The 144,179-nt window shown below is 31.4% G+C and overlaps 10 protein-coding genes and 1 non-coding gene across 15 annotated transcripts in view; 2 read left to right on the forward strand and 9 right to left on the reverse strand.

Annotated features, from left to right (window-relative positions):
• The first annotated feature begins 1,006 nt into the window (after positions 1-1,006).
• On the forward strand, positions 1,007-53,411 carry LOC123302256 (RNA-binding protein 24-B-like). The gene is made up of 5 exons (XM_044885113.1): positions 1,007-1,302; positions 5,736-5,862; positions 31,623-31,680; positions 50,674-50,918; positions 53,064-53,411. The coding sequence occupies exons 1-5, from the start codon at positions 1,054-1,056 to the stop codon at positions 53,210-53,212; spliced, it is 828 nt and encodes a 275-aa protein (XP_044741048.1). The 5' UTR covers positions 1,007-1,053; the 3' UTR covers positions 53,213-53,411.
• On the reverse strand, positions 26,459-26,530 carry Trnae-uuc. Its single transcript has one exon. It is a non-coding gene; the product is annotated as a tRNA-Glu (tRNA).
• A 12,466-nt stretch (positions 53,412-65,877) lies between the features above and the next one.
• LOC123302093 (60S ribosomal protein L13) lies at positions 65,878-68,854 on the reverse strand. Its single transcript, XM_044884878.1, has 4 exons — positions 68,728-68,854; positions 68,214-68,489; positions 66,738-67,043; positions 65,878-66,061 (listed from the first exon to the last, which is right to left on the reverse strand). The coding sequence occupies exons 2-4, from the start codon at positions 68,457-68,459 to the stop codon at positions 65,948-65,950; spliced, it is 666 nt and encodes a 221-aa protein (XP_044740813.1). The 5' UTR covers positions 68,460-68,489; positions 68,728-68,854; the 3' UTR covers positions 65,878-65,947.
• A 1,647-nt stretch (positions 68,855-70,501) lies between these two features.
• Positions 70,502-83,604, reverse strand: LOC123302127 (transcription initiation factor TFIID subunit 3). 2 transcript variants are annotated; one of them, XM_044884922.1, is made up of 9 exons: positions 83,302-83,474; positions 82,991-83,233; positions 81,082-81,253; positions 79,247-81,005; positions 78,310-78,422; positions 77,495-77,637; positions 73,321-73,598; positions 71,207-71,307; positions 70,502-71,029 (listed from the first exon to the last, which is right to left on the reverse strand). In XM_044884922.1, exons 1-9 carry the CDS (start codon positions 83,462-83,464, stop codon positions 70,894-70,896), a joined length of 3,108 nt encoding a protein of 1,035 aa, XP_044740857.1. In that variant the 5' UTR covers positions 83,465-83,474; the 3' UTR covers positions 70,502-70,893. The 2 variants fall into 2 exon arrangements, with proteins under 2 accessions (XP_044740857.1, XP_044740856.1); XM_044884921.1 differs by lacking the exon at positions 73,321-73,598 and adding an exon at positions 76,933-77,261 and having other exon boundaries at positions 70,504-71,029; positions 83,302-83,604.
• A 3,459-nt stretch (positions 83,605-87,063) lies between these two features.
• LOC123302559 (peptidyl-tRNA hydrolase ICT1, mitochondrial) lies at positions 87,064-88,136 on the reverse strand. Its single transcript, XM_044885530.1, has 4 exons — positions 87,980-88,136; positions 87,725-87,913; positions 87,259-87,428; positions 87,064-87,196 (listed from the first exon to the last, which is right to left on the reverse strand). Exons 1-4 carry the CDS (start codon positions 88,106-88,108, stop codon positions 87,103-87,105), a joined length of 582 nt encoding a protein of 193 aa, XP_044741465.1. The 5' UTR covers positions 88,109-88,136; the 3' UTR covers positions 87,064-87,102.
• Positions 88,137-90,406: 2,270 nt separating this feature from the next.
• On the reverse strand, positions 90,407-97,766 carry LOC123302146. The gene is made up of 7 exons (XM_044884954.1): positions 97,633-97,766; positions 97,400-97,566; positions 95,286-95,579; positions 95,066-95,194; positions 92,988-93,081; positions 92,060-92,178; positions 90,407-90,780 (listed from the first exon to the last, which is right to left on the reverse strand). Exons 3-7 carry the CDS (start codon positions 95,483-95,485, stop codon positions 90,537-90,539), a joined length of 786 nt encoding a protein of 261 aa, XP_044740889.1. The 5' UTR covers positions 95,486-95,579; positions 97,400-97,566; positions 97,633-97,766; the 3' UTR covers positions 90,407-90,536.
• Positions 97,767-102,175: 4,409 nt separating this feature from the next.
• LOC123302239 (E3 ubiquitin-protein ligase RLIM-like) lies at positions 102,176-108,654 on the reverse strand. Of its 3 annotated transcripts, none has more exons than XM_044885089.1 (7): positions 108,573-108,654; positions 108,045-108,338; positions 107,637-107,777; positions 106,035-106,128; positions 105,842-105,954; positions 104,258-104,312; positions 102,176-103,538 (listed from the first exon to the last, which is right to left on the reverse strand). In XM_044885089.1, the coding sequence occupies exons 2-7, from the start codon at positions 108,242-108,244 to the stop codon at positions 103,218-103,220; spliced, it is 924 nt and encodes a 307-aa protein (XP_044741024.1). In that variant the 5' UTR covers positions 108,245-108,338; positions 108,573-108,654; the 3' UTR covers positions 102,176-103,217. The 3 variants fall into 3 exon arrangements, with proteins under 3 accessions (XP_044741024.1, XP_044741026.1, XP_044741027.1); XM_044885091.1 differs by lacking the exon at positions 108,573-108,654 and adding an exon at positions 108,416-108,510; XM_044885092.1 differs by having other exon boundaries at positions 102,178-103,535.
• A 2,119-nt stretch (positions 108,655-110,773) lies between these two features.
• On the reverse strand, positions 110,774-117,750 carry LOC123302252 (translation initiation factor eIF-2B subunit delta). Its single transcript, XM_044885109.1, has 5 exons — positions 117,667-117,750; positions 113,682-114,866; positions 112,840-113,450; positions 112,417-112,775; positions 110,774-111,605 (listed from the first exon to the last, which is right to left on the reverse strand). The coding sequence occupies exons 1-5, from the start codon at positions 117,679-117,681 to the stop codon at positions 111,406-111,408; spliced, it is 2,370 nt and encodes a 789-aa protein (XP_044741044.1). The 5' UTR covers positions 117,682-117,750; the 3' UTR covers positions 110,774-111,405.
• A 1,524-nt stretch (positions 117,751-119,274) lies between these two features.
• On the reverse strand, positions 119,275-121,376 carry LOC123302547 (circumsporozoite protein-like). 2 transcript variants are annotated; one of them, XM_044885517.1, is made up of 3 exons: positions 121,253-121,376; positions 119,892-120,426; positions 119,275-119,843 (listed from the first exon to the last, which is right to left on the reverse strand). In XM_044885517.1, the coding sequence occupies exons 1-3, from the start codon at positions 121,298-121,300 to the stop codon at positions 119,623-119,625; spliced, it is 804 nt and encodes a 267-aa protein (XP_044741452.1). In that variant the 5' UTR covers positions 121,301-121,376; the 3' UTR covers positions 119,275-119,622. The 2 variants fall into 2 exon arrangements, with proteins under 2 accessions (XP_044741452.1, XP_044741451.1); XM_044885516.1 differs by having other exon boundaries at positions 119,275-120,426.
• A 4,922-nt stretch (positions 121,377-126,298) lies between these two features.
• On the forward strand, positions 126,299-130,156 carry LOC123303047 (cilia- and flagella-associated protein 91-like). The gene is made up of 4 exons (XM_044886144.1): positions 126,299-126,438; positions 126,523-129,064; positions 129,246-129,395; positions 129,831-130,156. The coding sequence occupies exons 1-4, from the start codon at positions 126,382-126,384 to the stop codon at positions 130,154-130,156; spliced, it is 3,075 nt and encodes a 1,024-aa protein (XP_044742079.1). The 5' UTR covers positions 126,299-126,381.
• Positions 130,157-142,720: 12,564 nt separating this feature from the next.
• The window catches only part of LOC123303048, a 509,686-nt gene continuing 508,227 nt past the window's right edge, over positions 142,721-144,179 (reverse strand). Inside the window, exons 15-17 of the mRNA XM_044886145.1 lie at positions 144,082-144,179; positions 143,895-144,005; positions 142,721-142,966 (exon numbers count right to left, since the gene is read on the reverse strand). The exon at positions 144,082-144,179 is cut by the window's right edge and continues 36 nt beyond it. Coding sequence (XP_044742080.1) covers positions 142,721-142,966; positions 143,895-144,005; positions 144,082-144,179 — 455 coding nt within the window. The remainder of the gene's footprint in view (positions 142,967-143,894; positions 144,006-144,081) is intronic.

The raw sequence follows: 144,179 nt of genomic DNA on the forward strand, positions 1-144,179 counted from the left end.
AGTGAAGTAAGGAGTTATTTTTGGCTCTACAATACCACGCAACTACAAAAATATATAAAATATTGTGTGTAAGTGATGCTTATAAATTTGATAATATAGATGTCTCTCTTCAATCTTCAATACTCTATCTATAGTCGTCTATGTTCATCAAATGATGGATCTTCGATGAACTTATAATTAAATTAAAATTTTGTTTTGATATCATCGACAACCTTATATTTTTATGGTATTATTATAAACTACAAGATTGTATAAATATTTTAGATAGTTTTTTATCACACTCTCTAGATTTTTTGATGTAGAAATATCCAATTGAAAAGGATAACCTATACTATATGATCCATCATTTTTAATAATAAAAAGCCCGATAACCTAGGAATTTTTTGTGATTTTTGGAAACTTTATTCATTAAAAAATGTATTTAAAAAGTTTTATTGAAATCCCTAGTATTGTCGAATCCTTGCATATCTCCTTAAGCTGGCCTATAGTAATAGAGTACTTTGCTCGAACCAAACTATTTAAATAAATAAAAAACAGTGTGATATATTATGTATATGTCGTTCAATGTATATGAAGTCGGGTACGTAGTTTTTAAAAGCCATGATATGTGAAGTTTTGCTCGGAGAAATTGAACATGTAGTACCACACATATGCCCCAAGTATATTTTACACATACGGACGACAGCTAAACTCATACGGCGCGGCATAGTTGTTCACAGCTTACAGCTTAGCAGTGAACAATACTGTGTTAGCATACATACATAAATACATACTACCCCCACCACTAAACTAAATACAATTTTTGATCATAAGGGAATGTGTATGAAATCCCTAGTCGCCGGTAGCAAAACGAACTTTAGTTGAATCTTCCACGTGAGTCTAATCGCAAATAAACATTACTCAAAAAGCTATTTTAAAAAAATACTCAACACACAAAACACACATTTTTTTAATAAAAATTCGTGGAAGTTTATTTTTTTTTTTGATTAATTAAAACTGTGATTTTTTTAAATTTGTATTAAGTGATTTTTTTTGGATTTTAAATAGTACAAAATGTTTATGCCAGGTGCAACAGAATCTGAGGGTTTAAATTTAGGCAGTTTAGGAATGTTAAGTACTACTGCAAATGGCGCAAGTGGGATACAGCAGAAGGATACTACTTGGACAAAGTTATTTGTGGGTGGTTTACCATATCATACAACGGATAAATCGTTACGTGAACATTTTAATGTTTATGGTGATATTGAAGAAGCTGTTGTGATTACAGATCGACAAAGTGGGAAAAGTCGTGGATATGGTTTTGTAAGTATCTTTTTATTTTATAGTGTGTATGTTTTTTCGTTTATTTTGCTTTCATTTAGCCGGCCAATTTTTCCAGAGAAACCTACAACCATTTGTTAAGCTTTTTAATTTGATTTTTCGTATCATCCAATTTTTTAAACAATTTATTTGCTAACTACGAAAAAGTCGTTATAGATAATCTGAAGAATTCGTTTTTTAGATGAATTAACTCAAAATAATAACTTCTTATTCCTTAAAACAAATGCTTTCTAAAAATGACCATAAATTATATAAAAGTTTTCCCAAAAAACATAGATTTTGAGTAAATGCTTCCTAAAACAATTAAATACTTTGTTGTTTTATCAAGAAACTGAGCCATGCTTTTTTATTATTTTGCAACAAAAGAGCGGTTTTTTTTTATTTATTTTGCGTTCGTTTGATTAAATCCTTTTCTAACTCCTATTGTCCTGATTATTTAAAATTTTTTTTATCGGGATGGAGGAACAATTGTTATTAGTTTTCGATTATCGAAGAATTTGCTTTTCTTTCTAAAAAAATTCTTCTTAAAATTGACTTTTTTATGAAACATTTTCAGAATAAAAAGTTGGTTATTTTGAGCAAATGTTTTCTAAAACTTTTCGGCCAAAATATTAGGGTTTTTTATTGACTTTGACGAAAAATATCAAGAATAAAATTTATTCGATAATGAAGAATGAGTTTTCCGTGGTAAACAAAGTAATTTCGACCAAGAAATTTTGCAAAAAAAAAATTTTTCTCTGTTCAATTTCTAAGCGTTGAAAATCGCAATTTTATTATTATTCAATTTTATGAATTGTATCCGATATGACTGGATATTTTATAAATAATATTCGCTCAGCCTATGATTATTTTAAATAATTGGATAATTTAATTTCAATGTTTTAATAAACATTTCGATTTGTGATATTAATTTTAAAATAATTATTATTCATAATTGTGTTGAAAATAAACAGTTTGAAGAAAATACTTTGAAATGTTTGAAAGAAAAGACAAAATCAAAACTGTTTTTGTAACTTAATTAAGTCATGCGCAAAAAAAAAATTATATATCCAGGAATATTTCTGGGAGGGCACTGTACTTGAAAGTATGAATAAGGGAATATGTTTGCATATATATGTCTTTTTTTTTCTTCTCCATTGTGCATTGTTGTTTTTTTCTTTGACTTTTTAACGGTTTTAAGGATAACTTTCATTCTTTTGACTTACAAGTTTAAAATAAATTTCCATTGAATCAAAAAAAAGAACTTTGGGGACATGAAATGTGATCAAATTTTCTAAAATGAAACCTGTTTTTCCATTTTTTATGAACCCATATAGAATTTCGCCATGTCTATCTGTAATTACCAAAATCAAATTTAAACAAGTGAAAACAAACAGTTGACTGAGTTAAGTGTTGGAATACCATGTATACCTAGTGCTTATATTATTTTTAATAAATTAGAAAAGTTTAAAAAGCCAACACAATTATAGCAGCCTTTCGGCGGCCTTTTCGAAAGTATTTTCAAAATTTTTTTTTTTTCGATTTTCGAAAATCTTTCACAAGATCACTAATTGAAGGTTAGGTTAGATTATATAGGCTGTCCACGAAGGACATACTTAGGCTATAGAGAACCTTTGTGATACCACATATGTGTTTTACCACCTTTCCACTGATAATTTCATTTATCAGCTCCTCAATTTCAGAGGTTGAGTGCACCTCCTTCATGCATATACCATGCACTACACCAGCCCATCACAACTATTAATTAAATTAATTTTGTTGCGACGGCGAGAATCGAACCCGCTACCCTAAGCATACCGCAGACGGAATTGGTTAACTTTAATAAGACACAGAAATTTAATTTCCTAAAACTTCATCAAATAAGTTAGCGACGGATGGCAAATTTAAGGTTATACGGTTACCAGAGCAATGTAATAGATCAAAATTTCATGTGCTTTCAAAGCCAGCAAGGCACCCAATATCTTTTTCGTTTATAGAGGTACATAAGTGGTTTTTAGCGCATTACCGAAGGAAATAGAGCTATTGATTTTGTACTGATGATGAAATTTTGAAAAAATTTCTTTAAATATTCATTGATCCTATCTAATAGATGTCAAAAATGACCATCGTTAAAATTTATATATATCTATACGTTTAAGTGTCTGTAAACTTTCTAGCAATTTAAGTCCGATTTGAATAAAATTTGGTGTCAAAAAGAATTTTTATGTATTTGAAAGGTCATGTTCGTTAATGAGAAAAATCAATTGATAAAATGTTGAATATTTTCAACATTTATTTTATTTTTAATCAGCTTAGGCAAAAAAGTACTCTGGCACTTTTTTCTCTAGACGCTTAGTTTTCGAAATCAAAATTATTGAAAAATTTAAAATGCAATATTCGAAATTTGTTTTTCTTTCAATCTCTGAGGGAATTCGTTTAGCTAACGTAGTTCCTGCGCTACGAATTTGTCTCACTTATAGAGATTATAGACAAAAAATTTTATCGAGATTATAAACAATCTATCCAGACATCTCTGAATAAAGTTGTCCACAGGATGAGAAAGCATGGTTTCGAGAACAACGCTTTTAATATAAATATTGTCGAAGAAAATAAATGAGAACTCTAGGATATTTCGAAATAAATTTCGACTTTTGCCCCAATTTCCTAAATGAGTTTTTTGTATTTTTTAAAATACGTATTTCGACTACCAAGTAGTCATCATCAGTAAGAATTAGCTAGTGATTACTCTTATTATGAACGTTACTCTTTGCTAATTTGGTGGCGGACTGCACACTGATACTTTCACAAATTTTTAAATTTATACAAATTGTAAGAACACGAAAGTATCAGTGTGCAGTCCGCCACCAAATTAGCAAAGAGTAACATTCATAATAAGAGTAATCACTAGCTAATTCTTACTGATGATGACTACTTGGTAGTCGAAATACGTATTTATAAAAAACTGATCTAGGAAATTGGGGCAAAAATCAAAATTTATAACGCTTTTAATGTTTTATCATGATTAGTCAATACTGATCGGATTTGTCTGAATGAAATATGTTTGAATTATTCAAAACTGTGTTTGCCCCCGTTAAAAAAAACTGTATTAGCGCATTATTTGTTTTCTTATCATATATGAAACAAAGCAACGTCTGAATTTATAAGATTTTATCATAAATAAAACACCAATTACGGTCCTAATTATTTAAATTTATTAATTAAATAAAATAAACAATTTGTGAATTATGTCATTGAAATTATTATTTAATTAATTATGAAATGAAAGATTATGTGCTAATTAAAATTGATTTTTAAATACAGCGATTTTTGGTGGGGGAATAAGGTATGGGGATTTTGTATTTTTATTTCAATAACTACAAAGTGAAAACGGAATTTTAAAACCGCCGCTAAGAGGGATATAGATTTTCAATTTTCTATCTCAAATTGAATGAACTTTAAGTAATAACAAGTGAAAACAAACAATTGACTGAGTTAATTGTTGAAATACCATGTATAGACAGTGTTGATTACTTTATCACATTACACATATATACATGTAACACATATATAATTGATATTCCCATATAACACATACTATACAGTTTGCGCATAATTTGCGCTCTCACGAGTAAACAGTGATTTTTTCGAAAAAATGTTTCAAACCAAAGTTGTTAATTTTTTGATAAGGAACATTTTTTACATTTATACTTTTGTTCTATTTCTAGCGGTTTGAAAGACGGGTCGTACGGGCCAAGACCCAATTGACCCTTGTTGCTCATAGGGTATTATCGTTAGTCAAAAATAAATTATAAAATTTGAAAAAAGTTAAAATTTATGTAAAAATATACTTAAATATTCTGATTTCGAGTCATAAAAACACATTTTTCTTTTATAATATTAAAATTAAAAATCGTAATTTTTAAACTGTATATCACGTGACCAAAAATGCGGGCAAGCTTTGCTGTGATGTCATATCGGTATGAGCCATAGACCATCAATTAGTTCAGTGTGGACCGCTGGGTATAATATATCCATAGATAATCAGTATTTATATTTATTATAATCAGATGTCTATGAATATATCTGTCAAACTTATTTGTGTTATTTCGTGTAATGATACCGATATTACGTCACCAAATAGGATGCTCGTGTTTTTGACAGTTTAAAAAAGGTTTAAAATGTAAGTTTTTGGCAAGAAAGTTTGTGTATTTTTCTGAAATAATTTTTTTGTGGCTTTTTATTAGCAAAATCAACATTTTGAAGTACTTTTTTAAAAATAGTAGAATACCCTACTTTTATAAGTGCTTTTTTCTTCAAAAATATCTAATTGAACTTATTATAAACTGTCTATAGTCAATGGCTTATTTTCACTTTTTTTTTTTTTTTTTTTTTTTTTTTTTTAAAATTAATTTTATTTATTTTTTATTGTTTTAAAGGTTATTATGGGTGATCGTCCTTCAGCTGAACGTGCATGCAAAGAACCAAATCCAATTATCGATGGCAGAAAAGCAAACGTAAATTTAGCAATATTAGGAGCAAAACCCAGAGGCAATGTACCCACTGGTATGTGAAAATTTTCTTATAAATCTATGTGTTTAAATTTTATTTTCCACTACATGAAAATACCACTCTACTACAGTTAGAGACACTTTTTTCATATTTCATAAATCAATTGATTTTTTAACTTTCATACAGGCTGATTTTTTAAAAAGTTTCCTGTTAATTTTTTCAAAAAACAGATTGATAAGTCCAAAAAACAGATCTTCTTATTTTCGGAAGTAATGAAAATAATGTGTTTAATTTTCCGAGGTCGTCCTTCGAGTCAAATATCTTTGTTTTTATTTTTTTAAATTTACCGGAAACTTTTTACAAAATTATTCTGTAAAGTCACACAACATATCTAGTGGCTTACAGACTGACATGTCTAAAGTCTTTGGTTTGATTCCCATCCAGATGCGTATATTTCTTGATGTAAGTTTTAATGTTGAAAGTTTGTTCTATCAAAATAATTCAAAAGACTTTTTATTTTTTTACGACATAAAGTAAAAATAACAATTATGACCAAGTCTCCCCTCGCCTCTTATAATTGTGTTTAAAAACAGTGAACAACGATTGTTTATACTTTTATCGGGGAAGGTCATATATCCTATTTTGGTTGTAGGAACTTTGGCAAGGACTTTGAGGTCAACAAATACATATTTTAAGGTAGTTTGCTCATAAAAGTAAAGTTCATAAATGTATTCTCGTATACAGGGTGCTTAAAAAGTTCGAAACCCTAAATAATGGCTGAAAAAATGACCATGACAAAAATTGAAGGATTTCACTCGTAAAATCTAAGAGTGGTCGTGGATTTGACCCTTATATTGACCATGAAGGTCACTTCCAGGTCAAGTAGATTTTTTTAAATGATGAATTAATCACTTCTTGGTTATATGAGTTCTCACGGAATTTTGCCTGAAATTAAATGAAAAAGCAAAACTTAGTGCTTCAGAATAAAATGCGAATAGTGACGTTCTATCTATTCTAATACTTTCATAGTGAAAAACCGGAACAGTGGCTGAGCGAGTACAGGTGCAATCGCCTTTAACCGTTTGATTACTGAGACTGATAGTTGCGTGTTCGAATCTAAGTAGAGGCAGTCGGAACAATTAAAATTGTTGATTCGAATGTAGTTTAATAATGAGGTGGGTGGCCTCTGTTATAGACATGTCTGAAAACGGAGATTAAACTCCATTATTACTATAGTGAATTCATTTAATCATTTTATCATTACTTGAGAATTTTATTCATTTAAGAATTTTATTTTAAAAAATCGATCTGACCTTGTGAAGTGACTTTCATGATCGAGGTTAAGGTCAAAGACAAGGTTACCATGAGATTGAGCTACAACGAATTTTTTTTCAGTCGTTACTTTCTGAAATTCAGGGAGAGTCTTGAACTTTTTAAACACTCTGTATATGTACACTATTTGTGAAAACATTTATGTTATTGTACACAATACTTAGACGTAGTGTGTATACATATACTCAATAGACACACAATTACATGTTGCTAACTTTTTTTTTTAAGTTAAAAAATTGTGTTTGCGGGTTAAACTACCTTAATTATAGAAATAAACGCTATGAATACTTCAATAATCCGTCCTTGATTTTTATCAAAATATTCCCGCAATTATCATATTTTACGATTTAAGATTGTGTTACATTTTTCATATTTATGAATGATATGAGTGGTCTTTGTTAATAAAGAAATTTTTGAAATAGAGTATAAAAAATTTTTTGAGAACTTTATTTCAAATGCAAGTTGAAAATAATAACTAACTGAGTTACTTGCTTTAATACCGTGTATATACACGATTGAGTATCAGTAGATGCATTATTTTTTTTGTAATACTAACAATATTTAAGTTCATTTCTCACATTTTGATCGTACACTTATTCACTCATGCACTGAGAAAAATTCGTAGCGCAGGAGCTGTGTTAGCCAAACAAATTCCCTCAAAAATTAAAAAAAATCGAAAAAATTCGAAAACTAAGCGTTTAGAGAAAAATCACAAAAGTACTTTTTTGCTTAAAACTGATTAAAAAATACAAAAATATTTTTTCTTCTGGAAACATTTTAGGCTTACGATCTTAGTATCACAGTTTCGACGGCTTTAAGGATGTATGAGCATGGTAGTGGGGGCACAAATTTAAAAATAGATATTTTCAATTTTGATGATAAATTTATATTATTACTTGACGATACAAGACGAAAAGTATGAATAAAATTTTTCAATATCTGGCTTAATTTTCAAAATATCGAAAATTGAAAATTTTGTTTAATTATTTAGCTTTCGATATTTCGAAAACCAAGACACATATCGAAAAATTTTATTCTTAGTTTTCGTCTACATTCATGAAGTTATAACAAAATTCATCATCAAAGTTGAAAATAAGATAAAAATAATTTCAACCCTTAATCTACCCTGCTCTTACATCCCTTATATGGACGGTGACACTTAGTTTTTTTCTTTTCTAATTCATTGCTAATATGTTTACTTTCTATTAAAAAGTTTTTTTTAAATTTTTTTTCATTCATTCCAAATGAAAATTATCAAAAACTTCCAAAATATGTCGTTTTTTGAGATTCCTCCATAAGAGCCAATGTATTTTATATCGATTTTTAATGACTTTTTTCTTAAAAATTTGCCCGGTTACCTATGCTGAAATTTTAACCACATATTCTTTGAGTAAAAGACTACCTACAAACAAATTTTGAGCCTTTAAATCAAACATTGTTGTCATGCTCATACATCCTTAATCGTAGGAGCTACGTCCCTGTAACAATTAACCAAATTTTCCATAATATCTTTTTCAAGAATATATTTACAGTAATTATAAACAAGATTTCGAAATAAATCTGTCGTTTTAAGAACGAAATTTTACTTGGAGATGATCCAAAAATCATTTGTGTCTTCTTTTTTTTTTTCATTTCGTTATAATCATAGTTATTTTTTTACCATAAATTTTTTGGCGTTTATATTTTAGTTAATTATATATTTCGTTGATTAATTAATACTAAAAGTAATTTTTATACAAAGTGTTTCATATTTCGATGGCCAACTTGAACGAGCTTATATTAAAACTCGTTAAATAATATAAAAAAGCGAAAAAAAAAATCGATTTTCATTATTAACTGAAAAGACTTCTGAAATAGTATTTAAATAGGCCTAGGTCGAACTAGGCCTTTTTTCAACTTTGATGATGAATTTTATTATAACGTGAATGTAGACGAAAAATCAGAATACAATTTTCAAAATATCTAAAGCCTTCGAAAAGATGAAACACAATATTTTCACAACAATTTATTCAAATTGCATTTAAAGTTATCAAAACAGAATAATAAAGCCACAAACGTAACTAAATTTATTATTTTACTGTGAATTTTGTACTTGTATAGATAAACCGATAGTGGCTCATTAGTATCGAAAATTGTTTCAAACAAGTGAAACAAACATTATACATTTCCCTCGAACCCGGACTTGGATTCATGACAAGCGCCCTACCAATTAGGCTATTCGAGTTATAGACACAGAGTGCAATTTTTTCAACTCATTGAATTTTTATTTTTACTTTGATTATTCACTTATTTATTATTATTACTTTTTGTTATTGTTTACTTTAATCATGTATACGATATTTATTTACATCATAGTCTCTCGATTATAATTGATGTTTTTAATATGATACATACAGCGTAAAGTGAAACCAAACATACATACTGTCACACATAATACATACTATACAATTTGTTTCAAACATGTTTATTTTTTTCATAAGGAACATTTTTTACATTTAAACTTTTGTTATATCTAACGGTTTACAAGATGGACCCAAGACCCAAGACCCAATCAACCTATGTTGCTAATTTACGAACTCGACCTCACTTTTTACGTCCTGAACATGCTGTAAAAATTTCAACTTGATCTCTTTTTTTGTTTTTGAGTTATCGTGATGATACAGACGACAGACAGACATACAGACAACCGGAAATGGACTAATTAGGTGATTTTAAAAACACTTTTAACCAAAATTTTGTTCGTAGTATTAATATTTTTAAGCGATACAAACTTGGGACAAAACTTAGTATACCTTGATATAATATATATTAATAATAATAGGGTTTAACCTCCGTTTCTCTGACATATACGCCTATAACAGAGGCCACCCACATCATTATTTGTTAATCTTTATTTATTTTTTAATTACAAACATATTTACAATTACATTTTGTGTGGGTGGAGTCGGTTACTTCGTTCTTATTCAAGCGACGACAAAGTGATCAATTCTGCACTCCCATTAATTTTAAATTGTTCACACTGCCGCTGCCTGGATTCGAACCCGCAACCTAAGCCTAAATGAAAAACAGTCCAATCAAACGCCTTAGACCGCTCGGCCATTTAGGCTCTACATTAAATTGTAATTGTAAATATGTTTGTAATTTAAATAAATATACCTTGAAATATTTCATATACATGGTATAAAAATAAAATGTAAGAGCAAATGAGAGAGAAATATCTATCTATTGATAAATAATACGGAGATTTTTCAAAATAGACATGCTAATACTTCTTCATCTACAGGTATCGTAAACATTTAACCATAAATAAGAATACTAATATATGTATTTTTTTTTAAATCAATTAACCTTGTACGGTTTGTTTTTTTATATTTATTATTGCATAAAAACATGCACTAATACAAACACAAACTCAATCGCTGATAAAAATATAAAATGTTTATCTATAAAAAATAGTGGAAAATATGAAAGCCGATTTTGATTCTTCAATTTTCAATTCCCTATATCAAATTTAGTTCTTTTTAATTCTCATAAAAATTCCGAAAAAAATTATATCCGTCCCTAGAAATCCCTTCTTAACTTGAAATAATTCCCTGCCCAATGAAGGAAGCTGCAAGAAATGTATATCTCATAAACCACATAGCTTGTGGTCTTTGGGTTATTAAACGGATTTATAATACACCCTCACTCATTCCCGTTGACATTCGGTGCAATGCCCAAGTCTATATTTTCGGAAACGAATATTTATAACCCCCGAATTAAAAAAAGGGGTTATATTAACCCCCGAATGGGCTTATGGCTCCCACTCAAGAAAAGCTTGCGAGGATGGCATACCAAGAAGGTCTTAAAATATTAGGAGATAATCTGAAAAAGGAACAATTAAAGGCATGGACCAGCTACGAGGGAGGGCGAATCGCCAAAAGCCTGTTGGGTGAAGGAAACTCGCTCGGTAACAGAGACGAGGAGATCTTGAAACTAAACAGAGCTGATATTAGAGTCATCGTACAGTTACTCACAGGGCATGATAACCTGAACAAGTTCCAACATCAGATTGGAAAAAGACAATCTCCCGCGTTTGACAGATGCGGAGAAAATTCAGAAGAAACATCGATCCACTTTCTCTGTTACTGCCCGGCGCTCATACAGCAGCGATGGAAATGGTTTGGTCCGGCCATAGTCGAACCAGAAGAAATTAAGAAACTCAGCGCTAGGCAAATCCTGGGTTTCAGTACATCAGTTGGTTATAAAAGCCACTGAAAAGCGTAGAGGGGATAGAGTACAAGGGTCTATTTGGCTAGGTGCTCTGAACCATTGCTTCGAGGCCCGATGCTCGAGCATGGCCCGCTAACCTCCATACGCATACCCCATACCCATAACCCCCGAATAAAAAAAGAGATGTTATAAGTTTGGTCGCTATGTGTGTGTGTCTGTGTGTTTGTCTGTCTGTGGCATAGTAGCATCGTAACGCCTAAACGGATGAACCGATTTTAATTTTTTTGATTTCATTTGAAAGATGATTTAACGGAGAGTGTTCTTAGCTATGTTTCAAGTGCGAACTTAGAGTTCCGTTCTCGAAAAAACTAAAAAATTGGCGATGATCTTCAAAATCGATCCAGTTTGGAAAAGGCATGACGTATAATTTTAACATATAAATAATTACTATGGAAATAATTGGTCAAATAAACCTGACTCAATTCATTTTGAAAAGTGAAATGGTAAAATAATTAGGTAATTCAAAACAATAATTCAAAATAACCAACTCAACTTAACTATTACAATTTCAATTAAAATATTTCCAAAAATTTGTCCCAAAAAATGATAGGTCTTTAAATATCCATTTCATCTCATCTGATGTCCTTGACCATCACTTTGATAATGATTTAAGAAGGAGTATTATAAGTTAAAGTGTTTATCTGTACGTCTATGTGTTTCTGAGTGACATCGTCGCCCTTAAACTGTCGAATCGCCTTGATTGAGAACATTTTAAAGCTTAGTTTCCACAAATCGATTTACAAGGAATAAATCGCATTTGTCGAGGGTTTTTTAAATTTTGTAAATTTCATTTGTTGATAAAACCAAAAATGAGTATATTCCATAAGAATCAATTAATTTTTTCGATAAAACACATTTGAAATTCAACATTTTAATTTAAATAGGAAATCAAAATATTATTTGTTTTGTTTTTTTTTAAATATTTAAAAAACTTTGCACATGATTCCACAAAAGCTTAAGAAAAATTCATTTTGTATGTAATTGTGTACTAATTTCTAGTCAAAATCAAATCAGAAACCATCGACATTTTATCTAAATGGACAAACAGTCGAAGGCAAACGCCTTAGACCACTCGGCCATTTAGGCTCTTTACAGTTTATAAGAAATGCAAAAACTCAAAAACGAAAAAATATATGAAGCTGAAATTTTTACAGCGTACTCAGGACATAAAAAGTGAGGTCGAGTTCGTAAATAAGCAACATAGGTCAATTGGATCTTAGGTCAACCCATCTTGTAACCGTTAGAGATAGAACAAAAGTTTAAATGTAAAAAATATTCCTTATAAAAAAATAACCAACTTTTGTTTGAAACATGTTTTCGTAAACATCACCGTTTACCCGTGAGGGCGCAAATTAGGCGTAAATTGTATAGTATGTATTAATATGGGATTATCAGTTATATATGTGTGACATGTATGTATGTGTAATGTGATAGAGTAATCAACACTGTGTATGCATGGTATTTCAACAATAAACTCAGTCAATTGTTTGTTTTCACTTGTTAAAACTGTAATTTCCCAGCGAAGCGGGTGGGTAATTGCTAGTATATGTTTATATAATGATTCAGTTGGGATCTTGTTATTTCGTTGTTGTTACGTTTTCTATTGTCTCGCCGTATAAAGTGTGGATTTATGATTGGTCTGTTTGATTTTGTAATATTCAATTTTAACATATCTAATGTCAACAACATACAATGGCTCTACTTATGAAAATATGTTTTATCCAGTTTAATAAACAGACCACATTATTATTGTTGTCGAAAGTAATACGAGGAAAAGCTGATTATTATAAAGCTTTCTAAAATCTGTTAATTAATTCAATAGCTTAAATTACCTTTCATTCAAATTTCAATTAAAATGAGCTTTGTTAGTCTAGGGTTGCCGTCTCTCTGGTTTCTCCAGACCATATCCTTATCTGGAGAAACCAGAGAGACTCCGGACTTAAGCAAAAAATATAATTTTTGTTTTTTTCAAAAAAAGTTGATATCTACCAAAAACTCTAAAAACAGTTCAATCGAATTAGTTTAATGTTTGAAAATACGCAAAAAAAAATCGTTTTCAAGATTCAACAAGTGAAAACAAACAATTGACTGAGTTAATTGTTGAAATACCATGCATAGACAGTGTTGATTACTCTGATAAATACATGTCACACATACATAACTGATATTGTCATATAATGTCACGGGTAAACATTGATGTTAACGAAAAAATGTTTCAAACAGAAGTTGGTTATTTTTTTAATAAGGAATATTTTTACATTTAAACTTTTGTTCTATCTCTAACGGTTTACAAAATGGTCCTACGGACATAAGACCCATTTGACCTATGTTTCCCATTTACGAACTCGACCTCACTTTTTATGTCCTGACCACGCTGTAAAAATTTCAGCTTTATATCATTTTTCGTTTTTGAGTTATCGTGTTGACAGACGAATGGACGGACAGCCGGAAATGGACTAATTAGATGACTAATGAACAACTATACCAAAATTTTGTTTGTAGCATCAATATTTTTAAGCGTTACAAACTTGGGACTAAACTTAGTATACCTTGCATATTACATTCTTTGTATACTAATATTTTTTAACTAAATATAATTCTATTTTCGACCTTATTAACTCATATATCGGTTATAGCGACTAATCGTTATTGGAATTAATCGGCAACCAACGTTTACATATACGCATTCTTTCACTTTAATATAAAAATGTGCATATCGCATATAACAACCATCGTTATAAACGAAACAACTTTAATGTTGAATTTTAAGCTACGGAACCTAATTATATACATAAATAAAATACACCTTATGATTGATTTAAATTGGTAACTATATTTCCCAATCCCCAATACCAAAAGGGGTAGAAACTAGAAATAATAATTATTTGTGAATTATCTTTTTTTGGAATCATCCAACAGACACATTTATTTAATTAGGGGAAATAATTGACCACAATCACTGTGTTACACCTACACAATGGTTCGGTAGCGCTCAAATAAAATACTAGATAGGGTAAAACAGACATGGGTAAATGTAGCTTATAGTCCCTCGGAGTCGTATGGGTATGGGTATGGAGGTTAGCGGGCCATGCTCGAGCATCGCGCCTCGAAGCAATGGTTCAGAGCACCTAGCCAAATAGACCCTTGTACTCTATCTCCGCTACTCTTTTCAGTGGCTATTATAACCAACTAATGTACTGAAACCCAGGATTTGCCTAGCGCTGAGTTTCCTTATTTCTTCTGGTTCGATTATGGCCGGACCAAACCATTTCCTTCGCCGCTGTATGAGCGCCGGGCAGTAACAGAGAAAGTGGATCGATGTATCTTCTGAATTTTCTCCGCATCTGTCACACGCGGGAGATTGTCTTTTTCCAATCTGATGTTGGAACTTGTTCAGGTTATCATGCCCTGTGAGTAACTCCACGATGACTCTAGTATTAGCTCTGTTTAGTTTCAAGATCTCCTCGGCTCTGTTACCGAGCGAGTTTCCTTCACCCAACAGGATTTTGGCGATTCCCCCTCCCTCGTAGCTGGCCCATGCCTTTAATTGTTGGTTTTTCAGATTATCTTCTTATCTGTTAAGACTTTCTTGGTATGGCATACAAGTAAGACAGTGACAACCTAACCAGTAACAACCTAAAATACGAGTAAGACAGAAAAAGTCTCATATATAATAATGGGGCTTAACCTCCGTTTCTCTGACAAATATGCCTATAACAGAGGCCACCCACATAATTATTTGTTAATATTTATTTACTCAATAACATTCATATATATACAATTGCATTTATGATGTGGGTAGAGTCGGCTACTTCGTTCTTATCCAAGCGACGACAATGTGATCAATTCTATAACCCCATTGCTCACAATGCCGCTTCTTGGATTCGAACCTGTAACCTAAGTCTAAGTAAAAAAACGGCTAAAGTCTATCGCCTTAGATCGCTCGGCCACTTAATCTCTTAGGAATCTTATATATTATTACTCTAGCAAGCTTTTTCGGTCCTACCCTTATCTTGCTTATTGCTTTATCAAATTCCATGATTCACCCTTTTTTTTTTCAAACTTTTTATGTCTAGGTATGACCAAAAATATTGTAACGATCTGAAAATGTACCGCTTAGGAAAAAACACCTTGAAATGCCCTACGGGTCGAGCTAGTTGTTATTTAGTACATAATGTAAATCGAAAGGTACATCTTTTCTACCGAGTGTTCTACGACAGTGCTTGTATGTATCTATTTTTTGTATTTCTTAATGTTTTTTGAAGAGTATCTACCAATAACAACTCATAAAATTGGCCCTGTACACGGGTGCACTCTAGCTTTTAGTTTGGGTGAAGGGTCAGGCGGGGTCCTGTTCTTCTTACTGGTCTATTCTATCTAATGTGCAGAAAGTGGTGCGCTTAATTTCTTTCCACGTGTGTGAAGTTTCAATTACTAAATTTGAAAAAAAAATCGAATAACATTTATTGTGTATATATTTTCTATTATATATTGAATCGAATGGTCTGTTTGCGTGTATCAATCTACCCCCCACTAACACTTCCATACACTGCATCGGTAGCGGTCAGTACACAGGTATTGTCAACATATTATTTAATAAAAAGTAAAATATAGGTATATTCTATACGGCCGATTCTATGTTCAAGCGCCCACCGATAGCTTAATTTTAATTAACGTTTTAGAAATTTTGTATTTCTCTCACTGAATTTGAAATTTTATTAATTAATTTTAAGTAATTAAAAAGATATTAATTACTAAAATAATGGTTTAGTTGAAATGTCCAGCCAATAAAGTTACTGAAAGAAATATTTGAACCAAATTTAAAGTTCATGAATATTCCCTATTTTGATAAACCCAAAAGTTTAATTTTCAGCCTCGTGTTTTAGTTTTAAAAATTACCTTTTTGGTATTTTTCCAAACATTAACTAACTTTAAGAAAAAGTCTCTTAAAGCCTGTTCGTGCACTTTCGTTAGTTTAATATAGATTAAAGAATATTTAATGTGGGAAAGATTTCGCGCATGTGCAGAATGCGTGAGCAAATCTCTCATCAAAGCGTTAACTCGTCAACATTCGCGTCAATCGGTCAATAATCTTTATACGCATGTGATTTGCTGCATGTTCTGCATATGCGTCAAATATTTCATTTTCTGAAGAGCTTGAAAAAAATATATTTTTAAAAACTGTAGATTTGTTGAACAAATTTGAAAAATTCAAAATTCGATAATAGATAGAAAAATGCTCATAACGCGAGTACTGGCGCATTTAGAACATATTTTCTCGCACGAAGAACAAATACCTTACAACTAGTGTTACTAGTACATTTGTATACGGTGTAGAACGTCCCCTATATACAAAGTACTGCCAGCGTAGCGTATATTTAAAAAGTAAAATATATACATATTGGTATCACACGCGTTTCGTTAGTGGTTTATGTGGATATTGTTGTAATTGGCCAAATGAATGGTCATTATCATAAATCATTCCAAATATTTTTATCCTTAATGTGTCTATTATAAACTAGCAAGGATAATTCTACATTTGTTGTTCTTTTAGGTTCGGTGTACTACACTCAATGTAAGTAGAAAAAGGGTAGAGTAGAGGGTGTAGTGTTAGAAAACTACTTACACTCAGTGTAACGTTTTTTTAGTTATATTTCCCCCGAAAATATAAACTTATGAACTGTATAGAAAGCCAACTCTGGTTGGAACGGTAATGAGAGAGCAGACAAGCTGGCCAAACTTTCTCTGTTACTGCCCGGCGCTCATACAGCAGCGAAGGAAATGGTTTGGTCCGGCCATAGTCGAACCAGAAGAAATTAAGAAACTCAGCGCTAGGCAAATCCTGGGTTTCAGTACATCAGTTGGTTATAATAGCCACTGAAAAGCGTAGCGGGGATAGAGTATAAGGATCTATTTGGCTAGGTGCTCTGAACCATTGATTCGAGGCCCGATGCTCGAGCATGGCCCGTTAACCTCCATACCCATACCCATAGAAAGCCAACGTGGATGTATGAGGGTGAGTCATTATATCCGATCTACAAAAAAGGCTATGGTCATAGCCATCCGTAAATTGGTCAAGTGAAATGAAGAAGGTTGGAAATAGTATGCCAGTTGAGTAAAGAGAGCTTTTGAGAGTAGCAATTTTTCAGCCCAGCAATATTAAAATAGGTCTAATTTAAAAATAAATTTTTCCGTTTTATCTCCTATATTGTTACTTATACTTACAATTCATACTTTTTCCATTCTCCATAAAGCAACTTGCCCCCTCTTTGCCATCTGTTAGAGACGCTCTTGCATGCTTACCAATTTTTTTCTACTTATATTGGATATTAATAGTGTATATCAGGCATGGGCGAGTTATTTTAAGTCGAAGTCACCCTTGTTATAACTTTATTGTTTGCCATAAACTTTATTGTGTGACTCTTTATTCAAGTCCGCATTGCTCACAGAGGTGGAAGCGAGACGGGTATACGACCCTTCTACCTATCTCAGTTTCTCTTATAATAATGAGATAGGTAGAAAAAAATGTTGCCTCTCTGTCTTACTTGTATTTTTGGTTGTCACTGGCTAGGTTGTCACTGCCTTATTCGTATTTTAGATACAGAAGTATGAGGAACTTCTCTAAGCCACGTTGGCCCATGCCTGGTGTAAATGGTGTAGACACAAACACGTACAAAAAGAACACAATTTTTATTTTGTATTTGAGTTATTCAATAAATTTACAATTTGTTTAGTATTTTTTTGTTTGAATTAACTTGATTACTATGTAATTAGTTTGATATTAAATTACTGGATAACTTATAACTTTAATACGGGAATCGATCAACTCGTGTCATTAAAAAAAAAAAAAACCGACCGTTGTACCTACTCATTTAATGCTTAATTTACATTAGCGTTATTAAAAAAACAATTCAATAAGTGGTTTTTCAGTATTTTATTTTTATTAATTTTCCGACACAAAGTTTTACTCATGTTAATTACCTATTTATACAAATGTTTCTTCATGTGGTTGGCACTAACACTTTATTTGAACTAATCCGGTGGCAATATTTACTAGCTAAAAGTATAACTTTGTAATGGCTCGCGAATGGTATCATATAAAATAGATATTTCTCAAATAAAATTATACTTCAATTATTGACAAATATTTTTTATTTGATTGTTCCTCAACAAACGTTAATTTCTTTAAAACATCAGGTTGTAAACCAGGATCCATGTTATTATCCGCTGTGAAAATATTCATTTTTTATTTTAAATTTATGACAAATACAACAAAACCCATCTTTATTAATTTGTAATCAAACCAACGACGATCACATACATTACATACTTCAAAATTCAAATTCTTATAAGCAATCTCAAAGCTTTCTGCATACATTTTAAAATTAATATCGATTGATAAAAATATAATTCTTTTTGATCTTGTTTTCGTCGTTTCCGATCATCACGCATTAATAATAATCGATTACGATCACGCTCTTTACGACCCGTCAACGTACGACGTCGTGACATTTTATTGCTAAAATTACAATTAATTAATAAATAACTTTAAAATTATAATAATTATAATTATAATTTTTTCATTACTTATATTAATATCACTTAAATTTTTAAGTTATTCTACTGTAGAACTGCAAAAATTAATTGTTTATGTTTTGTTATCACGTTTTTTGTATTTTTCATTATGACTTTTTTAATACTTGAAAGAATCTACAGATGGCCACTCAATTAAAATTAATATTAAATGCAGCTAATTATATATTAGTATTAGATGTAGCTCACAGATGGTGCCACTGTCTCTGCATATATATATGTAATAAATAAAAAATTCTGTTGTTTTTTCTAATTTATTATTTATATGATTTTTTCTAAAATTAATGATTTAAAACACATCTAGACATAAATATGGAACTACAACATTTCATTTCATGTCTAAATCTTTTGTATTTTTTTTGTAAAGTTTACCACCAAAAAGTTACATTTTAACCTAGTAGATTGAAATGATTAAAACCTGATTAAAATAGCCCATCCTGTATATCAAAAAATTTTACTTATAATTTTCCTCTAATTTTCTCAAGTCTATCAGAATTCATCCTCAAAATTTGAAACGTATAAGTCTCACATATTTGCTTACATGCATTTTTTGGGAACGTCCTTAATGTTCATATTATTATGATTTTAGCGTATGTAAAGCTGCATGGCACAAAGTTAAAACACAAACAATAGTAAAAAAAAAATTGAGATAACCAAATCTATTTATTAATTTCGTTTGTGACACTAAAACACATCAGCAAAAATATCACACAAAAGACAAAGACAATCATAGAAATCGAACCAATCAAATAAAGATAGAAAACTATTGCATGATATTATAGTTTTATAATAAATAATATTTTTTTTTAACTAAAATAAAAATTATATTCAAATAGAACCGGATATAGTACTGTAATTATCCGGAAGTCCGGAATTATTTATATTAAGGGGGACAACCCCGTCGTCGACAACGTTTGATGACTGCTCAACACGTCAAAAACATTCCATTATCATAATATTTACAATATTTTTATTATTTTTAAAGTAGGTAGAATAGTGTTGTAGTTTGTATGTTTTCTGAAGGAAATTTATATTGAAAATTTTCATACAATGAAAAATCAATATTTGAGAATGAACTATCTTTTCTTTATTAGTACATTAAATGTTTACTATAAACACAGTGGCGATACCTAAATTATAGGGAACTAGTGATTACAGTGGCGAAGCTAAAGATTTTTACTAAAATGGGGAAATTTATTTTTTATTTTCTTTTAGAGAACTTTTGACCTTAAATTTTCTTGATGTTTTGAAATTGAAATTAATTTCTTAGCACAAATATTAATCGAGACTAAAGCACGCTGTAAGTTAATTTAATTATTAGTTTAATTAATTAGCTCAGTTGGTTAAGGCGTAACCAATTCCGTCCGCGGTATGCTTAGGGTAGCATATCGCTCATTAATAGTTGTGATGGGCTGGTGTAGTGCATGAAGTAGATGCACTCAGCCTCTGAAATTGAGAAGCTGATAAATGAAATTATCAGCGGAAAGGTGGTAAAACACATATATGGTATCTTAATGAGCTGTTCATAGCCTAAGTGTGTCCTTCGTGGACAGCCAATATAACCTAACCTAAAGCACGCTGTCTTAAACTGTAGTAAGGTTTGAGAGGATAAAAATGCCGGAAAAATTGCTTAAGGTTGTCCGAGCACCAAGGCAATTTTATATAAAAATTTTAATTTTTTGTTTTATGTGAAGTTGGACTAAGTCTAAATTTATTCTGAAAATTTTACGGGGGAGGGGGGTTTGCTCGATTATTTAAATAAATAAATGACATCAAAAGTAGGCATATTTAACATTGGTCTTATGGAAAACCGCAGACGGATGATATGTATTCATAGATTTCTCCAAAACTAGTAGGTGGAAATTAAAAAAAGCAAGTAAAAACAAACAATTGACTGAGTTACCATGTATAGACAGTGTTGATTACTCCATCACATTATACATACATACATGTCACACATATATAACTGATATTTCCATATGATACATGTAAACAGTGATGTTTACGAAAAAGTGTTTCAAACGAAAGTTGTTTATTTTAAGGAGCATTTTTTACATTTAAACTTTTGTTCTATCTCTAATGGTATATAGATTGGTCCTACAGACCTAAGACCCAATTGACCTATATTGCAAATTTACGAACTCAACCTCACTTTTTACGTCCTAAGCACGCTTTAATAATTTCAGCTTAATATCTCTATCGTTTTTGAGTTATCATGATGACAGACGGACAGACGACAGACAGACAGACAACCGAAAATGGACTAATTAGGTGATTTTATGAACACCTATACCAAAATTTTGTTCATAGTTTCAATATTTTTAAGCGTTACAAATGTGGGACTAAATTTAGTATACCTTGGTATATTTCATATACATGGTATAATAATAAGAAGCATAACCTTAAAGAGAAGGGGAAATATAACCTTAGTAATCAAACTGGGCTGCTCACTAGTTTTTTATTGTTTAATTTTACTAAAAATGCCAAATAAAAAACATTATAGAACCACAAACGATAAACAAATGATTATTTAAAATGATGAACACGTGTTAATTCTGCGTCATCAGACGTTACAACAACTTTAAAAACTGACGTGTAAACTCACATACTTTGTACACACGAATGTGTGGGATCGAGTGCTGCGTCACCTTTTAAACCTCATACAAGTAAAAGTTGCTTCTTCGGGAACAAATTTCATAAAAGTATTATTTTTGGAGTCAGAAAACTAATTAGACATTTAAGAGCAAAATAAACTGTTTTATTTACGGCCATAACAATTCATTTAAATCGTTTCGTATATATAAGGTGTACGGGATAACAGTGCAAAATAATGTTACAGGTTATGAATCGTTATAAAATAAGTGAAAACAAACAATTAACTGAGTTAATTGTTGAAATACCATATATAGAAAGTGTTAAATAAAGAGTTTAAAATCTTTCGGCTGCCATTTATTTTGTTTTCCGAAAATTTTCGAAAGTATTTTCTAGAACCTTTCTTCATTTTACAAGAATCGTTCATAATACCACCAGGTGAAGCTACCTGCAAATTTTCAACTCCCTATCATTTACAGTTCTGGAGAAAATAGACACCAAAGGTTTTTCCTAATTTGCGCCTTCACCAGTAAACCATGATGTTTATCAAAAAATGTTTCAAACAAAAGTTGTTTATTTTTTTGTAAGGTTTATTTTATTTTTTACTTAACAATTAACTGTTTATATTTAATCTTTTGTACTATCTCTAATGGTTTACAAGTTATGGTTTACGAGATCCAATTAACCTATGTTCTTCATTTTCGAACTCAAACTCGATTTTTACATTCTGAGCACGCTATAAATTTCAGCTTCATATCTCTTTTTGTTTTCGAGTTATCGTGTCGACTGGTGGAACGACGAACGGACAATCGGAAATGTACTAATTAGGTAATTTTATGAATACCTGTACCAAAATTTCTTTCGTATCATCTATATTTCTAAGCGTTACAAATTTAGAGCTAAGAGTAATATACCTTGATATATAAATCATGTATACAGGGTATAAATTTTCGGAAGAAATAAGCGGTAATGAAAAATAGAAGCCAGGGGAGCTTTCGTGACTGATTGATATTTATTACTATACTCACTTTTTTTTCACCCTTTTCTCCGGACATTCTGTATTAAATAGATCGTAAAATTACGACGCTAGTGTGCGATCATATTTCGCTAAAAATAGGTTCCAATGAATGTTTTTTTTGTCTGCAATTGTATACTATATCTAGTTTATTATTCATATTTTCTATGAAAATGTAAACTAATGGACTATATCGAAGGTCAATGGAGAGGAGAGGGGTGTATTATAAATTCGTTTCATGACCCTCAAAACATAATTTATAGATTTTTTGAAGATATCCGATTATTTTTCTCGCTAATTTTGGTCCTCCCCAACTGCATCTTAAAATTCAAAATAAGCTGAAATTTGGCATGTAGGGTTATTGTTCACTAGTTCATTTCAGCAATTTTCAGGGGGACTTTTGAGGAAAACCGTCTTTTTCAATATTTTTATGGCTTTGAAACGGCCTAACACCGGCTCTTTAAATTAAGCGAAACAGTATCAAGGATAAGCCTTTTGGGGAGTATCCACTTTCTTTCTATTTCCCAATGAACGCACATAGCAAAACAGTTTGGTAAATGAGCGTCCTTAAGAGAGTTCATAACTAGTATGTGAGATGAACTAGTGCCAAGGATTTGCGTTTATGGTTTATGATACCCCAGATCTACAACTTTCCATCTTCTGTTTTTGTAAGGCTGCGCACATCTTGACAACTACCCAAACTAAGTTAGAGGGCTAGTTTGGTAAGTGTGTTTTGGGGGGATTTAGGAAAAAATTGACCATTTCATGTTTTCAAACATGTCATTTGGAGAAAAAGCATAAATCTCATTTCAATGAAAAGCTAATCGTAAGGAACATTAAATGAGGGATAAATATGAGTTGAGTGATAGCGCGCTGTTGCTCTTAATTTTTTTATAACTATATAATATTATACAAATGTAATGGTATCTTATTTGATTGGTAGATATTTTCAAAGAAAACATACGATTGGCTATAAGCCATAACTTGGCAAACACGCAACCCATCTTCTTTCATTAAAAAAAAAAATCAAATATATAAAATAATTTTTCATTAGCATTCTTAAAATCACTAAATCATTACAGAGTCGAGTTCTTATTTTAAAAACAATTGTCATTATATTTTGAATATTTCATTGTAAGGAAAATTTACTTGCGATCATCGTTAAGTCTTAAAAATATGCTATTAGATGTTACCTCATGTTGTGGACAGTAAAACTTTAATTTAACCCTTCCGGTAACGTATGCAATAAAAGAATAAGTGTTTTACACTTTTGGACTTATTATAACATTTATTATCTCATTCTTGATTTCACATAAGACGATTGTAAACCTACAGAAAGTTTTGGTTTATTGCACGGTACTTACATATAAACCAAATGCATGCTTTGCAGACAATTAATGAGTTGTTTTTGGCTTTACAATACCATGCAACTACAAAAATATATAATATATTGTGTGCAAGTGATGCTTATAAATTTGATAGTATAGATATCACTCTTCAATCATGAATAAACTAACTATAGTCGTCTCTGTTCATCAAATGATGGATCTTCGATGAACCCATAATTAAATTAAAATTTTGTTTTTATATCATCGACAACCTTATAGTTTTATGGCGTTATTATAAACTACAAGATTGTTTAAATATTTTAGATAGTTTTTAATCACACTCTCTAGATTTTTCGATATAGAAATATCCAATTGAAAAGGATAACCTATGTGATTCATCATTTTTCAGACAACTTAGAATGATAAAATAATAATAAAAAGCCCGGTGAATTAGGAAGTTTTTGTGATATTTGGAAACTTTGTTAATCAAAAAATGTATTAAAAAAGTTTTATTGAAATCCCTAGTAGTTAAAAATACTTTCGCATTAAAATGATGAAAGAAAAATTCGAAAATTTTCTTTCGTTCAGATGCAGTTCATCAAAAACCAAGTTCACAAAGACAAGTATATTCTCTATCCTTCTTTAATTTGCTCACACCAAAAGATATTTTATAACTCCTGTTTTTAATTAATTTTGAAATATTGCAAAAAAGATTATATGATTAAAGCTTTCCAAACCATATTTAAACTATAATATTTTGTATGGATTAATTTAAACCCTTGCCGGCGCCTCCAGGTTCCTCCTTGTCATACAAATTTCAATTTTGACCTTTTCACGATACCTCTAGACAGTCCACTTAATGGTTATCCGTCAATGCTTTTGACAGAAGACATCAAAAATAGAAATTGTTAAAATTTTTTCTTTTTTCCATTACGTAATTATCTTATATAATATTACTCTAGCAAGTTTTTTTCTGTCCTGCCCTTATCTTCCTTATTTCTTTATCAAATTCCATGATTTCACCCCTCATTTTCAAACTTATTATGCCTAGATTTGGCGAAAAATATACTCATGAGCCGCTTAAAAATGTACCGCTTAGGAAAAAACACACTAGATAAGTAATTTGAACGAAAAAATACATAAATTTAACTAATAAGTTTATTAGGCGAACATTTTAGGTTTTACAGATGTTCTCCTAATACTCTAGACATATAATTACTATTTTTAATACATGTTCTTCTAATATTAATTTAAGGACTTCTGATTTTTCTCACTACTTTTCTACAAAATTTGTTGTTTGTTATTTTTAGCCAGGGGTTACGTTAAATACAGGAGCGTAGTTCCGTAAGGACCGAACTAGTCTCACTTATTATTAAAAGAACAGTCTTGCAGAAATTTTAAGTAAAACTAGAAAGCTGGAAGGAAAACAAAATATTAACCCCTAAATATTGAGATTTATAAAGAAAAGTAATCATGTAGGGGCTGGTGGTCAGGTTAAATATAAATCAACGATCAGTTACTGCCATATTCAAAAATCAAAACATAATAAGTAATTTGATTTTGAGTGCTGATATATTTCCCTGCATGATAATTTCTAAATAATGATTCAATTTTCAAAATTTTAATTAAACATCAAAACATATTTTGAATAGCTCAAACGATGTCATTGTAATGGTTTATTCGTTTGATGTAATAATCTAGGCGCAACGGTAGTTTTTGAATGCAATCGAGATCCAAGAGGACTGCGCAAAATTTGTTCTTATTTCGTATACCTTTATGTATATTACTGCTCTTGAATCTTTCCAAGATAGTTAGGTTAGGTTATATTGGCTGTCCTCGAAGGACACACTTAGGCTATAGAGTCCATTGTGCTACCATATATGTGTTTTACCACCTGATAATTTCATTTATCAGCTCCTCAATTACAGAGGCTAAGTGCACCTCCTTCATGCATATACCATGCACTACACCAGCCCATCACAACTATTAATTTTGTTGCGACGGCGGGAACGGAACCCGCGAACCGAATTGGTTACGCCTTAACCAACTGAGCTAATAGGGCGACATCCTTCAAAGATGCTAATAACAAAAATTATTCTTAACTTCAAAACCGAAAAATTGGTTTGCTTAATGTAAATTGACCAGACGCCTAGACTATACGTACGAATTAACCTGTGTAAGCATATGTTGATTATCGTCATCATAATAATTTTGACAAAATAATTTCAATATTTATTGATTAATAAATACACGAAAATAATTGCTAAATATTCGATTTTATTTAATCAAATCAAATCAAATCAGTTTACATAAACTTCCTTTAATTTTTTTTGATATTACTTATATTTAATGTTATCTATAATTATTGCTTGTTCATTCAATTAGTCCATCCTAGCAGGGGCGTCACTAGCCAATAAGACAGTGGGAGGCAACCTGAAAGGTACAGATCCTTTTATTTATATTTGATATAAATAAGACCGATAATACCGCCCATTTACATATATCCAAATAAAAAATATTCCGATACCGGGAATCGAACCCGAGCCTCCTGGGTGAAAGCCAGGTATCCTAGCCACTAGACCATATCGGATATTATAAGTATTAATTCTAATTCTTCTTTGTATTCAACTTTATAAATCATTATAAAAATGAAAATTTTTAGGAATTTGCATTAAATTAAGAAATATCTTGACCGCCATTAATCGCGGGAAAGTGCGTAAGCGGGCAAGAACTAGATGTCGGTTAATTTTGGCGGGAATTTTGAAAATTAAATAAAAGGGGGGTTATATAACAAGTAAACACGTTTGATTTCAGCCGTTAACTAGGCTAGACATTTATCTTCACTTTTTTAATTTTTTGAACGGCAAAATATCAATTTTTAGTGCACTTACTTCCTTTTGTTTAATTTCTAAACCCACCCGTGACATTTTGTCGTATTTTCAACTGCTTATTTTCGTATTTCAAAGAATTTGTTGGACTACATATTTACCGTCATAGCACAATTTACATTTTAAGTCAAAATTAACTTTTATTTTATTCCGAGGGGTCAAGAGCGGCCGGTCGTACAACTGCCTAGGAACGAAAAATTTCTAAATCCGGGCTTGTATCTAACCGGAATAAATTTTTTGATCAAGGGCTTCTCCAATACCCTCACTTTTTTGAAAATATAATCAGAAATTGAACAAAATATTACAAAAACTGGCCCCTAAGTCTTGATGACCTCTCAATAATTTCATTAAAATGGCGCCTATGGTGACACGTATCTAAGTTTGTGTGGCGTTTTTATACCATGTATATATGAAACATACAAGGTATATTAAGTTTAGTCCCAAGTTTGTAACACTTAAAAATATTGATGCTACGAAAAAAATTTTGGTGTAGGTGTTCATAGAATCACCTAATTAGTCCGTTTCCGGTTGTCTGTCCGTCTGTCTGTCTGCCTACCCGTAAGCACGATAACTCAAAAACGAAAAGAGATATCAAGTTGACATGCGTGCTTAGGACGTAAAAAGTGAGGTCGAGCTCGTAAATGAACAACATAGGTCAATTGGGTCTTAGGACCGTAGGACCCATCTTGTAAATCGTTAGAGATAGAACAAAAGTTTAAATGTAAAAAATCTTCCATATAAAAAAAATAAACAACTTTTGTTTGAAACATTTTCTTGTAAACGTCACTGTTTACCTATGAGGGCGCTAATTAAGTGCAAATTTATAACTGATATCAGTTATGTATGTGTGGCTATTTAAGAGTTGATCAACACTGTCTATGCATGGTATTTCAACAATTAACTCTGTCAATTGTTTGCTTTCACTTGTTTTTTTAATCGTACGTGAATAAAAAATGTAACAAAATTATGAACGCTTATATTTATTTTGAACAGAGTTCAAAAGAATTTCAATATTTTATAATTAAAATAAAATCGATGCGTTTCAAAAAAAAAAATAAAATTAAGTGATTTCCTTAAATATAATGACAATAAATGTTAATAATTGTTTTATTATATTATTTTTTTTAAAATATATTTTGGAACGCGACATCTTTTTAAAATGATAAATGTTAAACAGGTGCAGGTTCTAAATAGGAACCAAAAAGAAATGTGATGTTCACAAAGCACTCGATGTGTACAAAGTTGTAAAAACTAATAAATTTTTATTTTTAACTTTCTGTCAGAAAGTTAGTTGGAGACGTCTCAAAAATTGAAATTAAAAATTTTTGTTACTATCTTTTACATTTGAGACTTCTGTAATGCGGAAATATTTTGAATAAAATATTTAACGAGATATTTTGATTTAAAGAAAATCCACAAAAATTTATTAAGAATGCATAGAAAAATTTTTTGTCTCTGTCACTTCAACGGTCGTTTTAATGGGGTTGCAACCGTATTCGGTTGATTTTTAACCTTGAATTCATGATCAGCGACCTCAAAAACCCTCGACAGACGATTTTCGAGTTGAAATATTGATTTGTTTTCTCTGTTACTATTTGGAGTGCTCTGGGGATGAGAAAACTACCCTAATTTCCTCAGTTCTTTCTGTTATGCCAAGGTTAGTGCAGATGAATGTTCCTGAAGGTCTAAGGAACACGTACCCAAAAAATTTTTGTAATCGGATCTGTTCCACCACTTTTCCACATTTTCCGGCTTATTTATTGTAGTATGAGTTATATTTTGAGTCGTATTCATTTTATTTTTAGCGTTTTAAAAGCAAAATTATAACCGTTGTAAGTTACAGTAGGTCATTTTTATACCCTGCTACATATGAAATGTATCGAGGGTACATTTAATTTAGTCCCAAATGCTAAGGTAAGGTAAAAAAATTGATAAGGTAAACAAAATTTTGGTTTACGTTTTTATAAAATCACATATTTAGTCCATTTTCGATTTCCGCCTGTCAGACTTCCAAGAGTCATGTTCACCACGACTTGTTGGTTAGTGAATTTCTAACATGTATTTGTGTACCCAAGTTTATAAATAAATTGTCGTATCTTCTGCGTTCTGCATCTACTCGGTTTCATGAGGCGACAATCACGAGACAATCTTCTTTATAAGATATTTTTCTGGAGATGTGTTACATTGTGGCTCAAAAAAAAAAACTACATTAATTTTTTTTGTAAAAAAGCCAAAAATATTTTGAAGTTTTACATATGTCGAATAGTTTGGGTATAAATTTCATTTTTTCTTAGGGGGATCATTATAAACCACCTTCCCCTAACTTATTTTAGAGTTTTATTGAAATCGGAAATACAAATTTTTTGCTCTATTTTTCATTGTTCTTATAAAGTATCTAATTTTGACATAAAATACAAAAATTGATTTAATTTGTTAAAATATAATAATAATAATAATAATGGGGTTTAACCTCAGTTTTTCTGACATATACGCCTATAACAGAGGCCACCCACATCATTATTTGTTAATAGTTATTTATTTACAAACATATTTACAATTACATTTTTATGTGAGTGGAATCGGTTACTTCGTTCTTATCCAAGCGACGACAATGTGATCAATTCTACCGCCCTCATTAATCATAACTGTTCACACTGCCGCTGCCTGGATTCGAACCCGCAACCTAAGCCTAAATCGACAAACAGTCAAAGACTATTTACTTGCTATAACAACATCAATAACCAAGTAAACTCGTTTTCCTCAATCCAGTAATTTTTTTTACTGTTCAAAGACTCCAAAAAATAAGGTGACATTGTATTTATTTTGAAAATTCTTTATTTATTCTTCCAAATCAATTTCATTCCCTTCAAAGTAATCCTCCCGATGCAATACACTTATGCCAACGGATTTTCCAATCTTCGAAGCACTGGTTGTAATCACTTTCCGGAATTGCCTTAAGTTCCGCCTTCGCTGCGGCTTGAATCTCCTCTATCGTATCAAAACGGTATCCTCGAAGCGGTCTTTTGAGTTTGCTGAACAGCCAGAAGTCGCACGGCACCAGATCATGTGAATACGGTGGTTGCGGAACGATATGGGTTGGAAATGATCACTAATTATGAGTGCAGTATGGGATGGTGCATTATCGAGGTGTAAAAACCATGAATTGTCTTTATACAATTCCGGCCTTTTTAGGGGGATAGCGTTACGCAAATGACGCATAACGTTCAAATAATATTCCTTGTTGACTGTTTGGCTGAACGGAAGGAATTCATAATGCACAACAAACGCGTGCAGTTTAAATTCAAATGTTATCTTATTTTTTGGACACAGTATTGAGAAATGAATTTTAAAAACACGTGGCTTTCAATTTTACACTTAAATTCGAACCACATTGTTTTGAAAATAATTTATTTTTAGTACTAAGCTGTCCGATTAACGACCAAGACAGACACACACGACAGACAGACAATTAGACAAACAAAAATACAAAATTTTTTGGAACATTGTCAAAAGTGTGTTTTGTTCCAATTTACATATGAAAAACTAAATAATAGTTTAAATACAAATAAATATAATTCTTAGATATCACATCAAAAAGAAAATCTTTTTTTAAAGATATATTTCTCCCGAACATATAGACTTATGTACTGAGTCGAAGGTCATCGGACAAGGATTTTTAACCCTCTACCTAGCGATATAGTATAGAGCGGCGGTAGAAGCAATTTCTTAACGTTAACTTTATTACAAGCTTTTATTTAGTTTCGCCAGTCCCGTTGTCTATTTGTAATCAAATCTTGCCTAGGTCAAATTTGATCCATTTAGTTGATAGGATGACAATGCTTGGTGAGTTTGTGGCGTCCTGATTTTCCCATCGCTTCCACCATATTTGATATATATACATTTTGGGACAAGCTTTTATTGTACTAAAAGGTAGAAAATTATTTTATCTATGAGTCACTCATACTCGACTATTTGTAAAAGCTTGAGGAGCTTAATTTTAAGAATGAATCGAAAAATAATTAGGCATGTGGAGTAGATGAGGAGTTCCGACTCATTTTTGATATTTTTAATTGAGCGCTTCAAGCTTTTTCAAATAGTCGGGTATGAGTGACTCATAGATAAAATTATTTTCTACTTGCTTCCAATAAAAGCTTGTCCCTTAAAAAGTATTTTTTATTAAAACTTTTGCTACGCCTTATAAAAAGCAAACATGACACTCCCAAAAGAGCACTTCCTTGACAATATTTTAGAAGAGACTGTGGAGACGCTCTAAAATCGAGAAAATCCATGATATTTCGAACAAAAAAAGAATAGAGGTGCTAAAAAGTTGATACACCAAAACCCACTACTTGCTCAATTTGGAGGGGCTTTAGTGAGAATCAAAGCTCTTAAAACGTCGGAAAAATGTTTTTCTTTGGAATCTCCTCCAAATTATGGGAAATTAATCCCACTTTTATAACATCAATCCGCCTTATATTCAACCCTAAAGAGGGCTATGGCAGAACCCCAAAAGGAAATAAATAGCCCTTTTACAAGCTGGATTGATGTTATAAAATCGGGGATCGATTTAAACATTTTGGATGAGAATTTCAGGAGAAAGATGCATTTTTTCGACGTTTTAAAAGCTTTGCTCATCCCTACTTCCCCTTCAAATTCAGCTCAACCCTTTTACATAAATATGAAAAGACAAAAATCTCATTTCTGTAGAAAATATTAAATAATCAGCATCTAATGAGGGAGAAATATAACCTTTGTGATTGAACTCTGCTCACGAATTTTTTATTGTTGTTGTAGGTTTTCCATTTCCCGGAATACGAGCTGGTTATCCAACATTATTACCAGGTCAATATGGGTGAGTTAATTTTTATCGATACACTTGTCTACTTTTTCTTTAGTTGTTTAATTTTTCTTTAATTTTCATTTGATTAATAATTTTAAAAGAGTTTTTTGATAGCTACAAAATTTTTGTATTTGTAATTTTATACAAATCCAAATGAAAAATGTGTTTTTCATAAATGCAAGGTTTTTTCATGAATAATTGAAAATGAAAAATCCGTGTTCAATTTTATTTTAAAATTAAATAGTTCATTTAGTTCATCATGTCTCAAGGTTTTTCCGATATTTTTCTAATTTTCACTTGCAGTTTAATTCAAAATTAACTTCCATGTAATAGTTTCAATATAAAACTCTGACTATAAGAAGAACTGATACTCGGTAGCTTCGCTGAACACAGGTGTAACCAGAAGCGGATTAAGAAACTCTGTAATAAAAATCTATGAATAAAGACATTTTTAAGTTTCTTTAGTTTCAAGTTTTTTATTGCTTAGAACCTGAAAATCGTGTTAGTTGCCCGGGGCCGTTCTCGAACTCGAGCTATCGTTGTTAAATAAAAAACCGTAGATCCACAAAAAAAGAATTATTTACAAACGAAAACTTACTGTAAAAATTGTTGTACAATTCTGGCCTCTTTTGAAGTTCAACCACGGGTCTGTCTATAATTACTAGATATACTATCACTCTGAATGTTTCCCGGCCAGATAATGGCTAAGTAATAATGGCCTTTTCATATTCTTTGACTGTTGAGAGTTCCAAGACTTGCAGATCAGTTTTATTTTAAAATTCTTACATAATTAGCTTTATGTTTATCTAAAAACCTCGCGCCCTTTTGTAACCTCGCGCCTATAGACACACCTACTTTAGTAAAGATTCGTAAATCAATATTTGAATATCAAATTCGATTTCGAAATGTTTTGGGATATTTCCAAGTAGCGGGGGCCCCGTCGACCCATTCAAAATCTTTCATCTCTTGTTTTTTTTTAAGTATGGTACTCCCTCGTAGAACGCCTGGGCCTTGCAGTGTATCACGACTACTGCAGGAACTGTCACAGTGGTGAGCGGGAAGAGACAATGTCTCATCTTCTCTGTCACTTACTTGAGCCAACCTCTCTTTGACGACCTCTCCGACCTAAAATCCGTCCACGTCAAAGCTCTCCTGCTGTTCTTAAACAGTTCCAAATGGTTCATGGAATAGTGGCCGGGGATAGGCCAACTCTTTTTCGGTATCACAACGGACCCTATGGGCTAATGTGTGTCTCATCCCAGGACAGCCACTCTAACCTAACCTAACCTACTCCCTTGATGTATGTGAGGACAACTTAAAGCTCATTCTAACGCCTCGGGTAAAAAATATTTTAGAATTATGGAAGTTATACGATATATTATAATCAATTCGAATATAATCATGCAATTGAAAACTATAGTAGGTCACCTTTTGTGTTTTTGTATTTAGAAATAAAAAAAAAAAAAAAAATGGATCTCGCGTGTAGTCATTATTAGTCATATTTTTATGATAGAATAATTTTTTTCATTTTATTTAAATATTTATTCAGATAGAGACAATAATTATTTTATTTTTATCTGATAAATATATCAACGCTGAATTATTTAATAGTTTTTTTTTTTTTTTTTACATGCAGTCAAGATTTAAACCACTTTATAAATGGTTCTTTTCAAATTGGTTAGATGTCAGATGGGTCATTCCATATCCGACTGACACTATATTTGACCCAAAATACGTTTTATTTTGTATCATATAATGAATACTATTTATTGATTGTGTTAACGGTTTTAGTTTTAGTATAGTTATGAATGATTCTTCATTTATTTCGCTAGAGCAGGGATGGTCGAGTTATTTTAAGTCAAAGTCACCATTGTTATAACTTTATAGTGTGTCTCTTTGTCCAAATCCGCATGGGTTTGTCCGAGAAGGGTATACGACTCTTCTACCTATCTCAGTTTTTCTAATAAAATGTTATCTCTCTGTCTTACTCGTATTTTTTGTTGTCACTGTCTTGTTCGTTAGTTAGTTACAGAAGTCTGAGAGATTTACATTTGCCCATGCCTGGTTTAGAGTAAAAAAATATGCTCATAAAACTTTATGGCATATGATTTATTTAACAAAATGCAAATGTGGCTGACACTACATGCAAATGCAAGTCGCGTTCGACAGTGTTTTTAAAACTTCGAATATTTCTCTATGCTGAAATTATTACATAAATTGCATAAAACAAATTATTGGGAAATAGGAAAATAAAGCACCTTGGTATTTTATAATAAAATTTATTAGAAAAACAAGTGAAAACAATGAATTGACTTAGTTAATTGTTGAAATACCATGTTATAGACAGTGTTTATGACTTAATAGTTACTGTTTTGACGTCACGCAAGTAAAGAAAGGTATCCACTCTTAGACAATAAATAATGAAATTTTAATGAAAACTTAACATTTACGAAGAAAAACTATTGCTTAGATACTAAGTAAGATACTGAAAGTACTAAAAGAACTACATTTTTGCCACCATACTTAAGTATTTTTACTGAAACAGTCATATTTTTTCCATTCATGGTACACTTTTTCATGGAATCACCCAGATATAAATTTTGTAGCTATCAAAAATTAATAAGTAATTTCGATTTTTTATAGAAAATCGTAATTAATGAAATTGATTGGAATATAGCGTGATGTATATGAGTAGGGCAAAATTTTTTCAAGGTATTTTTTTTGCAGGTAAAAGCTTATATGCAATTCTTATTATCGATTTGTGTCAATTCCAATTACTTTTTTTCGAAAATGAAAAAGATTCGACAAAAATAGATTGGATTTTATCAAACTATTCCTTAAAATATCCAGAATATCGAATGCTGAACGGTCTCTTAGCATCAAAAAAATTTTTCTGTTTCAGAATTCGATAAAACTTAGTTTACAAGGTAATTTTGACCCAAAAAATTCAAAAATCGAGTTCATTTGACAATTGGGCTGGTAGATTTTGAAAAAATCGAGTCCTAGGATCGATTTTTGGCGATATCTCAAAAATTACCCGTTCGATCGTTAAATGAACCCGATTTTTGAATTTTTTGGGTCAATTATACCTTATAAACTGTGTTTCATCAAATTCCGAAGCAACAAAATCAAACAATTTTTTCTATTTCAGAATTCAGAATAGAAATATGTACTTTAAGGAATGTTAAATAAATAATAATAAGAAAAATCTATTTTTAGAATCTTTTAAAGAATTTAAAAATCCTTGAAAATTTTCGAGCCTTATGCGCTACCAGATTCCAAATCTACAAAAACAATTCAATTTTTAAAACTTTCAAAAAAAAATCGAAATTACTTCCCAGAAAAGAAAACGAACCATAAAATATTTGTATGTATGTATGTATGAAAATATTTTGGGCAAACAAGAAAAAAAAATTTTTAGGTTTATAATTTTTATGGATGCGTATGAATGTGAGAAATGATTATTTTTTAAGAACGACACAATTCAATCCACATGAATTTGACTATCAATCCCTAATTTTTACAGAATGACCGCCATTGTTGGTTGTTGTACATGACCATCCGGGATTTGTTGTTCTCGATATTGACAAAAGTAAAAAAAACAAATTTCTAATCATTTTTATTTTAATTTTTTTTTTATTTTCTAATTTTTTATTTTACCGTAAAAAGACTAAATGTGTTTCGGAGTTGTGTGTTGTGTGCGCGTGTGCCATATTTTTTTTGTGATTTTATTTTGTTTCAAAATTTTGTAATTTTTCTATAGAATTTGATTCTTAGGTATTCGGTTTTTTTTTTGTTTATTGATTGATGTAGTAAAATTATCTAAAATATCGGAGTACTAAAGAAAAAATTGTTACCTTTTTGAAACGAAGCATAGTTTTTTATTAGGCTGTAATGATTTTGGGAAAAACAATCCGATCAAAGTCGTGACAAATAGCCCTTTTGGGGCTTTTTCAACTATTGGAAAATGGTGTAATAGATCGGTTATCACTTGCTTTAAATACTTAAAATTGAGATGCACAAAATGCCTGGGTTCTCTGGACCCAGTGTGGTAAGCAAAGGTTAAACTGAAAAAAACTATACAGGATGATTCATTTTATGACAGCAAGACTTCATCAACTTGTAGACAGCTCATTACACTTATAACCCTTTTCTAGAAGCAATGTGTTGAAATTTCGGGAGAAAAATCGGTCCAATGTCAATTGGACTCTTACACGAAGGTTTCCGTCCCGTTTAATATACAGGATGTTCTATTATTGACTGTCGAACTTACGCTTCCTGAATAAGCTGAGAAAAAAAAGAAGAAAATGTTCTATACCAAAATTTGGATCTGAGGCCTAATTTACAAGATAATTATCCTACTCTTATTATAATCAATTAATAAAAAATACATTCTTCAAATCAAATTCATCCAATAAAACACTACTTATTGTGAGTATGTGTATCTTAACATCTATTTGACAAAACGGACCACAGTCCAGTCCAAAAAGGTGTTTGGCACAGCTTTGAACGGTGGCTTTTTTTTTACAAAATCATTATAGTCTAATAAAACAAGTTTTCCCAGTTTCAAGCAGGTAGCAAATATTTCATTCTTATTCCCATATTTTAGTTAAGGTATTTCGAAACTCACTATACGTGTAAAATCGAAAACGATATCAAAAATTTTAAATTTTATTAATTAATCATTTTTCTAGGCATCATTCGGAATCCAACGTGCATCACACGCATTTTTACGATCATTATTTCTAAGCTTGTCGACTAGATTATTTAATAATACCTTAATTTATGACGAATTTTTTGGTAACAAGAAAACATTTCATGTCCGTCTGATTAAAAAGATAAATACAAAAAACAGCTTATAAATATGCAGCTGCGTGTGTGTATTTTGTATATGTATACATACGCTGTCTAAGTATTAAGTACAATAAATAAAATTTTTGGTATCATTTTCAATTGTACGCGTATATTTGGTTTCGAAATGACTTAATTTTATTATATCATTCTTAGGTATTCGGTTTTTTTTTTCTTTATTTATAATATTAATTGGCTATAAAAAATTTCTAATTACAAAACATATTAGAGACATCCACGCATATTTTTTTTCTAAACAATTCTGTTCAAAAAAAAAAAAGAAAATTTTTACTAAATTCATGTAAATTTGAGAAAAACTAAGGAAATTCAAAAAATTTCTTTTCCGTCAATGGCTTTTATTATAATTTGTTGCTTTAAGTTTGCTTTTTTGTTGATTTAAAACTGGACTTTTTTAGGGTGTTTTTGTTTTTAAGTAGTGTTCACACTTCAAATATTTCAGCGTGGTTTTTTCAACACTTTTATGTTGTGTGATTTTCTAGTATTTCTAGCATATTGTCTTGAACAGTTACAAATTCAGTTTACTGTACACAAAATTTATATCAAGATTAAAGAAATACGAGCAGGGTAGGATTAAGGGTTAACATTTTACTATCTAATTTCATTTCTGATTGTAAATTTTATAATAAGTTGGCGAATTTAAACGAAAGGTAATAATAAAATTTTTCTTTATTACCTTTCGTTTCGTACCGCTGTAATAAACGAGGTTGCTGTATTCCGCCTCCGTCGAGCAAAAAAACAGTATACACACCACGGGAGTAGGTAAAGAATGTCTCAGATTTCATGTTTGCCAACCTCGGCTTCGCCACGGGTGACATGAGATCTGAGACATTCTTTACTTTTGCTCCCTAGATGTGTAATGTACTATAATCTTACTTTTCATCTCGTTATCTAAATTATAGCATAATTCATCATCGATCGCAGATAATGAATCAGCCGATACTTCAGTTTTTTATTTCTTTAAGGTCGTAACTTCTACTTAGCTAGTTTTTATTGTCAAATCTGGAAGAAGATTATCAAAATATCTAGTTTAAAAAATACAAAAATTAAGGCTTTTACTGAAAGGTGTTACTTTGCTCGTAATTTCTTAAAAGTTTAATTGGAAAAAAAACGTCGTCGCTTTCGATCAAACTTTCTAAGGCTTTAAATTATGGTAGTCTTTTAGCTCATTAAGAACTCTCATAATTTAATATTTCAAAAAATTTGATCGAAAGTCATCTCCAATAATAAAATGCGATATCCTTTGATTAAGAAAACATAGTTGTCCCTCGCCGAGCTTATTTGGCTCATCTTCCAGAAAGATCCTTGTAGATAAACTTCTAAAATTGATTATTTCGAAGTTACTAACTGATCCCAGTGCATAAGTCTTCCCATAACAAGAGCTGGAAGTTAAAAAAAGGAGCAGGGTCACCTGTCCTTTCTTCTCCTCACTGTGACAGCTTCTGTAGTAGTCATGGCACACTGCTAGGCTCAAATACTTAGCAAACTTACATCCCAACCAATCCCCTGCAATAGCCGCTAGTATATTGCAGGGCCTAGGAATAATATTTCATCCATATTCTTAATATCGGTTTTTTTTAAGATGATTTCATTCACGAGTAGTTTTAACCCGCAAATAGTGCCAATGGCCTGGCACCCGTAAATAACTTTCTCTTGTCAAAAGCTCATCGATAAAGAATCTATAGTCTTGTGTTTATGAGATTGTATAAATTTCAATTAAAAAAATGTTTCTAGTTCTAAGTATTTTCTTCGAATTGAGGCCAAATATTTTAAGTGTGAAAAACCTACTTAAGTTTTCTAGTTTAATACACGTATTACTTGCTTTTTTGAGATAATGAAACAAAAGATTTGTTGAGACTTTTTGAGTTTTTTTTTTTTTAAATAATGGTCACAATATATTTTCATAATACACAGAATTTAAGAATACAAATATTTTGTATATCTTTTTTATACTCCCCCCCCCCCATTGTCCATATTTATGAACAACCCCCCTACCCCCACCCCTTGTAAAATGTTTTTGTTGAGTAGTATTGTTTATAAAAAGATGTTGTGTTGAGTTTATGATATGTTTTGATAATTAGAGTTCTCAAATTAATTTCATTTTGGTATTAAAAACAAATTTGAAATTCTTTTGAGTAGTTTTTGGTGGCGTGAGATTTTATTTTTATTTTTTGGTTTATATATATTTTTTTGAAACTGAGTTTTTGAATCTTAGCGATTTAAAAGAGAAAATTTATTGATTTTTTGAAAAAATAAGACTCGGGAATTAGGGCAAATTTAGTGCGTTATGATATCGCGATGTTTGAAAATTATTTTTTGAGATTGTTCCATAAGAGCCAATGTATTATATATCGATTTGCAATGACTTTTTTCTTAAAAATTTGCACGAATACCTATGCTGAAATTTTAACCACATGTTCTTTGAGTAGAAGTCTGCCTATACACAAATTTTGAGTCTTTAAATCAAACATTGTGGTCATGCTCATACATCCTTCAAGATTTTTTCGAATTAAATAAATACACATTTGAAGACATTACAGTTTTTGATTGTTACAAAATACTTATATAAAAATAGGGCCGTTATTGGAAATTTCATCGTCATTTTGTACTGAATCATCTGAAACAAATGCGCAAACGGGAATCGTTAATAAATCATATTTACTTCCGTTTAATCGAAGCTTATTTAAAAATTTGATTTTAAACTTTTGGGGAACTCAAAGAACTTGTGAACAAAAAGTCCATTATTTGTGCAGAAAAAAGTAAGCTTCGATCGGTCTGGAGATATTGTGGTTTTAAGTACCTGTTTTTTTCAGAATAACCATTCTGAGAAAAATTGTCCACTGGATGGGATAACATTTTTTCGAGAAAAACGCTTTTTAAGTTTATTTTACCTACAGAACTCGAATCTGCTTTCTTAATTGTTGTATTTCTTAGTCTATACTCATCAGATTGATCTGAAATTTTCGAAAAATATTTTTGAAATATTCTACTCTTAGAAAATGATAGGAGACAAATATCATTTAGATATTTATCTAATAAAATTTATTTCGAAAAAAAGAAATTTATTTAAAATGTATTTTTTTATAGTCGATTTATAAAATCGAATCAGCATTTTTATATAAAAATGAAAATGATTATTTTAGACAGCCTTGGCGCAGATATATATTTTTTTTGTGACTTAAATGTTCCGTACCAAACACCAGGAAATGATTAGTACGTAACACGCATCGTCGATTAAATTGTTACGATTATTTTTAGCCTTATTCAAGTACTAGCTATTATTAGGTCTTGTTTAAGTCATTTGGACGCCAGAACCCCAGAATTGTCTTCACTTATTCGACGCTCGTTGACTAGTAACAATAATACGTCTTTGTTGAAAAATGACTTTCTCTAAAAGTCAGTATTTTACAAGGAAATATGAAAGCTCGGACGTAAAAGACTAAAAAGTAGAAAATAATTTTATTTATGAGTCCCTTATACTCGACCTATTTGTAAAAACTTGAGGCGCTCAATTTAAAATATCAAAAATGAATTGAATATGAACGCCTCATTTACTACACATGCCTAATTATTTTTCGATTCATTCTTGACATTAAGCGCTTCAGGCTTTTACTAATAGTCGGGTATGAGTGATTCATAGATAAAATTATTTTCTACTTTTTAGTACAATAAAAGCGTGTCCCTTATAAAGTATTTTTTATTAAAATTTTTAATTTAAAACTAAAAAAATGTATATATATATCAAATATGGTGGAATTGATGGGAAAATCAGGACGCCATAATCTTACCATGCATTGTCATCCAAACTTAATGTGCATGCAAAATTTCAGCTCAATCGGAAACCGTGAAGTGGATCAAATTTGATTACAGACAGACAACGGGACAGCTGTGAAGCTAACTAAAAGCTTGTAAAAAGATGATTTCGTTGCCGGCGCCAAGAAAACTGTGTTTTTTTTTTATTAAATCGTATTTACCGCACTTAATTGATTTTTATTTTGGATACATATTCCAAAATTATTGTTTATCTAAATAAAAAATAATATTTATAAATATTTAAAAATATTTTTTATTCTAAAAATAATTTTCTGTCATCAAGAAGGACATTTCAATTACATTTTCACATTTTTATTTATTTTGAAATTATTTTTATTTACCTAAGGCTATTCGATTTATTAAAACAAAATCAATTTATGATCTGTCATAAATGAATTTGATTGTGAAATACAATGGAATTTTTTTCCAAACGTAATCTTATGAACTGGTTCGAAACAATTGTCGCAAATAAATAATTTTTACGAAAAATTCAAAAACTATTTTTTATTTTACATTTATTCTGCATTTTCGTTAAGGTAGTACTATCAGTAATAGACTTTGCATTCAGAATTCAATGAAACTTGGCATAGTTGTCCATTATTATATCATAATTAACCAGTTAAATTTTTAGGGGCCTTCAGAGAACTGAAAAAAAAAATATTTTAAAGATATTTTAACATTGATCCTTATGGGAAAATCACAGATTTTATTTTATTTCACAAAACTGGGCGTTCAGATTTATAGTTCTCTGAAAGCCCCTAAAAATTTAACTGGTTAATTATGATATAATAATGGACAACTATGCCAAGTTTCATTAAATTTTCGTCAAATTTTCCCAAGTTCTAACAGAATCCTCAAAATTTGAAACGTATGTCTCAAATACTTCGATACATTCATTTTTCTGGGAACGTCCTTAAATTGTACTAGGTATTTGGTACGGAATACGAAGACCAATACATTACCTTTGTGACACGCTTTTTTTTTACATTTAATGTTTGTCAAATCGATACAAAAACTATTTTCCTAATGATAATGAAAAAAAAATGAATTACCGGTAATATCTATTCGACTAAAACATATTAAGGAATGAAAAAGGGTTTGAGGGCACTTATACAGTGTGTATCATTTACAGTGTAACTATCATTGTATTTTGGAATAGAGAAATCGATTAAGTAAATATGCAAGGATTGAATAATACTAGGGATTTCAATAAAACTTTATAAATACATCTTTTGATTAACAAAGTTTCCAAAAATTGCAAAAATTCCTAGATCATCGGGCTTTTTATTATTATTTTATCGTTCAAAGTTGGCTGAAAAAATGATGAATCAAATAGATCCTTTTCAATTGGATATTTTTATATCAAAAAATTTAGAGAGTGTGATAAAAAACTATCTAAAATATTAAGACAATTAAATTTTAATTTAATTATGAGTTCATCATTTGATGAACAGAGACGACTATAGTTAGAGTATTGATGATTGAAGAGCGATATCTATATTATAAAATTTATTAAGCATCACTTGCACACAATATTTTTTATATTTTTGTAGTTGCATGGTATTTTGTAAACTGATCAAAAAATAGAAAAATATTTTTTAATTTGAAAAAATTTATTTGCACTTTGTCTATTCTAAAATACGAAGACAGTTTCACTCAAAGTGTGACACACTGTACATGTGACATTCATTAGCTATTATTCTTTTTTTTTCATTGTTCGGATAATTATGGAAAATCGATAAATTTTCATATACACATATACCTATAATTTTTTCTTGTGATAGATATTATCGTTGGGGCGGTTACTGTTTATAGAAAAACTACGAATGGAAATTATGAATTCTCATGTAAGACATTCATTGGGTAATCTTTTTACCGTATGTCTGAGATTGCGCAAGAAAAATTACATGTAATGTGTGGTATTATTTATTACATTGAGTAATAGTTTTTCTGAGGAATCATTTTCTTTTATTTTAAATTAATGAATTTTTTTTTCAACGTAAATTAACTCAATTATTTTGGAATTAATCAAGATTTGAATCTTTGGTAATGAAGGAGGCAATTAGTAGAGGACACTTAGATGATACGGTAAAGGTTATTTCAAGGTGATTCGTTTAATTGCTTGTATGTAATTTTTCACACTTAATTTGAAAAAAAAAAAAAAAAACAAAAGGTTTGAAGGTTGTTCTACAAATTCAGAAAGAAAATGAATCTGATTTCGCCTCGAAAGACAACTTGAATAAATTTTTTGTAAGTTCTGGTCACGAAATTCAGTTTATTGAGCAGAACTAAGCCTTCGCGTAAGAAACTTATAAATATCGGAAGGCTAAAATTACCCATTTTATGTATTTATTTTGCAAGTAAATAAATCTGAGAACTCGACTGATTACGACGCGACTTCCTTCGCTTGACGCACAGGATACTAAATATTCGCTTGTTACATTGAAAAGTATCCTGGTATAAGGGCGAAATGCGAGCGTCGACTTCCAAATGAAACGCAAATTGTTACAGAGGTTTAAAATTTCATATCGACCATATTTAAACCATCCATAAAGTTGGACAGTTACAATACCGTATTCCAGAGAGAGACCAATTTGAGGGATGATGTGATTACTATCTGCACAAACAGTCAAACAGCACTCAAAGCGCTATCAAACTGTACAGTGTCATCGCGACTCGTCAAGGAGACTAGAAACAGTCTAAACAACCTGGCGAGGCACAATAAAGTCAATATTACCTGGATCCCCGGACCCTCTGGTTGGAACGGTAATGAGAGAGGAGACAAGCTAGCCAAACTGGGAACCACCATGGCTCCCACTCAAGAAAAGCTTCCGAGGATGCCATACCAAGAAGGTCTTAAAATATTAGGAGATAATCTGAAAAAGGAACAATTAAAGGCATGGACCAGCTATGAGGGAGGGCGAATCGCCAAAAGCCTGTTGGGTGAAGGAAACTCGCTCGGTAACAGAGCCGGGGAGATCTTGAAACTAAATAGAGCTGATATTAGAGTCATCGTAGAGTTACTCACAGGGCATGATAACCTGAACAATTTCCAACATCAGATTGGAAAAAGACAATCTCCCGCGTGTAACAAATGCGGAGAAAATTCAGAAGAAACATCGATCCACTTTCTCTGTTACTGCCCGGCGCTCATACAGCAGCGAAGGAAATGGTTTGGTCCGGCCATAGTCGAACCAGAAGAAATTAGGAAACTCCCTAGGCAAATCCTGGGTTTCAGTACATCAGTTGGTTATAATAGCCACTGAAAAGTGTAGCGGGGATAGAGTACAAGGGTCTATTTGGCTAGGTTCTCTGAACCATTGCTTCGAGGCGCGATGCTCGAGCATGGCCCGCTAACTTCCATGCCATACAATACCAAGTTGCTTTACTTTCATTTTGTTTGTCAAATATTTGCATAAATTTAGCATTCGCCAAACATTTGCATTGATTTTTGCGAATACGTAGTATACACACATCAGTAGTATACACACTACGTCTAAGTATTATATACAGTAACATGATTGTTGTCCCAAATAATGCACGTATTATATGAGTTTTTATATGAATTTTGACTGTAAAAAATAGAAAAGTTCAATTTTTGTTCCAAACTTTATATATTCAACAGTTTTCAACATATTCAGGATATATAAACAATTTATTACGTAACTTATTACTTTTATTTTTCATTCAGTATTAAATTATTAAAAAGAAAGCACCCAATATAAACATTTCAGATTTTTTAAATTCGAATATATTCTAAATTATATGATATCAAAACTACAAAAAAAAGCTTTTTAAAGCACTTAAAAAAAGCACAACTTGATTGCCTTCAATCAAATTATTCTATATTGAAATGAAATGTAACATTTTTATTATGATAATAATTTTATTGATTTAGGGGTGGCATTTCTCAAATATAATGTAAGTACCCTTTAGCACCTTTTTGTGTGAAGGGTTGTAAATGTATGTGGTATGTATGGACTGTGTTTGTGCCCTATTAGAAAAAACATATCTTCTAATCAACTGAATATGTAAAATGTTATTCTTTTAAAAAAGGCTCCGTAGTAAAAACAGCACACCCTTAATAGATTAGGTTAATTTAGAGCGTCTGTCCTGGGGGTGAGACTCGTTTAGACTCTAAGATTCGTTGTGATACCAAAAAAGTGTTAGCTCATTCCCGGCTACAACTCCATACACCATTTAAAGATTTTTAAAAACAGTAGTGCATTGACATCAACGAGAGGTCATCAAAGGTAGGCTGGAAGCTGGTTTAAATGAGCTGGGACAGTGATAAAGAAAATGAGACATCATTTTCCCGATCTTCCCACTGCCCACAATAATCGTGATGTACTGCCTGCGAAATGCCTGCGATGGGACTACATCTGCCTTGTAATACCGCCAGTGCGTTTCCTTCTACATCTAAAATTGCCCTTTTTTAAAATATCCTCATTCCGGAGAAGCTTGTTGGAGTTCGCAACTGAAATTTCCGAACGCCTACTAACGCTTATGTCCGGATGCCCTGTGCTATTTCTAGCAAGCTCGTCGGCAGCACAATTGCCTGAAATGTCTGGACTCTAAGGACAAATTCTGGGAGGAGAAAAATAGTATAAAAATATGTCTCCCACGCTAGACAAAATAATACACTTGATTATTTACTTTATTGTCTATGATTTTCGACTACGGATCCCTAAGACGTGCTACTTGTTGGACACGCTCTTAGTCGATTTTTTATTAAACATTGTGTATAAATATATGAAGTTTTATTATATATTTTTAGTAATATTTGTTCCCAAAAATATATACTTATGGCACTTATCAATTTAAATTGTTTCCCGTTATCGTTTGGCATTTCCTGTGGGCCCTCTTTACTTCAAGTAAGCTGACAGTGATGTTTACGAAAAAATGTTTCAAACAAAAGTTGTTATTTTTTTATAAGGAATTTTTTGCATTAAAACTTTTGTTCTATCTCTAACGGTTTACCAGATGGGTCCTCTGGACCAAAGACCAAATTGACCTATATTGCTCATTTACGAACTCGACCTCATTTTTTACGTCTCGAGTACGCTGTAAAAATTTCAGCTTGATATCTTTTTTCCTTTTTTAGTTATCGTGTCCACAGACGGACGGACAACCGGAAATGGACTAATTAGGTGATTTTATGAATACCTATCCCAAAATTTTGTTCGTAACATCAATATTTTTAAGCGTTACAAACTTGGGACTAAACTTAGTATACCTTGCATATTACATATAATTCATGGTATAAAAATAATATATAAGATATAATGACAAGGAAATATGACTTTGGTGACGGAGATCTTCCGCTCATGAGCATTTTTTTTACCTATCTATCTATTGATAAATAAATTATGAATGTATATAAACACATTTGGTAGTAATAAAGCAAGATATACACACAGAATATAGATGATTACCATTTTTTACCAATCCCCAATAATATTATACATATTAGTAAAATAGTAAATTACTTATTTAGATACATATTGTGTTTGCTTATAAATTTTTAAGTAATAAAATCATTCATTTGTCATGAAATAATAAATGATTTTACTATAAAGTATAAACTTTATTACATATTTACTATAAAATTTATTGTACACTAATATTACTTATATGAATATGAAAATAATTGATTCTTTTTTTTAAATATTGATGAATAATTGATTCTTTTTATGTTTGCAAATAATGCATGTCCTCTTATGCTTATCGATGGTTGAATGCCGATTTTTCAATCAGACATCTTCATCATACTGAGAGGTGTTCAGGTCTGTAAAACGAAATGTTTTAGCATCCTCTCAAATAGGCAGGCAACATTTCGGGTCTTTGAGGCGTCAAGATTTCAATCGAGGATTGTCTCTGTAGGCCAGTCACCTGGTAGGTTTTGTTGACTTTTTTTGCGAATGGCTGCAAATACTTTTTAAAGGAGGTAATTTTGTGCGCTAATCACGAATTTTTTGGTCATTTTGCACCCCAAGGTGAGGAAAAAAAGATATGGACATTTTTAAGCACAAAGTTTAAATTGAACATGGAAATTTCGATTTTCTCGAGTCTAGCTTTGAACAGGGGCATCAGATCGAAAAACTTTTCAGGCAAAAGCTGTACCTACGCACAAGTTTCCGCCCACTATAGGTTATTTAAATGTCATAGGCTGTTACGGCCCAACTTTTGCCATCAGCCGATTTATTTTATCTCATCTGGAACTGGAGATTGATCAAGATGAGTATGGAACTACCCTGGGCCTAATTTGCCACCTTCTAGCCATCAATAAAAAAATTTACAGCACTTTTACAACAAAGATAAAAAAAGGAGCGAGAGTTTCACTAAATTGCTATCATCCTTAGAAGAGTACTTTCAGTCATTCGCAATTCTTTTTGATACGGGCTCGATTTTGACTACCAGAAGACTGGTTTAATGAATGCTTCGAGGAACTGAACCATCTGGCAGTAAATAACAGCCACTCTGGCGTAAAAACAAACGAAAGGAGCCTGCTATTTCCATAGAAAGATGCTCCGTAATTTACCGATTCAAGGAATGGGTACGACAAGTCCATTTTGATTACGAGGACTATGCAAGGTGTGCATAATCACAGCTAGAATTCAAAAAAAAAAATCCCATTATTAATGAATTTTAGCAAATTGCGGTGAAAAATTTTCTTTCTTCGTAAGATCTGTTGGACATTCTTTCAAGTTCAAAATATATAAACTTTCTCGTGTTCCAAACTCTCTTTAAAGAATTTATGACATCACATATTTATTCTAATTATTTGAATCGTGCATTCGATTTTAGACGAATGACACAATCGTTAACTTTCACAAATCTGTCTCGTTTTAGATTTCGAGACAGCTTCAATATCGAAAACAAAATAGAAATACCTACTAATGAATTGCTTTCTGATACTATTTCGTCAGAAATTAATTTTAACCATTTTGACACGTAAATCCCGTGTTGTAGGTTAAGTTTTGACTTTTTTCGTAGACGTTTGAAGTGTTTTTTTGTTTTTTCGTAGAAACAATGATTTCTTGATCAGATAAAATTTGGTAAATATAATGATTACCTATCTTTATTGAGGACTTTATAATTACCAAATTTTACATTATTATAGGTATTCTAAAATAACGGAAAACTTGGTCCATGATAATTAACAGGTTTTATATTTTTGTTTGTTTTCGTTTTTATAATTTTCATTTCAGTAATTTAAGAACTGCTTGGCGAAAAATCTGTCATTTTCATAAAGTTAAGATTTTGGCAAAAGATCGTTATGAGGCAAACTTTTAAGGGAGTTATAAGGGACGTCGAATATTTTGAAAATAGTAAGAGGTAGAGCAAACTATAAAGTGGAAAGAATGGGTGAAATGGGCAGATACAAAACTTTTTAGCGTCTGTTTTTTTTTTATTAGAATTATCTATCAAATTGGCTGTAATCTGAGCACTTCAGTCGATATCTCGAAAACCGTTAATCCTACGGACTTTAATAAACCAAATTTACAAATTTTTGTATTTGCAAAAATTGGGCCTACACAAAGAAGTATCCATTCCCTGTTATAATTTATCACAATTACGCGTCCAGAATTTGTTTCTATATTTACCCTCCTTATGGATCCTTTATTGATTTTGGTTCCGAATGAATCGATTTGAAACTTGAAAATCAGGAGTCTCAACAGGATTAACGTTCAATATTGGGTCATTTCCGAGTAATTTCAGATATTAAAAGAGGGATGTTATAGGTTTAACGTGTAAGTCTGTATAAGACATCGTAGCTTCTAAACGAATGAACCGCTTTTTATTTATTTTCTTAGCTATGTTTCAAGAAAATCTGTTTAGTTTGAAAAGATTTCCAAAAATAACCGTACTTTTCGACTTTTTAAGGGCCCTTGCTCATCACTACTACAACCTAGCCCATCTAAATTGGGACAGAGCGTTACACCTTGCGTATTACGCTTTTACATGTAAAATATGTTTAAAAACCCCCGACAAATGCATTTCTTCCATTGTAGTTCTTTACAAAATGAACCGATTTCCTTGAAATATAGCTAAGAACACTCTCCATTAAATTACCTTTCAAACAAACAAGAAAATGAAAATTTGTTAATCCGTTTTGGAGCTACGATGCCACTCTCACATATAGCGGTCAAACTTACAACACCCTTCATTTTACGGGGTTTAAAAAATAGGGTTCAAATTATTGAGAAACGGTCCATTATCGATTATGGGCCTTTTGAGGCTTTTGGTTAAAAAGTTGAGGAGAACTTTTAGACGATGTTTCCAAAAAATCCACCAGGAACTAGTGATGATCAAAATTATTCCCGGTCTTGCAGTCTTGGTCTTGCAAGGCAAAGACCAAGGTCTACAATCTACAGGAATAAGAACAAGACCAAGATCAAACTCTGCAAGACCGAGACATAGCTCTGTAAGATCAATACTTATTAGCCCAAGATCAAGACTCTATAACAAGACTTTTACCAAACTGATTGTTTAAAATAAGTAATGAAGGATTTTAGCAATAGTTTAAATTATCTCTTAAATAAGGACTCAAATCCAAATTTGGTGAGGAACATTTTCTTCTTTTTTTTCTCAGCTTATTCAGAGAGCCAAAGTTCTGCAGACAATTAAAGAACACTCTGTATATGTAGGAAATTGTTTAATTTTGTGATGATTATTAAAAGTAAGACTACAAAGATTAAAATATGCAAGATCAAAGGCAAAATTCGATTAACCAAGACCAAGACTAAGATTCAACTTTGAAAGACCAAGACTTGATTTGACCAATATGAAGATGCAACCGTCAAGATCTGGAACAAGATAACTATGGTATTGGTCTTGATCTTGGTATTGTTCATCACTACCAGGAACCAAAACTCGAAAGAATCATGCGGAATACTTTTTAGCCGGACAGTTCTTAAATTATTAAAATACTATGCTTTTATTCAAAGTACAATAATTTTTTTTCTAACATGGACCTTGTGTGACGAATTCAACAAAATTTTTTGAACTCACTGTAGGCTGTTGGTGTTTTTATTTATTTTAATTTTATTTTTTACTTTTTTTTTTTTTTGTTTATTTATTTTTCATTTTATTTTCTTTTTTTTTTTGTTTAGTGTAATTGCACTGTCTTTTTTTAAAAAGCCTTGGATTTTCATTACAGTTTTTTTGATCGTTTAAAAAATGAGTTTTAATTGTAATTTTTTTTGTATACTAAACGACTGTTTGCCGTATTACATTGATGTTTAATTTTTAGATTATTGGGTCATATATTAAAATTGAAAAAAGAGTGTAACATGAAATTTTTGTCACATAACTAACCCCCTTTTCTTTACAACCCCTTTTTTAAATCTGTTGAGTATAATCATCCCTAAATTTATTGGAGGGTAGACAGGATTTAATATTAGATAACATAAATTTAATTCTTGATTAATGGAATATGGAGAAAAATTCATGGTTTGTATTTATAAACTACACAGGATGTTTCAGCAGAAATGGTAAATAAACTCATGTGAATAACAAATTTACATGCTAGCAAATATTGTATATTTTTAACGAAAAAAAAAAGTGTTGGGATCCTTGGAAATAGAAAATTGGATTGAATTTTGTATGCAATTTTATCGCGATTTCTTGAAATAAAAAAAATCCCTGGTTTGAGTGTATTCTTGATACAGTCGTTAGTTTTATGTCTACATACTTACCTACTTCTTTCACTAATACACCAACAGATGGCATTAGTACACACTAATTGTCGATATAGTAGATTTCATACTTTCCGATTTTATTCATTGATACACCAACAGATGGCACTTGCGCATACAAATATGTTCATGAAATTAAAACGAAAACATAGACGTATTCACGTCAAAATAAGTTTCCCGAACAATTGGGCCTTTGGAATTTCTTAAAACGCTACCTAGACAGAACCTATAATGGGCCTTTGTCCTAAAATTTTTTTATTGCTCAAAGAACGGTCGTTATCCAATCAAAAAATCGTGTGAAATCAAATTTTTTTATAATATCAATAAATACGAAAATATGAGAGGTTTAATACGTGATTACGTCATAACCTGCGATTGTCATAGTTGTTTTGCATCTTTTATGTTTATCAATTGATTTTAATTTTGATTTCCGATCTTGCCATCATTCTCGAAAGATACATTAAAATCGATATCAGGACAAAGGCCTATTTTTGTGAAAAAATTTCATGAAACTTTTAATATATGACCCAAAAACAAAAATACTTTAATAATTTTTTGGATGGTTTCAAGTAAACATTTCGAATTGATTTGTATTTTTTTCTGTTTTGTTTCCATTCTATAGCGTTTCACCTAGTTACATGGCGTATCAGTCACCGTACCTAACAGCTGCAGCAGCTCCAGCACCCGGAGGATTAATGCCGCTACCGCCAACAACAGCATCACAATTGAGTCATGCAGCCGCTGTAGCTGCCGCCACAACACAGTTCTACGAGTACCAGAGTGCAGCCGCGGCAGCGGCCGCTGCTGCATCGTATCCAGCACAATATGCCAACGGATTTGAAGCTTATCCATATGCAACGGCTGCAGGTAAATTTATTTCCCTTTTTTGCAAGTAACACAACTAATTGTTTAAATATTCTGTATATATTAAAATAGAATGAAAAATTTAAGAAACAGTAGTTTGCTCTTAAAGCTATATTCACATGACAGGCGTTGATGTAGGGTTGCCACCTCAAAGTTCCAGGTAGTCGATAGATAGAGAAATTAGTACAATTATATCACTGAATCGAATTTTCGGTGTTTCGATGTCATAAAATCATCGAATTAGCCCATTTCCGTATATATCCAGTAATACTTTCTCCAAAACAGTAAAAGAGAGTTGAAAATTTTGTAGATAGCTTCAACTAATGAGTCTTGTGAAAGATTTTCAAAAAGCAATAAAAATAGTTTTCTAGAAAATACTCAAAGTTTTCAAAACCTAGAACAAATGAAGGCTGGAAGACCGCCATGGTTGTTTTTTAAACTTCTCTATTTTTTTATTTTAACAATGCGAACACTGATATTCAACATTGTCTATACAGGGTATTTTAACAATTAACTCAGTCAGTTGTTTAATGTCACTCAGTTCATTGTTTTAAAGTACATTTAACAATTATCGCTAAAATTAAAAAAAAAGTTGTGAAAGATTTTGATTTTCATGTTACATTTATGTAGAATTTAAAAAAAAAAAAAAAAAAAAAAAACTTTGAACTAAATTCGTAATACTGTAATACGCTTATAATATTTATACATTTTTAAATGTATTGAGCTTATTAAAAAAAAAAATCCCAGCTAATGTACATATATGTCGCAAATGGATTGCCAAACCAGTTATTTTACAAAACATCAGGTTTTATGGGTAATAAACCAGTCACCTGGTAATCAAAATGGCTGAAAATACTTTTCTACAGAATATTTTTGTGCGCAGATCACGCATTTTTTGGCCATTTTGCTCCCACAGGTGAGGAAAAAAAGATATGACCATTTTTTAAACGCGAAATTTGAATTTAACATAGAAATTTCGGTTTTCTTGAGTCTAGCTTTGAATAGAGGGGTCAGATCACAAAAATTTTCAGACAAAAGTTGTAGCTAGAGCACAATTTTCCGCCAACTAAAGGTCATGGAGCTCAGATATACTCATTTTTATCATTTTTTAATGATTTTTTTCGAGTAGGAGGTTCACTCCAAAAATAAAAAAAGTCGGTAAAGATAGTGGTTTTTATGTTGTTACACCTCGTTTTTGGTTTTTTTGAATAGCACTACTTCTGGCGCCAAAATCAACCATTTCCGAAAAATCGTAAAATTAAGTTTTAAGGCCAAAAATGAATTTATTTTTAAAAAAAATTGCATAACGAAACTGTTTTGTAAAACTAACGATTATGTAAAACAGCTGATTCGGCAATCCATCTGTGCCATACATATCGGATGTGTTTTCCATATTACATAAAAACTATGAAAAGCTTTGAACTTAATTTATAATACCCATAAAGTATTTTTTATATCTATTGAGTGTATGCACAAAAAGCTTTAAAAAGCTTACCATTAACACTACATTAAACAAAACAAAAAAAACGAAAAACTTTTAGTTTCGCAAAAAATACACAATATTGTCAGGCCCGTAGCTTTGTTATTTTTTATCCTTTTCGACTCTACCATAGCAGATTGGGACAATCAAAATATCGATCGGCTGGAAATTTTATGCTGAACAACATTTCAAAAATTTGTTCATCCTCTAGATCAAAAGTTATATGGTGCCTTTTGCCCAGGGAATGGTAATCATCCCTTCTAGAAGGTGGAAAAATATATGTTGAAAATGGCAATGGTAATCGATAGAGCGATGAAATCAAAAAGTGTCATTTAAGTATGCATATTTCGGAAAGTCAATGCTTTTCGAATTATTGGCGATTGCAATTCGGAGTATTTAACGTTAAATAACTGAAAAATTTGACCTTTTTTGAAAAAAAAAAAAAGTATATCGTATACTTTTTAAAGTACTATGAAAAACCTAGAAAATGAAAAAAGGTTTCATGTCATTCATCATGGCACGAAACCCAAATTTTTAATTCCAAATTTTCATCAAAATCGGGGCTTTATTTCAAAGTTTAGAGATTTCGTCTAAATAATTATAATATTTATGAATAATTAAACCAAAACACAATTAAATTTTAAAAAATATTTCTTAAAATGTTTTAGGTGCTGCTAGCTACATGACACCATACACATATGCGGCATTACCACAGACAGCTGCTGGTTTACCGACTGCAACAGCAAGTGCGTTCCCTACACTACCTTATCAAACGGCTGCCCAAGCAGCGACGCTCCAGGAGGCAAGAATGCAATGAACATACTAAAAACTAAACACATATTATTTAACAAAAAAAAAATAGAATGATATAGTTTCATAAAGATACCACACAGGGTCACCACCATCCAACGACGTAAACTTACAACATGTGTCTACAACAAAATATTTTTTTTAAATAACAAAAAAATCATTCTTAAACTAAGTCGCCGCTAGTCTTGCTATCTTTTCCGCACTTAGAGCTCAATTTCTTATGTAATTTAAACAAATTTTGTTAAACTATTGAATAGGTTTATTTTATTTTTTTTTTTTAGAAATTACTTAATAATTTTGTACTTAAATTTTATTCATACGGATTTATAGATTTTTAAGGTAATTAATTTTTATCTATTTCTGCCCCCGTGACGATTTGTTTTTGATAATGGATTCTAAATAGGATTCTAAGTTAATCGTTTTTAATATAAATTTCAGCGGGAATTTAATCCACAACCTCAAGCAACATGGAAATCATTTCTTTTATCTACACTATCTTTATGCCTCATATTTTACTTCAATCTTCGCTCATAAGGTTTTGCCAGGTATTAAATCATAGACTAACATTAAATATAGACTGTCAATACTATTATTAAGAAAGCTCACGTAATTAATCCGCGTGTTATGCGGCTAATATTCATCAAGATATTTTTTTTTAATTTCGATTTTAAGAAATTATATTAGCGGTCTATATTTATTTGATACGTCTGTGGTCCTAACAAAAATACCTACAAGACAGTATTGAGCATGTTCATTTAAACGGAAAGAACATAAAAGACGCTCATTTGAGTGAAATTACTTTCGATTTTTTGCGATAGTAAATAAATTTTATGTTTTTTACGATTTCGAAGACAGAAAACCATTTTTTAATTTCAATTTCAAGGTTAAGTTAGGTTAAGTTGTCGAGAGTTGTAAACATGGTTAGACAATAACTACTGCATGAGACATTTGGGTCGCCAAAAAATCGTCAACCAAAAAAGAATCGAATTCTAAATCAGAATCCATTTTCAAGACTTGTCGCACACGAAATGATAAAATCCCCTTTTTAAATATTTACTATCCCCCCGAATCTTTCTAATTTTGAATAATTTTTCTTTTTTGTCAAATCGTAATTTGTTAAACTAGTTCCTAATTTTTGTATTAATCGAAGAAGAGAAAAAATGATAAGAAAGTAGTTTGAAATTTTTATAAATCCAATACTTCATACTTCAACGGATTATGCGCAATTTTATTGTTTGCGTTTGCGCAATTATATTTTGTATAAACACAGTGACAACGAATCTTATAAAATGTTGAAGATGAAAATTGTTTTTCATTAATTTTGTTTTGGAAAATGAAATAATTTGTATGGAAGTTTTTGCGACTATTCATTGTATAGGTGTTTTTAAATTACAAGGGTTTCAAAAGTCATTCGGCAATTTAAAACTAAAATACGTCAAATAGATTGCAGATTATAGAACTACAAAGTTGGGACTGAATGAGTGTCCAAAAAGTTTTACACCACAAGTCGAAGATTTGACCTTCGTATAAACTTGGCCTTAAGTAAAGAAATTCAAAAATAGTGAAACGTTCCAGAGATTTGCACATCGTCTTCTGGAGATAGAACTTTTAGGAAGTCTTCCACTTGAATACGGGATTAAATACTATCGTAAGGAGATCGAAAGTTTTCAATTTTCAATATCCAAAACATTTGCTTGACTTGGTAGTTTCTTAATTTTTCTTATGGTATTGTCTCAAAGAACCCAGAACGATGTCCAGAATTCAAACGCTTCAACTAAGTTAGAATAATCGAAAACAAGAAAAAAGGCGGCTTTTTGCTTTTTAAATTATCCAGTGACTTTTGAAGCACCCTTCTGTATATGTGACAAAATTTAGAGATTGATTCCTTGAGTATTTTCATGACAATTTTCTCCTTTGACAAAAGTCCGCACAATCTGCCATGACTCTTCAGTCGAGTGAAACGATTGTGGGAAATTTTAAACCGTTTTGGAACAAACAGTACGGCAAAAGCGCAAGAATTAAAAGCAACTAATATATATGGACTTTGTCTCATTCTGGCTGTGGATAAACAGTTGATTGCCATGGAATCCTTAGATTTTTGTTGGTTATTTTACACCCCGGGATTTGGATGCCATTTCCTAACGTACAATCCAAGATAAGCTGCCTGACATCGATTTCGTTACCGAAAAGAGATTCCGTATTGTATAGGAGTCTTTTTTTTATTAAAAATTATCATCTCAAGTAAATAAATTGATCTATCTTTGTCAAATAAGTTCGATTACACGAACAGGAAGTATTATGATTCCAAAATCCGTTTCAAAGTAGCCGTTTTACTTTACTAAGTTCAAATTTTATCAAGAAGAAAGCATAACGAGAGGAGTTTGTATTTTAATGAATTTAATTTCTATGGAAATCAAATTAAAGAAGTTATTCATCAAGAAAATATTTCGAAGAATCATTCTCTATAAAAATGTTTTTCATATATTTTAGAAACTCTCCCCCCTGTTATTTTAATTCATGGGTATATAATTAATTAATTATTCCCTAGTCATTAATGATACTTAAATTATTTACTTAAGTTTATATATTTAATTATAATAAATTAATCTTAATTAATTAATGCCTTATTAGTTACAAATTTTTAATTTAAAAAAATATTCTTATTGTATAAAGTTTTTTTAAATAAAAAATCATGCACGAATCTCATAAAAAAATTTGTATGCATGATCCAAACAAAATAAATTTTTAGATAAATTGGAAAATTTGTTTAAATATATCCAAGAAAAGTAGCCATAAATTTGCAATTGTTCCAACTCAAAAAAAATTCTCTTAAATCAAGGTAAATTGTAATCCGATAATATTTACGAAAGTTCTCGGATGAATTAAAACATTAATTACCTTTAACGTAACCTCAAAATAAATTTATAACAAAAATTAAAGAGAATAATTTAAAAATCATAATATAGTTCAAATAATAAAACATAGATGGACCTACGATTAGCTTGAGTATCTGACAACGCTGTATCAACTACAGGACTTTGGCCGCGTAATAGGCATGGCGTCGTATTTTTAAGGTCGTATATAAAATTAAATATTTCATTTAGAGATAAAATAATAGAAATGGAATTTGTTTTAATAAATATTAGAATATTTGACTAAAAATGGCGTATTAAGCACCGTAATGTTCACCAGTATGTTGGCCAGTGCTGATAACGTCATAAACCGACCGTGCTTGTGATTCGGAAATTCGAGTAAGTCTTTTTCAGACGCCACAAACACGCGGTGAACACATGTACACTGTCATTCCGGTTTTACCATTACAATATGGCGTCGATTTCTGACATCATGAGCACTGGCCAGTTTACTGGTGAATATTACGGAACACTACCTATATTGAGCCTGGAATAGTTGCCATGTTTAGTCAAAATATTAGAAAGAGATGCAAAACGTTTACTCAGATATGACTTTCTCGTGGCCCAGGCACTGATCACAGCTTCTCTTACAATCAATCGTTAATCATCTAAATGAAGTATTGATTTCTTAGATTCATTTTCAATAGATTTTATAATTATAAATTTTTAATTTCTGGCTATTTTTCTTAAGAATATTCAATTGAAAAGTAATTTTTAAAATAATAACAAAAAAAAAACTTGTAGTATTTTAGTCATCAAATTTTCTTTCTAGATTAAAAGAAAAACAATTCATATTTATAAACAACAAAAAAAAACAAACTTATTTATATTTAATAATTATATAATAAAATTAACGAGGGAATAAAATTTCCACCGGAAAAATTAATTTTCCCTCATAATATATTCTAGTTATAAACGCATAAAAAAATTATATTTAAAAAATAAATAAAAACGGTTTGGTTGGTCAATCCGACGCAGATATCTATAAGTAGCGTTTTTTTTTATTTATTAACGATTTTATAATCACCTAGCTAATTATTCCTGGCATACTTTATACAATTTTATTTCCAGTGAATAATATAAAAGGGCGTCAAAGATTTTAAATCCAAGCTCCATCTCCCGTTCTTGAACTTTAAGGCTAAAGAATTTTGAATGTGCCATGATTTTGTTCTGGAATATCCTGTATTTAGGATGCGGCAAGTAAGAGCATTCCGGTTTACGAAATTGACGAAATATTTGTTAATTGAACGATTTCGCAATCGAATCAATTGCACGCGTGCTATTGATGGGACACGACACAAGATTTTGTGCACACCATCGACCTCAAAGTTGCCATTTTGAAATAAATCACAAATCCGTGAGTCAAAAAAGGCAAACCAAAACAAAAGGAATTTATTGCAAGGAATTAAATGTCATTGCTCGGCATAGTAAACCTTTTCAAGAAGGAGAGTTTTTGAAGGAAACCTTGTTAACATGCACACTTTTTGATGATTTCAATAATAAAGATAAGCTAATTCAGTGCATCAAAGAAATAAAAGAAAGAATCTTAGAACTGACCGGAAATGTAACAGATCAACAAAAAATTGACATTAACTCCGCTTCTTTTATATCTTCATGTCTTGACACAAACATTGACGTCACTAAATCTGAACGTTTAGCTGTTTTTACTCGATATTGCGTAGGAAATTGCCAATTCCAATAACCACGAAGTCAAAATTATTTGATAGGACTCTTATCTGACCTAGATCTTGCGATGAAACACTTTTTGACGGTTTCTTTGGAGATGCTCTGGAGGATAAAATATTAATATCTTAATAAATCTTAAGTCTTAGGAACTATGAATAACTCTGAATTTTATACGTTTTTGGACTGTCTGAATAACTCTGAATTAGACGGTCCAAAAACGTCAAGAAATTTCCAGAAAAGTTTTTCAGAGTTTCTAAGACTTTTTCAGAGTTTTTAAGACTTATTCTTTCTTCAAATATTTTTTTCCACCAGGGTATCAGAAGGCAAAGGTTTGAGCTCAACGAGCCTCAATCTGTAAATGATCTGAAACTAAATATCATTGACGCCATTCAAGAGAAAAATGGGTCGAAATTTTCATCGATGGAATAACATCGAAAATGGAATACCTTATATAATATCTATGACACAAGAAAACGGGAGGGATTTTTCTGCAGATCTACACTTTTCTCCATGACCACCTACTGCCACCCTTCTTCGAGATACCTTCTTTAACTCGTCTAATTAATTATTCTGCCTCACATATCAACAACAAATTTTTCAACGGTTGGAATAATTCGATATTCTGGCGACGGATATCTAACCAAACCGTTTAAAAAAAACAGTGATTTCATATTACTGAGTGTGGTCTGAACATATATACGCATGCGTAAATATTTATTGAAAAACATATTTTTATAGGTATTTAAAAATAATGATTAAAAAAAAACATAATATGGGATCAAATATGAGAATTATTTTTTAAAAACAAAATTTGGTAATTTTTTGAATCCATCCATATATGGAACGAAAAATAATTGTTCCTTTAGGCCTAAAAATTATTAATATGTGCCTTCGATTAGAATTTGTACAATTTTATGAGAACCAACAGGGTTGCCAGAACATATTTTTGAAAATATATGTTTCATATATCAAGTAATCAAATATTAATTATTAAAATTAAAATTCATGTTTTAAGGTAATTCGATCGTCAAATCTTATTTAAGAATGAAGAGTGTCAAATAACTTGCTAGAGCTCAGTTGAGAAGGATGGAGGGACTTTTGAAAGGACACTGTCGATTGAACTACTACCACCTTCATAATATGGGGGGTCTCTGATGATCCCACTTGTAAGGCCAGTATGAAGGACGATGAAACCTCCATACGTGCTATTTGTACCTGCAGAAACCTGGAGGACGTCAGGTTTAGAATGTTTAAGTCCGAAAACTTGGACTCTTCTCAAGAAAATCACAGAAGAACTCTTGGTGTAGGTGCTAGGGACCGACTTACGGTACCCTTCATATGCTTTTTTTTATAAGGGCATCAAATTACAGAAATACTTTATTCTTTTCGACTATTTAAAAATCAGCTGTATTTGATTTCATGCTTATACACTTATCACGGAAAAACTGCTGAAGATACCGTGATTAAGATAGCGTGATCAATAACTCGTTTCTTGTCAATTGAGATGAAAAATATCTATCTCATAAAACCTACATACTTGATATTTAGCCATTTCGCCCCCGGTCATTTCCCTCCTGGTTGTTCCTTCTGAAACAGTCATGTCCCTTATGGATTCGAGCATGCCTCTAATGAGATCGAGCTAGCACGAATCTCCGAGTTTTTTGGCTCTTGCGTTAACTCTGTGTTGGTCATTAGCATTCTACGGGTTCTTTTGATGTTTTCGAGGAGTAATAAAATGAGAACTAAGTACAAAATGACTGGGGATGAAATTTCGAGGACGAAATGAAACCACAAATGGCAGAGACACAGAATAGAGATATTTTACAAAAATTATGCGTGATGGCGTCCGAATTATCTTAAAATATTGTTAAATCATATTTAAAAACTGTTAAAAAGGACCCAAAAAAAATATATAGTTTATATAAACATATATGAATTATGTGTAGTGGATATCAAAATATTTCCCTTGAACACCCTTCCCTAAACCGAAGAAATAAAATATAAAGGTTTATTTTCAAGTCTTATTTTAAGATATATCCCAAAAAGATGCTTAATTTGAATTCGAATTAAAAAAAAATCCAAATATTCGGAGTTACGATCGATCTAGAAAACCTGCAAATATCAGGGAAATTTGAAATTCTAGAAAAGCCAGGAAATTTTAATATTGGGCAAGAAATATGATTTTAAAAAATTCCTTAGAATTGAGTTCTGAAAACCTGGTTCTTCATCGATATCTCAGAAAGTATATATCTTAACTATTCAGACTGTTATAAAAATCTCACGCTATTGCGCAAGCACCAAGAGTAAAATTTCATAATTGCCTAAGCGCGAAGATCGAATTTTCAAAATTTCTAAATTCGGACCTGACAACTTCGGCATTGAAAACACAGTGTATCTTAATATCTATTTATAATTTCTAATATGACGGTTGCCGAAGTATAACGAAGCCATTCGAACTACGTTTTGTTTACCGACTTAACTGAAGTGATGAGAAAAACAGAATTAGACGCAAATAAAAATTTCTGTATTTTTCGAACTATGATAACAAAATCAGACAGAGACTTCTTGCTATAATCGTGGCACAGTATGAAAATTTCATAAGAACAGTTAGACCGTTAATCGTCTCTCCAGGACAATCTAGTTAACAAAAATTATGGACAAGGTGTTCGAGGAAAATATTACGAAAAATGTAGATAGAAAATGTAATCAAGTAACAAAACGTGTACAATCAAAAAAAAAAAATCCCATATATAAAAAAGTTAAATGAGAAGTAGTTACCACACTTTGGTCACCATAGAATATTATTTTTTGGATGACCAAAACAAAAAAGAATTATAAAAAAACAACTATAAATTATAATAATTTATTTTCTATTATTTAATTATATCATATTATATAATAATATTAATATATATATTTTAATTAAGTTAAAACAAACAAACAAACAAAAAACTGTTAATTACTTGAATAGATAAATTTATAATAATTAAGAACAAAAAATATTTTATATAATTATTTTATAGAAAAAGCATTATTTTTAGGAAGTGGAAGAGACCAACAAGTGGGATATCGTGAGTAAGATAATTTTATAGTACCGTGATGATACTTGCCTTTTAATACCAGCACAAGGTTGAAATAAAACTTAGTAAAAAATATGGAAGATAAAGAGGATCATTTTAGTTCATCAAAAAGTTTCCGTCGACAAATAACGATGGCGCTGCTATGGAAAAAGTGTCAATTTTAAAAGAAGTGCTTAAAGTAATAAGAGTAGGATAGAGAAGTAAACAAGTTATTAGAGAAGGATAGAGAATTTCAATTAAACATCCTTTTGCTACCATAGACATGTAAGAATAGACCACGCTAGTAACGGACGAGCGTGTAAGTGGGATTCCAGGCTCGATAAAAAGAGATCGATGCTCTGACGTACGTTTTTTTACAGGAGGCACTTGTCCAAGACTGTTAATGCGCAAATGTAACTAATCAGAAACAAAACGTATGTCAGAGCATCGTTCTCATTTTATCGAGTCTGGGCAGACCACGCCCACTTCTTCAGTCTATTCTTATATGTCTATGTTTGCTACACAAACGCCGTTTTGGTCAACTCTAGAATTGTCTAGAATTTAATGCTTTCAGCTGGATACTTTCTTACTCCTTGAACTATTTAGATCTAATTTTAACTCCGAAAGATTGTCAAAGAGTGCCTTGACCTAAGTGTGTCAGGCTCAAGAGCTTTAAGCAATCCCGCTTAAAGTGCCAGCTCCTATAGTAATCCGGCGGTTAACAGCAAATTATAAATGAAAAACCCATCAAAATAGCGCTAGCGTAGCTAGCGCTATGTGTTTGATGTGAACTTATCTATCCTTCTCTAACAACAATTGTTTAGATCTTTATCTCACTCTTATTACTTTGAGTTTGATGTCAATTTCTCTCTTTAGAATCTTTATCTTACTCTTATTACTTTCTTTTAAAACTTGAACTTTGCTATAGCAGCGCTATTTTTATGTACAGAGATGGTTCTCCTTATCTCTATCTTCCATATTTGAAGCTTTCTTCATTGTTTCTTTCATAATACATACAATGTACAGAACATATCATAAAAACAGGATGAGCAAATGAAGAGAAGAGGGAAGTATGCAGCTATGACTCACTTTGTTAGAAATTTATAAAGAATAATCTGTTTTAATCACCATTCCACTTAACGGACTCGAACCACTTTTCCCCAATAATAATTTCCTTTTTTTTCTTTTAACAAATCGATTTTTCTTAATTTTAACATCGAATTTTTTAGAAGTATGTTATATAAGAATAAAATCGATTAAGACTGTATTTATTAAAATTTGTTACAAACAAAAAACAGAAGCTTTTTTTGCTGTAACCAATATTTTATTATTTTTTTTTTAGTACAAAAAAATTATATAATTTTGAAGGAAGAAACGATAGGATTTTCCTAAACTGAGTTGATATCAATTTTTATGAATTTTAAAGGTCAGCTTATTTTGGGAAATCTTTAGTTTTTTTTAGAAAATCGAGTTTACTTTAATTAATTTTTTTTTTTAAATAATTGTTGACTTAGTTAATTTATAAACATTAATCTTAAAAATTTGTTGTTAATAAACGAGGTTATAATTATTTTTTGCTCGAAATAAAATAATCGAACCCCACTTTTTGGATAATTTTTAATCCATTTTTTATACGGTTGCTCCGATTTCGATAATCGATAATTTTGTAAGGATTGTAGGTAATTAAACTTTGAATAAAAAAAATCATCACACGAAATTCGAGAAATGACTTTTTTCATGAAAGCTTTCTATCGGAATTTAATTCTCTACAATGCTTACAAGATTTTCTACCAAAATTGGCGCCGCCATTGAATTAAATTTTGATATTTCTAGTCTTGAATCGAATTAGTTTTAGTTTTACATTAAATATTGTTGTATTTAAATGAAATATAGAAACATTTCGGTAAATTTGATCCGAAAAATTCAAAAATCGGGTTTATTTGACTATTGGGGGAATAGTTTTTGAGAAAAACGATACCTTGGATCAATTTTTGAAGTTATCTCGAAAACTATCCGTCTAAGCGTTAAATGAACCCGATTTTTGAATTTTTTAGGTTAAAATTATCTTATATACTGAGTTTTATCGAAATTGGAAACATTAAAAAATTTTCGATTTTTTGCAATTTTCTTAAGGGGTACCCCTTTGAAAAAAATCGAAAAATCGAGAAAAAAATTTTTTTTGTAGAATTTAATAAAACTCAGTTTATAAGGTTAGTTTGACCCAAAAAATTCAAAAATCGGATTCATTTGACTATTGGGCGAATAGTTTTTGAGAAAAACGATACCCCGGACCCATTTCTTCGATTTTTTGCAATTTTCTTACCCCTTTGAATAAACCGAAAAATCGAGAACAATTTTGTACACAATATTTAATGTAAAACTAAAACAATTAAAATTAATTTTTTATTTTTAACTTAAATATAGAGCATTGTTAATTAAAATCTAAAAAAAAAAAGCTCAAAATATGATTAATAAACAAATTTCTGTTTATTGATTTTGGTTACCTATTTTCAAAGAAAAGCAATTCCTTCGTTTATGATGTATAAAGAGGGGAAAAAATATTTACAATTTACTGTACAAAAATGATAATATATAGATATATAGCGTTTGATTCACAATTTTACATAGCGCATCCCACGAGTGTGAGAGAGTACATACATATGTATACATTAAGCAATGTACATAAGAAAGAAATACTATTATAGGTATGCTGTATGTCTGTATCGACTTTAAAGAGTGGGGAATACAATAATTATTATTTTTTAACTGAACTGAATTACTATCAGCACATGCAAGAAATCATACCTATTATAGTATCTCTTTCTTATACACATTGCTTAATGTATACATATGTATGTACTCTCACACACACACATGGGTTGTACTCTGCGAAATAGTGTATGAAATGTCCTGTATATATATATATTTTAATTCAAAAAAGTAATAATTGTATACTAATTATTGTATTTTTATAAGAATTGTTTCTGTATGTGGAATCGCTGAAATCGCTAATCGCCTACAGTGATTCCATGAAGAAAAAAAAATATTGACTTGTATAACTGTATAACTCTTAAATGTAATAAAAACTAATAACTGTATGTAGAACAGACTGTCAACATTAGAAAAACTGAATGTAGTTATCCGTCTCTCTGGCTACAGCAGCCAAAAGACATTAAAATTATAAGATTATTAAAATTTAAAATAAATAATTAATACTCATAAGTAAATGTGTTCTTAATTTTAAATAACTTCCCTCAAACAATTCCTTAAACTTTCTACTTCATCCTAAAACAATTCATTAATTCCTAATTTCCCACTACTATATTTTATCTATGGTTTTTACCTTATGTAGTCATGGGCGTCGCCAAAGGGAGCAGGTAGGACTAATTGGCTCCCCTCTAGTGATTCGCAAAAATGGTTCAAAGCAGTTTTTAAACAAAAATTTTCTCCCAAAAGTTGACCCCTTTAACCACTTAATAATATCGAATGAGTTTAGTATGAAATTAGAATCAATGAAGCTCCCTAAAAATTTTCGACTCACTCTTTTTTATATTTTTGCGGGTATTGCCCAATCCATTCTTTGTGTCTTTGGTATGAATCAAGAGTTCAGCATAGAATTTTAAAACTAGATGTAAACAATATATTTAAAATAAAATTATTGGGTCCACAAAGAAAATTATATTTGGCACGAAAACTATTAAATTTAGTGAAAAACATTAAAACATATTGTCATAGACTAATTTCAAACGATTCAAGTTCCAGCTAATTCTGTTACTCATAAAAGAATATTATGCCATCTCTTAGACAAACGTTAAACTATTAAATTAAATATAAATAACCAGCTAATTATGTTACTCATAAAAGAATATGCCATCTCTTAGAGAAACGTTGAACTATTAAATTTCAATATCTAAAAAGTGAAAATATAAAGGCTTCATTCCAATAGATGGCACTATTTAATGGATATACAGTGTCATCTATTGGCAAAACATTAAACTAGAAGAATTAAATTAATCTAACTTTTTAATTAATATAATTTTTTGGATTCCAAATCGTTGAAATCATTGATCTCCAAAATTTTTAATTGAATTTTAGTGTTAAATTTACACTATTAAACGATCAAAAAGTATTGTGCATCCAACTAACCTTTATTAGCCGTCAATTAACCGCCGTTCAAAGACATTAGAATTTATATTACAGTTTGTTTATATCTGAATATTCTTGTCATAAAAACCAATTGAATGGTTTATTAAAAAAGCTAGGCGCTAAATAAACGGCTTATTATTACAAGTAAGTTTACAAAACTCACAGTTCAAACATCTGAGAACTCCATTAAAATACCTTTTTTCTTAGAACTTTCAGCTCAAGATCATCGTATTTTTTTAGTTGTTCCGAGTACAGACCCTTAAACTCGCACTTGAAACATAGCTAAGAACACTCTCCATTAAACTTATTTCATACGATAAAAAAAAAAAATTAAAATCGGTTCATCCGTTTGGGCGCTACGAAGCCAGAGCCAGACAGACACACGCATAGCGGTCGAACTTTTAACACCCCTTTTGTTTCGCGGATTAAAGATAGTTGACTGCGACACATCAACCTCACCAAAAAGTATCTAGTATCCGTTTTCGAAATAATTTCCTCTGATCTCATGTTAACCATCGCATAGATTCCCACAGGATTTGAGATATTTCCATCGTTAGAAATGTTTGCCCACCGAAGAACGTAAGCATCCTCACACAGAAATTTCTTCAAAACTGGCGATTGTAACTTGAAAAAGTAACAAATACACAGAATTGCAGATTTTCCATATTTGCCAGGTAGTACTGATTCCATCAGGAATAAGATAAGAAAAAATGCTTGATTTAAGTTATACCCTCCAAGAAAATTGTAAAAATAATCTGAAGATGGAATTATTTTTATGCAACTGTTGGCAATGGGCAAGTAAAAAACATTCCTTTTAAACGAAACTCTGAAATACAAAAAAATGATACAAAATAGCACATTTGATAGAAAAAGAAAATTTATTTCCACCCTTATTTTACATTTTTTTTATAATAATTTGTAAAATAATTTACACTTAAATTACTTTGCTTTTGCTTTCTTCGCATCTTTTGTAATTTTAAGGTCTTCAGTGTTTTCTGCTGCGTCCTTAGCTCGTTTAGCTCGAATACCAACTAATTTAGCATCAGCACGTGCCTAAAAAGACAAAAATATTGTATTAAGAACTTTTAAGAAATTATTAACTAATCCAATTAGGATTAGACAACAACTTGACAGTACAAAATTTCCAAAATGAGAGTGTTTTTTCATATTTTGGACAAATTATAGGCTTTAATAAAAAATAAAAATTTCTTCTTCAAAAACACTCCAGTGCGATTTTTCTAAATATCATTAAAACAAATAACGCAATTTTTTTACGAATAAAGGAAATTTTTCTTCAAAATTCAGCCTGAGCTTGCATTCTTAAACTCGAAAAGCAACAATTTCTAGGTTGCTCATCTTCTCCTTAATACGCCGTATTCAGAATAAATCTTTAAGTGCAGAAGCAACGTTGTTTCGAAAAATCAAGTCAGATCATGGCTTTTAGGTGCCATTTTATTGATTAATGCTGCTTACAAGGGGGCCAACAGTCAAATTTTAAAATTCCTTGTATAATTGGTCATACATTTCTCTGAATTTGATGCTCATATTCGACAATAATTTTAATATTTTCTAAATCCCTCCAGTAGAATTATGTACCCCCTGATTAACCCGAATTTTGACCCAGCCTAGTACAAAGATATTCGTACATTTTCCCTTTCCTTAAAAATCAGCCCCCCTACGTAAGACATCTCTTCGGGAACTTTCAAAAACAATTGAAAAAAAAAATTACCTTGCGTAAGAAATTGAATGCACTGAATTTCTTGGCGTCCTTTGTAAGAACTTGTGTCTTCAATTTAGCAGCTGGTTGTCTGATTGGCATTACTTTAGTCTTCAATTGTGTGGCTAATTTGCGTTCCTCTTCAGTTGCTTCACCTTTACGGACTTTCTTGTTGTTCAATGGGAACAAGATTAATTTACTTCTGTATTCTTTTAATCGTTGAACATTTTGTTGAAGTGATTCAACTGATTTGTTTCGTCTACGATAATCAACAGCGATACCAACGGTTCTTGCAAATGCAGCATTTAAACCAGCTGCCTATTTTTAAGAAGTGAATAATTTTCAAAAATTAAAAACTTTATACATTATTTTTAAAGCAAAAAAATTAATTTTTAAAACATGCAAAAAAAACTATTTTGAATTTAAGAAAGAGCAAAAAATTTAGAAAATAATCTTCTTCATTGGTTTTCGGTTCTAAAATCTTCCAAGTTCCGTCTTAAGTCTTCGTCAAATTTCACCCGGCCTATGTTTAAAATACTGATTAAAAATAAAATCGTTATACGAGATTAAAACGTAAAGACTCCTAAACTAACTTTAAAAAATCATTAAAGCAAATTGTTTAAAAATCCTGTATATATTAAGTTCTAAGCATTATAACGACTTCCTGATACATAGCTTGGAGCACAATTCGATTTGGATTCTTTGATTCATAGCCCAGCTTTTTTGAAATCGGAATTAGCACACTATCACGTTAAGTTTTTTGAGCTTTTCTTGAATTTTCTGGAATACAGCGAATGAACGTATTTACAGGGTTAACGAAAAAGCTAAAAAAACTAGCAGTACCGTAATAATTCGAAAGAATTGAAGGCATGGCCGACCCGTGGATCAGTGAATGAACCCAATCACAGGGAAAAGCTATTAATTTTTAGCTTCGACAAACAACCCACATTAAGCCGCACACACGGGCAGCACATGTGCTTACAAATACAAATTAGCCTGTAATACTTTAAGTTCTCGTCCATTAGAGAACACAGTTATTTCTATAAACGTTTTACGAATGTAAGCTTTTAGGCTTCTTAAAACTTTCCACTGTTTCGATTAAACTTTTTTTTTATCGAAGTTCTACTGTATTATAAAAAGTGTATTAACTTTAATAATACGACGTAGAATTAAAAGATCGGAATATTAATCCTTGGCTAAAAATCACACTTAAAATCCGAAAGTATTTTTGTCTATAGACAATGCTTCTAACCATAACAAACTTAAAACAAAACATGTGGATTTACTTAAGGTTTAGGCTAAAGAACGTGTTTAAATCCCGTAGATAGGTTATTTACACTAATTTGTGGGCCCTTACACCAAAATTTGTTTGTTTACAGTCAATATTTCTAACAAAAACGAATTTGAGTCTAAATTAACGACACCCTTAAATATATACAGGTTATGAAACTTATAAAAATATGTTAGAAAAATTTACAAAACACTTACTTTAATTTCATCTAATGTGAAACCGCGACCTGCTCGTACTTTGGTGTGATATCTAAATGTTGGACAACGTACAACAGGACGTAATGGACCAGCAGCTGGACGTGGTGCAATTGCACGCGCTTTCTTAACACGATTTTGTTTTCTACGGAATTTTCTAGCTGGTTGATTAAACCAAGTTTTCACAAATCGTTGCCAATCTTTATGGAAATGTCCATTTGGAATCATATTATTACGTTTTGGAGCCATTTTAACGGTGCTTCAACAACCGGCTTCCTACTGCAAAATAAATACAAAAATATATGTTACACTTTAAAACACACTGTAGGTTACGTGGTTAAGATTTTATGATTGAACTTTTATTAAATGAAACTTTGAATATTTTAACAAAATATTTAACACAAATAAATATTTATATAAAATTTATAATGAATTTACACTATTTTGAATTATTTTGTTATAAGATGTATGAAATATTTTTAGATTTTTTATTTTATAAACACATGGATTTCCTCACCTTCTTCAATCAATTCAATATACAGAAAAGAACTTTTAGTGATGGCAGTGCGCTCTATCACGCTTTGTATCAAAATAATGAATTGTCTCGACTCGTATAAACACGTTTATAGTATTCACTGAATAGTAGGTATGTTCGAGTAGCATTTGTCTATTATATCCACATATAGTATATTTGAACGGCTTTAGTCTGAAATTTGTACCGCTGAAAAACATTGATGAGAAACAAAATTTTGGTACAGACAAAAAAGAAACAGGCCCGACAACTCAAAAACGAAAATTGATAGCGATATGAAATTTTAACAGCGTGCTATGTAATTTAGAAGTTCGTGAAACACAAACATCCAACTCATTTTACGATTAACTGTGTTTTCTAAGATATTATTTGAAATCGATATAAGATATCGCGCTTTTTAAAGGATTTTCAGAGATAGCTCGGAAGCTACTTGTCCAATCGTCAAATAAACTTGATTTTATTTATTGGGTAAAATTTACTTTACAACAACTGAGTTTTCGCTTATGAACGCTTAGGCCTGGCAGTGTATCACGACTACTGCAGGAGTTGTCACTACTTAGCTCATGCCATGAGGAGATGGACTTACTTGAGCCAACCGCTCTTTGACGACCTCTCGGACCTTAAGTCCATCGGCATCAAAGCTCTCCTGCTGTTCTTAAACAGCCCTAAATGGTTCATGGAGTAGTGGCCGGGGATAGGCCAACACTTTTTCGGTATCACAACGGACCCTATGGTCTAAGTGTGTTGCACCCCAGGAGAGCCACTCTAACCTAACCTAACTGATTTTTCTTATCTATTGTGTTCATAGATGGCATTTCATCTATCATCTATCTATCCTTGTCTATTATGAGTAATTTTTCGTTTATTGACTAACTTCATGGTGTTAAAAAATTTTAGCTAATTTCAACATGAAGTTTTGGAATTAGTCTGTGTGAGCACATCATAAAAATTCACTCTCATCATTTCTTCATAACTAGCCTTAACAAGTTTATAACTTCAAAAATTATCTATGCAATGAGGCGCGTTTGAAATTTTACTAACCATGGCACAAAAAAAATCATCTTTACTTGAACCAACCTATTACTTACTAAAAACTGCACTTTCTATAAATGTCAAGTTCACATTTGAAAATGTTTGAATTTGAAACGAAATTATTTTCGTCAATACTTGAACTGATTTATCGAAAATAAATATTATTTTTAAAATTTTTATTTACACTTTGAAATATTTTTAAATTGATTAAATTAAATTCGTGACGTCATGTCATATATGTCATTATTGTGTTCCCTATTCTAAAATAATACCTCAAAAGAACTGTATTTTTAGGACTAAATGCCTGTGGATAATTTGATTTACTCATCCAGGGCTTCTAGAATTCTTCAAATGAACCCAACTTTTGAATTTTTTGGATCTAAATTGCCTTATATACTGAGTTTTATCAAAATTAAAAAAAAAAATTATCTCAAATTTTTCTATTTTTTTCTAAGTGCAAATATCAGGTCCATTTGACAATTAGATGCGTAATTTCCGAGAAATCATAAAAAAATTCAACTCGAAGATATATTTTCTCAAAAACTACGCATCCAATCGTCAAATGAACCCGATTTTTGAATTTTTTGGGTCTAAATTGCTTTATATACTGAGTTATTATCTTCAGTTGGTTGAATTTAAGGAAAAGAAATAAAAGAGCAATTTTAAAATTTTGTTGAAAACAACTAGATTTTTATTTAAACAGTTTTTTACAAAAATTAACAAATAAATTAATTATCCTTTTTCTCTTTCTTTTATATCCGTATGCAAAGTTTCTTGTTTCTTATCCAGACAAACTTTTCCCAACAAAATCATTGTCTTCAGTTGTTTAAAGACAAGTAAAAAATTAGCAATTTTGAAATTTTGTTTAAATATTTAGATTCTTATTTAAACAGCTTTTTACATAAATTAACAAAAAAGTTTACTGATCCTTTTTTCCTTTCTTTTTTCTTTTTATCCGCATTGAAAGTTTCTTGTTTCTTATCCAGACAAATTTTTCCCAACAAAATCATTGTTTTCAGTTGTTTAAACTTAAGGAAAAGTAAAAAATTTGCAATTTTGAAATTTTTGTTTAAACATTTAAATTCTTATTTAAACAGCTTTTTAAAATTAACAAATTAATTAATGATCCTTTTTCTCTTTCTTTTTTCGTTTTTTCTTTTTATCCGTATGGAAACTTTCTTGTTTCTTACCCAGACAAACTTTACAATACCAATCTTCGTTGTCGTCTGGCGGCACCTGGATACCGACGCACACCCTAAAAATTGAATAAAAACCAAAATTATTTTCATTGAGAAAAACCGAGAGGCATTTGCATATTCCTACGATTTTAAAAGCGAATTTGACCAGAATTTTGGTTCAGCCATATATGATTAAAAATTTTGAAAAGGTTTTTTTTTGCGTTGTCACCTCGAATTGGGTTATTTGTACTTACCAATGGTACCAGGCATCGCAGTCATCACATCCAATCATAGGGCTACCATCGTCCTGGCCCCCACAAGCTGGACATATCCAAACTTTGTTCCCATCTTTATCCTAAAAAGGTAATCTCTCAAGTTTAATAAGAGAAGTGTGACATACATGGAAATCCGATTATTTGTTTGATGTTAATGAAAAATGATGAAAATACAAAATGGCTGATTGAATTTTAAATTAATTAATTATTTGAAATGAATAAAATGTGTGAAAAACTGTTCTTATTTGAGACTTTCTTCCCCAAATTTGTTTTGCTTTTTTTTTATTTAATAATATATATTTTATTAATTGCCATTATTTTCATTATAAACATTTAAGGTGATTCTGACTCGATAATTTTTTCGAATATTGGTAGAACAAAAACGTTTCTACTACTCCACACAACAGAAAAAACGATGTATATATTTCGACAAAAATCTACCCATTACCTTCCTACATTTAATTAAAATTATCTCGTATAATTAATCAGAATTCAAAAACATTTGATCCCTTGAGTTACCATAGACATATAAGAATAGACTGAATAAGTCTACATGATCTGCCCAGACTCGATAAAAAGAGAACGATGCTCTGACGTACGTTTTGTTTCTTTTTAGTTGCGTTTGTGCATTAACAGTCTTGGACAAGTCCTTACTGTAAGTGGACAAGTGCGCCAGTAAGTCAAGCCCAAAAAAAGAGACAAAACGTACGCCAGAGCATCGTTCTCTTTTTACCAAGTCTGGAATCCCACTTACACGATCGTCTGTTACTAGCGTGGTCTATTCTTATATGTTTATGTGAGTTACTCATCAAATGCTTTAATCAGATAAATAGAGGTTGGAAAATAATTTTAGTTTACATGAATGGCTTCTGTTTTGGGACAGTGAGATATCCTGAAGGAGAATTGGCTTCTTACAAGCAAGTCTCTAAAGATTAAAGACATCTCTCCAGAGGCTGCGCATAATTACGGGAAGATTTAAGGATTATTTTAAAACATTAGAGCTTAGACTAAATGAGAATTTGCTTCTCACAAGTCTTCCGATGGAATCTTTTTATTCCTTCAGAAAGAGACTTCATTAGTCGTTATATTTTGACTCCGTTATCGGGAGACTCGGGTTCGATTCCCGGTACCAAATCCAAAATATAGGATCTTGTTTCTACACATAAAAAATGCTGAAAGGTAAAATATGAAATAAAAATAAAGCAATTAATTTTGAAAGTTTATTCCGCATAAATAAATTCGATAGAAACGCAATCGCAATGTCATTAAAAGTTTTATCAATGTATAGAGTCGATAGGTTGTTTTATTTCGCCAATAAAGAATGAAAGCAAGTTGGAATTGTATCAACTTCGATTAAAGAATCAGCGATATTTGCTCAAGGAAATACTGATTACATCATTAAGTCGTACTTCCCAGAAGCAAGGACGAAAATATAAGTAAATTTGGTATTATATACCTGAAGACAGTTCTACGACTGTTGTCTTGCATTTTAGATGCAAAATTAAATTGTATCATTTTTAGGCATGGTCTTGGGGACTAAACCATTACATTACCTACTGGCTATTTATAATGATTTTCTTCGTAGCTAGAAACAAATTGGATTACCTAACCTATTAAATAAATGTCATTGAGGCCATGAGAAAAAATTCTAATGATTTTGGGGCGCTCTCTTACCTATCTTAAAGAGATTAAAACAAAGGGCATGAGAGTGAATTATCGGCTTAAGAATTTTGTACAGTGCCGCTGGAGAACATACAAAAATCATGCGAATGTCATGAACAAACTTGGAATGGGAATTTTGAGAAGGTTCACCTGAACAGTTTTATTCGAATATTCATAGATTTGATACAAATATGATATCAAGAAAAACTGTTTATCATAAAAAACAAAATAATCTTAAACCCAGGAAAACCTATGAACCTAGTTTATACTTTAATTTATAATGAAAATAATAGCCTGAAAATTTTTGATTCGAAATTAATATAATTATTAAAAACACAAAAGTATTATCTACTCCAAAAAATTAAAAACAACAAAAGTAGATATTAGATAATTACCCAAAAAAATATAAATAAGAGGTTTTGGTCACTTACCAATTCAGAAGCGGCTGCTTTTTTTGTTACCGGTGCGGAATGTTTGGCAGTTTGATTTGCGTTGTTTTGAGCAGCGAGGGCAGCTGCTGCGGCCGCTGCGGCAGCCGCAGCTGCTGCTTTAGCAGCATTCGTAGAACCGCGAGGTCGGCCGGGACCAGCATGTGTACGTACTGGTGGTGTTGGGGGTGGTATTGGTGCGGGAGGTGGGGGTGCAACAGTTGTTGCATTACCAGCCCCAGTATCCTTTTCGTCATGACCGCTGGGACCATTATGCCCTTCTGTATGGACAAGATTCAGTACCCACACAGTTAGACACTAACAATTTTTTTCCTGATATATTTCATATACGACTATACATAAATTTTTTATTTCCCTTCACACTGATCGACACTATTTGTGTCACACGAAAGAACAAACTTCCCCTTTATTTGAATAATCTTGGATAGAAATAATTTCGGATTCCCCTATTTTCTCTTTGAGATATTTTGAAACTCTAAGTTGTCGACATTTAAAAACTTTCTTCGGATTCCAATTTCAGAAGTTATGATTTTTTCATCATTAATACAATTTTTGGGTCTAACGTACTATATACGGAGTCTCCCAGAATAATCACGCATGGAAAATATAGTGAAAGGTGGGAAAAAATCCTAAATTTAGTTCTAGTTATTTTTTTTAATCTGATGCATCGAAAACATAAATTTATTAAATTAAACTGCAACCAAAACTCTCTCTGATCTTAGAAAGGATATAAAAAGAGCTCGATAGATCAGAGAGGGTATTCTGAGTCACCCCGTAAAGCAATGTCACCGAAACGTGAAAAAATTAATTTTGTTGACTGTTATCTTAAACAAATTGTGTAAAATTCAGTAAAACCAAATTTTTTTGTCTGCTACTTTGGTTTTTGGGATGAATTTGGATACTCGTAGATTAATAAATTATTTCTAGCTTTCACGATAAAGCGTCATATCAAAAACTAAAAACTTTCCCCAAATTTATTCCATTTTTCAAAATATATTAAATTTTTTTAAGGAACAACTTTCTATTTAAATGAGTTATTTTATCGTTTAGCACCTCTGAAGAAACTCAGCTGTTTAATTATCCTCAAAATCAAGGTCGAATTCAAGACTACTGTTAGATATTTTCGCCCCTTTGAATCCACAGGTTTGAAACATTTATTGGCTGTGGATTAATCAAATTAGAGTCAACGCGAAAATTACCTAAAATTGGTCCCTAAATCTCCTTAACCTCGCCGCAGAAATACTGTTTCCCTGTATAATTTTCGGAGATAATTAGAATTCAATCAGCACAAATATGGAGATGGATAGTTTCCAACTCCAAATAGCTTCCGAGATTATAATAGCTTCTGAGATTTCGACAAGAAATCAAGTCCATTTTGAGAAACAATAGAACTGTCGGCATTTTTATCATTTGAGAAGGTGCCACATATTTGCTGCCTTGAATAAGAAGTGTAACAGTTTCGAAGAAAAAATTCGAAAAATCTTGAAAATTTCGTCTGGAAAATGTCATGATGACAGGACAAAAAGGAAGTTATTTATAAATACATTTTTTCTGGAATCTGGACCTGTTTTTGTACATTGTTAATTAGAAGCATTATTATAAAATTAGGTATTAATTTTCGTGTGACCAAAAACTTAAATTTTGCAGACCAGTGTAATTTATGGATAGCCGAGCATTCAAAAATTTTATGATTAAAAAAAAAAAAGTACATATTTTTCAAGTCGTGTATACATTGCAGTGGCAAACAAACTCAGGCAATAATTATTATCCGAGAAAATTATTCAAAAATGAAATATATCAGAAAAAAAGAAGATATTTTACATTTAAGAAAAATTTCCGCATGCGTTTTAACGTTAACTACTTACAAAAAAATAAATAAATAAACTTTGTGCATAAAAGATAAAATAAATCATGCGTTTCCCAACACCTAGCACGAAAATAAATAAATTCAAAGCTAATAAAAAAAAAACTACAATAATTTTACTTTCGATTGTAACTGAAAAAAAACACCAGCTAAAAGAAAATTGAAAATTAAAATAAAAAAATATTCAAGCCCAAATAAGAACAGAAAAATTAATTCAAGAAAATATTAAAATAGTGAAAATAATATCTACAAAGTAAAAGAAATATCATTTTTAAATTGGCCTTAATTATGGTCATTTTTGTCAAGTTTAAATTTTGATCAATTAAGAGCCAAAATAGCCGAGCGGTCTAAGGCGTTTGTCTTTGACTGTTTGTCTATTTAGACTAAGGTTGCGGGTTCGAATCCAGGCAGCGGCAGTGTGAACAATTATGATTAATGAGGGTGGTAGAATTGATCACATTGTCGTCGCTTGGATAAGAACCAAGTAACCGACTCCACCCACATCAAAAATGTAATTGTAAATATGTTTGGAATTAAATAAATAAAGATTAACAAATAATGATGTGGGTGGCCTCCGTTATAGGCGTATATGTCAGAGAAACGGAGGTTAAACCCCATTATTATTGAGGCTACTAAAAAATCCTTCCGGGATATTAATAATAATAATAACACAAAAGAGAGGTACCGCAAGTGGGTCCCTAGCACTCTAAACCAAGAGTCCTCTGTGACCTCCTTGAGAACGACCGAAGATGAAACGTCTTCGGGTAGGAGGCGCTATTAAATTTTGTCGGGGACAGACGCCACGTAGAAAGCCCAGAGTTTCTTCGTTGGGATCTCTTCCAGGATAGATGGATCCAAAGTTTCAGACCCAAACATTCTGAATCTACCCCCCTGCAGATTTCTACAGGTACAAATAACATGTATGGAGATTTCCGAGACATTAATATCGGTTCTAAGAAAATGTTAAAACAGAGGCGACGGAATCAATGAAGATCAGGAAATTCGAGAGACCCAAAGGGGAAACTTCATAAATCTGATAGCCGGATTTTATTTATAGCCTTACCTAACAATATCAAGTTAGGTTCCCTGGATTACAGCTGCTACCAAGTGTAAAGGGAATTCCTCACGTCGTACGTTTTGTCTCCTTCTTTACTTCAGGTAGTTGGGTTTTGAGATCCAAAATCAGAAAATTTCCAAAATGATATTTCCCTTAATACAAACAAGTGAAAAAAATGTACATGGCGGCGTTAAATGCAATATGGAAATTAGGGGAAAAAAATGGAATGATGAATAATCGGTATAAACTTGAACCGACAAACTACTAACATGATTGAATAAAAATGGTCCTCAAATATGATATAGGTCTAAGGCCAGTGTATATTTTGAAAACTGAGAAATTTGAAAAGCTGTTCAAGGTCACATTCTCAACGGTAAGACTATTATCAAAATTGAAAAATGGGATATTTTTGCTAGATACGCGAATTTTTTATATTCGAAGTTCGTAATTTTAAAAACGTCCAAACTTTTCTCGAAAAATCCTGGAAATGTGAGATGAGTAGCTTAATCCCCCACTTTCGAAATTTAAAAATAAACTTTCAGTTGAGTACGTGATCTAGAGTTCAACCTCCCTAATTTCTATCCTCGAATTATCAAAAAATGAGCACTGGTCCTAGATCTAATGAGGGAATATCTGGTTTTGATTTTTTTTTTTTTTGTTGATTACTACTTACAAAGTAGAATGCTTCCTTGATTGGTAATTGTTGGGCAGGATGAGGCGCAGGTGGCGGTTGTGGAATTGTCGTTGTCATATACGCATGCTTAGCATCCTCATCAGAGGACTCATCAACCGATGTTGGTGGTACAACCCTCTTCAATAGATCTTTACTTTTTATTTTCGGTATCGGTTTAAACATACTCTTCTTAATTTTCGTATGAAAACTAGACACTTCAGTGTTATAATTTTCACTGAAATTGGGCGATGGTGCGTTACTACCATGCGTGGCATAAGCACCAATCGTTTGACCTTGATTTTGACCAGAAGAGGATGAATGGTGTAGGCCTGAGCGTGTGACACAGATATTAGCATGCAAATACAACCAAGAATAATTTTCTAAACATTTTTTTAATGATTCTAAATTTTGAACTTGTGTTTTAAATTAAAAAATTTCAAGTTAGATAAAAAAAAAAACGTGTTTTGAGATCCAAAACAAGTATCCAGGGTAAAAGCGACTTTATTAATCCACTGAATACACGCTTGAATTTTGTGGTATGTGATTTGTGTTTTTAACTTACTGACTGAGAGTGATTTTTGACTTTTTGGTGGATGTGTTACAAGAGCACTAATTCTGGCCAGTTCTGGTGACATTTCACGATCATTTGGCCCGCCTGCTTGATCCTCACCACCAGTTCCTTTTTTCATTACGGTTTTTATTGTTCTGTAAAAAAAGTTTATATTTATTCAGTTAATTTTATCTTTAAACGTATCCAGAAATAAGCATAGGGTTAGAAAATAATGCGCGGATCTTGAGTTACATATAGTCCCGACAAAATTCGTCATTAGCATACTTAATGTCGCCCTATTAGCTCAGTTGGTTAAGGCGTTAACAATTCCGTCCGCGGTATGCTTGGGGTAGCGGGTTCGATTCCCGCCGTCGCAACAAAATTCATTTAACTGATAGTTGTGATGGGCTGGTGTAGTGCATGGTATATGCATGAAGGAGGTGCACTCAGCCTCTGAAATTTTAAGTGCTTGATTGTTAATTGTTAAGAGAGTGCGGAAAAAACCATCCAACAAGAAAGATTTTCTGTTCTGTATATGCTAGAAAGATGGTCTCTTCACCAATCGGCTCAAATTAAAGTCAAATTAACGGAAAAGTTCGAAAAATTTCATTTTCCACAACGCAACCCGCCGGAAAATCGATAAAATCGTTTTACCAATTTGCCGGGGGGTTGCGTTGTGGAAAAAGAAATTTTGCGAAAGAATCAGGTTTTCAGAATTCAATTCTAAACCCAGAGTTTTTTTTTTCATTTTCTCTGTCCGGTATTAAAATTGCTTGACTTTTCCAGAATTTAAAAATTTCCTAACTTTAAGTTGTAAATATACTTACATTTTTCGTGAAACTTGTCCATCGGGTGTGGATTCCCGTTGTGGTTGTGAGAACTTAAACGTTAATTTTGGCACAGCTGCTTCTATTTGTTGCTGCTGCTGTTGCTGCTGTTTCTAAAACATAAAACATTCGTTCAAAATTTCTTTCTCTGTGCTTCCGTTCTCTTCAACAATAGGACTAAATTTACAAAGCTTTTTTTAATACAAAGCGTTCAAAGAAGATTGAGAGAGGTTGTCCGTGGTTGTGGTCATCATTCATCGAGGTAACTGACTGATTTTGTAGTACTATAATTTGGCATTTTTGTAGTCGAAAAATATAGAAATTTATATGGGTTATATTCTGATAAGATCAGAGCCTAAATGGCCGAGCGGTCTAAGGCATTAGACTTTGACCGGTCGTCTATTTGGACTTAGGTTGCGGGTTCGAATCCTGGCAGCGGCAGTGTGAACAATTAACAAAAATAATAATAATGGGGGCGATAGAATTGATCACATTGTCGTCGCTTAGATAAGAACGAAGTAACCGAATCCACCCACATCAAATTGTAATTGTAAATATGTATGAAGTTCAATAAATAAAAGATTAACAAATAATGATGTGGGTGGTCTCTGTTATAGGTGCATTATTATTATTTATATTCTGATAGAACACATTCAATATGATGAATCGGACCTCAAAATGGATGTTTGAAGAGAAACTCCGAGATATCGATGATAAATCAAGAGTATTTTATTTTCCGATATTAAAGTATTCTAATTTTTCCAGAATCTCAAAATTCCCTGACATTTAAAGATGGATTTCCAACTTGTCAATTCGTCCGCGATAACATGGAGCGTATGTTATTAAGAACACATTGAAGCGTTTGCGTGAGAAAAGCCGACAAAAACTTTTGATACATTTTGGTACGGAACTATAAAAGAAACTTGGTACAACTTACATCTTTATGTTTCTCTTTCTTCTCCTTTTTAATTTTAATTTTTTCACTCTTTTCTAATTTCTTTTCCTCTTTCTCTAATTTTTTCTCCGCTTTATCTTTACCCTTCTTTTTATCTTTCTTATCCTTTTTCTTTCTTATTTTCTTCTCTAATTTCTCTTTCTTATCTTTCTTATGTTCTTTACTCTTCTTTTCAGATTTAACGACAACCGGTGAAATTTCCGTGATTTCCAATTCGTTCGGTTCATTCTTAATAGTTTTCGTGATAATCGTAGAGTTATTATTTACAACGGGGGTTACAGTAAAACTATTATTATTCGTTGGAGCATCTCGTTCTTGCTTGGGACTGCGGATTTCAGGTGGGGGTTCTGATTTTACTGTAGGAATAGCGGTAACACTCATTAGAGGATTTGTAGATAAAATTGGAGGTTGTCCAAAACCATGTTTACCCATATTATGTGGGAAAAATGGTGAGTATGTCGTGGTTTTCGGTATAAGACCTGGACCACTTGGAAATGGTGGGAATATTGATGGAAATATTGGCGGCGGTTGAATTTGGAATGGTAAATTAATTTCCGATTTACTGGTAATTGTAATTGGATCGTCTGGTGTTTTCGGTCGATCCGTAAACGCTGGAGATGTAGTAATTTCTGTATTGTTAAATTTAATCCGCCGTGGACTTGTGAGCGGTTCCATTTTTACACCTTTCACTTTATGTGCTTTGATTTTCTTCGTCTTCTCCTTACGTTTCTTACGCTCCTTCTCGACTTTCCTTGGAGGCGGAGAAATAAGTTGTGTTTGCAATTCTGGTGTTTTAGGTGTAGAAGGTGTTCCAGGAGGTGACATATCCGAATCCGATATCGTATTCAATAAATGTTTAACTGATGGAGTTGGAGGACGATCCCGATTTAGTGAACTTGGATAAATCGGTTCCTCTTTAATCGTAATTTCTGGTGTTTTTGATTTTTCAATTTTCTCAGCCTTCATTTTCGTTGGTCCACCGATTGGTTCGTTTATAGGAATGATATCCACAGCATGAATATCCCCTCCACTTCGAGAAGACGCGGCTGCGATAAAATCGAAATGATTATCGGATTTTTTATCAGCTTTATCGAATTTATCGTTTTTATCGTCCTTGGATTTTGATGAGATCTTTTTAAATATGTTTAATTTAACTTTATCGGGTTCGTTTGATAATTTTCGGACACCTTTGTCATCAATTTCGATAATTGTAATACCAGGTTCCATTTGTTGGGGACGATGGAAGATCTGTAATGGAGGATCTTCAATTTTAATTGGTTTCGTTACCAAAGTGGATACCTTTTGAATTTTGGTATCGCTTGGAATTTGTTTTTGTACAGCAGCCAAATTCGTTTTGGCACTTATAATTTCCATGGATGTATTATTCGCATTCAAATTCTGTTTGGTTTTGAATGCCTTTAATTTTGCATTCTCTTTCATTCCTGGTAATTTTTTCGTTTTACTATCATTAATCTTATCCGGTTTAAATAATTCGCTGCCCTTGAATTCGCTATTTTTACGTTTAATATTTTCATTAACTTTTTTCGGTTTCTTTTCGATACGTAATTCTGGCGGAACTGTTGGATATTGAGACGATGCAACTTGTTGTGATTCAGTCAGAGTTTGTGGGGTGCGTGCTTCAGGTAGTTTACCCTCACGGGCTGGGGATAAAAATCCAGAAGATGTCATCATAACACTGCTTATTTCTCGTGTGGGACGCCCTTCTTCGCCGAAACTAAGTCTAAGAGTAGAAATTTTTGTTTAAATCGTTAATTTTAGATTGTAACTATAACAACAGTCGTTTGGATCCTACTTACTTGGGTCGTTTGGTAAGTTGACTATCTGAAATAGGATCACCAGGTCGTTTAAATACATTTTCAACATCCAAAGCATCTGGAGACGATGCTAATTTTGATAAATCAGCAGTGCCTGTTGTTGAATTCGCTGGTGATTCACCTGGAGATGCTATAATCGGTGAGCTTTCTTCAACTAAATTAGAATCAAATCCGAAAACTTTTTTAAATTTTAAAAGCTCAAATTACCTAATAGATTGAAAATTTTTATAAGGTTCGAACGAATACTGAGGTAATTTAGTATTTTCCGATCTACTCGTTATAAAGATACTTATAAGAAGATTTAGATTAGATTCTCTGCAATATATAGGTTCAGTACTTGGAAAAGCTTCTACCCAAGAACTTAAAAAATACAATTTGATAGAATATTTTCGTCTTGTAAATTTTTTAGCAGGCTTGGGGAAGGTAAAATTCCTAGATATTTTTTTGGTTTCTTAGGAATGTAGGACACAAATAAAGTGTATTTGGTAAATTTACCAACGTTTCGATCTCAATTGGGTCTTTTTCAAGGCTCTACAACAAATTTAACAATCAATAAAGTTATAATTATATTTAATTAAACATTTGGTATAATTATTGAAACAGAAAAGCTGTGTTGATTGTTAAATTTGTTGTAGAGCCTTGAAAAAAACCCAATTGTTAAATATTGTAAAGCCTTGAAAAAGGCCCAATTGAAATCAAAACGTTTGCAAATAAGAAATTAACCAAATACACTTGAATTGTGTTCTACAATCACAAGAAACCAAAAAATTATCAACTTTCAAGGACAGAGACAACGTTATTCATATACCTAGTTATGTTTGAAGGTACTCAGTAGTCTTGGGTAGTTTACGGATTCGAAAATATTGTTGAATGACTGTTTTTATTTTGCTCTCCCCTCAGGTGGAAAACTGGATACGTTCGAAACTAGAGAACTTCTTTTTGGTGGGGAAAAATTGAAAGTACTTTATTAGTTTTCGAGGAATCGGCTATGAATTTGCTATTGAAGCAAAAATTTTGTTGTCATTTCAAAATATTGCTCAAAGAAATCAATTTTATCGGAAAAATTGATATTTAACGCTTTCTACAATTTTTTATAAGGTTAACATTTTATTTTTGCTACTATTTTTTATATCAATCTCTAATAATTTATAAAAAAATGATTTTTATTACCGTAATTTAATGTTTTAACACAGAAAGGTACATATTTCATCTTTTTAGTACTTTTTATAAATCTTAATTTTAAAAACTGTACACTGAAAATGACTTTCTTGTTGTTTGCAATTTTAACTATACAAGATACAACTTGTTTGTGGCCTTTTCTCTAGAAGAGTGTCTCAGTTCTTGGAATGAATAATATCAAAGTCGGCCCAGTTCTTATACTCAATATGGCAACCTAACGAACCTAAGTGATTTGCATCTTTCTGACTAATTTGTATATCCTGTATACATGGAATATATATCAATGTATACTAATTTTAGTCCCAAGTTTGGAATGCTTAGAAATATTGATGATTGAAAATAAACAATTTTTGTTTGAAACATTTTTTCGTAAACATCAGTGTTTACCCATAACGATGCAAATTAAGACAAAACTTTGGTGTCTATTTTCAAATAAATGGCGGTCAAAAGCCCGCCATAATTATTTTGGTTTGTTAAACTCGTCTAATTTATAAAAATAATGCAAGCACTGATATTCAACACATAAATACAGGGTATTTCATTGAATGGCTAAAAACTAATTTTTTTTGAAACGTGAATGCAATATACGTCTATGGATTTCATCGTTTTCTTAAAATTAGTTGACTTAATGATGTTGACCTCAGTATTCGAACATCCATTGAAAAAAAAACATTTATTTTACTCTAATGGTGAGTTTTTTTTTATAGCTTACCTTCTAACTCAGGATACATCGGTGGTAAATGTTCATGAACATGTACAGGCCGTGTAACAACTTCACGACTACCTGGTTTCAAGAAATTCAATTGCGGTTCTCGCGGTACTGGTAACTTTGGCACAACAATATTACAAGGTACTGGTTCAACCCAATTAATATATTCCTCAATTTCATGGGTTTGTATATGTAAATCCCGCATCATTAACGCTACGTGATCTAGATTTGGTTCGGTCATACCGACTACCAAAAAAACATAAAACGACCAAACATCAGATTTGATAAATAAAAACAGACATAAATAAACTTACAATGTTCAGAATATTTATGTGTTAAAACACACATTTGTCGTAGATATCTCGATAAAATATCCGTCATCACTTCCATGGGAGTTGATTGTATACGATGCCAGCCCATTGTTTGGCAAATTTGGGCGACAACGACTTTTAAAACTTCTTTACAATATTGATCCATTATGATAAAACTTAAAAATACGTTCACTTTAATAAATTTTAACTAAATAAAACATTTTTTTTTTTAAATCTAACTTATTTTTTTTAGAGATAAACTTCTTCATTTATGTACACCACATATTTTTGACAACAACATTATAGTTGTTGATGATTCTCTTTGATTTATGAGCAACGCATGCCCTAAAATTAATATTTAAAATGTGTGTTCCTATTGAGGTAAAAAAAATTTAGGTATTTTAATTAAAACCTTGTCATTTATTCTTTGGAATTTGGATTGGATTTAAATGGAAATAGGAATTAAAGGATTTAAAATCTTTTAAAAAAATATACAAAACATATTTTTTACAATAACATTATAGTTGTTGATGATTTTCTTTGATTTATGGAGAACGCATGCGCTAAAATAAATATTTAAAATGTATGTTCTTATTGAGGTAAAAAAAATTTAGGTATTTTAATTAAAACCTTGTCATTTATTCTTTAGAATTTTGATTGGATTTAAATGGAAATAGGAATTAAAGGATTTAAAATCTTTTAAAAAAATATTCAAAACATATTTTTTACAATTTTAAGAGGTTCTTAGAGAATATTTCTTATCTATAAAAAAATAAAAACAAATGACACACGATAGTCAATACAATTGACGCATGCCATTGTTAATTGTTCGAGCCATGGGTGAGCATTTTGGTATGAGATGGGGCTTAAATTTTTCTGGGTAATGAAAACACAATGCAAGTTTTTCATAAATGTTGATTGTTTGAGTTATAGTTACTATTAATTGAATCATTTCTGTAATTAATTTATTCTTTTCCATAAAAATTGTTCAATCGTTTGAACCTTCCATTCTATATTGTCGTTGGAAAAGTATTTCATTTTGCCTTAAATAGTAAAAATCCTTGTTTTTCGCATAAAGATCCCTAAAAATTGAAAATTTAGAGGTGTATCCTAGCATATTATTTGTAAAAATCTGGAAAATCAAATTTTAACATCTTTAAAAAAAAAAATTAAAAGTAAAGCCTCATCTGGATCATACAATAAACTTCCATCAAAACAGTTGCTCCGGGAGCTCTTGAGTATGATTTTAGCCGATATCAAATAATCCTCATTTTTAAATTTTTTTATTCCATATAGTTGCTCTAGAAATGATTTTTATTCAAATCAGAGACTAAAATATTTTCCTGATTTTTTCGCAATTTTTGTAGGGACAAAATCACAAACAAATTTTTATTTCGGAATTTGACCAAACTTGGTACATAAGGTTAGGTTACATTGGCTGTCCACGAAGGACACACTTAGGCTATAGAGCCCATTGTGATACCATGTGCTTTACCACCTTTCCGCTGATAATTTCATTTATCAGCTCCTCAATATCGAGGGCACCTCCTTCATGCATATACCATGCACTACACCAGCCCATCACAACTATTAATTAATTTAATTTTGTTGCGACGGCGGAATTGGTTACGCCTTAACCAACTGAGCTAATAGGGCGACTTACATAAGGTTACTTTGACCCAAAATGTACAAAGATCAGGTTCATTTAGCAATTGGAAGAGCAGTTTGTGAAATATCGTCCAAAATTGTAGCAATTCTGGAGATGTACCTCGAAAAATACTCATCTATTTGTCAAATGAGCTTTAATTTTACGATTGAACAAGTTTCTTAGCTGTATTAACTGAACAAATCGGAAATTTCAATTTTTGACAATTTTCGACAGTGAACCCGATCCTTTTTGAAAAAATTGAGAAATGTGAAAAATTGTAAGAATCTCAACAACAAAATTTCCGATATCTATCAATTCAACTGTTTTTGGCTAGTGCTGAATGTTGATAGTTAATTATACTTAAAATTTCCTTACTTGTTGTAGACATTGCCTCGATTAATAATTTCTGAAACAATTTTTTCCAAATTTGATAATGATCCCTATTTTGTTCCTTTAAATTTTGATGCTTTTTAAATTCAGACATGACCAATTCTAATTCGATTTTATAATTGTATATTATTTAATTCACCATAAAATTAATTGTTCGAAAAATTTTCTATTTAATCCAATCGAATATCCATAATTATTGATAGCATAATGTACATCCTTTTTCGTGCCATTTTTCTCCAGAATAAGGCAATGAATTACTTTTGCAAAATGCTTTCATTGTAAAGCAGATAACTGACTGTTATAGTCAAAATTTTGGAATTTGTATATTTTAAATTTATAAATTTGTAAATAGGATGTTTATGTGTATTAATTATAATGTTTATACAGAGTGTTCCGGTGAAATATTATTTTGAATTATGTCACTTATACATTTAATTATGAGTAATTAAGTTGTTTATAAATAAACAAAATTTATGTAAACTTTGCAAACAGGGTGTTCCGTAAAATATCTTTTAATTATGCTACTTATTCGCACCGTGCGTGAGTTTTATAGGAGGCGTTTCCATGGTAACGATACACTACTTTAATTATAGAATTGTATGGATGCATATATAATTGTATGGATTGCATTTATGACTTACATTGAAAATTTAATATTATTGTCTCACATATTTAAATAAATAGTTGTGATAATTTACATTTTAAAAATAATATTTATGCAATTTAATTTCTTAGTTTCATAATTTTTTATACATTAAGTTTAATTAATTCGTGTGTTTCAATAATTTTAATTTGACATTTTCTATAACATTAACATGTAAAGAACTGCAAATTAGTCATAACAGCCTCCTTTATCGCCAAAATTTTTCACTGGTAGCGCTGGCATTGATTTTATTGTCCCTACCATGACTACGCACACAACGAATACATTTAATTATGATTTTTATGTATTGTAATTACTTCACTTCTTTGCCCTAAAAATGAACGCTGGTAGAGCCAAAAAGGACCATAAGCATAACAGTAAAAAACCTGTAGGAGTTTGGGTTGATTTTTTTGGGCTATATCAGGGTGAACTTGAAGATGTGCTACTTCGATTTACTCTAAGGCTCGAAGTGTTGCCAAGACAAACGGAAATTCGAGACCATTTATGAGCGCATCTTTAAGGTCAGTTCTTTGCCCTGAATATGAGTCCTGGTAAAGAGTACCAAGCATAACAAAGTTACAATCCAAAGTAAAAAAATCTGTGGAGGTACGTCAAGCAAAATACCGATTAGGAAAGTTTTGGATTTCATCGGGCAACGTTATCAGCTGTGCCTGAACCATTTCGATAAATGAATAGTTGCTATATTTATTCACACTTTTTTATTGGCACTCTGTATAATCCAAGAGTTAAGGGATCAAAAACATCATTTTGAAAGAATGAAAACACATTCCTTATAGTACAGACTGAGAAGTTTTATATGGGTTTTTTAAAGGGATAATTAGGAGAAAAATAGTAGTTTTTAAGAGAAAACACTTTGGAAGAAATCGAAGTGTAGGAAGTCTTCGAATTTTCTAAAATATGGAAAGTTTATCAAGAGGTAAAAAATAAATTAATATAATAACTAAACAAATTTTTTATTATTAATAAATTTAGCTAATTTTATTGCAATCGATTGTGAATGATTGAAAAATGTGAATTTGTAAATACAGAAAATTTCCAATCGATTGAAATAATTTTGTTTTAACAAAAGGAAAAATAAATAACAAACTTGAGAAAATGAAAATTATAAACTGTAAACATCTGGAGCTTGACGATCAGATTTTATTTGTGATTTTTGTCGTTTCATTAGCAAACGTTCTCGGTTAGTTTTCATAATACTGCAACAAAAATTTCGTTATCAATTTATGGCTCCCAACATAATTAATACCAAGATAATTACCGTTTTTGAATTTTAGCCTGTGTCTCTGGACTAAGTTCAGGATTTTTGGTATCTGTGGCCCGTATTAGCGTACGAAGTTTTTCCAATGCATCGGCTACATTTAACTGCTGTGATCTTGTTAATTCTGATTTTATTATCAAATATCCATCTTTATTAATCTTGGTTTTGTTCTAAAATCAAATGAAAGTAAAATTAATTCATGTTTAAATACCCTATATATGATGAATTCTTCATGAAATTCTTTTGAATTAACAAGTCTCTAGCGTGAATCGAGTATTTCCATTTTCTGTAATAGTATCCCAATTTTGAACGTAAGGCCTAAAAACTTCAGAACCCAACCAACTCCTGTATAGTCGTCAAATAACCAGCTTTTCAGATGATTCATCTTAAAAAGTATTCACGCTAGAGACCCACTTGTGTACAAATATCCTGATCGAAAAATTTTATGAAATAATTTTCAATTTACCTGTTCAACTAATTTTTGCCGTATATCAGGATCTAACCATTCAGCGGTTGCAACATGAAACCGTAAATCAACTTTAGTGCTAACAGTATTTACATTTTGACCACCAGGTCCAGAACTTCGACTGTACGTAATGTCAATTTTATCCATTGGTATAATACCAGAAAATTTACTGGAAGTTGTATAATTTGGCTAGAAAACAATTATGTATTATTTATTGTTGCAAGAAAGTTTGGTTAGGAAATTTATGAATTTTACCTGTGTAGGAGTTGTAATTTTTAATGAACTATTAGGATATAAATTTTTTAAGGAAATTGAGCTTTGATAGCTCAAATTTCGTGTAATTATTGAAGTTGAAAATAAACATTTTTTAATTATTTGAGACATGCTTTTTTTAAAATTTACATTCAATATTTTCTGTAGATGGCACTGGTTTTTGACGTTTGAAATGTACAAGGTGCCACAAAAATTAACCGAGTGTTTCAAAAAAGCTATTCAGTTTTTCGAAAAATACGATCTAATAGATTTTTAAGGGTAACAAAGAGCTTATGGACTAAAAACTTTTGGAGGGTAACAAAAAACTTTTGGACTTTTTGTGAGACATGTATAACCTTACCTCTCTTGAAACATGGAAATTTAGAACCTTTTAAACATCAAATACACATTTTTGTCTGAAATTTTTTTTATAACGCAAGAGCTTGGGCCAAAGTTGCTCTATTTGACCGCCTAAAGGGAGAGAGCTTACTCCAAACTTACATATATAAACATCCCAACACTTTACACCAGGTAACATTAAAAATCTGACGTGTAATGAGAAATCCTAGGACAAGGATAGCGAACCTTTGTGTATCAGCATGTTATTTTTTCTAAAGAAATTCTTAATGAGGCCATACACGATCCGTCAAATAATTCTGACTTCGTGATTATTGGGATTCGCATTTAATTCTTCCTTAATGACGTTTCCTATGCAGTATCGAGCAAAAATAGCTAAACTTGCAGATTTAATGACGCCAGTTTTTTTTTCCAAGACATAGTCATGTAAAAAGAGCGGAGTTAATGTCAATTTTTAATTGTGAACTTCATAGAGAACTTTGTGCCCAAAATTTTGTGTACGGTTCGACATCCCTGCCCTAGACTACGGACTTTTTCCTGCTTCATTAACTATACAGTAGAACCGTTGATATGCAATTTATCGGATTACAAGGTATTATTTTTCAAAAAGTTCCGAACTACAGGGGGATTTGTGGCAGTACTCAGTCTGACAAATTCGAAAATTCGATACCACCTTGCAAAACGTTTATCGGACAACCGCAGTCTTACTGTACTACATATTTAACAATGCTAAAAACATTTCTGGGAACAAAAATCGAAATAAAATAAGAAGAATTTGATAACAAAGTATAAAATATTTTATTTTTGAAAAAATGACTAGACATTATTAAAGCATATTAATTAACACACAGATTAGAATTTTTATTTTAATATAATAAATACTAAAAATTTATGATTTGAATCGAAAAAATATTAAGAAAAATAACAATTAATTGCAATTTAATTTTTTTTTTTAATTCTACACATACAAACTGTTTCAAAACTGAACCACAAGAATACATATAGAATTGGGCAAGTGAAAACTTGGTGACAACGCTTCTTGGTTGTTTGAATCGAATGAAAGTGTAAAAAAAAATTTTATTTGAAATATGGAGTGTCCCAAAAAAATGTATACACACTTTAATATCTCATGTTTTCTAATTTATTATTATTTTTGTAGGTATAACCCATTTAAAATAATGGCTGATATTAGACTTTACTTTGAAAAACGTACATTTATTTTAAAGTGCTACCATAAGTGTGAGAACGTTGTGAAAGAAGATTAAGCTACTGGACACCAGAGAAGTCTCATGTTACAGAAGAACATAATTTAAATTTACCAGGAGTTACAGTCATGCCAAGTATTTGTGAGTATTTTGAGAATGAAGGGGACTATTATTTTCAGCAAGATGGAGCACCTGATAAACTAAAATTAATTTACAAAAATAATGAATACAAGTTCATTCTTCATTCAATTCAAAGATCAAGAGTTTCAAGACTGGCAGAAAATGTAATTTTGAATTTTTAATCAACAGATAGTACAGCCCTAATATGATTCATTTTCTATTTATCTTAAAATTCCTATGGTTCACCTTAAAATCTATAAATATGTTATGGTAAAAGTAAATAATAAACAGTTATTACAGGCCCTAGCGGAGGTAAGCCCCATTATTATTATTCTGCAATTTTGCACTATGATTCCAGTGCCATCTTGGTCGACAAGGTTCAAGTTTCAAGACGTTAAAAATTCACTCGAAGCACTCGATATTTGGAATGAAGATGTGTTTCCAAGTGTTTACCAAATGAATGGCCGCTCCTTTTCAATTTTGCGTCGTTTCAAAATATACTTTAGATCGATTAAAAGTTGTGACTTTTATTGAAAAATAGTGACTGAATATCACATTTTGACATAAGAAAATGATCTCTTACTCCAAACACCTTTTTTTTTGATTATTCACTTTTACCATGACATATACATATACAAAATTAATCGTTTTTTATCACAGATATATAGAAATATATATACGTAAACAATTTTTTTTTTTGTTCTTTTATACAGAAAATTTTTAATATAAAAATATAAGACGTGGAAATTTTCGTTTTTATTTGTTTTATAGATAATTTTTTTTGTTCAAAACCCTGGACAGAATTTATCGTTTTTTCCAAGAGAAATTTTTACATTGTCGGGTTAGTTTTTTTATATTTTTATTTATTGTTTTGATTATTAATGTGAAGTAGGTGGTGTTGATTGTCTGACATTACGTCGACATGTCGGACATATTCCATTAAATCCTAACCACTTGTCAATACAATCCCTGTGAAAAATATGACGGCATGGTAGTTTACGTAATAATTCCAGTTTCGTTGTTAATGACATACATATGACACAAGTCATATCATCTTCGGTTTCATCTTGTTTTAACAACAAATCAGTGTAGTTGTCTATTTCGGATTCCCCCATACCACTGCTATAAAATGAATAAATATAAACAAAATTAAAGAAAATACATTTGAAAGTTCATGAATCCACTAATCCAAATCTATTAAAACTACGGATTATGAGATTTTATAGAAAAATTTATTCATTTAAAAAGTATGGGAAAAGTCGTTTTTTTCATTTTTCAAAACAAAGTACCTTTTTCTTTGTGAGTACTTTGACTGTTTCCATACTTTTTAAATGCTCTGCTCAAGGTGATACGGAGCGGTGTAGAAAGAGTGTGCTGAATGTTCAAATTACTGAGATTTTATTGTATTTCCAATTTTGTTGATAGGCAGAGAATACACATGCTGAAAAATACTTCTAAAACTATGCTCTCCGTTTGTTACATTTTTGCCCGACTGTCCAAAGACGGAGGATAATCTTGTACAGGTATATGTATCTACACTCTGCCAATTTATTAAGGGAACAAAATTTTACCTAATATTTGCCTCTCAAGTAAAAATGACACTTCTGGGTTTAAAATACTCCATCTTTTGAAATAATCATCGCACTGAAATTTTTTCCATATCCTTCGAAAACTTAAACTACCTCCTTTAAAGCCCTGGCATATTGTTTTGTAAAAACTTTTATAACTCCCCCAATTTCCGTTTTTAAAACATGCAAAAAAACAGATTTTTCCCTATTTTAGGCGTTTTTTTTAAATAAATTATAAAAAAAGGTGTTATCCAAAATCTTATCATGCTCATTAGAAAACTTATACTTTCTAGTTTTGGAATCTATTGCTCAAAAATTGTTATCATCTCTTGCCGCTTTGTACGGAGGGTGGAAATGATAAGAAATGTAAAAGCCAACACAATTTTAAAAATTGTTTTTCAAAAAATTTGTTAAGATCGCTTGAAAGTTTGTTTATTTTTCTTGAAAATGAGCTAAAATAAAGTTCCCGTGCGAGCTTTTTAAATCAAGATATTCACTGTCCAAGGAATTTTGAGATAATAATTTTTTTATCCATGAAATATCTAGCTTTGAAAGAACAAACTTTTGAAGCTTTATATTTTGTTAGGATTATTATATCACGCCATTATATGGATATTTTTTAATATTTTACAGTTCATAAAAAATCACTTTCATTCGATAAACAAATGGATGAAGGTCGATCCTAATTCGGCTCTTGTACTATATTATCCCATTCATATTGAAAACTTTTAAACAAAATATAAAAAACAATCCAGACATCAATTGAAAATACGTTCCCAATTAACGCGACAAAGACAAACGGAAAAGAAAATATAAACTAAAAAATTTCTCACTTTTGTGGTGCTACGTAAGCATGGCCAAACTGCATAGTTGGTAGATTACCAGCTAAATCAAAGGCGAATGCAGGAAGTGGCAACGGCATCGGTTCATTTATTAATAAGTTCGTTTCTTGCTAAAAAAATTATAATAAATGCATTAGTAATACGCCAAATAATTTTAGATATAAAATAAGGGGAACTATCCCAACTGACCATTCAAGTTGACCATTCAGAAGCGAACTTAACCCCCATTTTTGATTTGGGTATTTTAATCAGTATTTTACAAATAACAAAAAAAAACTTCTAGATATTCTAGAAAAGAAAAAAAAGTTCTAGATAAAGTATTTGGGCAAATTTTCGTTTTTGTTTCGACTTTCTAGCTTCAAAATTGTCCGAGATATGAAAATTTAAAAATAGAATTTTTTTACTTATCCAATCAAATGAAAAAGTAATCATCTTGTAAATCGTTAGAGATAGAACAAAAGTTTAAATGTAAAAGTTATTCCTTAAAACAAAATTAATAACTTTTATTTGAATAATCATTCTTTCGTAAACATCAGAGGGCGCAACTTAGGAAAAAACATTGGTGCCCATTTTTTCCAAAACCATAAAAAAAAAAAGTGTGCAGAAAATTTTCAGGTTAACTTCAACTAGTGGTTTTGTGAAACATTCTAGATAAACAAAAAAAAAATTTTTTTTGGATCTACCGCTTTATGAATGAAATGATCTGGCAATCTTGATCAAAACCGGACTTAATCCAGATTGTATGAAGAATCAGGACTTCAGAATTAAACTCGAGAAATTCAATTTTTTTTTTTTGACCTATACCAAAAACTTGCCGACTTTTCCAGAATTTCGATATTACCTGACATTTCCAAACAGTTCGTCTAACCTACGTATGATTTATGAAGGTCTTATTGTAAACTTAAAAAAAAGTACTTACATCACGTAATTGACCTAGTGGGCCCCTGTACCTTCGTGGTATTTCTTCACGCACTAATTGGCGATAGTAACGATATGGTAGTGGTTGATTCATTCTAAACAAAAAAACATTAGTTTATTCTCTTTATATTATCGGTTTAAATATTAATTTATACTGCCCTGTAAAAAAAAATGGGGTACTTAATAAAAATTTTCTCGAAATTTCAAGCAGGTATATCTCGGCGGAAAATGATTGGATCTAAATGCAGTGAAATTTGGTTAAGTAGAACCTGGATAACTGAGAAACCTCCATAATTGGCACTCATACTGATCCCAACACTTTGGCACTGAATTACCTCTGTTAGTGGGACGAAGCAAACTTTTATATCTGGGATTTGTTTTTTTAATTTTAACTTCTGTAACTGAGATAACATTTCTTGATCACAATGTTCTGAAGGACAAGGAAAATTAAAACGTGTACGTTTATCAGAATATCCTATCCTATTATTAAAAATCGAAAATGCTCGAAAGCTTGTTCATTTCTCTTTAAAACTCGTTACTATTCAACCTCGTATGGGCTTTTTTGGCTAAATTATTCCCTGAAAAATCAAAACTGCAACACCAAAAATAATATAAATCTATAAAATGAATTTATTAAGAACAAATCATAAAAAGTTTCTAAAATTACAAAAAGTTATTTAAAAAAAAAAAAAAATAATAATGGGGGTTTAACATCCGTATTTGTGACATACGCCTTATCAAAGAGGCCACCCACACCATTATTTGTTAATCTTTATCTATTCAATTACAAACATATTTTACAATTGCATTTTTGATGTGGGTGGAGCCGGTTACTTCGTTCTTATCCAAGCGACGACATTGTGATCAATTCTGCACTCTCATAAATTATAACTTGTTTCACACTGCCGCTGCCTGGATTCGAACCCGCAAACTATGTCTAAATAGTCCAACGTTCGATTGAAAGTTAAAAATGTCCATGTTGCTTTGTTGACGAATAACTCGATGTTAGAAGCTCGTATAAAAATCAATATAAGCGCATTTTAAAGAGAAATAAACAAGCTTTCGATATCACATACTTTCTTGAATAAATACTGAAACACCTCGTGCACACTTTTAAAATTTTAATAAAATGAATAAATAAATTTTCTCAGCATTTCAGTCCCTCCGCATAAAATTTTAAGTGATGATAAAAATGTTTGACTTATTGATTCAAAAAACTAGAAAATGCAAGCTATCGAATCATATATATTTTATTTAGATATTTATAATCATTTTTCGTCGAGATATACCTGCTTGAAATAATGATCGAATTCAAACAAAAATCTATTCGGAAAAAGGAGAATTAAGGTAAGAAATAGTCTTAATTAAAAAGATTCAGTGTTTCCACTCGAAAAATTTGCTTACCCGGATTGTAAATTATAATTTGGTAGAAATTAAAAACAATTTACGATTTTACCTTATTAAACGTAGGCGCAACGCACGTTTCACGTAATATTCTTGAGCTATTTTTTCAGTAAGTTTTTGGTCTTTGGGGTTCATAATGTCACGTCTATATCACGACTACTAATTGAAATGAATTGTCTTAATCGTTGTCAAGACAAGGTTCCTTTGTTTTCGCAACCTCCAATATAAATTTATTAAATGAAAAGAGCCTCCTTAACATTTATTTATACTGAATTAACATTTTTTAGTTAGTTAGGCTTCTTTCTTTTCACAGCCTGCATTATAAATTTATTAAATGATAAGAACCTACTTACATTTATTTCAATAACTAATTAAAATTTTCTGTATTTAAATTTATAATGAGATAAAAAACTCGCGTTAAGATAATTTGGAGTCAGTGCCCGATCCACAGGGGGCGAGCCGAGCAACCGTACGGAGCGGCAAATCTTTTTAACTTGGCAAATACTTGAAACACGAAAAATAATTTTTTCGATAAAAATACTTCAAACGAAAAATGTTGGGAGTGAGCTTAAAAATCTCACTGTACTCCATTATTGGTAATCAATAGATGAACACTTATTTTTCTTTACTCAGCATGTGAGGTGTACTGAAATAATAATAATGAAGAACTCTTACATGTGAAGAATGCTGAAATATCGTTCCCTCGATGACGATGGGCGATTTTGTCGTACCATCCATGGTGGAATATATATAGCACTTGGTGATCCTCGTGTTCTTCGTGCTGCGTTAACTGGAGTTGAACTTCTGTAAGCAAATAATAGATACCCCTTTTTAAAGGACAAAAACCCAAAAATTCCTAAATCTACATTTCTACCTCAAAAAAAACTCAACTTACGGTCGCCAAAATAGTGAATGTCTTTGATGGGGATCTTGGACATTTGGATCTGCATTTTCACTTAACAAAGTCAACTCTTCCTCACTGGAAGTTCTCGTGAGACTATTAGGTCTTGGTAAATTGAAATTTTGAGGTATCACATCACCAGGTGTATCACTTTCCCCTGTTTCTGATTCACTTCTATCACGTTGACGTTCCATCGTAATTGCGTTATAAATTTCAATGAAATGAAATGATTTTAGAATATTGTCGTTGTCTCGAAAAATTTAGAAATGTTGATAAATATCCACAAATCTTAAATAATTTCACATAATTAATAAATTAATTATAAACATTTTTAACATAATTTATGACTGATAAAAATAAATTACGATCAATTTAATTTGAATGAATTTGTCTCAAAACAGAAAGAAGTCAATTTCTAACCCAACTTGAAATGAAATTAATTTCAAATTTTTAATCAATGCCAATATGTCATTATTTTATATTAACAAAAAACATTTAAATTAATTATATAAATATTTATTTACCAAATAATTTTAGATTTTTTAATGAATTTCAAATAATTATTTCAATATTCAAGTTCTTTAGAAAATATTGATAGACAGCAGTGTTGTCAACCCAAAATCTGTCTAAGTGGTAGATAGATCTAGTTACTTTGAATTACTCAAAGTTTTAACTTACCAACTTTCTATTCTAAGAATACTCAAAGTTGGTAGATCTACTTTAAAGTTGGTAGAGTTGGCAACGCTGATAGATAGTATTATCACTTTGAAAATTCACTACTGGAATTGTCAACAGAGTGAGAACCACGTCTCAAAGTAGATTGACAAAGATAATAAATACCGAGGCCTGGTCATAAAACGCATGTCTTAATATACAAAATAATATCCTAGCGCGTATTTAAAATAAGATTATACCACTTTAGAATAAAGTTAAAACAGTATATTTTGTACAAATTACCATTTTACCATTTAAAAAAATTTTTATCATAGAATTAACGCAAAAGTATCTAACAATATTACTCGTTTGAACGTTAAAACAAAATAAAATTTTATTTATTTATTTTAAACACATGTGAATGTGAAATATAAACACATCATTGAAGCAGCTGATTCCGGTCATACGATCATGCGCATTGAATACCAGGCCTCCAAAATGGTGTTTTCTCTGTCAGCTGTTTGAATATTGTATTTTCATCTTAGTTAATCTACTCTGTGACGCCAAAATATACATACTTGGTATACACTGGGCTTATCTATTTAAAATATGTTCTAATAATAAAATATGATCTAAGTATTGTCAAAGAGTTACGCGAAATATCATGGAGGTTAGAGAGAAAGATAACGATCGCTACGCGCTAAAGTATTAGCGCGTCTGTCCCTGAAAATTTGTGGAATTTATAGTTCATTTTTCAGCCACCAGCCGCGCTGTCGTCGGTAAGTAGTATCTGCGAAGTTAGCTGTTTATGAGTACAAGTAGATGAAGTTAGTACCATTCAAATTTATAAAGTAGTATAGATAAATTTATAAAGTAGAATAGATAATTTATAATTAATTCATTAGTAAATAATAATAATAATTAATAATAATTTCATTATTTGCTTTTTTTTTCCTTTGAACGATATTATATACACGTATATTAAACGTTGATAGACATTTGAAATTAGCGCACAACAGCCCGCTTTTAATGAGACAACTTAGCGATCCCAGCACCTCACTTATTATGTCCATATTTTGGGGACAATATTTTCTATAGCGATCGTTCTCCTTCTTTATAACCTCCATGGGAAATATCATTATTATATTAAACAACTGTATCGGAAAAATAATTGAACTAAATTTAAATTAAAACAAGTGAAAACAAACAATTGACTGAGTTAATTGTTGAAATACCATGCATACACTGTGTTGATTACACATTACACATATATACATGTCACACATACATAACTGATATTCCCTTATAATACATACTATAAAATTTGCATCTAATAAGCGCCCTCGTGGGTAAACAGTGATGTTTACAAAAAAATGTTTCAAACAAAAGTTGTTTATTTTTTTATAAGGAACATTTTTTATATTTAAACTTTTATTCTATCTCTAACGGCTTACAAGATGGATCTTACGGACCCATAGGTCAAGACTTAATTGACCTATGGGTCCGACTACGCTATAAAAATTTCATCTTGATATCCAGGTCCAGAACTTCGAATGTACGTAATGTCAATTTTATCCATTGGTATAACAGCAGAAAATTTACTGGAAGTTGTATAATTTGGCTAGAAAACAATTATGTATTATTTATTGTTGCAAGAAAGTTTGGTTAGGAAATTTATGAATTTTACCTGTGTAGGAGTTGTAATTTTTAATAAACTACTTGGATATAAAATTTTTAAGGAAATTGAGCTTTGATAGCTCAAATTTCGTGTAATTATTGATGTTGAAAATAAACATTTTTTAATTATTTGAGACATACTTTTTTAAAATTTTGTAGATGACACTTGTTTTTGACGTTTGAAATGTACAATGTGCCACAATAACTAACCGAGTGTTTCAAAAGCTATTCAGTTCTTCGAAAAATACGATCAAATAGATTTTTAAGGGTAACAAAGAGCTTATGGACTTTTTTGTACAATGACTTTTTGGAAGAATTTAGAGACATGTATAACCTTACCTTCCTTGAAACATGGAATTTTAGAACCTTTTAAACATCAAATACACATTTTTTGTCTGATTTTTTTTTTTATAACGCAAGAGCTTAGGCCAAAGTTGCTCTATTTGACCGCCTAGAGGAAGAGAGCTTACTCCAAACTAACATATTTAAACATCCTAACACTTTATACCAGGTAACATTAAAAATCTGAAGTGTAATGAGAAATCCTAGGACAGGGATGGCGAACCTTTAAGTGTCAATGTGCAATTTTTTCTAAAGAAATTCTTAATGAGGCCATACAAGACCCGTCTAATAATTTTTACATCGTGCTTCTTCCTTAATGGCTTTTTCTACGCAATATCAAACAAAAACAGCTAAACTTGCAGATTTAATGACACCGGTGTTTTTGTCAAGACATAGTCATGTAAAAAGAGCGAAGTTAATGTCAATTTTTAATGACAAATAAGCGAACGTTCTTAGGATCACTCACGTTCGTTCGTCATATATTTCATAGTGAACTTTGCGATCGGTGGCGTGCCTAAAACATTGTGTCACGTGCCATCAATGGCCCGCATACTATTGGTTCGCCATTCTTTTCCTAGGATACGGACTTTTTCCTCCTTCATTAGCTTATACAGTAGAACCGCAGTAATCCGGCACCCCTTGTAATTTGACATAACTATAACGACAATTACAATGTAGATTTATTATGAACTAGCTTGATAACCACCCGCTTCACTGGACTTAAAAGGAAAAACCACCGCTTTATATCCTTCACTTCTACTGATCTCATTTGTTCCCCTTCCATAACACTCGAAGGGATTGTTATACACAGGTAATATATATGCACAGTTCAACTTTTCAGTCATAATTCATTGAGTATTTCAGAATTGTTTTACATTTACTATTTGAATTTTTTACAGAAATCTTTAATTTGAGGTTCAAAATGATGATCATAGATGGAGCAGTAAAATATCAGAATGAATTTAATTTTTTTAATCTTTATAAATTATAGCTCACGTTTTATTCTGATGTATCAGCTATATTGTTGTACAGTTTCATTCAAACCCATTCGCTAGTTTTTGCGTGAAAGCGTAACAAACAAACATCCTTACTTTCACATTTTTAATATATAAAGATAGGGATACATGAATTCTTCGTGGTTGAAATTAGAAAATGATTGAAATCTTATCACTTTGATATGTAATTTATCGGATATCTCTATAGTCTGACAAATTCGATAGTTCGATACCACATTGCAAAACGGTTATCGGATTACCGCGGTATTACTGTTCTACATATTTAACAATCCTGAAAACATTTCTGGGAACAAAAATCGAAATAAAATAACAAGAATTTGATAACAAAGTATAAAATATTTTATTTTTGAAAGTATGACTAAATATTATTAAAGCATATTAATTAACACACAGTTTAGAATTTTTATTTTAATATAATAAATACTAAAAATTTATAATTTGAATCGAAAAAATATTAAGAAAAATAACAATTAATTGCAATTTAATTTTTTTTTTTAATTCTACACATACAAACTGTTTCAAAACTGAACCACAAGAATACATATAGAATTGGGCAAGTGAAAACTTGGCGACAACGCTTCTTGGTTGTTTGAATCGAATGAAAGTGTAAAAAAAAATTTTATTTGAAATACGGAGTGTCCCAAAAAAATGTATACACACTTTAATACCTCATGTTTTCTAATTTATTATTATTTTTGTAGGTATAACCCATTTAAAATAATGGCTGATATTAGACTTTACTTTGAAAAACGTACATTTATTTTAAAGTGCTACCATAAGTGTGAGAACGTTGTGAAAGAAGATTGAATGAAGGGGACTATTATTTTCAGCAAGATGGAGCACCTCTTCACTATTATTGTAATGTGAGAGCTTGTCACAATGAAAATCTGCCGAACAGATGGATTGGGCACAGAGGTGCTATCAAATGACCTCTACCCTCTCCAGAACACACTCCTCTGAATATTTTTGTGGAGGCTCAGCAAAGATAAGGTTTATTTGTTGAAACCATCAACAGTCGATTAATTGAAGTCGGCAATTCAACGAGAATGCAACGAAACTTCTAATGAAATAATTCACCAAGTTTGCGATGCCATTGCTTCGCGTTATTAGCAATGTTTGGATCAAAATGGGACTCAATTTGAATATTTGCGCTGACTAATCAAATTCTACATCTGTCTTCTGTAATCCATCAAAATATATATCGTTTTTATAATCACGCAAAGTGTGTATACATTTTTTTGAGACACTATGTATTTTCTAAAAAAAATATACAGATTTTTGGAGGTAATTGACTTTAAGTACAATTAGTCGTGATTTCGAGATTCGACTATTTCACGCCTTTAGTATTATTCTTAAGTACAGTATTTTTTAAACTTTAGGATGACCGTACACTATAAGACTTCTTTGTAAACAATTCTCATAGATACATAGTTCGAATTCCTGATAAACTAAAATTAATTTACAAAAATAATGAATACAAGTTCATTCTTCATTCAATTCAAAGATCAAGAGTTTCAAGACTGGCAGAAAATGTAATTTTGAATTTTTAATCAACAGATAGTATAGCCCTAATATGATTCCTTTTCTATTTATCTTAAAATTCCTATGGTTCACCTTAAAATCTATAAATATGTTATGGTAAAAGTAAATAATAAACAGTTATTACAGGCCCTAGCGGAGGTAAGCCCCATTATTATTATTCTGCAATTTTGCACTATGATTCCAGTGCCATCTTGGTCGACAAAGTTCAAGTTTCAAGACGTTAAAAATTCACTCGAAGCACTCGATATTTGGAATGAAGATGTGTTTATAAGTGTTTACCAAATGAATCGCCACTCCTTTTCAATTTTGCGTCGTTTCAAAATATACTTTAGATCGATTAAAAGTTGTGACTTTTATTGAAAAATAGTGACTGAATATCACATTTTGACATAAGAAAATGATCTCTTAATCCAAACACCTTTTTTTTGATTATCCACTTTTACCATGACATATACATGTCTAAAATTAACTTATTACTTAAATATTGAAACACCATTTACAATTTTTGTTTTTTTTTATCTAGGAAATAAATGAACGATTCGAAAATTAATCGTTTTTTATCACAGATATATAGAAATATATATACGTAAACAATTTTTTTTGTTCTTTTATACAGAAAATTTTTAATATAAAAATATAAGACGTGGAAATTTTTGTTTTTATTTGTTTTATAGATAATTTTTTTTGTTCAAAACCCTGGACAGAATTTATCGTTTTTTCCAAGAGAAATTTTTACATTGTCGGGTTAGTTTTTTTATATTATGTTCATAGACGGAAACATTTTTGTTTTTTTTTGTTTACAGAGGGTTAAACCTAGTGCATATGCCATAATCCGATATTTGATGGTATTGGGAAAATATTTCAAAATTTTTGATTAACCCTTCATTTTCGATTAACCCCTAAACAATCGAACAAGGAAAAATGCAAATTTTTATGAGAAGGGGTCGTTCACAAGGAGGCATGCCGTCTGATATTTACATCGTCTAGGGGCCGCGGTGAATTGTGTTGCCCAAGGGCCGGCCCCGACACGATTTAATCCGGAACAGTTTAAATTTCCAGATTGATGATTCAAGTTTTCTTATGAAATTCCTTGACTTTTTCGTGGTCGTGTTTGGAAAATTTATTTTATTATAATAATACAGAAATCTCTATTTGCGTCATATTCTGATAAGAAAATCATTTCTTAAGGCAAATCGAATTAAAAAACCAAAGATTTTATGATATATTTTTTTAGCATTTTCCCTAAATTTTCCAAAATCTAAGAATTTTTTGAAATTTCCAGATCGATCGTCATATTGTTTTTGTGTAAAAAAAAGGCTGCTTGGAATATGGCAAAATAAAAACTGTGATATGCACCAGGTCTAACAAAAAATTTCATATAACTGATTTTAATCATGACTAAATTATAGCAAAAAAAAGGCCTTATTTTAATTTTTAGGATAATAAATAATACAGTAAAACCTTATTAAAACTACAACGTTACAAGAAGTTACAAGAAAATTTCGATTAAAGAATCATCTAAAATTTGTATGACTGAACAAGGTTTTACTGTAGCGTTATATTTTTAATTTTTAAAGAAAAAAACATCATTGTGCATCAATTTTCTTTTTATGTTAAAATGGTGGTTTTTCCTTAAACGATTTTTATTCGGTGTACAACAATTTTTGAAAATCTCCTAAAAACTACACTTTTTTCAGCCAATTAATATTACCAATTTTTATTTGGATCTTTTTGGCGAAAAAATGGCTCTGATAAAAATTGATGTTTTAAACTTTCATTGTTTAAAAGTCAGCTCAAGTTTATCCTTAAAAAACTAACAACTGTAGAAAATATTTTTTCGAATAAATTCGATCGAAATTGTTACAAACAATTTTCGCCAAAATGAAAATCCTATCTAAATTTCATTTCTATGGAATTTAGTCTAACTCCATTTTGTTTTCTAAATCCTCTGGCGGCTAAGCTAATGACTGTTAGGATAAACATTACACAAATTCCCTAGGACGAATCTTCGAAAACCAAAATGAAATTATTGTTGTACTCGAATTAGAAAACACTCCGACGAAATGGAATATATTAGATAATAGAAATTTTATATTTTGCTAAAACCACATTCACGTTAGGGAATCTATTTTTGCCCATGGTCCGAAGACACTCAATTTGGTACTGGGATTGTGAATTCTGATTTAAATTGAGCTTTTGTGTTCATTAATTCAAATAGCGAAAAAATTGTTTCTTTGCTTTTGAGTTATCTTAATTTACAAAAATTCGAATAAACAATAATCCAGTTCGGGTGTCAAGTATTTGACACACGATAAAATTGGAAGAACTCAGCAAAGTAAAAGGAGTAATCGAACTGAATATAGGTCACTTTTTTATTAACTATAAATTTGATCAATTTTAATGTAATAAAAATTATCATTGGCGTTGATTAATCGTTCCAGCAAAGTTTTGAATCACGAGAGCGATGCTTTAAAATAGTTTTGAACGAAATTCGAAGAATTGGCCTTGAAAAGTTCAAATCGAAAATGTGGCTTAAGAAAATTGAACGTATATAATATATATTAAATTTAAAAAAATATCCATTAAAGTTTGTAATTTACTCAAAAAAATAAAATTATTATTGAGCTTTTGATCAGTCGATATGAGCTGTTGTTTAGTTCGTTTAATGTGAGGCCCCCCATTATTATTTTGATTATTAATGTGAAGCAGGTGGTGTTGATTGTCTGCGCAATCGCACATCACGTCGACATGTCGGACATATTCCATTAAATCCTAACCACTTGTCAATACAATCCTTGTGAAAAATATGACGGCATGGTAGTTTACGTAATAATTCCAGTTTCGTTGTTAATGACATACATATGACACAAGTCATATCATCTTCGGTTTCATCTTGTTTTAACAGCAAATCAGTGTTGTTGTGTATGTCGGTTTCCCCCATACCAATGAAATTAAAACGTTCCACCATTGGGACACCGTTTGGATTTGGTTGAGAACCCGTAAGCGATGAGGGCTGCTGAAACATATTTTAAATTATTTAAAAATTTTATTGGTCAATTTTATAATAAGCTTTTGTCTACGAAGAATAAACCGGTTGGATAAACGTTTTTAATTATTATAATGGGAGAGCCAGGCCGAAAAAAATTCGATTAAGGATTGGTTATAGTAGTTGTGTATACACACATACTGCGGTCAGTCAAACCAACGATAGAACAGGGGTCAGATATATACTATCGACACGGTTATGATTTCCGTGCTATTTAAATGAATTTACTAAAGATGAAAAATGTTATACAAATTGTATATTGCATATAAATAACTGTTATGACTGTCAGTCAGTTAGGTGTTAGAACAGGGCTGGTCAGTCAACCTTTATGCATGTACAGTAAATAAATGAGCTGCTGTTATGATTGCCGTGGTATTTAAATAAATTTATTAGAGCTGAAAATTGTTATACAGATTGTATATTGCATATAAATAACAGTTATGAGCGATAAAGTGAGACAGATAGTTCTTGTGCTCTCTATCCTGCAAGTGACTAATCGTGTTCTGCGCATCTGTTACTGTTATTTTAGAGAATAGTTAAGTTGAAAAGCATGCTTATCGTGGTTAAAATTTCTTAGAGAATAGAGAGAATATAATGTACTCAACTTGAGAGTGTTTTAAGTTCTGTAGAAATTTCGATTAACTCGCAACAAGTTACAGGATGCTAGTTTAAAGTAGAGTGAAACTTACCGAAGAATTGCTACCGTTACTGCCACTGCTACTTCCAGAATTTCCATGTCTAATGCTATAAAATGAATAAATATAAAAAATAAAATATACAAAGTTTGAAAGTTCATGGATCTACTAATCCGGATGTATTAAAATCAGGGGGCGGGGTGTATTACGGGATTTTATAGAAAAATTTCCTCATTTAAAAAGTATAGGAAAAATCCATAAACTCGAATCGATTTCCATTTCATTACATAGATTTTTATAAAAATGTTGGACACGTATTTTTTCGTTTTTCAAAACAAAGTACCTTTTTTGAGTTCATTGACTGTTTCCATACTTTTTAAATGATCTGCTCAAGGTGATAGCGGTGTATAAAGAGTGTGCTGAATGTTCAAATTTCTGATTTCTTTTATTGTATTTCCAATTTTGTTGGTAGGCAGAGAATACACATGCTGAAAAATACACTGTGCTCTCCGTATGTTACATTTGCCCAACGGTCCAAAGGCGGAGGATAATCTTGTAAAGGTATATCTACCTACACTCCGCCAACTTATTATGGGAACAAAATTTTACCTTAATTTCAAACAGGTGTACCTTCGCGAAAAATCATCGAACACGGAACTTCAATAGGTCATTTGAAAACTTATACTTTCTAGTTTTGACATCTATTGGTTAAAGATTTTTATCATCCTTTGCCGCTTTGCACAGAGGGTTGAAAGGATGAGAAATGTTTTCCAAAAATTTTATATAAAGTTTAGAAGTGTTATCAAAATTTTAAAAATTATTTTACAACAAATTTGTTTAAACCACTGGAAAGTTTGTTCATTTTCTTGAAAATGAGCTATAAAAGATTCCCGTACGAGTTTTTTGGAAAATATTTGCCTGTGGAGGCATATTGTTTTGCAAAAACTTTTATAACTCCCCCAATTTTCGTTTTTAAAACATGCAAAAAAACAGATTTTTCCCTATTTTAGGCGTTTTTTCACCCGGCCACCATTTTATAAAAAAAAGTGTTATCCAAAATCTTATCATGCTCATTAGAAAACTTATACTTTCTAGTTTTCGAATCTATTGCTCAAAAATTGTTATCATCTCTTGTCGCTTTGTACGGAGGGTGGAAATGATAAGACTGTAAAAGCCAACACAAATTTTAAAAATTGTTTTTCAAAAAATTTGTTAAGATCGCTTGAAAGTTTGTTTATTTTTCTTGAAAATGAACTGAAAAAAGTTCTCGTTCGAGCTTTTTAAATTAAGATATTCACTGTCCAAGGAATTTTGAGATATTAATTTTTTTATCCATGAAATATCAAGCTTCGAAAGAACAAACTTTTGAAGCTTTATATTTTGTTAGGATTATTATATCACGCCATTATATGGATATTTTTTTTAATATTTTACAGTTCATAAAAAATAACTTTCATTCGATAAACAAATGGATGAAGGTCGATCCTAATTCGGCTCTTGTACTATATTATCCCATTCATATTGAAAACTTTTAAACAAAATATCAAAAACAATCCAGACATCAATTGAAAATACGTTCCCAATTTACGCGACAAAAACAAACGGAAAAGAAAATATATACTAAAAAAATTTTCTCACTTTTGTGGTGCTACGTAGGCACGGCGTAACTGCATAATTGGTCTATTACCAGTTGAATTATAGGCGAATGCAGGAAGTGGCAACGGCATCGGTTGATGTCTTAATAAGAATTGCTAAAAAAATTATAATAAATGCATTAGTAATACGCCAAATAATTTTAGATATAAAATAAGGGGACTATATAAGTACTTACATCCCGTAATTGATTCACTGGGGCCATGTAACTTCGTAGTATTTCTTGGCGGAGATATTGGCGATAGTAAAGATACGGTAGTTGTTGGTTCATTCTAAACAAAAAACATTAGTTTATTCTCTTTATATTATCGGTTTAAATATTAATTTATACTGCCCTGCAAAAAAATGGGGTACTTAATAAAAATTTTCTCGAAATTTCAATCAGGTATATCTCGGCGGAAAATGATTTGATCTAAATGCAGTGAAATTTGGTTAAGGTGATAGTTCAATCGACAGTGTCCTGTGAGAGTTCCGCCACCCTTCTCAACTGTGCTCTAGCAAGTTTCAGCCGAGCACAATCGAATGGCCTCGCTGTGGTTATTACAGCTAGGTTATAGTTTGGCCTGTCGCATGCCCTGCGAAAAGTCCCAGCAATCAAGATGGGCTTGTAGTAGCCATTCTTTGATTCGGTAAATTACAGATCATCTTGCTATGGGAATGACAGGCTTAGATGAAAGGGGCGTTTGAGAATCACACATACTTAATTTCTTCTATAAATACATAAGCACCCCGTGCACGCTTTTAAAATTCATATAAAATGAATAAATAAATTTTCTCAGCGTTTCAGTCCTGAGCATAAAATATTAAGTGATGATAAAAATGTTTGCCATATTGATTCAAAAACTAGAAAGTGCAAGCTATCGAATCATATATATTTCATTTACATATTTATAATCATTTTTCGCCGAGATACACCTGTTTGAAATTTCGATTCGAATTTCGAGAAAATTAAAAAATTTTTTAAGTCGCCACTTTTTTAGCGGAGCAGTATAGAGTAATGATCAAATTCAAACAAAAATCTATTCGGAATAACGAGAATTAAGATAAAAATAGTCTTAATTAAAAAGATTCAGTGTTTCCACTCGAAAAAATTGCTGACTCGGATTGTAAATTATAATTTGATAGAAATTAAAAGAAATTAAGGATTTTACCTTATTAAATGTAGCTGCTGAATACGTTTCACGTAATAATCAAGACATATTTTTTTATAAATTTTTTCGCCTTCAGGGTTCATAATGTCACGACTACTAATTGAAATGAATTGTTTAAATCGTTGTCAAGACAAGGTTTCTTTGTTTTCGTAGCCTCCGATATAAATTTATTAAATGAAAAGAGCCTACTTAACATTTATTTATGCTGAATTAACATTTTTTAGTTTTAATCGTTGAATCGTTGACAAGGCTTCGTTCTTTTCACAGCCTGCATTATAAATTTATTAAATGATAAGAATCTACTTACATTTATTTCTATAACTAATTAAAATTTTCTGTATTTAAATTTATAATGAGATAAAAAACTCGCGTTAAGATAATTTGGAGTCAGTGCCCGATGCACAGGTGGCGAGCCGAGCAATCGTACGGAGCGGCAAATCTTTTTAACTTGGCAAATACTTGAAACTCGAAAAATAATTTTTTCGATAAAAATACTTCAAACGAAAAATATTGGGAGTGAGCTTGAAAATCTCACTGTACTCCATTATTGATAATCGATAGATGAACATTTATTTTTCTTTACTCAGCATGTGAGGTGTACTGAAATAATAATAATGAAGAACTCTTACATGTGAGGAGTGCTGAAATATCGTTCCCTCGATGACCAAGGACGATTTTGTCGTACCCTGCATGGTGGAATATTGTTCCAATGATATGTAGCACTTGCTGATCCTCGTGTTCTTCGTGCTGGGTTATCTGGAGTTGAACTTCTGTAAGCAAATATTAGATACCCCTTTTTAAAGGACAAAAACCCAAAAATTCCTACATATACATTTCTACCCAAATTTTATCCATTATCAGTCAATACAAATATCTAATTATTTAAACTAATACCGTTTTTAACTTGTCCTCTATTCCAAGGATTTTTAAAACACATAAATAATTACATTCCCCTAATATCCCCAGGTGATTTAGAATAATCGATAACACCTACAAAATCACAAATTTATAAAAATGTCAAAAAAAAAACAACTTACGGTGGCCAAAATAATGAATGTCTTTGATGTGGATCTTGGACATTCGGATCTGCATTTTCACTTAACAAAGTCAACTCTTCCTCACTGGAAGTTCTCGTGCGACTATTAGGTCTTGGTAAATTGAAATTTTGAGGTATCACATCACCAGGTGTATCACTTTCTCCTGTTTCTGATTCACTACCATTACGTTGACGTTCCATCGTAATTGCGTTATAAATTTCGATGAAATGAAATGATTTTAGAATATTGTCGTTGTCTCGAAAAATTTAGAAATGTTGATCAATCTCCACAAATCTTAAATAATTTCACATAATTAATAAATTAATTATAAACATTTTTAACATAATTTATGACTGATAAAAATAAATTACGATCAATTTAATTTGAATGAATTTGTCTCAAAACAGAAAGAAGTCAATTTCTAACCCAACTTTATGAAATTAATTACAAATTTTTAATCAATGCCAATATGTCATAATTTTATATTAACAAAAAACATTTAAATTAATTATATAAATATTTATTTACCAAATAATTTTAGATTTTTTATTGAATTTTAAATAATTATGTATAAAAATACACTGACATCTTTTAAAGTTCTTTAGAAAACATTGATAGATAGTTTTGTCAAAGAGTTATGGGAAATATCATTATTATTTTAAACAACTCTATCGGCAAAATAATTGAACTAAATTTATATTTAAAAAATTTGATAAAAGTTTATTCGTTTAAAATTAAAAAGTTTTCTTTGTTGTATGCTTGTTATTTATACGTTCCTCTCACAAGAGATATGTTGAAGAATAATTCGTTTTGTGTGTAGTCATGGTAGGGACAATAAAATCGATTCCAGCGCTTCCAGTGAAAAATTTTGGCGTTAAAGGGGGCTGTTATTACTAATTTGCAGTTCTTTACATGTTAATGTTATAGAAAATGTCAAATTAAAATTATTGTAAAACACGAATTAATTAAACTTAATGCCTTAAAATTTGTGAAAATAAGAAATCAAATTGCACAAATATTATTTTTCAAATTTAAATTATCATAATTATTTATTTAAATTTGTTAGACAATAATATTAAATTTTCAATGTGAGTCATAAATGCAATCCATACAATTATATATGCATCCATACAATTCTATAATTAAAGTAGTGTATCGTTACCATGGAAACGAAACTCACGCACGGAGCGAATATATATATATCCACTAATTTGCCCCGCTGATCTAAAATAGCAATACCTATTCTGTAAATATTCAACAAAATGAACCAAAAAAGTATACTCGAGGGTTTCTGGGGTCACTGATCACGATTTCGTAGTTAGAATGAGGATACTCTTCCCCTCTTAGGGTAATTTAACCCCCGCTGCCCCAATACAACAATAAGGTATACTAATTTTAGTTCCAAGTTTGTAACGCAAAAAATGTTGATAACACTGAATTAGTTCATATGAGTCTAAATGACCGAGCGGTCTAAGGCGTGTGTCTTTGACTGTTTGTCTATGTAGACTTAGGTTGCGGGTTCGAATCCAGGCAGCGGCAGTGTGAACAATTGTGATTAATGAGGGCGGTAGAATTGATCACATTGTCGTCACTTGGATAAGAACGAAGTAACCGACTCTACCCACATCAAAAATGTAATTGTAAATATGTTTGTAATTAAAGAAATAAAGATTAACAAATAATGATGTGGGTGGCATCTGTTATAGGCGTATATGTCAGAGAAACGGAGGTTAAACCCCATTATTATTATAATTAGTTCATTTCCGGCTATCCGTCCGTCCGCCCGAGAACACGAAACATTATCTACTAGTTTTCATTTTTGTCGATTCGTGGTTGTTAGACTATTTTTAGCTAGAGTAGAGAAATTTTTCATACCAACAATAAATAGTACTTGATTTATGTTACAAATAAATGGTATACAAATTAATAAAGGAACCAAATTTTTACCTAAACTTCAAAACCTCATTTGAAAACTTGTACTTTCTAGTTTTGAAATCACTTGCTCAAAAATTTGTATCACCTCTTGTCGCTTTGTACTGAGGATTGAAATGGTGAGAAATTGGAATATCGCGATACCTATTATTTCGAGTATCGTGATATTTATTTCAATAACAATCTTCCAAATTTTAAATTTTTCATCTCTGTAAATTTTCCACTCCACAAAGTTTTAATTTTTAAATCGATCAATTGCATTTCCAGAGATCCAATATTAACTCCAAATGGATCAATGTGGATTTCGTTACTATTCGAGTCACATTCACGGATTTCCTTGATGTTTTTATGATAATTCCTAACCGAACATAATCTGATGGTTTTCATTTAATCCCAGGTTGTGGGCACTGCGTTAGACTCAATTACAGGACTAACAGACTTTTAAGAAGAAGATGAATTATAAAAAATAAAACCAATTGAATATTGTAAATAATTTATTATGTGTATTCAATTAAAAAAAAAACAATATAATTAATTAAAAACAATGATTAATTAATATATTTTTAATGAAAAAAACAATTAATTTAGCAAACTTCAAATATAATTCTCAATAATTAAATTTTGATTGCTTTCGAGTGCCGGATTAATCATTGCCCGAGGTCCCTGGGCAATGCAATTCTCACCCGCATACAAAAATCAGATGGTCCAGTTTTTTCTAGCCTTCGTAAATCAACTTGGAGCTCTTCCCGTTGAGTGGGGATCTTTTTTTTCTTATTTACTCTTGATTTGATTTACTCTTTCATCGCTAGGCAGTTGCCTACGCCGCCTAGTGGTTAATCCGATCCTTATTCAAATAACAGATTAAATACCACAATCCTTGAAATAAAATATAATTTAATTCGAATACTATGGCATTAAATCCGTTATTTGAACCCAAAAAATTAACATATGTTTTGAGTATTTTCGATATTATCATTTCTAGGTTAGATTAGATTAACCATCTAACCTAACCTATTATTTCTAAATTACATCAAAATTTGAATTACATTTGAAATTTTATTTTATATATATCGATACTTGACGCCGCCATTAATTTATGAGGAATATTGAACATTAATTCTTCTTGAAAGAGATATTTAAGGTGGTTCTAACATAAAATCATTTTTCGATATAAACGTGAAAATTTTTTATTGATAGAGTGTGAGTAACATTTTCTAAATAATTTCAAAGTCTGGAGAATTTTAAGAATGGATAATTCCATCTCAATTCAATTAGTTCCAAAGAAATAAAATAGAAAATGGAAGCCATGTTTAAGTAAACCATTCTAATAATAATTGTTTAAGTATTCCTCTTTCGTACTTTCATTTTCAATCAAGATGCGTGAGTTGATTTTATAGAAAATTTGTTAATAATTGTCTAAATGAATTGATTAATAACTACTGTCTGTTGGTTTTATTCGTAAAATAACCGGAACACTAGTACATGGTAAAATAGCTAATTCGGTTACAACGGCTGTTACTAAATCGGATGGTGTTACGTCGTATGTTAAACTTAACGGTATCACGGTTGATAATTGATCACTATCGGGTGTTTCATCAGTTTTATTGATCAATAATCGATCTGGATCCGCTGTAAACAAAAGAAATATAAAATAATTAGTAAACATTTTCATGATATATTCTCAGTTTATACAATATATTTAAACAATTTACTCTATTAGTTGTTACAACAAAAGGTCCGAAGTTAAAAAAACTTTGGGATGTTGGTCAGGGATGGTTAATTAACATTTTAAGAAGCTCGAGGATTGTGTGAAAAGCGGAGGGGAGAGAAAACTGAAAAAATTTGGATTTCTCTCCGATTTCCCTTCAATAACTTCCCATAATTTTTTTGGAGAATGTTTCGTTTCGATTTCTTACAATTATTCAAACATGTTTGTACATCAATTCGTTATCGAGATATGACGCTTCAAAAAATGGTCATTTTTCAAAATTTGCTAAATTATGCATTCGCGAATTATGGTTACAATCACTAACTTTTCGGAGAAAATCATCAGACTTGTGTTTGATTGTAGGAGTTGAAGCAGGTGAACTAACTGTAATGAAAGCCAGGGAGGAAAAAGTGTTTTTTACGCAATTCTAAATTAGAACGCCTCTTAAAAATATGTTTGTGTGTAATTCAACCTTTATTGACCCTGTGCGTAGTCATGGTAGAGAGAATCAGATCGACGCGAGTGCTTCCGATGGATAATTTTGACAATAAAGGAGGCTGTTATGATTAATTTTCAATTGTTTATTTGTAATTTGTAATCTTATATGCTATCCATAGATTAATATGTCCATCCATACAATTATATTAATAAAGTAGGGTGTCGTTACTATGGTAACTTCCTGAAATAAAACTCATGCACGAAGCGAATAGTAAAAATGCAAAATGTACCTACCAATTTCATTATAAACAAATGAATCTGTTTGGACTCGTTCACAGAATTTATACGTTTCACAACATACCAAAACAGGTACATTATGAGCTTTTGCCATAAGTGCAACTTGAGCGGTACCAGTACGTGACATCACATTTCCGTTGGCAAGTAATGCATGCGCACCGAGTAATACTTTACTAACGGATGCCATAATGAAACTAGTTGTTGCAATTAAAACGTATGTACATTTAATACCAGCTGCTACCAAATGACGTAACATTTCTTTACCCTCTAAAAATGGACGGCTATCAACGACCACGACTCGGAAAGTTTTACCGCTTCGATGTGCATCCAATAAGATATGTTTAATTAACGAGGAACTGAAAAAAACAGAAGCTCATGAAAATTTTAAATTCATTGAAGTAAAAAGTGATAATAACTTACCATCCATATGTTAAAATCGTATCACCATTAATAATTTTCGGTTGAACCGTTATACTAATCGCTTGCCCAGCCATTTCAATTTGTTCTTTAATATACGTATTAATCGCATCCGTTAAAATATTCGACGCTTGATCATCACTAACATTATTCGGCAACAACGTTAACTGATACTTAAAAAATCGTAACGCATTTGTCATGGATACAGAAATCGGTCGACATGAATGTAAATATTGCACACATTTCTTTAACGTGATCTCTAAACTCCGTCCATATTCAGCTTGAGTCGGTGTTTTAAAATCTTTGACCATATCTTTAATTGCAACTAACATGGCGACACAACGAGCATTCGATCCAAATATTACACCTTTTTGATATTGGATACCGGTACGGATCATTGCCGGATGAATGCCATCCGTATCAGATACATGCGCAGTACGTTGATCTCGATCGATGTATAAATGATTGAATAAGATTTGTGCTTTGTGTTGTAATGGAGATATTGTTGATTTTTTTATGGTGGATTTTAATGGAGTCGCAGTTTCTGTTGGTTTCTTTTCTTGGGCAGTTGTGGTTTTTGATTTATGTGGTGTTTCTGGAACTTTCTTTACAGCCTAAAACGAAACAATAATAATTTTGAATAAACTATCCAATGAAAATTCGATTTTGAAATCAGAAGCTACGTAGAAATGTAAATGGAGTTTCTACAGACTTCTATTCTTTCAGCCCCCCAGACAAAAAAAAGAAGATTTTCAGCCAATTAACAGATAGATTTTAATATATGCAGGGCTTTTAAACAATTCAATATGTTTATACTTGTTATAAGTATATCTATTTAAACTTACCGCAGCAGCTTTGGCGGCACGTTGAGCCTCCTGTTTAGCACGTCTTTCAGCACGAAGTTCTGCCTTACTTTTACCCTCATCATTATTCTCCAAACTTTGCTTACAATCATCAGTCAAATTTTCCAGCTTAATAGCTGGTGATTTTCCCTCTGAACTTACTTGCTTTGCAACCGTTGGTGGCGGTACTTTTTTAACTTCTACAGGTGCAGTTGGTGAAGTTGGGCTATCACCTTGAGTTTTAACTGACGATTTACGACGAGCTTCCTTTTTCTGTGGTTCACATTTTATTTCATCTTTGGGACTCTTATCCACAATTGGAGGAGATACTATTTCATTTTTGGAAACGGTTTTTGTGGGTATTCCACGAGCAAAATCAGGTGTATCGACAAACTGAGGTGATTCATTTTGAGCTAGTTTTATTGGTGCTGCTTTAATGGGTTCTGTAGTCTTTTTCGATTTTTTTGCTAGTTTTTTCGCTTCTCGCTCCGCTAAAATAGTTGCACGATCTTTAACCGGTTTCTCACTCATTTTAGTAGCGTTAATTTCGTCTTCGGTTTTAATACGTATGGTCTGTTTTTTTGCATCTAATATATGTCGAATTACGTGTTGTTCCAATTTATTTACGAATAATTCGTTGCGTTTGTTTCCACCAGATGGTTTTTCTTCTTCTTCGTGATGTCCCGAATATGAACAATAATGTAAATTTTCGTTACCTACTAACGGCAACCGTACATCCACACGATTGTGGGAGCAATTATTGTGAGTGGTAGCGGCTGGGAATGGAATATCATTCGAATTGTTTACCAAATCCGCATTATCTTTTTTATATCTACGTATTCTAGATGTACGTTTTCGTTCGATTTTCTTGGTTAATTTCGATGATATTACAAGGGAATCACCTCGTTCTCGCTTTTCTAAATTTGGATCATGTTTTTTACCCAATAATTGTGTGAAATCAAAAGAATCGTTTACTGGTTGAGCTTTCGGTTGAACGCCTATTATTTTAGGAGCAACTTTTGTTGGAACAAATTCAATTGTTTGTATTTCATTCGATGTTTCTGGATTACGTAAACGATCTTTGGCACGTTTACGGCGTAATTGACGGCGTATACTATTTGATAATTTTCCTTGTGCGTTATTTTCTACACATTGTTCATTTTCGGTATTATTTTGTAAATTTTTTTTCTAAAAATGAGAAAATATAAAAAAAAATTATTATTTTTTTTGGGGATAATGAAAGTTTTAGTTAGAGATTGCTCATAAAATACGTAACGCGAAATTTATTAAATCCCCCTCCGGTCGTTGTCATATTTTTTATTATAATATGACAACAGACGATAGCCAAAGATTTTTTCACTAGAGGTATGCATTGTTATTCCAGTAATATCGTCGGGTAGAAATAATTTTTGTATTGGTTTTTGGATTTTCAAAAGCAAAAGGGCCCAAACATTTTTTTTTTTTTTGAGTTGTATAAAATACTGCATGGAATTGATCTGGGGAATCGATCTTTGTATGAAATTTTGAATAATATTTCAAAAAGTATTCTTCAAATCTTCAAAATATATCCGATTTTTGTATTTTTTAGGTGAAAATTACCTTTAAAATCGAAAAAATAACAACCATTTTTGTTTCGGGCAAGCTCTGTGTCCTCTTTGAGAACAACCTGTCACCCGAAAGCGAAACGTCTTATAAGAGATACTATTTTAAGCAGATTCCCCCGGGTTTTTCACCGAAATTTCTCTCAGAATGGATGGATCCAAGGTTTCGGACCAGAACATTCTAAATCTTACACCCTGCAGGTGCAAATAACATGTATAGAGATTCCATCGTTCTCCATACAGGCCCTACAAGTGGCGGAAGTTCAATTGACAGTGTAGAGTAGAGACTCTTCTCAACTATAAAACCAACAAAACTCAAATCTATTTGCCAATTGATAGGGTAGTTTTAGCGATATTTCCTGAAATCTCTCCCAAAGTGAAATTACTTTAAATGAGTTTTGTGATCGTTGAAATCATTTTGTAACGCTATTACGTACTTTATAAACAATCTCTAAATATAAATTTTGAAAAGGGAAAGTTAGAATCTAGCCGAAAATCAACGTTTTTAAATTCAAACTACTTGGGAATTAATAAGTTTTATAAAAGTAGCTTGCCAGAGTAGAGTTTCGGTCGGACTCAACACTATGGATTTTACAATGTTTCGATTCAGAAGCAATTAATATCCCCCTTAATACGATATCTATATTTACGGGGTCCGCTTCTTTATGTCGGTGTAAACATTGAATAACTTTTTTATTTGTCAACCGATTGATTTGATTAGACATACTTTTGAAACCGAAACAATTTAACGTTCAGCTGTACTAACTGCATGCGCAAACCGTGGCCAACAGGCGTGGTCTCATAACACTATTCATTGTTTGGTGTCATATTTTGTTGAGCACGAGACAGTGGGAGATCGTCTACATGCCATTTATCACGACCAAAACGTTCCAATGAACTGGTTGGATCGTTACCAAACATTCGCTTGAACGGTTTACACTGAACTTAACTTTCTTAAGCAAATTGTGATGACTGAGGAGGCCTAAATAAACAAAATTGACTCATTTGGGGATCCGAGAATCCACACGAGATTCATGAAAGACCATTCAATGCCCAAAAGTGACTGTTTGATTGATGTTGTATTCAAAAACTAGTCCAATAAAAAAACCTCATGTACAGAAATCGGTTATCGGTTGTGTTTTTTCAATTATTCAACGTTTACATACCGAAATAAAAAATGACACATCCGTTAAATATTATATGGAAAAGGGTAATTTTCTAGAAATGGTGCTATTTTCCATAGTTTCTACCCAACAATATATAGTCGACTTGTCATCATTTCGTTCAGTACATGCACGAAATTTTTTATTGAAAGTCCTAATGTCGAATGCCAAACGTCCGTCGCAAACCGACAAGTCATAATGTTACCCAAAATGGTAAACCTTTACGATGCATGGAGTGACGAACGAATCGGTCTGAAATGAAAGTATAAAAATCTGGTCTAGTTAATAATTTTCCCTGAAAAGAATCTGACATTTCCAGATTTTTAATGTTTTTCAAGTGAAAGTATAAAAACCTGGTCTAGTTAATAATTTTCCCTGAAAAGAATCTGATACTTCCAGATTTTTAATGTTTTTCAAGTTGATTGCCACCCCGCATAAATCTCTTGATACGGTGCCATACTTTGACGACAGATTGTCACTCGAGGAAATACGACGTAAAAAGAAAATTTTTCAATATTTTTCTTAGTTTTCGAGATATTAAAAAATTATTATTTGGTAATTGTGTTCCCTTTCCCGTTAAGAAATTCACTATTTAGCAAAAAAAAGCACTTGTCGGATTAGAAAATACGACAATTCTACGAGGGGTAAAAACCAATTCAGCCCAAACCAGGCTCGATAACCACTCGACCCAAATAAGCTTGCCCATACATAAAACTGATCGAAAATTACCAAATTTGAATTCTAGATTTCGATAAGAGACCCGAGACTATAATTATGATTTTTATCAAAATTTAAAAAGCCACACTTCTAGATAACTACCCAGAAAAAAGTATTAACATTCCTTTTTCGATTTAAAAAAACCCAAATCCTTCACCATTTATTAAACAAATAATTGAAAAGCAACCACAAAGCTTGTACATGCATTTACCCGTGACCAAAAAATTACTTGAAAAGTTTTATATCCACAAAAATTTTGTAAAATCCATAAATCCAAAAAGATTATATCATCATGCTTAGAAATTTCAACATATATTACATAATTTCATAAGAAAAAATGGTAACATTTAAGATCTAGACAACATATGTTACCTACAAAAGAGAAGGAAGCCGTTTATTAGTACAAAAAAAAGAATCAAAAATATTACCATAATTTTTATACTTCAAAAAAGGGGGTTAAACACACACACAGAGGAAAAACATATGAAACAGGGAAACGACAAATACCTTGCCAGATTCCATGGCTAATATCCAAATAACCCGATATATTTGCTAAAATTGTATTGAATCAAACCTTATTCGAAATATCATATTATAGAATTTGTGTACAATGAATCGAAAAACAAAATGAACTTTATAAATGAATCATCTAATGAATTAATTATCACGATTTATTTTATTTATTTACCTTTGATTAATTTCAAATAAAATATATATATAATATGTTGACGAAAAATTTTATGAGAGCAAAAAAAGTATTTTAAAGGTTAGGCCTAAAATTCCATTTAAAAGTCATTGCATACATATGACATCATGCTATATTTTAAATGTTTAGGGTAATGACCACAAAAAAAATATTACCCTAAAAATTAATTCTTTTATCAAAAAATAATTTATTATAAGCTCACATATTATATTATTTATTATTTTTAAAATTAAAATATAAACATTTTAGTAAAAAGAAGATTCTAATATTTAAAAAAAAATTATGTTGATATTTGAATTTTACTTCAATTTTAACAAACCAGATGGCTTTTAAGATTAGTGACATTTATGGATTTTTGTTCATTAATGATACAATAGATGGCATACTAAAAATTTATGAAATATTCGATCTATGTAAAGTATATATTGGCACATTAGCTTAGAAAATGTGCACTAAAAGAAAGGCTGTTAGATACGGCTGTTTTATCGTCCGAAAATAATTTAAAATATAAAAAAGGACGAAACATGAAATTTTTAGATGGCGAATATTTTCAGAAAACGATCCCCTATAGGATCAAAGTCATCAAAACTACGTGCATAAAAGTTATTGGTACTTCTTATGTGAAACATTTTTGTTATAAGTTTTCGAATGAAAATAAAACTTTTATGGATAGACTCTTCATTCTAGTAAAACTGAGAAATGAGACTTTTTCTCATTTATCCTCATTTGCTCGTATCAGAATTTAAAGAAAATACACATCTAATAACCAATTGTCGATTTGCTGGGACCGTAAATTGCACATCGGTACAAGTGCAAAAAATCGGTTTTTGGATAACACAGCCACATATTCAATTTGTATGGAATTTTTTTTTGAAACCTTCTAATTTTGTGATACTCTTTTCATCTGCGATGTTAGTTTTTTGCTACAATTAACCTTTGTGCTAAAAGTCGGGACCAGGACCACACATTCTTGAAACCTATTACAGTGTGGTTGAATTTGACCAGAAATTTGAAAAGTATGACCCAAATTTAGTTGGGTTACATACTTGATTTATCAAAATTGGATATAATTGGGAGGTGATAGAGAAAATTAAAATTTTTTGGATTTTGATGACGTCACAAAGTTCAAAAAATCGATTTTTGGATAACACAGCCAAATATTATCCAATTTGTATGGACTTTTTTTGAAACTCACTAATTTTGGGTTACTCTTTTGGCCGGTGATCTTAGTTTTTCTGCTGATATATATATACCATGCGTTCGTTTCATAAAAATGTTGAATTCTTTCTCTAAAATACCAACTTTGTGTTTATTTTAACTGGAGAATGGAACCAAATATCTCATTTATTCGAAGTAGAAGATTGGATGGAATTAGGATAGGAATTTGTTGTTTTTCAGAAATAAATAAATTTTTTTTTTAGTGATTTTCAGCTGAGTGCTTTATTGTGATATGGCTATAACATTGGAATACAAAATACGCCGAGATGTTGGCAATTCGATATCAAATAACAGTAACCATTTTCAGTCAATATAAAAAAAAAGTTTTTTTGGTTTTGTTTGGAGACCTAAAATATTTTTGGGAGTGAATAATACAGTGTACTCTCCATTATAACTGATCGCCGTGCTTAAAAAAAACACGGATAAAAATTTTTAGTCTCCCAGTGCATGTGCGTTGATAATTTTATTCTGTGCTTGTTCAAATGATCCGCATCCACAACAAAGAAATTAATTAATAATTTTTCTAAATTACAAATAAATTAGTAGCATAATCCCCCTCTTCCTAATACTCCGGCTCCAGCGAGACTATTGGCAACACCGGATACACTGCCTAAACCACCAAGACCGGATACGCCAGCAAGGCTAGATGATTGACCATAAGCACCACCAAGACCGGATACTCCAGCAAGGCCAGATGATTGACCATAAGCACCACCAAGACCGGATACTCCAGCAAGGCCAGATGATTGACTATAAGCACCTCCAAGGCCGGATAATCCAGCAAGGCCAGGTGATTGACCAAAAGCACCACCAAGACCAGCTACGCCATAAGTATCAGCGGAACCATAGGCAGAGGTACCTGGATAAGATGGTACATATGAACTTCCTACACCACTTCCACTTCCCAAACCACTTCCGAGTCCTAAAGCGGCAAGTACTGCTTGGTTGTTGACATTCGATACAGCATTACCATTTACGTTGGCATTTACGTTAGCGTTGGCATTTTGGTTAGCATTTGCATTTTGGTTAGCGTTTGCATTACCGTTGGCAGCAGCGTTGCCGTTAGCGATTGATCCAGATAAACTTCTTCGGAAGAAGACTGGACTCCTTAAGAGACCGGTTCCACCGAAGATTGAGTTGATTAATGCAATGTCTTGTGCCGATGCTTGAGCGTTGCTGTTTGCTGCAACGTTAGAGTTGACATTAGCGTTGACATTAGCATTCGCATTGGCATTTTCGTTTGCATTGGCATTTTGTTGAGAGTTTGCTTGAGAATTCACGTTGGCGTCTCCTGCTGCGTTAGCTTGTCCATAAGCAGCACCATATTGTGGGTATGGGTTCGCCTGAAAATATAATTTATTTGATATTAAATGTTTTCTGGGTAGATTTTGCCAAAATCGAAAATACCCTTTACCTAACAAAGAGAGCTAAGTCAGACAAATATTTAGAATAAAAGTTTAAAAGTAAAAATGTTCTTTATAAAAAAATAAACAACTTTTGTTTGAAACATTTTTTCGTAGACATCTATAAAATATGTTACGAAGTTAATTTCCGATAAAGTTGAAAATTTACCAAGAATTCGAAATACATATCATCAATTGTATATCTTTAATTATATATAATTATGATCTCATTTTCAAAACGAGATTTATTTCTTTCTATGCATATCTGAATTTCTAAACCATGAAGGTTATAAAGAAGGAGAACGATCGCTACGTGTTAAAGCATTAGCGCGTCTGTCCCTGAAAATTTGTAGAATTTATAGTTCATTTTTCAGCCACCAGCCGCGCTGTCATCATTAAGTAGTATCTGCGAAGTTAGCTGTTTATGAGTACAAGTAGATGAAGTTAGTTGCATAATGTACAAATTGATATATCATTTCAAATTAGCGCACAACAGCCCGCTTTTATTGATACAACTTAGCGATCGCAGCGCCTCACTTATTTTGCCCATATTCTCCTTCTCCTTCTCGTTCTCCTTCTTTATAACCTTCATGTTCTAAACTGCGAGTGATAGCAAAAAAATTGAGGAGAACATATCCCTTTTAAAATCGATAGCCCTTTCTAGGAAAACTATTAGATCTTCGAAATTTGAAGCCAAAAATTCAAAAATTCAAGGCAAACGATTGAAAGTATAATTGAAATAAACAATGATGGAAAAGAAACTTACCAATACGGCGGCCAAGCACGATAAACAGAAGAATACTTGAGAAATCATTGTTGGAAAATTGATTTTTTGTAAAAAAGTTCGAATTGATTAAAATAATTGTAATCTTCGTTGATGAATAGCGGATGATATTACAAGAAAATCGCTTCGTTTATATATACAAATGAAAAACTGCAGCTCAAATTGACTACGGTGATTTTTTTTAATCAGCACATTATTAAATTTTACGTTTCATTAGTTGTTTTAGACTAGACGCTGGAAGGAATTTTCATTTTTTCGTGTAAAATATGAGAACTGCTAGCTAAGTTTGCATTCATATTCTAATAACCCCAAAGAATGAGGAAATCCATTTTGACAGGCAAAAATCTGGTCTAATTTTTTTAAATCAACTGTCAAATCTGAACTTTTGGAACCGAGTAAGGATATTTTAGATTTTTGTGTCATATAAAAATTTTAATTCAAAAATTTGTTTCCGGGATATTAACAATTTAATGTAATGTGTTTTTCATTTTTGAGTTAACGGGCTCGCGGAATGACGGACAAACGGAAATGGACTAATTAGATGAATTTATGAACACCTATACCAAAATTTTGTTGGTAGCATCAACATTTCTAAGATTTACAAACTTGGGCTTAAACTTAATATCCTTCATATATGGGGTATAAAAATTGGATTTGATTTCTGGCAACTTGGGGTTTTTCATCCTTCGGGATATAAGGACACATTTTACAAACGATATTTCTTTTAGCGCCTGTTCTATATATTTCACGGTGTTAAAAGGTACTTGAATTACAACACCTGTGCAATTTAATTAAAAAAATATCAAAATACTTAAAAAAAAGATTTATGCGTTTAAGAAAAGAAAAATAATCAACAAGTATCCGGGTGGTGTTTTTGGAATTTAATTTATATGTGGGCATACAATTTTTTATTTTATCATAGTCGATTTTTAATATATCAGATATTTTGATAATTATAATACAATGAAAGAAGCTGTTCATGTGAGTGCAACTCTTATATACTATGTTTGCCATAAGAACTCCATGCTAAATTCTGTTTTGCTAGAAAGAGATAATAATAAACCTTTGATGGATTTTATCTTGGTTGTTTTTACATTTATTCGAAAGATATTTTTTCTCTGCTATTCATTACATTAGTTACCTTTTATTAAAGCAAAAAAAAAAATCTTATTGTCAAAAAAATTGTCGTAATTTCAGATATCCATTGCCGGAAATGTGAAAATCAGACGGCACTGTTTTTTTGCTTTCGTAATATGGAGGGTAGAGATAAGGAGAACTATCTTAAATAGGAGTTAAAGTAAAAAAGTGTCCATCTAAAAACAGCAAATAACAGTTACAAAATTGGCCAGAATGGCGCTTGTGTAGCAGGAGGTGTTTGATGTGAAATTTTCTATCCTTCTCGAACAACTCTTTTAGATCTTTACACTTTTTATATACAGAGATGGTTCTCCTTATCTCTACCCTTCATACTTCGTAAATCAACCCCTTGTACCCCTCTCGGCACCCACGGTGGTGATTTGAATAATAAGGTATTATCGTTAGTCAAAAATAAATCATGAAATTTGAAAAAAGTTAAAATTTATGTAAAAATATACTTAAATATTCTGATTTCGAGTCATAAAAGCACATTTTTCTTTTATAATATTAAAATTAAAAATCGTAGTTTTTAAACTGTATATCACGTGACCTAAAACGCGGGTAAGCCCTGCTGTAATGTCATAGCGGTATGAGTCATAGACCATCAGTTAGTTCAGTGTAGACAGTTGAGTATAATATATACATAGATATGTATTTATATTTATTATAATCAGATGTCTATGAATGCATCTGTCAAACTTATCTGTGTTATTTCGTATAATAATACCGATATTACATCATCAAATTGGATGCCTGAATTTTTGACAGTTTAAAAAAGGTTTAAAAATTAATTTTAAGTTTTTGGCAGGAAAGCGTGTGTATTTTTCTGAAATAAATTTTTGGTGGCTTTTTATTAGCAATATCAACATTTTGAAGTAATTTTTCAAAAATAGTAGAATACCCTATTGTACTATATGATTTATAAAAGAAAATTTTTAATTATTACATTTAATGATTTGGTTAAGAGTGAATTTACCAAGCAATGGTATAAATCATTGTATACGCGAAAATTGTTATCATAATAACCGTAAAAAAGGGGAATTAATTACAATAGATTTATCAACCGGATTTTAATACACAGTACATAAAAAATAGAAACTAACCAAATACATACATAACTTATTTCTAGCATTTTTTCTTTCTGTAAATTAATCTATAATCTAATTTTTTATTAATCAATTATAAATTTGTTATTTTTAGATTGTATATACCGGATACCAGAAAAATTCGTGTGCGTTTCATTAACCAAAACGAATTTTTCTTTTTTTTTTATGTTTATTGATAAATGAATTTCATCACTTTGCTATTTTGATCTTTTTATTATAAGCTTTCATTTAGTTTCACCTGCCCCGTTGTCTGTCTGTAATCAAATTTTGCAAGTCAAATTTGATCCACTTCCCGGTTTACGATTGAGCTGAAATTTTGCATGCCCATTTAATTTGTATGACAATGCATGGTAAGGTTGTGGCGTCATGATTTTCCCATCGCTTCCACCATATTTGATATATTCATAAATTTTCCTTTAGCCTTAAATTAAAAATTTTAATTGAACTAAAACACAAGCTTTTATTGAACTAAAAAGTAGAAAATAATGTTATCTATGAGTCACTCATAACCGACTATTTGTAAAAGCCTGAGGCGCTTAATATCAAGAATGAATCGAAAAATAATTAAGCATGTGGAGTAGATGTGGGGTTCCGATTCATTTTTGATATTTTAAATTGAGCGCCTCGAGCTTTTTCTTAAAATCAAAAAAGTCGATTTTTTCTTTTCCAATACTTGTCAAATCAACACCTGAAGATTCTAAAAAAAAAACCACGGGAGTTGACTTATTGAAATTTGTTGGAATGCAAAATAAATTAATTAATTGTCATATTTGATATAATTAATGCTAAGAAACAGTTAATTCTGATTTCTGAATATGTTAAGGAGAGTGACTCGCCAGTAATAGAAAAAAATAAATTTGTAGATAATATTCGAAATTTTTAGTATGTTACAGTTAGCAAAACATATTATTATATTTTAAAAATATTGGGGCATCTTACCGATTAATTAAGAGAGTAATTAATTAAATAAAAATTTACTACGTATCATAACCTGTTATGAGAATGTTTATGTTATTTAGTATATTTTTAATTAATTAAACTTCTTAATTGATCAGTAAGATACCCAAATTTTTGTTTTATACAGGTTTCGCATTTAAGATGAAGACATCCTCACACTTTCGTCATTTAGAGGAATATCAATTTGAAAAGTTTCACTGTCATACAGGGGGATAAGTCACATTTTTAAGTTAATTTTGAGCCAAAAATTTCAAAACTCGAGTCCATTTCACGAAAGTTTTGAAAGAAAAATTCATTTAGGAGAGTAGGTAGTTTTCGAGGTATTCGCCTTATATTTGAGGCCATATTTTCAAAAATATTTATCCGATCGTCAAATGAACCTGATTTTCGCATTTTTTGGGTCATATTTACCTTATAAACCAAGTTTTATCCAATTCTGAGAGTAAAAAATTTTTTCGGTTTTTTCGATTTTTTTGAAGGGGTACCCCTTAAGAAAATTGCAAAAAATTGAGAAAAAAATATTATTTCCGATTTTGACAAAACTCAGTTTATAAGCTAATTTTGCCCCAAAAAATTCAAAAATCCCGTTAAATTCGCAATTGGGACGGTAGTTTTCGAGATATTGCAAATTCGCCCTATATTTCTGGCCATATTTCCAAAACTACTTATCCGATTGTTAAATGAATCCGATTTTTGGATTTTTTGGGTCATATTTACCTTATAAACCAAGTTTTATCCAATTCTGAGAGTAAAAAATTTTTTCGGTTTTTTCGATTTTTTTGAAGGGGTACCCCTTAAGAAAATTGCAAAAAATTGAGAAAAAAATATTATTTCCGATTTTGACAAAACTCAGTTTATAAGCTAATTTTGCCCCAAAAAATTCAAAAATCCCGTTAAATTCGCAATTCGGACGGTAGTTTTCGAGATATTGCAAATTCGCCCTATATTTCTGGCCATATTTCCAAAACTACTTATCCGATTGTTAAATGAATCCGATTTTTGGATTTTTTGGGTCATATTTACCTTATAAACCAAGTTTTATCCAATTCTGAGAGTAAAAAATTTTTTCGGTTTTTTCGATTTTTTTGAAGGGGTACCCCTTAAGAAAATTGCAAAAAATTGAGAAAAAAATATTATTTCCGATTTTGACAAAACTCAGTTTATAAGCTAATTTTGCCCCAAAAAATTCAAAAATCCCGTTAAATTCGCAATTCGGACGGTAGTTTTCGAGATATTGCAAATTCGCCCAATATTTCTGGCCATATTTCCAAAAATACTTATCCGATTGTTAAATGAACCCGATTTTTGGATTTTTTGGGTCATATTTACCTTATAAACCAAGTTTTATCCAATTCTGAGAGTAAAAAATTTTTTCCGTTTTTTCGATTTTTTTGAAGGAGTACCTCTTCAGTGACGAAAGTGTGAAGGTTTCTTCATCTTAAATGCGATACACTGTATAATATGTTTCATTAATTATAACATACTAAAAATTTGTATCATTATCCACTAATTAATTTTTTTTCTATTACTGGCGAGTCACCCTCCTTAAATGTGTTAGAAATTAATAATTGCATTAAGCATCGATGTAACGTAAATGCATACAATTAATTAAAGTAGAAACAAAACAATTGAATGTTTAATAATAATAAACAGCCGTAGTTTGTAATAACAACGATTCACGATGGTCCAACTTGTAAGAAGATATTGATTTGTTTTTGATTTTAGGATTTTCCATTGAATGTGCCATGACGCAAAATCAAAACTCAACGAACTTGATAGAAAAGTGTGTTACTAAATTTTTACTATAAAAACCAAATGTACATTTGTTAAAATTCATCTGGTGTGAGTGATTTTTCATAGAAAGATCATTATAAATATCGGTCTTAACATCAATAACATTCATTTACAACAATGGGAAAATCACTTATATTGTTGAGTATCATTGCCCTTACGGCTTTGTGTACTTCCGTAAGTACATTCTTTAATCATTACAGAACTCTGTTTTATTTTCTTTATGGAAATAAAAATACTTTTGTTTTAAAAAACTTTTAGGTTTATCCATACTCAGTGCCATCATTACCAGGATCAAAATATGGAAGCGCAGCAGCTAATGGAAATTCGGCCGCGAATGGAAATGCTAATGAAAACGCTAATGCCAATGCTAATGAAAATGCTAATGCAAATGTTAACGCAAATGTTAACTCAAATGTTAATAATGAAGTTGCATTGAATTTACTTGCTTCAGGAGGATTTGGAGGATTATTCAAAGCAGGTGGAGGTATGGGAAGTTTTGCGGAGGCTGTGGTAGCTGCACAATCCGCAGAAAATACTCAAGCAAGTGCTGTAGCAAATGCTGCTGCACAAGCCAGAGCCGCTGCTGAAGCTGCTATACAAGCATCACAAAGTGGAGATAGTGCTCTAACATATGTACATGCTCAAGCTGCAGAAAAAGCCGCCGCTGAAGCTCAAGCTGCTGCTCAAGCTATATCAAGTGGATCATCTGTCTACGCTGCTGCTCAAGCTCAAGCTTCCGCTGCTGCACAAGCAGCTGCCAAAGCTTTAGCTCTTGCACAGGCATTTGCCTTAGCTGGAAGTCAAGCAAGTGTAAGCGGTTGGCCTCAAGTTGGTGTCCAAGCTGATTCTCATGTGGAAACTGTAACAAATGCTGTTGCTAGCGCCGCTGCACAAGCCACTGCTGCTGCTGAAGCAGCTGTTCAAGCCTCACAAAGTGGAGCCTTTGCACAAGCTGTGGCACAAGCCCAAGTGGCAGCTCAAGCTGCTGCTCAAGCAAAAGCCTCAGCGCGAGCCCTTGCCTCTGGATCACAAGCATATGCTGTTGCTCAAGCTCAAGTATCCGCTGCTTTACAAGCTGCTACCACTGCCCAAGCCGTTGCTCAAGCTTCTGCTACAGCTAATGCAGGAAATTCTGCTCAATTAACTGCTGTAGCTAATGCCGCAGCTCAAGCTACCGCCGCTGCTGAAGCTGCTGTGCAAGCATCACAAAGTGGAGCCGTTGTCCAAGCTTTTGCTCAAGCTCAGGCGGCTTCACAAGCTGCTGCTCAGGCCCAAGCCGCTGCTCAAGCCATTTCAGCTGGAACACAAGCATATGCTGTTGCTCAAGCTCATGCATCCGCTGCTACACAAGCAGCAGCCACAGCACAAGCCGTTGTTCAAAGTTCTGTTTCAACTAATGTCGGAAGTGCTGCTCAAGTAACTGCTGTAGCTAATGCCGCAGCTCAAGCTACCGCCGCTGCTGAAGCTGCTGTGCAAGCATCACAAAGTGGAGCCATTGCTCATGCATTCGCCCAAGCTCAAGCTGCTTCACAAGCTGCTGCTCAAGCTCAAGCCGCTGCTCGAGCCATTTCATCTGGATCACAAGCATACGTCATTGCACAAGCTCAAGCTTCCGCTGCCGTACAAGCAGCCACCACAGCTCAAGCTGTTGCACGAGCAGCTTCTAATGTTGAAGCTCAAGTTCAATTTCAAGCACAAGCTCATGCATCAGCTGTTGCTCAAGCGGAAGCACAAGTTCAAGCTGCTGCATCTGCTGCAGCCTCTGCGGCATCTGCAGTAGCAAATACTTATGCTACAGTCCAAGCTGGGTCAGCATCCACATCTGCCGTCGCTGAAGCCAAAGCTGCACAAAATGCAGCAGCTCAAGCAATTGCACAAGCTCAATCAGCTCAAGCTGCTGCACAAGCAATTGCTCAAGCAGGAGGCTCGTATGCTCAAGCTGCTGTGCAAGTAGTCGCTCAAGCTCAAGCAGTTCAAGCTCAAGCTGCACAAGTTGTAGCTCAAGCTGAAGCTGCTGTAAATGCTGCACAAGCCTATGCAAGTGTTTATACCAATGGCCAAGGACAATCTCAAACTCTATCTCAATCCCAAGTATCAGTACAAACTGTAGCCCAAGCTGCAGCGCAAGCTGTAGCTAAAGCACAATCTGCCGTAGCTACTGCCCAAGCTGCTGCACAAGCATCTGCATCTGGAGCTGTAGCACAAGCTGTAGCTCATGCTCAAGCTGCGCAACAAGCAGCAACACAAGCTGTTGCTGAGGCATCCGCAGTACAAGCCAGTGCATCTGCTCTTGCTCAAACATCAGCATACGGATCTGCAACTGCAAGTGCAGCGGTTCAAGCTTATGCTCAAGCCCAAGTTGCCCAACAAACAGCTGCTCAAGCAATTGCACAAGCACAAGCTATAACTTCTGGTAGATCTGAACCTTCTGGATTCGCTCTTGCTAGAGTACAAGGATCAGCCCAAGCTTATTCATCGGCTCGGGCAGCAGTTTCTGTAGCAGCCCAAGCTGTAGCAAAAGCCCAAACTGCCGTCGCTTCTGCTCAAGCTGCTGCACAAGCATCTGCATCTGGAGCCACGGCGCAAGCTGTTGCTCAAGCTCAAGCCGCCCAACAAGCAGCCACGCAAGCTGTTGCTCAAGCATCTGCAGCACATGCAAGTGCATCCGCCATTGCACAGGCATCAGCAGCTGGATCGGCTGCCTCCAGCGTCGCCGCCCAAGCAATTGCACAAGCTCAAGTTGCTCAACAAACAGCTGTTCAAGCAATCGCACAAGCGCAAGCTGTCGTTGGTGTTTTAGGTAAGAAAAAATAATCTAAACGTATTTGTTGTTTGTAAAATTGAATTGGACATTTGTTAAAACTGAATGAAAATTTTATGTATTGGAGTGAATAAAATGAATTGATAAAATAAAATTGTCTATAATTATAAAGAGGTTATTAGTAGATTTCTTACCTCAAAACACTTCGTAACATTCGTAGATGCATCTGCGAGTGGCAAAGCTGCAGTCACTGATGAAGGAGCAGGTTTCGCTGAATCTGCAGTGGCTCGTGGACAAGCTAGTTCTTTTGCACAAGCAAATTCTGCAGACCAAGGAGCAGCTTCTGCCGCAGCTGCTGCTGATTCAAGTGGTAAGATTCGTTACAAATGAAATTGTAGCTAAGAGAGTTTAAGAAAGTTTCAAAAAGGAGCCAAAGCGATCTATTTAGATCCTGTCTGTCTCTAAGGGTAGGGCCGTGCTCATTAGATTGAACGTGTATTTTAGCAAAAACTTGTTAGGAATTAGTAAAATCAGATTCTTTCAACAGACGCTTAAGAAATGCAGAAGGAGAGAAAAATTCCAACATACTTGTTTTTTAAATAAACAATTTTTGTTAGAAACTTAAAGCTAAGTTAGTTGTTATATTCTTAGTTTAGTTTTTTTAATTGTTTAGTTTCTAAGTTTAAGACTGAAATCGTTAGCTGATTAATACAATTTTAGCTGAAAAATAGTGTGTTGATAAATACAAACATTCCGATTAAATCTTATCGATATCAGTAGTTTAAATCATAAATTTTATTTACAGATAACAAAGCAACAAATTCAAATGAGGAAGCAAATGCCAACGCAAATGAAAATGCAAATACCAATCAAAACGCTAATGCCAACGCCAATGCAAATGTCAATGCCAATGTTAACAGCAGCTCAAATGCTGATGCTCTCGCTGTAATCAACTCCTTCTTCCGACGGAGTTTAAATTCAGGTGCACATAGTAATTCAAATGCTCAAGGTAATTCAAATGCTCAAGATAATGCAAATGCTAATGAAAATGCAAATGGCAATGTAAATTCGAACTCGAATTCAAATGTTGATGTCGCTATGTTATTGGCTGCCTTAGGATACAGGACCTAGAATGTTTTATTTAATGAATATAAAAAAGAAATGTATTTTGTTAAAAGATTGAGTGAAAAGTGAATAAAAAAGAATAATTTTTTGAAAAAAATGGTTTTTTTCTAACATATTTTTCCAAGTTCCTCTGAATATTTTTATTTGTTAAGTGTGCACAAGTTCAAACACTTTAATTTTGTAAGTGAACATTATTTTAACTCATTCTAAATTATCCGATAATTAAGTGAGGTCGAGTACGTAAATCAGTAACATAGGTCAATTGTTAGAGATTCAATAAAGTTAAAGTAGAAAAAATGTTCCTTATAAAAGAATAAACAACTTTTGTTTACCCTTGAGGGCGCAAATTAGCTTAGAAACATACAGGGTGTTCTGTTATTGACTGCAGAACTTTCACTTCCTGAATAAGCTGAGAAAAAAAAGAAGAAAATTTTCTTTACCAAATTTGAATCTGAAGCCTAATTTACGAGATAATTATCCAACTCTTATTATAATCAATTAATAAAAAATACATTCCTCATAATAAAATTCATCCAATAAAACACTACTTAAACTTATGTATGTATTTGTTTGTTTATAACTACATACACTGAGAAAGTGAGAGGAAAAATATTCGTATTACTTTGTGTGTAAGAGTGGCTATATTTATTTACTTACATGACGTAAAAAAACAAACAAATGCGTAATCAACACGTCTTTGCATGGTATTTCAACAATTATTCAATTAATTAATTTCAGCACAAGTTTATTCGTTCGAGATACTTTCGTAAGACTTTTTATAAATTTGGGTGAGGGGGGGGTAGTATTTCGGCTATAACTTCGCGGATGAAAGCTTTTAGATGCTCCAACGTTGCAATCTTGTTGATATAGACGCAATCTTAAGAAAGCCACACAAAAAATAAGAAATTTTTTATCTCTTATTGAAAAATTATATTTTGATTTTATCAAATTCTTAAGAAAAGTGGCTTTACGACGAAACTATCTATGATGGCCCTGAAAGGATTTGAATGGGATTTAGATAAAATAAGAAACAAATATTTTTAAACATATTATCATTATTTTTTTTCAAAAAAAAAAAAGTCTTATAAATTGCTAAAATTACAAATCTAATAACTATAATTTCGTCAGGAGCATTTAATAATTAATTTAATTATATGATTTAACAACTTATTAACAAATCAGAAACCTTAAATCAAATACTTTGATTAATATTTGTAATTTATTCATAGATATATATGTATATATATATATATAGGTTTACGTATCATAATTGCAATTAACAAATTTATAATTTTACTCAAATCAACAGTCTGAGTAAAATCATAACTTTTTTTCATATTATTAACAAAGCGTATAGATAATAATTGATTCTCAGATACAAAACTCTCATCTCGAAAATAAATAAAAAAATTTATATGAAAAAGAAGTTAGACAGTATACCAGAAAATTATATGAAGCATTTCGAAAAAGTCAATTGATTAATTTTTCTAAAAACTATGGTTCGTTTTGGTTATTGACGATTTCGAAATTTGTTTTTGACTTAATCTAATAATTATTATAGAAGGATACCTATACATTTAATTAAAGAAGTTCTTACGAAATACTGTTCTAGCGACGATGGTTTAAGCGTCACAATTTTTTTTTTAAATTTACTATTGCATATTATATACGTAAAATAACGTTAAGTGATTTTAAGTATTATATTTATATAAATTGTTTTTATCGTTAGTGGATTACCATTTTTAGATGGACCAAACTCAGTTCCAAATTCAAAATTAGTGCTTGCACAAGCAAAGTTCAGTACTATAATTGGTTTCCAGGTACATATATTACACATGTGCATATTTTTAAATGTAGGCTTAACTGTAAGTTTAACTTTCCAGAGAAAGCTAACTTATTAACTTCCCAGAGGAAGGAAGTTAATGTAATGGGGCCGATTTGGAAAATCTCCAGTTTGACATATTTTCGCGGCTACAAGGCCGCAATACCCGAATCAATCCTTTTCAATGTCTGTCTGAGTGTGTGTGTGCGTATGTTCGTGTGTGCGTATATTCTTATGCGACGCGTAATCGCGAATTTAAGAACTGAAACAGTTTTCAGCAGAATTCCGTTTAGCCGTTTTTTAATGGTAATAAAAAACTGGAAAAAACTGAATAAACAGAATCTGAAAAGTGGATAAAACACATAATTTATCTATGGAGATAGTGAGCGTTCCAGCATAAGCTGCAGTACATGGTCGAAAAATAATCTATGAAGGCGAACAAGACCTTTTTTAATGTTTTTCCCCCTCTGGGAAGTTAGTCGTTTGAACTACAGGGGTAGCACTCACACGACTTCAGTACCACACCGACTATGTACTGCCAATTTATTTCCTAAATTATACTATCAGAGTATGGCCGAGATTTTTATTCGAAAAAATTTGATTACTATCTGAAGTAATAATATATAAAAGCTAATAGTGATTAAATGATTAATTTGCGACGATTTTAGAGTACGCTTTCTTATTAACGCTAGCGTTATGGAGAAGAGAAAACTTGGCAATTAAGGCATTAAGAACTTTTGGGGGTAGTGTTCATCTATACAAATTTTAAAGAATCTAAAGCCTACCTGAAGAAAGTTAAAAAGTCAATCATTGAGTTTTTACGGTGATAGACAGGCTTGTGACCTGACTGAGAAGTGCATGAATTACTAAATACGAAAAGGCAGATTAAAATTACAGTTTGAAAACATAGAACGTATCAAAACACAGCGAAAAAACGTGCTTAGTTTAACTTTTGCAGGATGAACTTTTTATTAAATTTTCAAAAGCTATCTTAGCTTGAAGAGCGACTGTTGTTCTATAGAGATATGGAGAAATCTCTCTAAATCGACAGAAAAAAGTTGATGCTGTAATAAAAAAAGAAAACTGCTTAAGAATATTTTGGAATACGAAAAAAGCTTATCCAAGTAGCTTCTCGTGATGAGGAAGGTACTCTTTTGATTTTTTGGAAAGTACAAGGTCCAAAAACCAGCTATATGCTGTAAAAAATGGGGAATTAGATTATTACCGATATCGATTTTTCTCATCAGAATGAATTTATCACAAATTTTTGTTAGGAAATCCAACAAAATATCATATACAATGCACAAGCATTATCCATAAAAATCCAAATTCGGTATCGAATACGGTCCATCTATTATAGTTATAAAATATTTCACTTAGGATGAAGCATAAACTATATAGAAAATTTATATAAACAAATAAATAAAAAATATTTACACATTTATTTTTAAGTTTTTTGGACGGCAAGCAAATTAAAAATTTAATTTAAAATCACTTAACATCATTAATTGATTTTTTTTTCTATTTTTTAAGTGTAGCTCAATTTTTTTAGCTTATTTCTGACATTGCATTAACAAGTGATCTAAAAAATTCTTGTGTTTTTGTTTTTTTTATTTAATTTTTTATAAATTAATTCATAATAATTAATCTTAATAATAATACTTAATTCTTAAATTTGATTTTTTTCTGTCTTATATAACAATTATACCTTAAATATTTATGTTTGAAATAAAAATTTAATAACTTATTTACAAATAACAATGTAATACATAAATCAAAATATTTTGTTTGGTTATGTTTTTATTTTTATTATAAAAAAAATGTCAGAGAATGGAGTGTCATTTTTATTTTAAGGTTAGAATGAAAAGGCATCATTTTTTGGCATTTCGATGTATTTCTCTATAAGTGAAAAGTCTTTAAGACTAAAAATGTCGTTGTACTAGTTGGATATTTTCACAGTAACACTTTAAGAATGCCAGTTTTTTTTATACCAGTCTAAATTTTTAATCAGTCAAATTATGGTGTTTTCTCTCAGACAGAGAGATTTCTCTCAAGAAGTCAACTTTCAAGCTAACACTGATGCGGAAGTAAAAGCAGAAAAAGTGTCAAAGTTCGGGCTAGCCATGAATATGTGCCTTAATGTCCGTTTGTTATTTAGGTTTAAGAGGCTACAAGCAAGGCATTCTTTTCATAAGTGGGCGCGAATAATAATGTATAGAAAATAAGATGTAGTGATAAGAAGTCTTGATCTTATAATCGCAAGACTATATTTGCACTCTTGCAAGAAAACGTGCAATTGTGGATCCCAGCAAAATCAACCACGTCTACAAAGAGCAATGGAGTGGATATTTAAGTGATTTCTAAATATAGTCACTTTATGTCTACTTTCAAATTATGTTTTGGCTTGATATCAAGACTATTTTGAGATGTTTACACCATCTTTAAAAATAGTCTCGAGTTTGGATTTGGATGTAACCAAGTCCGTTCGCGGTGTGCCTAGGGCAGCGGGTTCGATTCTCGCCGTCACCACAAAAATTAGTTTAATTAATAGTTGTTATGGGCTGGTGTAGTGCATGGTATAAGCATGAAGGAGGTGCACTCCGCCTCTGAAAATAATTGAAGATCTGATTAATGAAATTATCAGCGGAAAAGGTGGCAAAACACATATATGGTATCACAATAGGCTCTATAGCCTAAGTGTGTCCTTCGTGGACAGCCAATATAACCTAACCTAACCCAACCTTAGATTTGGATATCATTTTCATAGTGTAAGCTGAGTCTTCTTTTATTACAAACAGATAGCAGAGTCGTTTTTCCTACTGGCTTTTCAAACTCGTGTGTTAGAGTAGTTACTGCATTTGAAGTCTTTTTTTTGTTTATATCCGATATTTTATCTAAGAAGATAAAGAAACGGGTGAGACACTTATACACTTAAATTTATTTAATTTTTTTTGGTACAAACAAAATATTTTGTTCTATATATAAATGGCGAGCTCAAAATAAAAAATTTATTTACTCAGGCAGGAAGTTATGATGAACTGATAATATTTTTTGTCTAATTTGCTTATAAATAGGTTTTATTTTTTATAATTTATGTTTTTTTGTAGAATGATTTTTAAATTTTTTTTTCTCATTTTTTTATTGTACAAAAATATGAAATTTGTTTTTCTAATTATAAAAAAATAATTAAACAAAAGAAGAAGCTTACAAATTTAAGATTTTCTTTTTTTATCCATCAACAAACATCATCAATACATTTTGGAGATGTGTGTAAGTGTGTGTGTATGTGTGTGTGTGTGTGTATGTGTGTATATGTGTGTAAAATAGGTAGTTTGGTTTTGGAATCTGTGCAAACACCAGAGCAAGAGATTGCGTTAAATTTTGATTTTTTTAAGACAGTTATATCTAACTGAAAATAAGAACAACTTTTGTAAATAACAGCTTGATTTATTGCTTGGGTTTATTAGTCAGTAGATGTAAGTGTCTACGAAAAAAACACTGATCCAATCATTCTAGGATTCTTCAACGAGATCACATAAAGTGTTATTGAATTTTTTAAATTGTCGGGAAGCGAAATATTCAGGATCATAGGTTTCAATTTGGTGTTATTCGACGCAGTCCGTGTAAATAACCGCAAAGAGATATTGATAAGTTTATTTCTGTCTAACAAATGAGTTAAAGAAAGCAGCGCCGGACCAAGGGTGGAGTAAGTGAAGCGGGCGTTCCAGGCCTTTGATTGAAAAGGGCGCCAAAATGCCAAATACAAAAAACAATTTCGCATTTTAAGTGTTGATTATTGAAATACAAGTTAATTTATGGAAAAGAAGGTGTCGAAAGACGTTCTCGCTATACCTTGCTTTGGGGGTTGAGCCGGCGCTGAAAGAAAGATGCATATAGTTTTAACATTCTTTTATAACTGCTATTATATGTCTGTGCTGAAAAGGCACAAAATGATAATTAAGTCTCTAAATTGTTTCTAGCGAGAGACACTGCAATTAGTAAATAACTGAAATATTAGTCAGCAGATCAAGGCTGCATTAATTTTTGGCGCTTACATGCTTTCAGCGTTCTTCCAGAATGTTGTCTTTCTTTGTAGGAAGAGCTTAGTTTTTTTTGAGAATTAACGCCATTGTTTATAATCAGGAACGAACGCCAATAAATGGTATCCATAATATTTTTTGTTAATTTCTATTCCGAAACTGTGGATTATTTTGCGACAATTTTCGACTCTTATATTATCCTACAACGAACAAAAAATGAGATAGGCATTCGTAGAAAATTGAGTTTTATAACCTTTGACCTTGACTACACCTTCTGCGCATTACACATTTTTAAGTGATTATTGCAAGTGCTTAGCCCAAGTGTTTAGTAACAGCACTAAGCACAGTAGCACAGTTTAGTGAGGAAGAAGAGGAAACGATGTCTCATCTTCTCTGTTACTGCCGAGTTCTTGCTACGAGTAGGTGGACTCGAGCCAGCCTTTATTTGACGATCTTTCCGACCTAAAGTCCGTTGACGTCAAAGCACTCCCACTGTTTTAAAACACCTCCAAATGGTTCATGGAGTAGTGGCCGATGATGGATCAACCTTTTTTCGGTATCACAACGATCCCCATGGTCTAAGTGTGTACCACATCAGGATAGCCACTCTAAGCTATCCTAACCTAAGCCCAGTTTAACAATGTGATAAGTGTAAGTGGTCAGTAATTTTGCTAGTATGTGACTTAGCTAGTATTTTGCTAGTAGTGCACTTGTAAAAATTAACTTAGCACTTTCACTGCTAAAAGTACACTCGCTATTTCACTTATGAAAGTGTAAATGTGACATAACAAAAAAAGTGTTTCATCGTTTTAATTTCTCCTAAAATAATTGGAGCAACACATCCAAAAAAGAGTAGATAACAATCTCACCACATCAGTTCATTTTGTGCTTAACAACAACAAAAATTTGTTTTCAGCAATTCATAATTTATTGAAGCTACAAAAACTTATAAAAATATATGTTATTAAAAATGATTACGTACTTAAATTCGTTTCAATTTTTTTTTTTTTTACTTTAATTTTATAAATATTTGCTAACCATTACTTAATAAGCTTTTTTTTTGAAAATTATTTTATATACACAGTCATTTGCATTATATCCCTGTGTGTCTTTTAAAAAATTGTTTTTTACTTTTTTTTAATGATTTAAATGACTGTTTCATTTTAAATTAATTAGGACGTTGGTTTATTTTTTTAAATTAATTTACATTAAATATTTCTATTGCTTATTTAAATTTGTCGTTTCAGGGTTAATCTTTACAACAAAGACACATTGTATTGTATTGACATCTAACGATTATTTGTTCAACTAGTTTTTACTGCTATAATGGGGGTGTAAAGATTAGGTACAAGTGGGGAGTTAATGTGCCTTTTTGAAGTATATCAGACAAATTTAAATTTAAATTATACATATATACATTTAATTTTCACTAATTTATGGGATTGATGTGTTTTCGTTTGGTAATCATTTCCAAAATGAGTTTTTCTTCTTAATTGTGTTTTTTCTCGACTAAGTTGCGTTCTTTAACTTCAAATGTAAGATTTTGAATGTATTAATCAGTCTAATGTAATAGCCAGATATTTTTTCTTTGTTTTTTCTTAGAAATTTTCCCTATTTTAATACACCTCAAAGTTGCTATTACACATGACATTCAAAGTCAAATTGAGGGTAGGAAACAGCTATCGGGGTTTGAAGTGAGACTTTATGACACTAAAATGGGAAAAAGTGATAGTTTCTTTGTAAAGGTAATTTTGGAGACTACATCTTGGAATGTGCTAGAAAGGCGACGAGTTTTTCCCAAAAGATTTATAAAAAAAGTTTCATACTACTTTTATACCATACAAAGGAAAATAATTTTGAAAACTTGTTAAAAAAGAGCTTTAATTTCTTGAAGGTTTTAGGATTTTGCAACCACTAAACGATTTCGATTAACAAATAAATTCCAGAAATCTGTTTAGGACTTATCTATTTAATCGTCTTACTTTGAAAGACTTTTTCTCCCGTCTTTCTTCCTTCTTTTTTCCCGTAGAATGTACATAACCTTAATTACGCTTTGCAGTAAATTTAATTAGTTGTATCTTATCCCGGGATATCTATGGAATAGTGGCCGGGGATGGGCCAACCCTTTTTCGGTATCACAACGGACCCTATGGTCTAAGTGTGTCTCACCTCAGGACAGCCATTCATTACATAACCTAATCACCATATCCCACTTCTGATATCAAAATAGGCCTTAACTGCATATGATCAATTCAGAGGAAAAACTCATGTTTGGAAATTTTGCATGTATCATGAATTATTACTAACGGACCAGGGGGCATTTTGTTGCACAATTTTTTAATTTATTTATGATATTTATAATAATTATTAGCCTAATTTTTTTTTATATATAAATGTGCTGTGATAAATATTTATATATATTTTTTAATACAAAAAAAATCTCTTTCTTTTTGCATATGAGCCTTTGGTTTTAAATCAGTGTTGAACTAGACAGTTCTATTTCAGGAATTGAATTTATAGATTTCGCCATTTTTCTAATCTTTTACTTCATTTGAAAAGAAATTGTACTAAATGAAAGTAAAATTTAAAAAGCTTGTCTTTGGAAAATGATATATTCTTACAATTATCTTCAAAATTTCTTAAAAAAAGACCTACATTTAAATTATTTACCGTATTAGGTTTTAGTCCAGAAAAACTGTGGAAAAGAGTGGAAATTAATTAAAACTAAGTATAAGGTCGAGCCATTTATCATACATAGTGTCTTTACAAGGTCTTTACAACACTCTATTAGATATAATAATAATATATAAGAAGGGTACCAGAAATTGGTCCTTAGAACCTGGAACAAACCCTCCTTTAGAACAACCTGTCAACCGTAGGTATGACGTCACCGAGTAAGAGATGCCATTTTAAGCAAATGAAATTAGAGGATTCTGTCGAGACCAGACTTTCTGCCACGCAAAAAGCCTACAGCTTCTGCGCCGGGGTTTCTTTCAAAATTGATGGATCCAAGGTTTTATGCCCAAACATCCTAAACCTGACATCCTACAAGTTTCTGCAGGTACAAATAATATGTATGGATGTTTCAATGTTCTCCATACAGGCTCTGTAAGAGGGGCATCTGAGATCCTCATGTTATCAAGGTGGTATTTCAATCGACAGAGCCCTATCAAGAGTCCCGCCACCCTTCTCTACTGTGCTCTAGTAAGTTTCAGGCGAGCACAATCGAATGGCCTAGCTGTAGTTGTACACAGTTTGATCTATCGCATTAATCAAGATGGGCTTGTCGAAGTCGAATTCCTTGATTCGGTAAATGACGGGGCATCTTGATATGGTAATGATAAGTCAAAGTCAATGCAACGCGTAAACAATTTTTTCGTAAGAATCAAAAAATAAGTTCAACAAATAACACTGATAGGGTACTAATTTTGATTCGGCGAAGCCGTTGGCAAAGATTTTAAATTGAAAATCATTTTCGACCTTTGCTTTCACCACCGCTTTGAAATTTGTTCAATCAATTCCTGAATCGAGCTTGTTCAGTCCAAAACTAATTTCAATGTTTTAACTAATTTTATAAATCTACTAATAAGGTGAATAATTTTTTAATATATTTTTTAATTTTTTTTGTTTTTATACATTTAGGAAGACATTTATGATTGTGTGACATCATTTTTTTTTTTAAATATTCGTACACAATTTATTTAATTTTTTGTTAAATCAATTCATGTATACTTCTTTTCTTTGATTCATCTCAAAAAATAAATGAGCCATTTTTTTGAGTTGTGTGTGACATAGAATTGATTTATTTATTTTGTTTCAATGAAAAAATCATAAATAATGTTAGGATGTTGGTTTTTTTATATATAGGGTGTTCCATTTTCGATGTTATTTTTGAATGTGCTGCCATTTTGATGTGGCAATCGAATAACCTCTCGTTAAGCAGGCATTAATTGATCGACTAGATTTTTCTAGGCGACTGTTTTCTTCCGTTTTCTATGTAGATAATTCAAGGCAACTGTCTATCTATACTAAAGCTCCGCAAACTATAGATGATCGGAAAATCATTGATTCCATTCAAAACATAGGTGTGGAAATTTTATCCAAAATAATTTTTTTGCTAATCGGGAATCTTTCACTCCACAAAACATGAAAATCGAGTAGAAAAGATCGAAATGGCGAAACATTTTTGTAAAAACAACATCGAAAGTGGAACCCCTTTTAGTTAAATTATAAAGTCAGGTTCATTTTTTTTAGGTTTTTACAATTCTAATGGTTTTTGGTTGTGCTTTAGAAGTATTTTTTTTAGGTTATTCACACATTATAAAATATTTTTAAGCCAAAGTTAAATAATCTAAGCCACGATTAACTAGTGTTATGTAATACTCTGAGTTGAAAATTTTCAATATTTTTGAAATAATTAAAGTGTTTCAAATGAAGTTGAAATGCTCCATGTATAAACACGCCTGCGTAAATGGTAATTATTTTGACAGTAATTGCTAGTTGCATAAGCGAAGGCGGGTCACTTCAACTCTCTTACACAACTTTAAAGTCGAAATAAATAAGAGATCGGAAAGATCTATTCAGCAGCTATCAGCATAGACTTTTGCCCAAATAGAATATTAATTTGCCCAAATAGAAAATTTAAACTAATTAAAAAATTTAATTTATAAACAAATATCATACAAAATATCAGCGTGTTTCTTTACACAGCCAACTGACGTCATGACCATAGACTAATAGGTGGCCACTGTGTTCAGCGTTTTCGTCAAATTACGCATGAAAGGACCCCGCATACACTACATTAATGTTTGGTTTTGGTTAAAATTTTTTGAATACTATGGATTAAGGTAGTTTTGATCATTCTGATCAAAAGTTCTTATGGACTCAACTCTCAAAAACCCTTTCCTGCCCAACTACGGCCCCATGTAGGCATAAATTTTAAAGGACCGTAGCTGGGAAGCTAAGCCTTTTTGAGGGTTGAATTCACAAGAACTTTTGATTAGCACGGTCTAAACTACCTTAATCCATAGTTTTCGAAAATTTTTAACCGAAACCAAAAGTCAATATCTCATGTAGGCATAACCTTTGAAGGGCCGTAGTTTAGAAGAGAAGGGATTTTGAGGGTTGAGTTCATGAGTATTTTTGATCAAAACTACCATAACCAAAAATAAGTGTATTGTGTGCGGGGTCCTTGGAAAATGTAAAATTTAAATGCATTCAGGGCTCTTATCGATTTATTTAATTGAGAGACTTTTCAAAAATGGGCGTAATACCTTATTGCTGTTATTTAATTTTGGGTATTTGTATTATTGAATTTGAAATTGAGGATTACATAAACACTGAATTTTTTAACTCATACTTTGAAATTATTTGACGGGCAGAGAAAAATTTTGGCAGTTTTGAAGAAATTATCACATATTTTTAATTTATTTATAAAAATTTAGTAATCAATTTAAATAAAAAAATCGATTACAAATATGTAAATTAGTCAATTCGTTAAATTTATAGATGTATATAAATGGCAAATTTTTCCAAAATTATTACTAAGACAGGAGGCCGTTTTTTTTTTTATAATTATTTATTGCCGTGTTCAAAGGATGAGTTAATTTAAATTCAACCAAAAATATTCTAATTAGAAAAATAGTTCAAGGAAAGTAAGCTTTTTCGTATTTTTTTTTCAACGTATTGGCTTTATTCTTTTAAAAAGGTTGCATTTTTTGAGTTTACACGCCTTTCTTTATATTTTTTTGATGAAAATTCAGTTTCCAAATACAGAAAGGTGTTGATACTTGTTCGAAATTCTCTTATAAATATATAAATGAAATTTTGAAACTTCCAAACAGCTTTATTTTCTCAATTTTGAAAGTCATTAAGTCCTTAGCTTAAAGTATGTGATATGCGCACGATTGGTTGCGTACAAAACTTAATTTACAAAGAAAGGGAGTTAAATAAAACTTGGTTTTAATGGGATAGTTTCTATAACAATATAAGTAGCCAAATAGAGTTTTTTTTTGTAGTAATTTTGCATTTAGGTCACTCCTTCACGTTTAAGTAGTATTTTATTTGATGAATGTATTTTTTATTAATTGAGTAATATACGAGTAGGTTAATTATCTCGTAAATTAGGCCTCAAATGCAAATTTAGTACAGAACATTTTCTTTTTTTTTTTCTCAGCTTATCCAACAAGCGAAATTTCTGCAGACAATTGTAGAACACCCTGTATAACAGTATTCGTTTTATCGTTGACAGATTAACTTCACTTCTTTCTCACTCCGATAGAAATACCTTAAAATACGATGATGCATTTCTAACATTTCCTTCATCGATCACCTTAAAAATGCTTAACCTTCTTTAAAAGACCTTATTTTTTATGATGTGAGAATATCGCTAAAAATTTAGCCTTAATTCCATTTTATAAATAACGAATGATTTGAAAAATTTTGGTAAAGCATGCGCAATGATAAATTTTGTTTTGGGTAAAAATTTAAAATCAATTCGTTATTGATAAACATGAATGTAGCTACGTATGTAAATTACAGATATGTGAATATTTATAGTTATTATAATAATTAATATATATAAATTTTTTTGTCATTTTTTTCTTTCAATATTTTTTGAACAATATTTTACAATGCTAATCATTTTTGTTTATTTAATTATTTAGTATAAATTTAATTGTGCCAATGATATGGAATGATTTAAGTGTGTCACAAATGATGTAGAAAGTGCCAACTGGATGTTGATCGAATTATAACTCGATGGAGTACTAATATTGTTGATAGAATTATTAGTACAGGACTTGATGTTGTTTGTCTTTGTTGTGCATTTATTTTGGCTGGAATTACTTCAACTTCAGCCATTTTAAATATTGATAGGAGTAAATGTGAGTTGAATTCAGGATGTTGTGTGTTGATTTTTTCACTTATATCTTCTAAAATTTGTGCACATTGTTCCTGAAACACGCAATAAAGTTTTTAATCATTTCCAGAGGCATTGTAAAATTCAAGGTAAAATAAATTATTTCGAATAAGAAAGAACAACTTCAATTAAGGATGTACGAGCATCAAGGAAATTTTAAATAAAAAACTTCATTTTTTTATATGAAGTTGAACTAGGTTAGGTTAGGTTAGAGTGGCTGTCCTGGGGTGGGACACACTTAGACCATAGGGTCCGTTGTGATACCGAAAAAGGGTTGGTCCATCCCCGGCCACTACTCCATGAACCATTTGGAGCTGTTTCAGAACAGCAGGAGGAGTTTGACGTTGACAGACTTTATGTCGGAGAGGACGTCAAAGAGACGCTGGCTCAAGTAAGTCCATCTCCTCATGGAAACAGCTGGGCAGTGACAGAGAAGATGAGACATTGTCTCCTCGTCCTCACCACTGTGACAGCTCCTGCACTAGTCGTAATACACTGCCAGCCCCAGGCGTTCAGCATGCCTGCCGGCCAACCAGTGTCCTGTAATAGCCGCAACAACTTTGCTAATAGAGGCCCTTGGAAGTGATATAAGATATTCGGAACGCCTACGATTGTACTCAGACCATATCTGCCTTGTAGTACCACAAGTACGTTCCTCCCTCCATATAAGATTGGCCTCTTATAAGATATCCTCCTTGAGGTGCAACTTGCAGTTCGCAAATGGAACTCGCAAATGGAAGTTGGACTAAGTCTAAATTGATCCTGAAAATTTTAGGGAGGATTATCCGATTATTTTAATAAATAAATGACTTCAAAAGTAGATATATTTACTTTAACCTTACGGGAAAATGGTAGATGGAAAAAATGAAATGGGAAAATGGATTTTTAAGTATCTATGAGTGGAAAATTTATCAATTCAAAGAAAACTATCCTGTAATAATTGAATGATTTTTTAATGCTTACTTGTTCTTTTATTAAAATTTTTGTTTCATCTTCTTCATCATCATCTCGAATTTTCGCCACTAAGATTACGTTGGCTTTTGTAACGTTAAAAATTGATAACTGGCATGAAGTCTGTAAAAATAACAACAATTTGGATTATTAAATATTCCACTCTGAAAGTTCAAAATTTTGGCATTGTAATCCTTACCTCATGCATAATCAGTTCTTGTAAAGATTGTACAACATCTTGTACAGATAAATTACTGTGCGGCTTTAATAATGCTTCATCGGTTTCACTGTATCCTA

The sequence above is a fragment of the Chrysoperla carnea genome, chromosome X, assembly GCF_905475395.1.
Source record: "Chrysoperla carnea chromosome X, inChrCarn1.1, whole genome shotgun sequence".
NCBI lineage: Eukaryota > Metazoa > Arthropoda > Insecta > Neuroptera > Chrysopidae > Chrysoperla > Chrysoperla carnea.

Bases quoted from the DNA above. Each gene is read 5' to 3' on its own strand.
- LOC123302127 (XM_044884921.1), bottom strand. From the start codon at position 83,464: ATGGATCAATATTGTAAAGAAGTTTTAAAAGTCGTTGTCGCCCAAATT. The intron at 71,308-76,932 runs GTAAGTAGTAAT...TTACCTTTTTAG, and splicing joins TCAAGGAAGCATTCTACTTT to GATAAAGATGGGAACAAAGT. The intron at 71,030-71,206 runs GTAAGTACAAAT...TTCAATTTTTAG, and splicing joins TGCGATGCCTGGTACCATTG to GGTGTGCGTCGGTATCCAGG.
- LOC123302093 (XM_044884878.1), bottom strand. From the start codon at position 68,459: ATGGCTCCAAAACGTAATAATATGATTCCAAATGGACATTTCCATAAA. The intron at 67,044-68,213 runs GTAAGTGTTTTG...TCTTAAAAATAG, and splicing joins TCACATTAGATGAAATTAAA to GCAGCTGGTTTAAATGCTGC. The intron at 66,062-66,737 runs GTAATTTTTTTT...TTGTCTTTTTAG, and splicing joins CATTCAATTTCTTACGCAAG to GCACGTGCTGATGCTAAATT.
- LOC123302256 (XM_044885113.1), top strand. From the start codon at position 1,054: ATGTTTATGCCAGGTGCAACAGAATCTGAGGGTTTAAATTTAGGCAGT. The intron at 5,863-31,622 runs GTATGTGAAAAT...TTGTTGTTGTAG, and splicing joins CAGAGGCAATGTACCCACTG to GTTTTCCATTTCCCGGAATA. The intron at 50,919-53,063 runs GTAAATTTATTT...AAAATGTTTTAG, and splicing joins TCCATATGCAACGGCTGCAG to GTGCTGCTAGCTACATGACA.
- LOC123302559 (XM_044885530.1), bottom strand. From the start codon at position 88,108: ATGTCTCAAATAATTAAAAAATGTTTATTTTCAACTTCAATAATTACA. The intron at 87,914-87,979 runs GTAAAATTCATA...ATTGTTTTCTAG, and splicing joins AAATTACAACTCCTACACAG to CCAAATTATACAACTTCCAG. The intron at 87,429-87,724 runs GTAAATTGAAAA...ATTTGATTTTAG, and splicing joins GGCAAAAATTAGTTGAACAG to AACAAAACCAAGATTAATAA.
- LOC123303047 (XM_044886144.1), top strand. From the start codon at position 126,382: ATGGGAAAATCACTTATATTGTTGAGTATCATTGCCCTTACGGCTTTG. The intron at 126,439-126,522 runs GTAAGTACATTC...AAAAACTTTTAG, and splicing joins TTACGGCTTTGTGTACTTCC to GTTTATCCATACTCAGTGCC. The intron at 129,396-129,830 runs GTAAGATTCGTT...TTTTATTTACAG, and splicing joins AGCTGCTGCTGATTCAAGTG to ATAACAAAGCAACAAATTCA.
- LOC123302252 (XM_044885109.1), bottom strand. The intron at 112,776-112,839 runs GTAAGTTATTAT...TGTTTTTTTCAG, and splicing joins ACGATTTTAACATATGGATG to TTCCTCGTTAATTAAACATA. The intron at 111,606-112,416 runs GTAGGTACATTT...TTTTGTTTACAG, and splicing joins ATTTGTTTATAATGAAATTG to CGGATCCAGATCGATTATTG.
- LOC123302146 (XM_044884954.1), bottom strand. From the start codon at position 95,485: ATGGAACGTCAACGTGATAGAAGTGAATCAGAAACAGGGGAAAGTGAT. The intron at 95,195-95,285 runs GTAAGTTGAGTT...ATTTGCTTACAG, and splicing joins CATTCACTATTTTGGCGACC to AAGTTCAACTCCAGTTAACG. The intron at 90,781-92,059 runs GTGAGAAATTTT...TTCATTTTATAG, and splicing joins GCTTACGTAGCACCACAAAA to CAGTGGTATGGGGGAATCCG.
- LOC123302239 (XM_044885089.1), bottom strand. From the start codon at position 108,244: ATGGAACGTCAACGTAATGGTAGTGAATCAGAAACAGGAGAAAGTGAT. The intron at 106,129-107,636 runs GTAAGAGTTCTT...TTTTTTGTTTAG, and splicing joins TATTTCAGCACTCCTCACAT to AATGAACCAACAACTACCGT. The intron at 104,313-105,841 runs GTGAGAAAATTT...TTCATTTTATAG, and splicing joins GCCTACGTAGCACCACAAAA to CATTAGACATGGAAATTCTG.
- LOC123302547 (XM_044885516.1), bottom strand. From the start codon at position 121,300: ATGATTTCTCAAGTATTCTTCTGTTTATCGTGCTTGGCCGCCGTATTG. The intron at 120,427-121,252 runs GTAAGTTTCTTT...TTATATTTTCAG, and splicing joins CGTGCTTGGCCGCCGTATTG to GCGAACCCATACCCACAATA.